Source organism: Vitis riparia, chromosome 10 (assembly GCF_004353265.1).
Source record: "Vitis riparia cultivar Riparia Gloire de Montpellier isolate 1030 chromosome 10, EGFV_Vit.rip_1.0, whole genome shotgun sequence".
NCBI lineage: Eukaryota > Viridiplantae > Streptophyta > Magnoliopsida > Vitales > Vitaceae > Vitis > Vitis riparia.
In genome coordinates, this window is record NC_048440.1 from 23,008,403 (window position 1) to 23,152,581 (window position 144,179).

Below are 144,179 nucleotides of genomic sequence, written 5' to 3' on the forward strand. Positions count from 1 at the left end.
AATATTGGAGAAGCAAATTAAAGGTTGATTTTATTGTTTGTGGTCATGACCCATTAGTGCTATTACCACGAATTTAAATTTAAATTATTGGTCATATATTACCTCAATCCATTTGACAAATATCTCTAAAAAGTCATAAATGAGCTGTGGAAATTGTTCATAATCGGTCAATTTTGTACAGTTAATTAAAATATATACTTGTAATGTCTTTGCCCATTGCTAGGTTTTACTGGTTTTTTCAGGTTGAAAGTCAATGGAGGACTGCTTGAATGCCCTGGCTTACAAGCAGCCTAATTGAAGGGTGAAACCCCCAATAAACCGAAGACGAGAAACAGTCTAAATCAAGACCCATGAGCCCATTCAAACGTTGAACAGCATACTTGGTCCACTCCCATTCCCTATATATATAATCCAGGTTGCATCTCTACCCCATTTCACTACACTTCTTCAAGCCTAAGCCATTCAATACCGCCCATTAGAATAACCCAATCTTAGCAACCAAAAGAAACTCATACAGATCATACGAGGAGAGAACATGGCAAGTCTTCAATCTTCAGGCGTTATTGGTTCATTGCCTCATTCCTTATCTTGTTGCCGGAGAGGAATGATAAGAGCTACTATCAATATGCCTAAGCTCCGGACTGGCGGCCTATCTCTGAAGCTCCCCGCTAGAGATCTGGTACAGGAAGTACTGGACATGGGAGTTGGTCTCACAGCTGCAACCACCAGCCATGTAGAGAAGAAATACGAGTCCAGACCTAATACTACTTTGCCTTCTGTGAGCAATGTTTCTGATCCTATGGTGATTGCTAAGCTCCATGCAATCATGGAGGCTGTTGCAGATAGAGTGGAGATGCACAAGAATATCGGGGAGCAGCGTGATAATTGGAACCATCTTCTTTTGACATCCATTAATGCAATCACACTCACTGCTGCAACTATGGCTGGAATTGCTGCTACAAGTGTAGGAGGACCCCTTGTGGCCCTCAAGCTCTCTTCAACTCTGATGTATTTGGCAGCCACTGGGATGTTGGTGGTGATGAATAAGATCCAGCCATCTCAACTGGTCGAAGAACAGCGCAATGCTGCGAGGCTGTTTAAGCAGCTTCATGGCCAGATTCAAAGAACACTCTCTTGTGGCACTCCTACTAGTACCGATATTGAGGAAGCCATGGAGAAAGTTTTGGCACTGGACAAGGCATTCCCGCTTCCTTTACTAGGAGCCATGCTTGATAAATTCCCCGAAACTGTGGAACCTGCTGTATGGTGGCCGCAGCACAGGCAAAGACAGGAAAGGCAGAGTGGGAGAACAGATGGAAATGGTTGGAGTGTGGAGTTGGAGGAAGAAATGAGAGAAGTTGTTGGGGTTTTGAAGAGAAAGGACACTGAAGACTATTTGAGGCTGGGCAAAATAGCCTTGAAAGTTAACAAGATACTCGCCATTTCTGGCCCCTTATTGACAGGCTTAGCGGCTTGTGGAACTGCGTTCGTGGGATCTTCTCAGGGTCCCTGGGCCGCCACATTAGGAGTCGTAGCTGGAGCCATGGCAAGCGTGGTGAACACAATGGAGCATGGCGGGCAAGTGGGCATGGTGTTTGAGATGTATAGAGGCAACGCAGGCTTCTTCCGGATGATGGAAGAGAGCATAGAGTCAAATCTGAATGAAAGAGATGTGGGGAGAAGAGAGAATGGGGAATTGTTTGAAATGAAGGTGGCTCTACAGCTAGGAAGAAGCTTGTCCGGGCTCAAGGATCTGGCAGCATCCTCTTATTCTTCTTCCCAAAAAGGAGAGGCCATTGAAGAGTTCGCAAGCAAGCTCTTCTAATATCATGGTGGTTCATCCTCAGTTTTGTTGATAATACACTAAATCTTGTATATCATTGTAAGCTAACCTTGTCTATAAACACAATAGGGCTGTACAATCTAGTAATTCATTTATTCATTCATTGAATTGAAATCAGACTGCTAAAAGGTCTGAATATTCCATGGAAATTGAATTAGTCCGTTTTCTATACAGCAATTTGAACACATCTGCTCATCAAAACTGAAAATTAATAAGTTTTATATGCTTTCAGCTAAAACCGATGTATTTCTGGGTCAATTTGGAGTGAAAGTCCATGAATAATAAACAATGTAATACTTAATACTTTTTCCTTATCATCTAAAGTTTCTTTAGTTTTTTTTTTTTAGTGAAGAAAGCATGAAAATCCAAATGGCAACTAAGAAAATGCAGCTTCTGAGACAGAAAAGTTTCATTTTCTTATGGGGTTGGTGGGTTAGTCGAGTCCATATATACTATATATAGAGGCCATTGGAGGAGGAAAAACAATGTAAACTATACATGGAAAAGGTCAAATATCATTCCTTCGTTTGGACTCTATTGAAATAAGGCAGGTACTTTTGAGTCTGAGGAGGTTCTGACTTTTATCATAAGCCAAAGTAAATGGTGGATTTGCCACCAAATGATTCTTTCTTTACAGTAGATAGTTGTCACTCCATTTAATTTTAACGAACTTTGATGCTGAGAATTAGAATCCAACAAGAAGGAAAAATTAATTAATAGACTCCAAGATTTAGAAATAATGTTCTAGTTTTTATATAGATTTCATGGAGTTTTACACAAATGTTGACTTCTAGGGTTAAATGTGAACCTTAAATTTCCGGAAATCCTAGGGTCTACTATGGGTACTGATTTATGTTAAACGTGTTGTTTTATTCTAATTAATTTTCAAATTAAATTATTTATTTAAGGTGATCATGATCGAATAATTGACATCTCCACCTTGGAACAACTTTGTATAAATGATCTACTATGGGCTGGTTGTTGAGGGTAATGTCCATGATCATATCTTCATGTTTCATGGAAATATAGGTAGGCAACCCTCACCTTGATCCTTGTATAACTTCAATATTATATAAAATCTTGCAAACAATACATAGGAATAGAGGGCCAGTTCCGTGTCATCTTCCACAGCATCATTGCATGTGCCTGGTATAATACTAGTTTCCCTGTTTCCCTCCTCCTCCCCCACATACTCTTTACTTTTTAATTGAAATATTTTTACATTTTTCTTCCCATATTTGAGGGAAATATTTCTAAATCTACAAGCGAGATGATCGCAGCAAAGAAAGCCTAAGTTACGGAATGACCCTGATAATCCAAAAGAAGTTCAACTATTAGGAAGTGAGAAGTAAAATAAAATAGAGCACTTAAAAAAGTTTGGATAAGAAGCAAGAAGTCTAATTGAATTAGATTGATTTTTTATTCATCATTTTGCATTTAAATAAATAATCTGACTCTAACAAATTCTTAAATAAGTTAACTACTAGCCTGCTAATACTAACCCACTTATACAAGTACGAAATTTGATATCTTATTTGATTTAAAATAAAATTGTAGCTAACCAATAAAATATCAATGTTAATTCCAATTCTCTACTTAATGCTGAAATGTTGCAACTCCTAAAATATCCATGAAAACTCAAATGCCTCTAAAGATAGAGATTTCATAAATATATCGGCAAGTTATTCATTGATGTTATAATATATCATTTTAATAGTTACTTTGACTATCAACTCTTTGATAAAATGAAGAAGTATCTCTATATGTTTTGTGCACCCATGAAACAAGGAGGTTCTTTGTCACAAAAATCGTTGAATATTATCATAATGGATAATTGTGGGCTCTTCTTGATGTTGTTTCATATCTTCTAAAATTCCTCTTAACCAACAATTTCATGAGTTCTAAAAGTTGTTGCAATATGTTCCGCTTCTAAGGAAGACAAAGCAATTGATGACTCTTTGAATTCTACAAACCTGAACTAAGATTGAAAATATAGCCTATGGTTATTTTTCAATCTTCGATTAAACCTACCTAATCACAATAAAAAAAATAAAAAATCCAAAGCTAACGATTAGTTATTGTTAGGTTTACACAAAGAATAAAAAAATGAGAGCATGTCATTCCTTTGTGATTCATTGTATTATATACTGGTAACAAGAGATATGTGTGAGCTGTAAGTTACAACCAAGATTGGTAGAAGATTGATAGAGAATATGGATATTATAGTCAAGATTAGTAGGAGATTGATAGAAAATATGGGTAATGTTTTCTACCAAAAATATATAAGTCATCGGTTTTCCTTTCAGTTGTATTAGTGTACCAAATTCTATATGAACTCGTTCATTTTAAATATTTTAACACTTTCTTACTTGCACCATAATGAAACTTGCTTGAACTTTGCATAAGCCTTAATAAGAGATTTGTTGCTTACATAATATCTAACCTATTGTTGGTGAGATATAATAAGCTACCAATCAAACTTCATTATACTCAACCTTTTCTTCCCTATCATTTAAACAAAAAATTTTATCGGCATTTAGTTTTCATTGGATTTTAGTTATTCAGTTCAAATTTCTTAAGAAGATTATTTTCATGCTTCTCTTGAAAAATAAATTTTTTTGCATCCCATTAGATGACTTCCAACATAAGAAAACAACTCATCAAGTCAGAAAATAACTCGTCAAGTTAAATCAATCATCTCAAATTAATCATCATCATCTTTTTAAAATCCTTTCATTAAAATAATACATTTATTAGTATAAATCAAATCATAAACTTAAAGGCAAATACTAAGTATTTCATTCATATCTCCTGTCTTAACATACAACATAGATTTTCACTTTGTTCCTTGACGTATCCATTAATTTGATCATACGATGCATTTAGTGCTTGCTTTAAGCCATAACATTTGGGTCTCAAGATAATTTCCATGGAGGGCTGAATGTTGGATTAGAACAGTAGCACTTTTTGACCAAATGAACTAGGGCCAGCGCCCACTGGCGCCCGTCCTCCTATTCCCATGACCTCATCTTTGCTAAAGGATGCCGCCAAACTGTCAAATTCTAACCGCCGCTCCATGGTCCAACGACCAGTCAAATAAAAAGGGCCGTCAGTTTTAGAACAGAGATTAAGAGTAATTCTTAATCGTTTTTAAAAGAAAAATTAACAAAATTAACAAAATTTTGATTAGAAATTTAATATAAAAAATTGTTTTGGTGGTTTATTCTTAAGAAGTATTTATATATTTTATGTACCGTGAAAAAGTCCCAAAGCATTTTTCTTACTCAAAATATTCTTTAAAAAAAATTGAAAACTTGTCAATTTTTTTTTTTAAAGAAAAAATGTTTTATTTTCAGAATTATTTTTTAAAAATTTTGATTTTGTACAAGTTTTGTAAACTTGTTTTCTAAGTTAGAAAAATATTTAAAATGTTTTCTTTTATTAAATAAACTATAATTGAGAACAACTACTTCTCCATTTTCTTCTATATATTATCAACTATCTTAATTACATTATAAACATTAATGAGACCAATCATTTTATTATAATATAATACCTATAATAATTGAGGGATTTTTTTCTGATAATTAATTACCTTGTGTTAGGATCATAAAAAAGGAAAAAATAAAATAAAATATAAAAAACTCAAAATAGCTATTTGATTTGTCATAGAAATAGGAAGACAATCAAATATATACGTATAGATTAAAAAAAAAAAAAAAAAAAAAAAACCAACAAGCTTGTAAGAAAAAAAAATATATCAAGACTAAACTTATCTCTTTATTTCTCATTATTATTTTTGAATAATAATTGACCTTACTAATAAATTATTTTGAATTTGTGATTTAGTCATAAAAATTTTAAAAAAAAAAATTGACAAAAAGAAAGCCTATTCTCTCATTGGAACACGGTATGTTAATCGGAAAGAAAGACGTCTGGAAATTTCATAAAATGGTGATAATGCTCAAAATACTTGTAATCTTTGAACAAATCCCATGTTTTAGTTACGTCACTGCTGATCAACGATATATGGCTACAGAATTCAGACCCAGAAATATTGGAGAAGCAAAAGGTTGATTTTATTATTTCAAGGTTTTACTGGTTTTTGCAGGTTGAAAGTCAATGAAGTACTGCCTCAATGCCCAAGCTGACAAGCAGCGTAATTGAGAGGTGAAACACCAATGAACCAAAGACAAGAAACGGTCTAAGCCAAGACCCATGAGACCATTCAAACGTTGAATAGCGTACTTGGTCCACTCCCATTCCCTATATATAATCCAGGTTGCATTGCCACCACATTTCACTACAAGCCTAAGCCATTCACTACATACCCATTAGAATCAACCAATCTTAGCAACAAGAAGAAACTCATACAGATCGTACAAGGAGAGGACATGGTGAGTCTTCAATTTTCTTCGGCTGTTATTACGTCAGTGGCTTATTCCTCATCTCGTTGCCGGAGAGGAATGATAAGAGCTACTATCAATATGCCTAAACTCCAGCCCGGCCGCCTATCTTTGAACCTCCCCGCTAGAGATTTGGTACTACAGGAAGTACTGGACATGGGGGTTGGTCTCACAGCTGCAACCACCAGCAATTTGGAGAAGAAATACGAGCTGAGTACTAATGGTACTTTCCCTTCTGTGAGCAATGTTTCTGATCCTTTGGTGATCGCTAAACTCCATGCAATCATGGAGGCTGTTGCAGATAGAGTGGAGATGCACAAGAATATCGGTGAGCAGCGTGATAATTGGAACCATCTTCTTTTGACATCCATTAATGCAATCACACTCACTGCTGCAACCATGGCTGGAATTGCTGCTACAAGTGTAGGAGGACCCCTTGTAGCTCTCAAGCTCTCTTCCACTCTGATGTATTTGGCAGCCACTGGGATGTTGGTGGTGATGAATAAGATCCAGCCATCTCAACTCGTCGAAGAACAGCGCAATGCCGCGAGGTTGTTTAAGCAGCTTCATGGCCAGATTCAAAGAACACTCTCTTGTGGCACTCCTACTAGTACCGATGTTGAGGAAGTTATGGAGAAAGTTTTGTCACTGGACAAGGCCTTCCCGCTTCCTTTACTAGGAGCGATGCTCGATAAATTCCCCAAAACTGTGGAGCCTGCTGTATGGTGGCCGGAGCACAGGCAAAGGCAGGACAGGCAGAGTGGGAGAACAGATGGAAATGGTTGGAGTGTGGAGTTGGAGGAAGAAATGAGAGAAGTAGTTGGGGTTTTGAAGAGAAAGGACACTGAAGACTATTTGAGGCTGGGCAAAATAGCCTTGAAAGTTAACAGGATGCTCGCCATTTCTGGTCCCTTATTGACAGGCTTAGCGGCTTGTGGAACTGCGTTCGTGGGATCTTCTCACGGTCCCTGGGCCGCCACACTAGGAGTCGTAGCTGGAGCCATGGCAAGCGTGGTGAACACAATGGAGCATGGCGGGCAAGTGGGCATGGTGTTTGAGATGTATAGAAGCAACGCAGGCTTCTTCCGGATGATGGAAGAGACCATAGAGTCAAATCTGAATGAAAGAGATGTGGGGAGAAGAGAGAATGGGGAATTGTTTGAAACGAAGGTGGCTCTACAGCTAGGAAGAAGCTTGTCCGGGCTCAAGGGTCTGGCAGCATCCTCTTGTTCTTCTTCTAAAAAAGGAGAGGCCATTGAAGAGTTTGCAAGCAAGCTCTTCTAATATCCTAGAGGTTCAGCCTCAGTTTTGTTGATAATACACTAAATCTTGTATATCATTGTAAGCTAACCTTGTCTATAAACACAATAGGGCTGTACAATCTAGTAATTCATTTATTCATTCATTCAATTGAAATCAGACTGCTAAAGGTCTGAATATTCCATGGAAATTGAATTAGTCCATTTTCTATACAGCAATTTGTACACAACGCTCACCAAAACTGAAAATTGAGAAAATATGCATTCTGCTAAAACTGATGTATTTTCTGGGTCACTGTGATAATTTATCAATTTTCTTTATCATCTAAAGTTTCTTTGGTTTTCTTTCTAGTGCAAGAAAGCATGATAATCCAAATGACAACTAAGAAAATGCGGCTCCTGAGGTTGAAAATTTCATTTTCTTATGGGGTTGGTTGGCTATTAGAATCCATAATATGCATAAAAGTCATGGGAAGAAGACAAACTACGTAATTAATGATCCACACATGGAAAAGGTCAAAAATATCATTCCTTATTTGAACTCTGTTGAGAGTTTTGGGTCAAAATGCTCCATTTATTTTCAAAAAAAAAAAAAAAAAAATCTAACCACTTTTTGAAACTTATGTTCAAATTGACTTCTTTAGTACCACGTAAACGTCATATCATAAAAAATATATATTTTTTCATTATTTTAGTTAAAGCCTTAATTGGCAATTGAAGCTTCATTTTTGAACTGAAGTTGCAGTTGCCAACTAAGACTTCATTTTTAAATTGAAGCCTCAATTGGCAATTGAGATTTCATTTTTGAACTAAAACCGCAGTTGTCAACTGAGACTTCATTTTTAAACTGAAGCCTAAGTTGGCAACTGAGACTTAATTTTTGAACTAAAGCCACGGTTGCCAACCGAGGCTTCATTTTTGAATTAAAGTTACAGTTTTCAACTGAGGTTTTAGTTAATTTTTTTTAAATTTAAAATTTAATTAAAAATTATTAAATTACAATTTATGATTGAAATTTTAAAAATATATTTAAACAATAAATTATTTATATTTAAACTTAAGAATCTAGTATTACTTCAACAAACATAAATTGATAAATTAAAAAAAAATATAAATGAATATTTATTTATTAATAAATTAATAATCTTAAAATAATAATTTTATATACTATATAAATAATATATAAAATTGTATAATTTATTAATTTAAGATATTTAATTTTTTGTTTTTTAAGATATTAATTTATTTGTATTATGACAAATTTATCTTTATTGAAATAATAATATACTTTTAAACCACAGTTGCTAATTGAGATTTCAATTATAATTTTTTTTTTACTTTCAAATTTAATTAAAAACTATTAAATTACAATTTATTATTGAAATTAAAAATATACACTTTTATAATAAATAATTTATATTTAAACTTAAGAATCTATTATTACTCTAACAAACATAAATTGATAAATAGAAGATATTACAAATGAATATTTTATTTATTAATAAATTAATAATCTTAAAATAATAAACTTACATAACATATAAATAATATATAAAATTGTATAATTTATTCATTTAAGATATTTAATTTGTTGTTTTTTAAGATATTAATTTATTTTTATTATGATAAATTTATCTTTATCAAAATAATAGTATACTCTTAATCCGCAGTTGTCATATATAGATTTTTTGACAAAATTAGTCAATGAAATTCATTAGAAAAAGTCTACTACAAAATGCAATTTTTAGTAGTTTAATCAAAGTCACAAAATATATCCAGTAAACATTAATATAGTGAAAAATAAAAAACATATATAATTTCACATGCCTCCACAAGGAGAGAACTTATGTGTAATTGGTACTCTCTTCCTTTTTTGACGCTCCTCTCTAACTGTAGCAGGTACTACATGTGACACATGCAAAACATCTGTCTGTGATGGGGTTGGAACTAGAAATAGAGGTGGTGTTGGAGGTAGCAATCTAGGTCAATGTAGGCCTCGCCTACCCCTCGAAATGACTGACGGTAAATCTAGCTGAGTAGATGAGTCAATCTGCACTGATGGTGGGTCTAAAGAGGTAGAAGGTTGTAATGGAAGTAGGTCTAAAGAGGTAGGGGGTTGTATTGATGGTGGGTCTGAAGAGGTAAGGGGTTAACTGATGGTTGGTCTGAAGAAGTAGGGGCCTAAAGTGAAGATAAGTCTAAAGAAATAAGATGTTGTACTGATGGTGGGTGTAAAGAGGTAGGGGTTGCACTGATGGTAGGTCTAAATAAGTAGGGTGCATGTTGCACTGATAGCACGTCTAAAGAGATGGGTGACTGCACTAATCGTGAGAATAAAAAGGTAGGGGACTGATAGTGTCAACATTTCAATACCAATTGATAGTGTCTGTCAACACCAATGATATCATATATCATGTTCAACAACACAACAAAGGTCATATGAATGGGCACATCTATAAGCTCAATCTCTACATTATTTCCAATATATCTCAAATCCGTTTATGTCTTTAAAATTGTTTCATTCCAATAACATAGCACTTCTACCATAGAATCAGTCATAATTGCCTTCACATAGATAATAACAAATGGTTATTATATAAAAAAATAATATATTCAAGTAAAAAATAATAATTTACGGTCAATGATTCATAAAAGACAAAAATAAATTAACCAAATAAATATTGGAATGTAACAAAGCTTCATATCTAAATATCAAGTTCAACTCAAATGAAAGCAATTTATAAGCAAATAAGTGTATAAGTAAAGAATAGGATGATATTATGAATTAATATGATAATATCAATAAATATTTCAAAATGAAGAACTCAGAGATGAAAAACTCATGACAACAAATTAACATATCATTTTATAGTCAAAAAATAAAATAAAATAGCATAGGGTTTAGGTTCAATTTCTTTTATTGATTTTTAAATAAAAAATCATGAGTATGTCTTAGATGACCTAAATAATGATAATAAATTGTAGTATTGGTCATAAGACTAAACATCAATATGGGCATTAGGACCCTTGTCTGGGGTGGTAGCATATTCAAAATGGATAAGAATTATTTCACCATTCCCTAACTACTAGCTTCTACCTAACAATTTCTCCATTGACAATTTGTACAAACACATGAAAAAAAAATAATAATAAAAGGCTACTAAGGAAGTTCCCCGAGTTCCAATAACATATATCACATCTAAAAAGATTAGTCAACTAACTATATTTTATAGTTCTTAAAAATTGTTTTTAAGAACAAATTTATGTTCGAGAATTAAAATATGAAATAAAATTTGCTCAACTTATTATTCATAAAATTACAACATACTTATATACGATACAAAAATTTATAAAATATTTTTAGAAAACTATCTAATGGTAATTCTCTTGTTTGGATGTTGAGAAACTATTGAGCTTACTATTATGTCTATTATTGCGTAATTTGACATATTTTATTTTATTTTATTTTTTGGTCCAATAAAATGTTTTACATGTGTTTGGGTTACAAACACGATTAGTTTATTTTTCTAATTTGATAATTAAGATGAGATTAACTTTTAATATTTTATTGATAAAATGAAATTAATATTTTTATATTAAAATTTAAAATTTAAAATAAATATCTGTTAAATATGTTAATTTTTTTACAACTAAAAATTATCTGTTTAATATATTTTTTAAAATAAATATATGTTAAATATGTTACTTTAAAAAAAATGAGATTTTTTAAAGAACCTTGTAAAAAAAATAATTTTCAATATCTCATAAATAAAAACCATATCCTAAGGTTATTATATTGTTTTATATATGGAACATACAATTAAAAACTTTGTTACCATAATAGAATCAATAATATAATTTACTTCCATAAGTGGAGGATATCAAGTAGGTAACCTTCAAGCTGACCATGTTAGTGTGAAATTGGATCTGGTTAGCTGGTGGTAAAGCAAACCTCAGGTGATATGGACTCATTTTTCTATGAAGGATCTATCTCATTTATCTTCTAGAAGGGATAATGTTGGGAAGCATTTATTGGTTAGTTTCTCACAAACCCATACATGAAGAGATCCAATGAGCAAGAAGTGATGAATGACATTTTTTTTTCTTACTCTTCTTATTGTGTTTAGGGCCCATCATGTCTCCAAATTTTTGTTGCGATCTCAGTCCAGCTGTTGAACTGATTCGATACATATTGAAAAAAACAACCAATCAAATCACATCGAGTCTATATATAGATTTTAATGTATCAAAATAAATATGATTAATATTTAATTATTAAATATTATTCATGTATTATGTTGACTTGTCATATAATTAAATAATATTATTTTTTTAAAAACAAGATATTAAGTAAATTAGCAATTGAAAATATGAAAATAAAAACAAATAACAATATATTTTATAAAGTTTATTTAAAAGTAAAGTATTTAAATATGATATATTTATAAAAATGACTCTACTACACCTTCAAATTTTAATTATTAATTCATTTATTCATTTAAATATCCAAATATATAAATATTTTATAAATTTAGTAATGATATTATCAAATTCACAAAAGTTAAAAACTTAACATTAAACACCTGAAAAATCCAAAAGCGAGTTTAGGATAGTAAAAAATATGACAATTATATAGTTATTTTTATTTTTTAATAAGTAATAATAAGTCTTTGATGTAGATGACATAAATTATATTATAAGTAATGTTAATTTAATAATAATTGACCTGAAAAACCTAAAACTCTCAAACAAACCCTTTCTTTTGTTACTTGACGACTCAATTGTAGCTTCAAGCTATCGGGCACTGTAATGAGCACCTTCAAGCTAAAAACCAATTAAGAGCTAAAAGCATTTTATTACCAACCAAAAAAGGGGGGGAAAAAAAGTGAACTGATTCATCGGAGAAATCAAGGTTAAACCATTTAAGTGCGTTACAAATCCAAATCCAAAACGAGATGCTACAAAATCGAGCCCTGTTTTTCCATGCAAGTTACCCTATATGATGCTTAAGCTAACAAGGCTGAAGCTGAAACCAGTCCTCAAGACATTAATCATCACAATATACAATTGTAGGTCCTATGTGAGACACCAAACTCACATGTATGTCTTGAGTTAGGATGCGTTGGAAAGCAACTTTAAGGAAGGATATAAAATTCATTCTCCCAAAGTCCCGATAGAAAAGGGACAAAAAAAACAAAACTAAAATAAATGTCAGATATTAGAATCACGGATCTGTCATTTTCCCCAGAAACTTCAACAAACGTCTACATCTTAAAGGGCTTCAATCTTTGGATGATAACAAACCATTTATGTTAAAATTGTTGTGAAGGACGTAAACAAAAGAGAAAACCAAAAGCAATGGGAAAAAAAATTCTGAAAACCGAGATTCCGATATGGGAAAAAAATGGGAAAGTGCCAAAAACTTTACATAAAACAAGGTAAAAAGAAGATTGGGACCAACCTCAACCTTGGTGCTTTGTAGCTCCAACAATGTCTCTCTCACAGTGGCCCATTGGTGCGGCTACGGTTTTGAAGAAAAAAATTACACAAAGAACAGAGTATGGGATGGGAAGCTGGGAAAGTAAACAAAAATAGTATAAAAAAACTGGGTTTTATGCTTTTTTTGGATTGACGGGGGCTATTTTGAACATTAATTTTGGAAGAAGCCCACTTTTAATATTAAGTTTCTAAAAAAGCCCATTTTGGCCCAAAACTCCTAGATCAAGTTGGGGCTTTAGAATGAGAGTTTTGGGGCAAAATAGCCCTTTCATGTAAAGAAATATCAATTTTAGCCCCCTTACTAAACTTATGTTAAAATTGGCCTTCTTATTGTCATATAGGAACCAGATCATATATTTTTTTTTTCAAAATTTAAGTTAAAGTCTTAGTTGCCAACTGAGATTTCATTTTTGAACTGAAGTCTCAATTGCTAACCGAGGCTTCATTTTTTAACTAAATCCTTAATTACCAATTGAGGCTTCAATTATTATTATTATTATTATTTTACTTTAAAATTTAATTAAAAATATTAAATTACAAATTATTATTGAAATTTAAAATATATATTTTAATAATAGAAATTTATATATTTAAACTTAAAGATCTAATATTACTTCAATAAAGATAAATTGATAAGTATAATAATAAATGAATATTTTATTCATTAATAAATTAATAATCTTAAAATAATAAGGTTATATGAAATCTAAATAAAATATAAAATTATAAGAAAAATTAACAAAATTTTGATTAGAAATTTAATATAAAAAAATAGTTTGGGTGGTTTATTCTTAAGAAGTATTTATCTATTTTATGTGCCATGAAAAAGTCCCAAAGCATTTTTCTTACTCAAAATATTCTTTAAAAAAATTTTGAAAACTTGTCAATTTTTTTTTTTTAAGAAAAAATGTTTTATTTTCAGAATAATTTTTCTTCTATATATTATCAATTATGTTAATTATATTATAAACATTAATGAGATCAATCAGTTTATTATAATATAATACCTATAATAATTGAGGGATTTTTTCTGATAATTAATTACATTGTGTTAGGATCATAAAAAAGGAAAAAATAAAATAAAATGTAGAAAACTCGAAATATCTATTTCATTTGTCCTAGAAATAGGAAGAAAATCAAATATATACGTATAAATAAATAAATAAAACTATAAAGCTTATAAGAAAAAAAATTATTAAGATTAAACTTATCTCTTTGTTTCTCATTATTATTTTTGAATAATTATTGACCTTACTAATAAATTATTTTGAATTTGTGATTTAGTCATAAAAATTAAAAAAAAAAAATTGACAAAAAGAAAGCGTATTCTCTCATTGGAACACGGTGTGTTAATCGGAAAGAAAGACGTCTGGAGATTTCATAAAATGGTGATAATGCTCAAAATACTTGTAATTTTTGAACAAATCCCATGTTTTAGTTACGTCAAATATATCTGCTGATCAACGATATGTGGCTACAGAATTCAGACGCAAAAATATTGGAGAAGCAAAAGGTTGATTTTATTATTTCTGGTCATGACCCATTATTGGGAATTTAAATTTAAATTCTTCATCATATATCACCTCAAAAGTATTTGACAAATATCTCTAAACAGTGATAATGAGCTGAGGGAATTGTTCATACTCATTTTGATTTTGAACTCTTAATTAAAATATGTACTTGTAATGCCTACGCCTGTTTCAAGGTTTTACTGGTTTTAGCAGGTTGAAAGTCAATGAAGTACTGCCTCAATGCCCAAGCTGACAAGCTAATTGAGAGGTGAAACGCCAATAAACCAAAGACAAGAAACGGTCTAAGCCAAGACCCATGAGACCATTCAAACGTTGAATAGCGTACTTGGTCCACTCCCATTCCCTATATATAATCCAGGTTGCATTGCCACCATATTTCACTACAAGCCTAAGCCATTCACTACATAGTACATACCCATTAGAATCAACCAATCTTAGCAACAAGAAGAAACTCATACAGATCGTACAAGGAGAGGACATGGTGAGTCTTCAATTTTCATCGGCTGTTATTACGTCAGTGGCTTATTCCTCCTCTCGTTGCCGGAGAGGAATGATAAGAGCTACTATCAATATGCCTAAACTCCAGCCCGGCCGCCTATCTTTGAACCTCCCCGCTAGAGATTTGGTACTACAGGAAGTACTGGACATGGGAGTTGGTCTCACAGCTGCAACCACCAGCAATTTGGAGAAGTACGAGCCGAGTACTAATGGTATTTTCCCTTCTGTGAGCAATGTTTCTGATCCTTCGGTGATTGCTAAACTCTATGCAATCATGGAGGCTGTGGCAGATAGAGTAGAGATGCACAAGAATATCGGGGAGCAGCGTGATAATTGGAACCATCTTCTTTTGACATCTATTAATGCAATCACACTCACTGCTGCAACCATGGCTGGAATTGCTGCTACAAGTGTAGGAGGACCCCTTGTAGCTCTCAAGCTCTCTTCCACTCTGATGTATTTGGCAGCCACTGGGATGTTGGTGGTGATGAATAAGATCCAGCCATCTCAACTCGTCGAAGAACAGCGCAATGCCGCTAGGTTGTTTAAGCAGCTTCATGGCCAGATTCAAAGAACACTCTCTTGTGGCACTCCTACTAGTACCGATGTTGAGGAAGTTATGGAGAAAGTTTTGTCACTGGACAAGGCCTTCCCGCTTCCTTTACTAGGAGCGATGCTCGATAAATTCCCCAAAACTGTGGAGCCTGCTGTATGGTGGCCGGAGCACAGTCAAAGGCAGGACCGGCAGAGTGGGAGAACAGATAGAAATGGTTGGAGTGTGGAGTTGGAGGAAGAAATGAGAGAAGTAGTTGGGGTTTTGAAGAGAAAGGACACTGAAGACTATTTGAGGCTGGGCAAAATAGCCTTGAAAGTTAACAGGATGCTCGCCATTTCTGGTCCCTTATTGACAGGCTTAGCGGCTTGTGGAACTGCGTTCGTGGGATCTTCTCACGGTCCCTGGGCCGCCACACTAGGAGTCGTAGCTGGAGCCATGGCAAGCGTGGTGAACACAATGGAGCATGGCGGGCAAGTGGGCATGGTGTTTGAGATGTATAGAAGCAACGCAGGCTTCTTCCGGCTGATGGAAGAGAGCATAGAGTCAAATCTGAATGAAAGAGATGTGGGGAGAAGAGAGAACGGGGAATTGTTTGAAACGAAGGTGGCTCTACAGCTAGGAAGAAGCTTGTCCGGGCTCAAGGGTCTGGCAGCATCCTCTTATTCTTCTTCTAAAAAGGGAGAGGCCATTGAAGAGTTCGCAAGCAAGCTCTTCTAATATCCTAGAGGTTCATCCTCAGTTTTGTTGATAATACACTAAATCATGTATACCATTGTAAGCTAACCTATAAACACGATAGGGCTGTACAATCTAGTAATTCATTTATTCATTCATTCAATTGAAATCAAACTGGTAAAGGTCTGAATATTCCATGGAAATTGAATTAGTCCATTTTCTATACAGCAATTTGTACACAACGCTCGCCAAAACTGAAAATTGAGAAAATATGCATTCTGCTAAAACTGATGTATTTTCTGGGTCACTGTGATAATTTATCGATTTTCTTTATCATCTAAGTTTCTTTGGTTTTCTTTCTAGTGCAAGAAAGCATGATAATCCAAATGACAACTAAGAAAATGCGGCTCCTGAGGTTGAAATTTTCATTTTCTTATGGGGTTAGTTGGCTATTAGAATCCATAATATGCATAAAAGTCATTGGAAGAAGACAAACCACGTAATTGAAATAAGACAGTGGGTTTGCTACCAAATGATTCTTTTTACAGTAGATAGTTGTCATTCCATTAAATAGACTCCAAGAGGCATTAAGGTCGTAATTATGGCTACATTTTCTATGATTACCTTTCATTTAATTAATGATAAATTTATGTGATGTGAACTTTGGCGAAAATGCAATCAAGAACATGACCAAAATAGAAGAAATTGTGGGGTGGCTTGTCGATGTGCAGACATTATCCCTTTGTCCTCACCATTCCCATTTATTTACTCAAAAGTGAAGAACTGGTAACATAATTATATTATCATCCCTTTGCATTGTTCAAATATATAATTGAAATGCCCAAAAGGAGATCTGCTTTTAGTATTGTTTGGCAACAGCCGAGGATGATGGATCTAATTAAAAAAAAAAAGGCATTTCTTAGAATATGTTTGGTACCCAAAATTTAAATATTAATATCATCAAACCATTAAATGTGATGGAGTACTGTGGGGACCTCACCAACTCTTCGAAGGTGACTAAATAGTGTTGACCACTTAGAGTAAGTATTTTTGGTCAATTTGTGGATTGATTGCACGATTTCAATATATAGCGATATAAATGTTGTTAAAATTTGTTTACAGTTTGACTGTCTACATGATGATTGATCAATTGTTTATTATAATTTTTATTTTTTTCGATAAATTATAAACCTCTTAACGTTATAATCCTAGGTATATGAGTTTTCTCATATTTTTTTGGTGAAAATCTAAAAGGCCTCATGCATTCAAGTAAGAATTGAGCACTTGAAATAGGTAAAATTTTTAATTATTTTCAATTACACAGTATATTAATTTCTTACCATTGGACTCTCTTTCTCTCATATATTTATATATATAAGTTGGTGTCACCCTTTCCATGTGGTGGTTGTGAATCTTGTGATACCCACCCACTCAAACATAAAAATAAGACAAGAGGGAGAGAAAAAAAGAAAGAAGAGAGGGACACGCATATGCAAACACTAACCAACCCGGTTTCAACAGTTTTCCAAAGTTCCTAAGTTTCTCAAGTTTCTATTTTTTTTTTGGGCGAAATGTTATATTTAATTTGAGTCCAGGTCTACTAGGGTTTATCCCTTATAGATATGTATGCTATTGTATGATTTTGAATTAATGTGCCTAAAATTTATGTCATTATTCTTTGCACTTAATATTGTCACAAAAAAAAAATCAAAATCAAAATTAGTTGGGTTTGAGGTATTAGAATCGTATCACATTAATGTATTGAGGAGTTTACCAAAAAGTTTAGAGGTGCATGTTACATTGTTGATGTGAGAATATATGTATATTATGAAGAAGTAGCAACTATGAGGTAAAACCATATACTTAATTTTTAAAATTTAGTGAATTCTAGTTTTATGCTCTTTGACCCTAAAGGTTTTACATTCCTAAAGTCTTTGAGAAACTTTATAGGTGGTTTTCTATATATATTGCATATCCATGTATATGATTGAGTACTCTTTGTTTGTATTGGTCAATTATTTTCTAATCAAAGAACATATAAAAACTAAAAATTTGTAACCTTTGGGCTAAATCAATAAAAAACTACATAAATTGCATATCCCTCTTTTTGGGTAGTTCCACAATACAAGATCTTAAACTTTCAGTTTTTATATCTGAATTTTGAAATGTCCTAATTTTTTCACAACAAGTATTATTATAGCTTTTGTTATTCAAGGATTTTTAGTATTGTGCTAATTATAATGGATGATTTGGGCGTGACACTGTTATAAAACTCATGGTTGCAAATTATACAAATTAGAAATCACTAGTGGAGGATTCATTTTGTTATTTTGATTGGGAAAATACTATTTTAGGTGATAGTCACAAAGTAACTAAAGAATATGGATTAAGAAAAATTAAATAGAAAGGCAATAGGAAAGATTAGGTAATTTAAGTGTTATCATTGTGATAAGCAAGGCACTAGAGGTTTCAGTGCAAAGTATTTAAATTTCTCATTAAATTTTGCAACAATTTAGTCACAAAAAAAAAAAATAAAGAAAAAGAAAAAATGTAGAGGGGAAACAAAGGAAAAAAAAAAAAGGTGGTGTCCATGGCTACAGGTTTGAAACCCAGAAATATTGGAGAAGCAAATTAAAGGTTGATTTTATTGTTTGTGGTCATGACCCATTAGTGCTATTACCACGAATTTAAATTTAAATTCTTGGTCATATATTACCTCAATCCATTTGACAAATATCTCTAAAAAGTCATAAATGAGCTGTGGAAATTGTTCATAATCGTTCGGATTTTGTACAGTTAATTAAAATATATACTTGTAATGTCTTTGCCCATTGCTAGGTTTTACTGGTTTTTTCAGGTTGAAAGTCAATGGAGGACTGCTTGAATGCCCTGGCTTACAAGCAGCCTAATTGAAGGGTGAAACCCCCAATAAACCGAAGACGAGAAACGGTCTAAATCAAGACCCATGAGCCCATTCAAACGTTGAACAGCATACTTGGTCCACTCCCATTCCCTATATATAATCCAGGTTGCATCTCTACCCCCTTTCACTACACTTCTTCAAGCCTAAGCCGTTCAATACCCGCCCATTAGAATAACCCAGTCTTAGCAACCAGAAGAAACTCATACAGATCATACGAGGAGAGAACATGGCAAGTCTTCAATCTTCAGGCGTTATTGGTTCATTGCCTCATTCCTTATCTTGTTGCCGGAGAGGAATGATAAGAGCTACTATCAATATGCCTAAGCTCCGGACTGGCGGCCTATCTCTGAAGCTCCCCGCTAGAGATCTGGTACAGGAAGTACTGGACATGGGAGTTGGTCTCACAGCTGCAACCACCAGCCATGTAGAGAAGAAATACGAGTCCAGACCTAATACTACTTTGCCTTCTGTGAGCAATGTTTCTGATCCTATGGTGATTGCTAAGCTCCATGAAATCATGGAGGCTGTTGCAGATAGAGTGGAGATGCACAAGAATATCGGGGAGCAGCGTGATAATTGGAACCATCTTCTTTTGACATCCATTAATGCAATCACACTCACTGCTGCAACCATGGCTGGAATTGCTGCTACAAGTGTAGGAGGACCCCTTGTGGCCCTCAAGCTCTCTTCAACGCTGATGTATTTGGCAGCCACTGGGATGTTGGTGGTGATGAATAAGATCCAGCCATCTCAACTCGTCGAAGAACACCGCAATGCTGCGAGGCTGTTTAAGCAGCTTCATGGCCAGATTCAAAGAACACTCTCTTGTGGCACTCCTACTAGTAACGATGTTGAGGAAGCCATGGAGAAAGTTTTGGCACTGGACAAGGCATTCCCGCTTCCTTTACTAGGAGCCATGCTTGATAAATTCCCCAAAACTGTGGAACCTGCTGTATGGTGGCCGCAGCACAGGCAAAGACAGGAAAGGCATAGTGGGAGAACAGATGGAAATGGTTGGAGTGTGGAGTTGGAGGAAGAAATGAGAGAAGTAGTTGGGGTTTTGAAGAGGAAGGACACTGAAGACTATTTGAGGCTGGGCAAAATAGCCTTGAAAGTTAACAAGATACTCGCCATTTCTGGCCCCTTATTGACAGGCTTAGCGGCTTGTGGAACTGCGTTCGTGGGATCTTCTCATGGTCCCTGGGCCGCCACACTAGGAGTCGTAGCTGGAGCCATGGCAAGCGTGGTGAACACAATGGAGCATGGCGGGCAAGTGGGCATGGTGTTTGAGATGTATAGAAGCAACGCAGGCTTCTTCCGGATGATGGAAGAGACCATAGAGTCAAATCTGAATGAAAGAGATGTGGGGAGAAGAGAGAACGGGGAATTGTTTGAAACGAAGGTGGCTCTACAGCTAGGAAGAAGCTTGTCCGGGCTCAAGGGTCTGGCAGCATCCTCTTGTTCTTCTTCTAAAAAAGGAGAGGCCATTGAAGAGTTCGCAAGCCAGCTCTTCTAGTATCGTGGTGGTTCATCCTCAGTTTTGTTGATAATACACTAAATCTTGTATATCATTGTAAGCTAGCCTTGTCTATAAACACAATAGGGCTGTACAATCTAGTAATTCATGCATTCATTCATTCAATTGAAATCAGACTGCTAAAAGATCTGAATATTCCATGGAAATTGAATTAGTCCATTTTCTATACAGCAATTTGAACACATCTGCTCACCAAAACTGAAAATTAAGAAATTATGAATTCAACTAAAACTGATGCATTTTCCGGGTCAATTTCATTTTCCAATGGGGGTGGGTGGTTGGCTTTAACCCATAAACCATATACTCAATGTTGGATTTGCTACCGAATGATTCTCTTCACGATACATAGTTGTCACTCCATTGAATTTGAGACCCATTATAAAGTTACTAAAGAATTTTCATGCTGAGAATCAGAGCACAGCAGGAAGGAAAAGTTAAGAAGATCACTCCAAGATGTATAAATTGTTTGTTAGGTTTCAGTTTTCATAAAGATTTCATGGGGTTGACAAACGATAATCTGTTTGTCCAGGGATCTTAACTATCTCCTATGTTTAGATTAATTTTCTGGTTCTTTGTTTTGGAAGGCTTAAAAAGGGTTCTTATTAATAATTAAATATAATAAGCATCCATTTCGGTATATTTTCTATTTTATATTTTTAAAAACCCAATATATTAACATCTTCTATATAAAAGACAACAACTCTCAAAGATTTAAATGAAAAATATAATGATTTTTAAAACCCGTTTTAAAAAATTGAGTAATTAGAAAAAAATTTAAAATATTGTAAAGTAATTTTTAAGAACATAAGGTAATTCTACATTTTTTTTATAAAAATTTCCAATTTGTATACCAAAATTATTATTATTTTATATTTTTCTTTTTAAAAAAGAAAAGAAATCATATACAAACTAGATCTAAGAAATACATTTTTCTTTATGAAATCCAAATATTATTAAATTATTTCCCATAATTTTTTTAAAATTTTCCTTTCCTTTCTTTAAATTAATCAACCTAACATAAAGGTTGTAATTACAACCTATATATCTTTCTATCAGTGATAAGCTTATGTGATATAAATTTTGGCAAAAATGAATTCAAGAATGAGCAAAAGAGAAGAAAGTGCAGGAGTGGGTTGTGGATGTGAACACATTGTTACTTTGCCCCACCAATCCCCATTGCTTTTCTGAAAGGTGAATTCAGCATCCCTCTGCAATATTCAAATGTAAAATGAACATGCCCCAAAAGGAGATCTACTTTTATTGCTTGGCAACGGCCTATGATCATGGTTGTTGACTCTATTGGTTAGTTGTATAAATTTGACATTGATATTGTTGGTTGGATCCTTCTTGATGAAGGTGGGGCTGGAATTAATTCAGAAATTTGTTGTTGTAACGACCCTTACGAGGCCAACAAACCCCCACATCGGGGTCAGGGATCGATTTTGATACCATTTGTAATGATCCGCACCCAACCATGTAGATATTGTCCGCTTTGGGCCCAAGGGGGCCCTCACGGCTTTAAAACACGTCTACAGGATTAAGAGGAGTCTTTACATATATAGCGCTAGCAACATTCTCCCCTATCCGATGTGGGACATCACAGTTGTAGTGTGATTGATCGAGTGTTGAAGAGCTTTGTTGCATGTGAATTCCACCTTGAATCTCATCTCAAAAAATATGGGAGTGGATTCAATTGTGAGCAAACTACCCATAATTACTCACCTGTTTATTTGTTTTTAAAAATTTTTAAATATTAATATATTTAAGATGCTTACATATTTTATTTTAATATAAAAATTTTAAAAAAATAACTTTTATTCAAGAATTATTTTTTAAAATTGTGGTCGAAGACCAATTTTTTTAAAAAAAAAAACAGTATCCTTGAGATACTTTTGATTTCAAAATTGAATTGGTTCTCTTATTGGAAAATTAAAAAACAAGTGGATGGAATTGAAAGATTTCAAAATTTAAAGGCCTATGGGTAGTGGGCCTAACTTTAATTAATCTTTAGTGCCTGCCTTTTCTGTTTTCTCCATGCTTTCTTACTTCACTCTTCTCTTTTCGTACTCAAAACTTTGAAAAATGTTGGTCACATATTGGAGCTGCCGACTGAGATTTTAAATTTTTTTAATTGGGGTTTCAAAGTTTTAAAGAATTTGGACTTTTATTAACACTCATTATCATTATATATATGCATAATACTTTCATGGAAAAATATTTTTCACATTTGATTTTCGAAACCTAATTTTGTTTTTAAAAATAATTTGAAAACTATTTTTAAAACGTTGTTAAAGGAAGCTTAATTTTTTTATAAATGAGTTTTCAAAAATATTATAATGGCAAATGGATTTTTATTTTTTGGCTTTAATTAAAATTATCCAATTGAGGTAAAAGTCATAATTTTAAAAGGACATTATTATTATATTTTAAATATTTTATTAAGTATACAGCAGCTTCTTAAATAAGTTGAAATGGAAGTTTTGTGAGATATAAAATTTTATTGGACGCAGAATTGATTTACAAGCCAAAATAGAATTTTTATAAAAAAAATAATATACCTTTTTTGGCTTCGTATTAAGGTTTTTATATTAAATTTTTTTATAAATCTTGTATTGTATTAATAAATTTTTTTAATATGAAGAATCTTTGAGGAACCTTTTATGACTAAGTTCTTAAAACTTTTTATAGGGACCAAAATCTCACGATGGTGACCAAACAACCAGCATTAGATAAATTTTGGGTATCATCAGTGGTAAGATTCGAATCAGTATCATATATTCTCAGTATTCCCCCAAATTAATTGGGCTACCTTCACATATTATGTCAATAAAATTATTCAAGTAATGTGTTATTGAATTTAAAAAAATAGTAATTTTTTTTTTTTTTTGTAGTTTAAATATCCCACTAAATGACTCCACTTTCCCACTCACAAATATATTTTTCTTACCATTTTATTTATGATATTTTTTTATCTAATGAAATTAATTCATAAATATACTAATATCATTTTTTTAAAAATTAATAATTAGAAATATATTAAAAACACAAAAAAAAAAAAAACAACAATGTTATTAATTTTTTAAATCTTTATTCAAATTTACAATATTACTATATAAAAACTAAAAGTTGTTATGCTAATTTTAATCATGGATTTTTTTATTGAATAAATTTATGTGATGGAAAATAACATGAAAAATAATAAACTCATTGTTAATAATATTTTAAATAAAATTTTATTTTATTTGTGATGTAGCTCATAAAATAAATTATTATATTTATATTAAAATCAATTATTTTAATGTTTTTCATTGTTTTTTTTTTTTCACACTTAAAACATAATAAATAATTCTCTTAATTCTAAAACTTAAAAATAAAGTATATTAAATAAATAATTTTATAGTCTCAGACTGTGGGTCTCTTCTTCCTTCCATCTCTTCTTAAGCTCTGCTCACTCTCTGTTCCCAGACATCTCGTCTCATCGTGTTGACCTACAGCCCTCATCTGAGCCGTCGAACCGAAAGTCTCTCTCTCGTTCGCAGCCGTGAGATCTCGCTGGTCGGAGATGATTCAGCTACTGTTCACGGTGATATTCACCGAAATGGCTATGATCATGGTGCTCCTCTTCAAGACTCCACTGAGGAAGCTGGTGATCATGGGGCTGGATCGAGTGAAGCGCGGTCGAGGCCCTATTATGGTGAAGACGGTGGCGGCAACGGTGCTGGTGGTGCTGATCTCGAGTGTGTACAGTATGATGAAGATCCGGAAGCGTGGGATCGATGATGATGTTGTTAATCCCACGGATCAGGTTCTGATGGCCAAGCATCTTCTGGAGACTTCGCTTATGGGTAATTCTACGTTCTTTTTGAGTTATTCGGTTGATTTTGATTTTCTTTTTCTTTTTTGGTTTAGTTTAAATTTTGTTGAATAAATTATAGTCTTTTTGGATTGTCGGTGATTCTGATTCGAAATTTCGAATATGCTTGATTTGAACTTGAAGAACAATTGTTTGCAGAGTTGGATTTGATCGCGAATTACAATCTTGCGAGTTTAGAAAAATGTTGCTTTTACCGTAGAGATGGAGTTGGAATGAAAATGATTGAAAGTTTGGAACAGTGGATTTGGAATTGAACTTGAATTTCTCTAAATCTGAACCAAGGATCAATCCAGAGTAAAAGCAAGCTTGTTGAACCATTCCTATTTGAAATCCTAGTTCTACAGCATCCAACACAATGCTTTCCCAGTGAAAGCTTTTAGATTCATTACTGTGCCTGTGAGATCACCTTCATCTAGTTTGCCGATGTTGCAATTTCCACCTTTAGGTCTTACTGTTACTACTAACACCAACTGACTAATTCACTGAAGCCTTAATAAGGCAGGATTATGTTATTTCTTGCTTGTTCTCCCGAAGTCTCTTGATCGATGAGTTGTTATCAGGTGATGACATCTGTATAGCCACTTAATCATAAATTTAGGTTTTACTGCAACCTTTTTTCCCCCTTTGACGAGGATGTGAAAGTGTGAAATTAGTGCATGTAGAATTGTCTAGTCATAATATCAGTTACATCATGCCCTCATCGTCCATCATTTAACTCTGTATGATGCTTGCCCAAATGTGCTCAAGCTAGTGTATACTTGGGCAGGGTGGCCATATTCCTAGATCATCTAACCTGTGGTAGGTCTAACCAGAGAATGGAATCTAGCAAAGGAGGGTAAATGATGTCAAGTCAGTTGTCTGTCACTTTGGTTGTGACATTTGTGTGTGACCTTATTGAAGTTCCAATTAATTGCCATGAGTGGGTTGTGAGCTTATTTCCTGGAAACGAGTCTCATTACAAGGAAAAAATATCAAATTGTTGGAACACATTGATAGTGTGATTCCTACAGAACCAGCTTCTGGGTCTTGATTTTTCCAAACCAACCCAAGGGGAGTCTGAATGATTTGAGTTTTCATAATAAGAAACAACAAGAGATCTAGAAACTACAATATTAATGCTCCATTGATGAAATGATCTGGCTGCAATGATTCCTTCTTCAACCCAAACCCACCCCACCCCATCTCCCTTCATCTTTACTTTGTTGAGGATGAAAAACAAAACAATGCATGAGTATGAAAACTTACCATATACTTGTCCCAGTTTTTTCTGAACAGTTCCTGTTGTTGCCATTTGTTTTCTTTTTTAATATCCATCCATTTGTAATTCCATTTTAGAATGAATATCTACTAAATATCTCAGAGCTCCTAGGGTATGCTGGACATATTTCTAAGGGGGTATGCAGGTGGGAAAATAGTACTGTTTTCTTGCTGTATATGTTTATGCAACTAGTTGCTCTTTTTTTTGTTGTTTTATAAAATCATATGTTCTTTTTCTAGAAGCTCACATTTATCCAAGAATTCAGTGTTTAATTTAACCTATCAAAATTCTTATCCAATTCGATATTGGCAGTTTGATTCTGCTACGCTTGTACAAGTATGAAATTTATGGTTAATGTGCATTTTTATTTTCAGCCCTTTTACCCTTCAGCTTCTAACCCCATTGCCATTGCCTATGAATTTGTATATGATGTTTTTGGGGGACTTACATGCAGGATTCACCCTCTTCCTTGCACTAATGATAGACAGACTACACCACTACATCAGAGAACTCCGTTTAAGAAGGAAGAGCATGGAAGCTATAAAGAAACAAAACCGAGGCTTTGAGGATGGAAAAACTGGTGGTTCAGCAGAAATCAAAGCCATGGAGGAAGAGATGGCAGCATTAGGGGCAAAGCTTAAGCAGCTGGAATCTGAAATTGAGACAAAAACAAAAGAAGCAAAGGCTGCAGAAACCAATGCCGTGGCTCTGAGGAAACAATCTGAAGGCTTCCTTCTTGAATACGACCGTTTGCTTGAGGAAAACCAGAATCTTCGGAACCAGTTGCAGTCATTAGACCGAAGATTGTCACATTCTGGTAGCAAGAAGAACACATAAGAAACCAGTCACATAATTGTGAACAAGTTTTTGTATTTGCTTTACTTTTTCACAGTACTTGGTTGGAAGTTCTGTAATGTGTTTGTTCATTACTGATTAATTGACATCCATACAAAGGTTGAGAATATTTGCAAAAGTTCAAAAAAAAAAAAAAAAATTAAAATTTGGGGTGGGGAGTAGGAGTGATTTGGGGGTTGTGTCAATTGATTTATGTAGCTGAGTGCTGAAGTAGAGTTAATTAGATTTTCTCCTCAATAGTCAAGAAATTGTTACTTCTGATATTCATCTTATCCTTTGATCCTTTGATCCTTTGATTAAGCTTTCATTGTCCATTCTATAAATATTCTACTAATTTATTACTTAAAAATTACATGAAATGTGCCAAAACTTTATCTTGTAGATTATGTTCAGTACAGGTATATTGTCAGATTAAGAAACCAAACTACAGAGTGACATGGGTAGAGTTGCAGTTGAAAATTAAACAGGGTTTGGGAGTAGTTACCCTCCATTCCTATACACCATGGTCAAGCCCTCCTTGTTTTGAGATTTGCAAAATTTCAGAATGGGATCATTTCCAAGGAGAAGGGCTTTAGTGTTGAGTGCAGTGAAGAGCATCAAGCTGAGGCAAACCAAGACAGAGAAGGCTATGAGCATGAGCATCAGAACAGGAGCTATTTCACCTTCCACCTTCTGTGCATATTCCGCAGAGGCTAGAGCAAGGAAGGTGAGGGGAAAAGAGTAAGCCCACCATGCCACATTGAACTTCCTCATAGATTTCTTGAAAAGAGCTGGCCTGCATGCCTGTTTTCCATTAAAAAAAAGGAAAAAAAGACAGAAACCCTTTAGGTTTTGATGCTGCTGTAGGATTATCTTCCATAATGTTCTGTTTTCTGAAATGCTTTTCCATGTGAGTTTTTCAGTTTTTTCATTTGCATTCTGAATTTGTTCGGAGAATTAAACTGTAAAGTACTTAGAATTGATGTTTCCTTTTGCCTTGAAACATCTTGCAGGAGTGTAGAATTACCAGCGATGTGAAGAGGAAGAGCGAGAGGAAGAAAAGCATCTTTGAAGTGGTGTCAAAAGTCCCAGATATCGACTTCCAAGCCAAGCTTGCCATGCTTGGCGCAGCAAAGAACAGGAAGAAAACAGGCCGGAGCATCACTGGAAGCCGATCACCACCCGACAGACGCTGATAAAGAGTGACAAAAACCACCAGATAGTGGACCATGCCTAGTGTAAACATGCAAACTGCACTCTCTTTCCACCCCATCAGCGCAGCAGCCTGCGCTCCAACCAAGTTCCCAATCACTGATATCTGGCTTGTAGGGTTCGCCACCATGGAGAAAAACCGCTTTTCTGTGGTGAACCATTGTCCATATATTTTTATATCGAGCGCCAGAACTGGAATGGCAAACACCCACCAGAGAACTAGATAGGAAAGAGTATTGGGAACAACCAAAGGAGCTGACTGAAGCAGGAGAAGCCAAGAAATCCAAGGAGCAAACAGGTAGTTCACTCCTACATGATGTAAGAACTCTGCCTTCACCATCTGAAAGTGAAAGAAGCATCTGAGGATGTAGAGAAAAGAGAGTGATATCAGAGTGAAAAACGAGAGATACCAAAGTAGGAGGAAAGCCAGCAGAGGGAGCATCTGGGACACATGCCGAAGAGGTTGCAAGTCGCTCTTCGCCTCGCTCAGAGACTTCCATAGCAAAGCTTGGCTACCCAGAGAGAGGCTTATTCTGAAGTAACCAGCATGGAGCCTGGTTAAGAAGGATTCCAATGGTGGCTTGGAGACGATGCTTTCGTGGCTATGATATTCTTGGCTTGTGCTATTCGAAGTAGCTTCCACCATGAGCTCAATTGGGGGTTGAGCTCCTCTGTTATCCATTACTGAGAATGGATTAATGATGACTTTGAAGTTCAATTAGCTTTGCTATTACTGGGTTGTTTATATAAGAAAAATTGGTGCAAGCTTCACAAAACAATTCTCTGAATTAATGATGGGATAACAAGAAGAAAATACAATACTGATAGGATTCATTATGGATAAATGAGAACCAAGAATAATGGAAGCTTTTGAAGGCTATAAGATACATGTTATGGACCATAGAACATGATTGAGGAAAAGGGAGGAAAAGGGGGGGGATTTGAAGAGAAAAATGAAAAAAGAAGAGCTGATAAAGCAATGGTTTCAATATTGAGATGGAGAAAATAGTATTGATGGGTTCAGAGCCTGTCCAACTATTATTCTAAAAATATTCCCACCAGGATAAGAAAACAATTTTTTGAAAACTTATTCCGAAAATAAGATGTTTCCTACTAACAAATATTAATTGTTTTTATTTGTTTATTTTAAATTATTTTAAGAAATAATTATATAAATACGGAGAATGATTAAAAATAAAATAAAATTTATTTTAAAAAAATATTTAAAAACATAAAAAAAATAAGTTGAAAATGTTTTAAGTTTTTAAATAGATTTTTATTTTAAAAAACATCAAAGAATTTTATTCTAACAAATCCTTGGAATCAATATGGAAAACATTCTTAAAAATGTTGTGTTTAAAATAAGAAGTAGATAGACAAATATTTCACCCAAACAACTTTTTGAAAATTTGTTTAAGAAAAGATTGCAAATTTAAGGTGTATTCATTTACTTATTTATAGAATATTATAAAAAAATTAAAAATATGAAAAATATTTAAGGAATATTTGCATGATATATAAGTACACATTCCCTTCATTTTAAAGGTTTTTATTTTCTATTTTTTTTTTATATGTGAATAAAAACACATTTTTTTCTCGTGTCTGAGGTAGATGCTTGAGTAATGGTGACGAAAGATGAATTAGGAGTTAGGGTGGATGAGCACAGAAAGTCCATTCTAGCTTTCATTTGAGCAATTTATTGATCATTTATGTAGATTACCCAAGCTCATGACTCATCTAGTTTCCGAACAATCATGTGACACTTAGACAACTTAATCCATTTGAAATTGCTAAATCAATCTTGCTCCCAAATTTAGTTAAGTTATGGTAGAGGTGGAGTAGACGACTGGAACTATCATTAAAATTTGCCACAAAATCAAAATTAAGATTTCCACATAAAACATAATTCATGCATTTACATTTTAAACGTGACAGATTACAACTATTACAACTGTCCTTTGCAGCAGCGGGTGTGGGTTCCCTGAAACCTACCATGCCAGGGTCCTCACCGGCCCAAGCCATGGTGGCCGTGGGAGCCTCAGAAACCACCTCTGGTTCTTCCATGCTGCCACTCCTCACTGTCACCCAATTTTCATCCCATCCCCAATTGGGCAATCCTGAATTTGAATTTGCCAAGAACTGGATCCTCTCCCTTGGAGAATTCCAAGATTTCTTGTGAAATGGGTACAGTTCTTCAATGGAGGAGCTCCAGAACCTTTGATCCAACACACTTGTCGGACTGCTTGAACTTGACCCATGAACTTCTTTGGAAAAAACACAAGCTTCGTTGACAAAAGGGTGCCCAAGAAGCTCGCCAACTGACCACCTCTGCACTGGGTCCCTCACCAAACACTTGCCCAAAAAATCCTTAGCCTCCTCCGACACCCACCCTGGAATCTCCGGCACGTCCCCGGAAAACCCAATTCGGTAAACAGCCGAAACCGGGTCGGAAACATCCGTCCACGGCGCCCGCCCGGTGGCCATCTCAATGATCGTGCACCCAAGAGCCCACACATCAGCGGCGAACCCCTGCTCCTCCCCGCGCGCCACCTCGGGCGCCATGAACACCGGCGTCCCACAAACCGAATCCGAGAAATCGTCGGCGAGTCTAGCGCAACCCAGGTCGCCGATCTTCAACCCGTCGCCGGTGATCAGAATATTCTCGCTTTTGATGTCGCAGTGGACAATGCAATTGGAATGAAGATACTGGAGGCCCTGCAGAATGGCGCGCGTGTTGGCTCTGATGGCGGCCTCTCCCAGGCTGCCGCGCTGCTTGAGCGTGCCACCGGCGGCGTACTCCATGCACAGATTGTACATCTGCTTCCCATTCTCGCACGTGACATTCCACCCTCTGTATTCAATCACGTGAGCAGACCTCACTGTGGAGAGAATCCTCTGTTCCCTCTTGAGCAATTTGGAGTGGGAGAGCTCAGTTGATTTCACGGCGAAGATGTCACCGGAGAGGTGGGAGGTGGCGATGGAGACGGTGGCGGAGGACCCACGGCCAAGGGTACATCCCCTAGTCCAGTCCATGGTGTGGTTAGATTTGGTAGTTGTGGGTTGAAACTTGAAAACTTGGGAGAAGATAGTTTACAAGTATATATATATATAGAAATTTGAAAGAACGGAAATTTATATTATTTAAGAGTTTGGTTTGATCAATGTGGTTGGCTTGGAGTTAGAATTGGGTGGATGCATTGGGAGGGCTCCACATGGCAGAAGGAGGGCGGATCAACGTCGTTGGCCGCCCACCGGCGGTTGCGTGCCTCTGAATAATACCCTCCACTTGGTGGCACGTGCTCACGTGTTTACAGTTGTAAGTTGTGGGCAATCTCTCAACTTTTTTCTTTTATATGAGAATTGTGTGATATGGACATGGGCAGATGATTTTGTGAAGGCTCCTCCTCTTTGGATAATATTAAGTAACCCCCCAACTTCATCCATTTTCACCTCATCCATCTCATTTGGGATTTGGAAGTGATTTTGAAATAATTTTAAAATAATAAGACAATCATTTAATAAGTGATTTTTTTATTTGGGTACAAAACAATAAAACTATTTTATATACTCGGCTCATTATTTCCCTGATAATAACCCATTACTTCACATCCATCATCCAATGCATGTAGTTATATAGAAATAGAAAAATTATGGTATATACTTTCGTGTATTAACTAAGAACTTATGTATGTTTGGTAGAAATCATATCCACTAACTCCCATAGAATAAGTAAACTTAAAAGGAGAAAGAAAGACCACTTTAGACTTTATTGATTTATTACATGATTTTATGATAAAACCTCGAAGTCATGGATGATTTGTGATTGGGTTTATAATATCCATAGACCCATTTAATAATAGGTATGAATTTCAGGGGGAGAAGGCTTGGATTGGGGGTGAAGTTATAATCAAAGGGGGAATCAAAGCAAAGGATGAGATAGGTGGGGAGGGAAGGTTGTAACTAACTCCAAAAGTGGGGAGAAAGAATATGTTAGAAGGAGACAGTTGGGAATTGGTTGTAAAGACTAAAGAAAGGGGAAAAGGCATAGTAATGGTAATAAAACTAAAGCCGCCCAACTTCTGCAGCAGACATAGTGTCATACACCAACCCTTCTCTCTTTATCTTATTAGTTAGTTATGGTAACAGTTGAGGCGGGTTGGAGGGGCTTTAGGGCATTGGAGTGATGGCATAGCTTCCAAGCTTGGCCAATCATTAAGTAGCTTTCTTCACACACCACACAACAGGCTTTGCCCCTGACCTACCCTCATCTGTATTTTTTTGGAGGCTTCTCAGTGAAGGATTAGGATTTGGGGACCCCACGGCAGATGTGGTTTCTTTTGATGAATGAATGGCTTGGTGTTATTGGGGTGTGGGAAGGGTAGTTGGAAGTTTGGCCTTTTTCAGGGTTTTGGAATTTAGAATTCAGAGATTGAAACAGCCCCAAGGGCCCCAACTCATCCCACCAAATCTCCAGATACAAGATATGTTAAGATTATTTATTATTTAAAAAAAAAAAAAACAACCAGGTTCCAGCTCAGCCTGAATGTGAGCATGTTCATGTAATGTAACATAGCCTGACTGGCCTCCCATATTGTTCACTCAGCCTGTGTATGGATTGTGTCCCTTGGAAACTAAGATCCGTGCACATCTGTCAAGCCAGAAAGGCCAAAATAACTTTAAAATTGGAAAAATGATCTTCTTATCCATTCTTCAGGGACTTGACCCTTTTTAGACATTTTTATTCTCTTTGTTTCACTGTGAAAACACATTTCCCTCACATTTCTGTCATAGAGCTCTCTCTCTCTCTCTCAACTCCCTTCTCATTTTTTTTTTCTCATTTTCCTCACATTTTTTTTGTATGTAAAGCTCTCTTTCTAAGCTCACATAGGTAACCATCTTTATTACCAACGGAAGAGGAAAGTGAATCTATTGAGTCGTGAGTGTAGTATTTGTTTTTGAAATTTTTGAAATTTTTTTGGGTTGTCATACAATGGTATTTGAATAGGTTCATGATTGTTCATTACTCCATGTTTTTTAAAATTTGGAAAATAGTGAAATGTGTTTGAAATAATAATTGCATATTTGTATTTTTCCTTTATTATATCTATTATTATCAATCATGTCTTTCAAGTGAGTTAGATAAAATCTCAATACATGTGACATTTAATTAAAGATCACGTTTAAAGAATTTATGAAATTTTAAGGATTTTAAGAATTTATTTTTTCACCTATATGAATATTGCATTGATTAAAAACACATATTCTTATTTTAAATTAGGGTATTGGTAATAGTAGCGAATACCATTTTACAATTTAATTCAGGTAGAGAAGCTCTATAATTTGATTTTTTTTTTTTTCTTTTATGAATGAATGTTTTTTTTTTTTTTTTTTTTGATATTATATTCCACTTATATTGTATAGTGGTTTATATTATTTTCTAAGATGAGATATTAATTCTAGATTTTTTATTTTAATTTTTGGAAATGTGTTTTAAAGTATACTAATGTGGTGCAATGTATAGAAGAAGAAAGGGATAGTTCAAAAATGGAAAAAAGAAAAAATAAAATGTTTATGTAAAGATTAAATTACTATTTTGAAGAAATTCTTATAAAAAAAAATATAATATATTTTTGTTAAGTTAAATTAGATTATTAAGTTAATCAATTATTATACAATATTTACATTTTGTACTAATTTTTTAATTACTCTATTTTGTTCAATTTTAGACCACTACCCCCAACATATTTTGGTTTAAATGGATCATAGATCATAAACAGGTTGTGTCGTGGGTCAAATAGTTGGATGACATGAACAAGAATACACGTAACCTGCACTCAACTCACTAGAATGTGTGTCAAAATTGTCACCCCTAGAAACTTCAATCAAGCTCGTTTTAACATCATAAGATTTGAGGATACGGAATTGGATTAGATATAAAATAAAAATAAAAATAAATCCAAAAAATATTTAAAAAAAAAAAACCAAACTAATTTAACATCATAAGATTTAGCGACAAAGAATTGGAATAGAAATTAAACCATCGGTTTGGTAGAAAGAGTGAGCAAGTAGTGATTAAATAAACACCCAAACACAAACACTCAATTAAGTTCTAGGCCCAAAAAGAGTGCGACCTTTTCACATGATTTTTTCTTTTCTTTTTTACATTAATTAAAACAGAGCAAGCAGCAATATATACATGAAAGAGAAAGTAATGTTTCCAAATCAGAAGCCAGCCAGCACCTCACAGACTCCATTCTTAAACTCCGTTATTACAACCCTTTTTCCTTTTCTACTTTTTCAATATGTAATTTAAACTCCATTGTGTCTGTTACGGCACTCATTAACATCTACTAGATAAGAGATTCAAGTTTTGAAGAAGCCAAGAGTCCCCCAGGTGGGTTTCTCTTATGCCGCTTCTGCAAATCCAACTCTCATATTACCATAATCGAACACGGTGTGGTAGCGACCCATGAAGACGTCTCCCAGGATCCTGCAGTACATAATTGGAATCAGTGGAAAATAGCATCACCAGGATTCGAAGGATGACCTCAAACGATGGTATATAAAGCCACTAAAGTAAATTGGGAAGGGAATAAAATACCAGAGGGGTCCTCGTGGAGGAGGGACGTCCATGGCAATAAAGCCACTAATGCACTGTGCAGCAGCACCCTCGCCCACCTTCAGCACGTACTGATCAACCAAGAAAAGTAATGTAAACCAAGTTCAGATACGTATGCATGTTTACTGGTGACCATTTAATTGAGCAAATAACACAAGTGCGACTACTGAAAATCAGCTGTGCTAATAAGGGGGTCGGAAAACCAGAAAACCATATTCAGCAATCGCTTCTAACAATATTCTAATTCTAATTTTTCCAAAATGAGAACTTAAAGGAAGTTGGGTAACTGAGTAACCTATTACACCCACCTAATCTCGCTTAGCTTTAGAACCCTAAATAATATATCTTAATTTAGAAGAAACAGGAGTAATGTCATACCTCATTTGCTGAGAGATCAAAAACTTTACCACCAATAGTTAAGGAAACATTAGGCATGGAAGAAAGCTGTAAACAGTCCACAGCTGATTCTCCCATTGGGCTCGGCAGTCGATCACAAAGCTGAAATTGTATCGAAGGTCAGAGTCAATGCTGAAGCACCCTTGTGCAGGATTAAAGGATTAAAAACCAATAAATAAATAAATAAATTAGGCAAAAAGCTCACCTCATTCACATACTCCAATATACGTTCTTTTGTCTGATTCTGCCGAAGCTGGCTTTGCATCCAGACAACTGCCATCTCACAAGCAGAGCATCCAGCATCATGTACACCAGATGACTTGTCACCATTCTTCTCATCCACAACACTCTCAATGCCCATGCTACACAAGCACATGCATGAACCAATGAGCTTATCACATAGATATAGTCAGGATAAGGTAACTGATAATAACATCAGTTGGCAGATGCACAAGCTGCATTTTTTTTTCCTGATATAATTTATAATAGAGAAACAATGTGATAAATAATAAAATATATTTTGCGCCTGACCCAACACCACGAGTCCCATCAAAGGTGCACAACCCAATTTGCGAGCAAATCTTCTGTGGTGATGCCTGTAAAATACAAAATCCAAAAGCTGTAGTCAGTTAATTATAGAAGTACATTAGACATATTCTGGAAACAATTAATGCCACTAACACCTCCCCAGTTATGAAAACGTAATGTGGAACATGTTTGAGCAGCCATGTAAAGTAATCTGGAGATTGAGAAATTAAACTAGATAAAAGATAATAAAAAGATAGTGTTCACCTCTGATAAAAGTAAATCCATGATTGTTTCCCCATACTGTGCAACTACAGTCTTGCATTCCTGGCTAACAACTCCGGTGGCTCCAATGGCATGATTTATCATAGCAACAACAGCCGTTGGACCTGCCAAGAAAGACAGACCGAATCAATTAAACCACCATATTTTTAGAGATGCATTGCTATAGCGCTAAAAGTATGGGCTTTCATATCACAGCCGTTTTGTTTGGCGATGTGAATTCTATTTACTGTGAATTCTTATTGCATCTTTTACATGTTGGTGTAAAAACCCTCAGGAGCCAGTATGCTTCTGGAATGTCAATTATATAAAGTATTGACTTAAAAAATGAGATATTTTTGCAATAAGCTAATGACTAAACACCACAGAAGCCAGTCATGAACAGAGCAATGCTTTAAATAATCGAAAACACTCTGTATGGTTTTCACAGATGCAGGAAATTTAGATGCACCCAAGCACTTTAATGCATCCGCAAAGTATTAACATCAACAGGGAAGCCTGTCAATATGCTCCACTAAAAGGTACCATCTTTCAGCTAAACACTTCTCCAATCAATAGTAACCTACAAACTGATGAACTGGATCGATAGTAACTGCCATTACTTGACAAAGTTCTAAACCATGAGGGAAGCTACCAAAATGAGCTACTTTTGGGGGAGCAAAAAATAAAAGAAAATAGTTAAATTTTTTCAACCTTCCATAAAGAATTTGTATAAGTTTAGATGATACAGATGGAATTTAAGCCAAAACTGAAATCAGGAGTTGGAACCATGGGTATTGAACACATGGAAAAACAATTTGTAGCGGACTCCTATTTCCACAAACAGGTGTACAACTTTTGAAACTAAATTACGAAGGATCAAATTTCCTCCAATGAGAATATTAAGTGTATCAACTAGTACAATAAATCCTAGAAGAATATTTGATGGGACAGAAGTTAAAATAAAAACGATTAACCAAACTCTTGAGTGCTGATACATACCGTTGGACCTGCCAACAAAGAAGTTCCAGAATCTGCAATTGCTGCACAACCTCCGGCACAGTACCCTGAGGTAGTATGCTTGTGTCAAAACGACATAATAATCATACTAATTATGTGCTTATACCATTAAAAAAAGGTCTCTAAATCTAGGCTTTTCCTTCTTTCCTCCAATTTCCTACTTTTTGGTTTATAAAGCACACAATGGTTTCAAGAGGGGTCTCACCAGTTGTTTCACCATCAATAAGAACTTCGCCCATATCAAACTATCAACAAGAAATATAGATAAACAAAATGAGAAAATAATTGATGATAAAAATTCAGATATGTTTTACACTATAAGCGACGACATTGCAGATTACCAACCTGCCAATAGCCTTTCTGCGTCACTGGAACATATGTGTGCTCACCCTTGAAGTGATCGGGGTCAACTCCACCAAACACAAGTTCACCCCCTTCATCATCATCTGTCTTGCGGTTGAGCCAGAATGAAAATACTGGCTCCTTAACAAGACCTTGTTTCACCATGTTGTACCACACTGTAACACATGCACATGCCTCATCACATACACAAAAATTCAAGAATAATCAGGCAAGCCTGATTGTGGGTCAATGAGAACGACCTCGGAAAAAGTTAAAGAAGTTAGTATATGGGTTTGTTATACTACAACAAAAAACAGGTAAACTAAGCCTTCTTGATCAAACAATCCACAACACAAAAATATCAAGGTTGTCCAACATACCACACTGGGACAGCATTTCCAACTGAAATCTCTTGAAATCCAAGTCCTAATATACCATCAAATTTGGCCACCAAAAATGTGACACTGGGCTCTCTAGTTGCCTCAATAAAGTCCTGATAAGGACCCACAGTTTTTAGCATAGGCAGCCATAGTCAAAATAATCAATCAAATTCAAGAGGAAAAACTGCTCAAAATCACCTGATTCTTCACAACAAGATCACCAACTTTCACATTGTCTTCACTAAAGAAACCTGAGATAGCTCCAGTACCATAATGGATATCAGCAGATTTCCCTGCATGATGGATGACGAGGTTGTTAAGTGGCCAATTTTCAGATATAATTTTAGACAATGATTCCAAAACTCATGTGGTAGTTGTCCAAAGATTCACAAGCAAGGATATAGGTGGCTGATGCAAACATTATAAAAAACACTGCGGTTGAATCATACTAATATTAACACAAGCACAATATTGACCAATTAACACCACTATCTGAAAACATGATAATAATGATACTTTTGAAGACATAATGGATGTGTGATAAGAACAAACCATTCTTCCTGTAGGTACTTGATTGGCTTGACTTGTACTTTGAATGGAAATAGCAAGGAACCTGCACCAAAATGACAAAATTCAAACACATGATGATTCTCTTGCTTCCAACCAACTTGAAATGGAAAAAAAAATGTTCACTAACATATTGTCACATTCCACAGAAATATAGAACTCACCGAGAAATAGCACTTGGATGATGGAACCCACAGGTTTGAGCTACCAGTGTCAAAGATTACGGTGAACGTTTGAGGGGGAGTACCAATACCAATTTCACCAAAGTATTGAGCATCCATGTAGTTTTTCAGTCCCACAATATCTGTATCCTGAGAGTCCCCAAGATTACCACGACGAAAATACTTCCTAATAGAAGCTCTTAATGACTCCCCTTCCTTGGACTCCAGCCGTGCAGCAAGCTGGTCATTTTGGTCCAATTTCATCTTTTTGAGTCCAATTCTAAACAGCCCATCCGTGGTTGCAGAAGAAGCCAGAGAAAACAACAGGGAGGAAAGGAACAGAGACACAAGGACAGCTTTGAGTTTGGCTTCCATGTTGACCTACAAGTTACAATTGAAACAATTAAATTCATCAAAATGAATATATATAATTCCAAAACCCATGATTACAGGCCCACCTCCAAGCTGATTAAGAAAACACAACAAATATCAAAACTGAGATCATCATAATACTTGAGAAAACTCTTCTTCCAAACAAGCCTAATGGAACCATTCGGTCAACGGATTGTCTGTTCTCTCTCTTTGTTTTCATTATCCTTTTTTAGCCGAATAGAACAGATCATTTTTTCACTTTACCCAAAAAAAAAATCATGGGATACAAGACTCCGAAATTTCATTTTTATTTTTGTTTATTTGCATGTTTTTTCTTTGGGTTTTCCTAATCATCAACGATCGGCTGTGAACCAAAAAACAAAAAAACAATAAAATAAAATAATAATAATAATAATGATAAAGATAATAATTTCATGACTCCTAGGTGAAAATTAAAATTATACCTCCGAGAAAACTACGAAAATAAGTGCAATCAGTTCTCAATTTTTCTCAGTTTCTCAATTTCTCCGATACGACCAAAAAAATCATTCTCTTGACTTTTCCTTCCTTTTTCTCACTAGTCAAACAGAACTAACCACAAAACCGCAAAACTAAACCCTAACTCACTCCCCAAAACACCAGCAACTGATCATGAGCATCACAAAACCAAACACCGATTCAAAAAACACAAATAATCAACATCATCACATAGATCAACAAAATAGAACAAAAATTAACCAAAAAGAAAAAAAGAAAGAACGAAAGAAAAAACTCACCTACGGAGAAGACCGATCTAGAGAGGAAAGTTGAAGAAGCTAAGAAAATAAAAAGGAGAGAGAATAATCGGAAAGAAGAGACAGGGGGAATATAAATCTACCTTTCAGACCCACCACCACCACCGATGCCCAACTCAGCTACCGTTCTATAGTCGCTATTCTACGTCAATTTTAGCTTTTTCTCAACAGATATTTTTTATTTTTTCATTATATTTAGTGTCAACTTTCGATCCTAGCCGTCGATCTTTCTTCTCACACGAGGTCCTCGTTTTGGGAGGTTAGAAGCACGAAGAAAAGGATAATGGGAGCGGGGATCGGGTGCGGCCGACGCGGGGCCTTGATGTGGGCGAGAGGTTTGGGGACGTTGATCGTGCTATGGTCGGTGATTAGAGGGTGTGAGTAAGATAATGTGGTGGGATAGGAGATAAGGTTAAGGCTTTAGGCGTTACAACCGATTGCTGACGTGTCAGTAAAGCATGCAGTTGGGTTCCTTGGCACGCGACACCTCTCTTTGTTTTTTCTCCGTTTGGATTTTTGAGGGTCTAGGCTAAGGTGTGGAGCGGTGCACGGAGATTTGGTGTTTTCTGGCTTGTCCATCTTTGAATGGCGGTTATTTTCGTTTTGGCTGAAAGTGATTTTAATAAAAGTGTTTTTTTTTTTAAAGTGTTTTTAAAACAATTACAGTTAAGGTGTTTCTCCATAAAAAATACTACAACTAATTTTTTAATACCATAACTAATTTTGTTCTTTCAAATTTTTAAAATTATTTTCTAAAATTTATCAAAACAATTTTTAATAACACTTTCTATTGTTTCGAACTCTAATAATTAGAGTATAGTCATTCTAATACTTAAAATTTTTTATTTTTAATGAAGTGTTTGATACATGAGAATGAGAAGTAAGAATAAGCATCTCATTCATTTCCTTATTTGAAACAAATCAAAACAACTTTTAATAACATTTTCTATTGTTTTGAACTGTAATAATCAAGAGTATAGTCATTCTAATACTTAAAAATTTTAATTTTTAATGGAGTGTTTGATACATGAGAATGAGGAGTGAGAATAAATATCTTATTCATTTCCTTATTTGTTCTTATGTTTGAATAAATTTTATAAAAATAGGAATAAAATAAAAAATAATTATAACAAAAATCAAATTCTATTTATAGGTGAGATTTCAATTCATTGAAGTAAATGATATTTTGATTCATTTCATCCCATAAAAAAATATAAAATAATCTAAAATTACTTTTTTTTTTCCTTTTTTTCACATGCCAATAATTCTTGAACTTGATATAAGTTAATATTTTTTATATAAGAGAATATATTTCATCAAATAAATTGTCATTATTTTATATTTTTAAAAATAGAAAAAAGAAAAGAAAAATTCAAGCGCACAAAAGATTAATTTTGTTTATGAAATCAAACAAAAAAAAATAGAAATATTTAATGTCTAATTATGTCTAATTAATAAAAAATTTGAACATAAGAACAAAGAAATTGATCTCAGAATAAAACTTTTGTATTGAAAATTATATTTTGATTATAAGAGAGCTTCTATTTGGCTTGTTGACATAAGATAAATACAAAGGAATATATTTTTGAAAGGAGATAGTATAAAAGCTAATAAGAGAATTTTGGAGAACACTTTCTAACTCTTGATAGCTCGTTCTTGTGCATCTATCTTGGATTGATCTTGAAGTCTCTATGTATAGGAGAAATTGACGGACTTGAATTTGGTTGAAATCAACGGATGTGAAGTGAATTGAATTCGAAAATAATTGTAGAAGACAATTGACCTCTTTCTTTCCATCTTCAAATGAAAGCATTGAATCTTTGCAAGGATACTATAGGTAAAAAGGCCACGTATCCGCATGTTTTCTTTTTGAAATCAAAGTTGTCAATTTAAAAGACAACTTTACTATTTGAATATTATTTGAGTACCGTTCAACACTATTTACCACTATTAATTGAATAGTTTTTAAACTTTTTTTATTGGATAAATACAAGAAGACAAATGTACAAAGATATAGATGTATAAAAGATTTTTGATATCTTTTCAACTAAGCATTTCCAAGAGATATTTTTCAAAAACCTTCTAAGTTTTTTTAAATGACGTAATTTTTTTTGTATTTATCAACAAGATAGGAAAATCAGGTTTGGAATAGAAGAGGGACTTTTGGAAAGACATTTGTAGAGATGATTTTTTGAATATTTTCTTTTGCGATGAGATTATAGTTAGAAAAACTATAAATCTCATAATCAAGGTCTCTTGCAATCATTCTTAATCTCCAATGTCGGATTTGTTTTTTGAGGCTAACTTTAGTATAGGGCTAAGGGTCCTCTATGCCAAATAATTGATGTTTTCTATTATTAAATTTGAGAAGGATTAGGTGTTGGACTGGATAGACTCCTCCATCGTTCAACCATTCAAGAGGCTTACTTTCGATAATGAGTTCAACTTATTTGAATTCTCTAATAAAGACATTTAATATACAAATTACTAATTTCCTTCCAAATCCATCAGTTTGCTCAGATTGGAGAAATTAGTTGATAAAGTAACCCATAATCCATGAGAAGAGTAAAGGTTAGTTCTATTGACTCATTATTGAATTTGATGACTATGGGTCTATATCTGTCTAAGTCAATATTGGTCTTGCAAATATTGTAAGTAAGAGCACACTTACAGTCATGACTTTCTAATGAAATTTCCCTACACAATGGATCAAACTTTGGACATTCAATATTGGTGTTGCCATAAAGAGTATGTCAAATGAAACCCATCCCTTGAATAGTAACTCCAAAAGTGTTACAGTCAACAAAAAATTGCATTATATGTTCTTGCTTAGCTTCTCCTTGGGTCTATTGACTTATTATCTGTCTAAGGTCTTAAGGGAGATTTAAATTATTTTGTTTGAAGAATGAAAATCTTGATTTTGGAAATTCTAAGCTTTCATCGAAAAGTTTTGGAGATTCATTTTGAAATTCATTTTGAAAAGATTTTGAAAATGTAGTTTTCGACTCCTCATAAATTTTCCTGCAATTGAAACTTTCAAGATCTGTATCCATTAGGAGGCAATGCATATCAGAATTTGAAGGGTTAGAAAAATTGTCTAATGCATATCAGAATTTGAAGGGTTAGAAAAATTGTCTAAGTTATCATTTAACTATTTAAAATGAAAAAACAAAGCATTTAAAGCTTCCAACTTTTGGATATCGTTTTTTGCATTCCAAAGGTTGTTTAAAATGCATTTTTGTGATATGTCTAAACTTTTTATATCTTTATGAATCCGAAACGACAGATTACTTTTAGGAAACACCGGAAAAGTGAATTTCCCAACTTAATTGTTCTTACTCCATCTGTAAAGAAAATTAAAAAATTAGTACACCTTTTGAAGCATGAATAAGATATCTAATTAGTTTATCTTTAATATACCAAAATTGAAAATATATTGAATTTATGAGGGGCAAATAATTATGAATAAAAATATTTAAAGGAGGTTTTGAATCTTTTGAAATCAAATTTATCGATTTATAAGAACATGCACAAATATCATCACAATTTTTTTTATCATCTGATTCATCTTGACTTGACACTTCATAGTTTTCACTTAAATGTTCATTTTCTTTATTAATCATTAATCTTGTCATTAAATGTTTAAGCTTATCACTGATTTCTAGATAATTGATTTTGTTTTCTAGTTTACAACCTTTTAAATAATCACCTACTTTGCCACACTTTTTCTTTTTGAAAGAGTTATTATTGTATCATACCCATAATATGAACAAAATTTTCCTAATTCTTTCTTACTATCTTGTTTTTCTTTTTTCTTTTAACTCTTTAATTTAAGATCTGTGTAAATAATTAGACCTACATTAAAAGTAATTAGTTCTCCATATGTTAATGACTCATAAGGAATTCTTCCATTATACGTATTTCTAATTCTTTGTCTAACATTTTCATCAAATAAAGTTGGTAAACCAAATATAAATTTTTCTTTCCAATAATGACTTCCACAATCAGATCTTGACATAACTTTAACTAAAAACATATCTCTATATCACTTAAAATCTTGAAGTTTTGGACATCTAAGATTATTAAGGATCTTAGAAGTTTTTTTTAAAAAAAAATAGACTGGATCTCCTATAAAATGTTTTGTTATTACAAATATTAAAGTATTAATAACGTCTTCTTCAAAAGTTTAGATTAATGTTCCTTCTTCTTTTACTATTGTCTTTTTTTGCATTTAATATATATTCTCTAACATTTTGACTCAAATAATGATCTCACCAACCTTTAAGCAGACCAGTGAATCCTATGACTAAAATACTAATAGCATGAAAATCAAAATTACTAGTCTTGATTCTATAAGCATTAGCAGTCATCATCATTTCATGAAGTAAATTAATCATTTGATGTTCACTCATTCCATCTATATTCCATTCATAAAAGCTACTACCATCATAACTAACAACTAATTGATAATTTCTTTCTTTTAATTGAATGTTAGGAAAAAAAGGTTTTGAATAATAATTTTTTTTCTACTTACAAAATTATTAGAAATTGCATTAATTGTCGATGGGGGTTGACTATTAAATCTGGACACATTTTGAATTGTTCTTCTATTTTATTGACTTGTGATTTATTTTTTGTCATAGTAAAAGTTGATCCTTATTTTGATTAATATCATTAATATTAAGTTTATCAAATATAAGTTGTATTTCTTTTAGCATTGTTTATGTTGGTGTAGCGAGTTGTATGTTTGATTTTGCAGCGTTTATAGGAATAATAAAAGGTTGATCTAAAGACTTAGTAGAATATGATGATGATGATAAAATTGAAGAAAATGTTGATTTTGATTAAGAAAAAGTTGATTTTGATGTTTCACTTATCTTCCATCCCGAGGCAAAAGAAAACAAAAATTGAAATTTTTTTGTTGTTTGTTGATTTAAATGTTGAAGAGAATGATTTGTATAATTTAATTGTTCTTGAACTTGTCTAATATCTTTGTTCATCTTTGGTTCTTGGAATTTTGAAGATTGACGCAAAAATTGAATTATTATCAAAATTAAATTGATGATTATTTAGAGGTGGTTGAGAACCTAATTCTAAGGTTATTATTGAAATTCTTTTTTGAACAATTTTTGCGTGTTTTATTGCAAATTGATATCCTACTTTATCTCTTAAAGTTATGAGTTTGTTTTCTTTGTTTTCTAAGTTTGAAAAACCAATGGAAAAAAGAAATAGTCATTTTCTTTTTATTCATGTATTTTTCATAGTGTTTTCTTTTCTTAATACATTTCTAGCTTAAGGAGGAAATGTTTCAAAATAAGCTCTTTTAGGACTATTGTAAGAGAAAAAATAATCTAATTTTATCAATTCTACATTAGAAGTAAAATGAGTATTTTTATAATTTTTCTTATGAATAATATTAACTTGATTAGGATAAATGTCAGAATGAGTAGGTGACACAGGAGGAGATTTTTGTTGTTGATAGACAAGAATAGGAATTTTTTGAATAAATTCAACACTATTTTAATTCGCATTTGAAGTAGACGGTCTTACAAAAATAAAATCTTGAGTAAATGAATATTTTGAAGTTGGACTAAATTCTATTTGAACTGTACCATTAGTATGTTGTATAATTTTTGAAAAAATTGTTAAAGGTTTAATTGATTTTGAATTTGTTAAATCTTTTAACTCCCATTGACCTATTTGAGTAATTTAATTTCATTTTAGTTTTTTAGGAACAAAGGCTTGAGTATTGTTAGGATTCTAATGTTCATCTTTGACAAATTGACACATAGCTCTAAGATTTAATTGAGTAGTCATGACTTTATAATATATACTATAGATTATTGCTATAGTTTGAGGTTCTTCTACAAAATTCATATTTTTGGTTTTAATGTTTAAAGTTAAACTTGAGATAATACTTGGATCATTTATGTTCATGGAGAAGTTGGGAAAACGGTTAAAATAAACATGACCATTTGCAAGGTTTGAATGAATCATACTAAGGATAAAATCAGTAAATTTTGTTAACCTAACGTCTCTTAGGCAGACAAACACAATAATATCTAAACCTAAGTGAAACAAGGGTTTTATTGCTGAACAAATCCTATATGAACATAATTAAATTTCTTTCTATGATGATTAATAGTGTCTTGACTTAATAATTGAAGACATTCTGAATTTTGATCAAGAGAAATAGTTTTTTCTTCAGCTTTAATTGAATAATTTTGACTAAATTCAAAATTTCCTTGTTGATATATTATATTAATTTTCATGTGTGAAATTGACCAATTATGTAATTGATTCTCTATTTGTACTATATTTATTTCTTGACCATTAACAATATTTTTGAGTAAGTGATGTGTGTGTAGAATTATCAGATGAAGATGCAAAACTATCATTGGACCTAAAAGATCTGGAAGAATTAGATCTACTTAATCTCTTTATAATATTACTTATTATCACATAAAATAATCACAATCTTATCATTAATCAATTCAAATAATTTCCTAAACAGGGACCACCACAAGAGAATCAACATAAGACTTATGCTCATTCTGCCCTTAAAAACCGCTATATAGGCTCACCAAGCGAAATTCAATTTGAATTAACTCGGGACTAAATTTAGTGATTAAAGATTGTTTTCAATTCATAATACCACTCAGTTCTTAAGCAGAACGTGACTCTGATACCATTCATACTTAGGACATAAAATAGTTCATACACACAAAAGATTAGTTTTGTTTATGAACTCAAGCAAAAAAACAAAAATATTTAATGTCTAATTTTGTTTAGTTTATAGCAAAAAAATGAACATAAAAACAAAGAAATTAATCTCAAAATAAAACTTTTGTATTGAAAATTATACCTTGATTACAAGAGAGTTTTGATTAGGCTTGTTGACAGCAGATGAATGCAAATGAAGAGATTTTTAAAAGGAGATAATATAAAAGCTAAGAAGAGAATTATGGAGAACACTTTCTAACTCTTGGTCACTTGCTCTTGTGCATTTGCCTTGAATTGATCTTGAAGTCTCTATTTATAGGAGAAATTGACGAGCTTGAATTTGGTTGAAATCCGTGGATGTGAAGTGAGATTGAATCCGAAAATAATTGCAAAAGACAAATGATCTCTATCTTTTGGAATAAGTTTGGTATATATATATATATATATAATTTAAAAAGCATAAATTTTAAACTATTTTTAATTATATTGATTTGATTTTAATATTTTTCATGTTAAACAAAATATTTTTTCTAATACTTTTTTTATTCTATTCTTAATATTTTCTAGGAACCAAACAATCTTTAATTTTTGCTTTTAGTAATATCAACAAAACTTTGTCCAATATCTAATACATAATTTTACTTTGTCCAAAAACACCAATATTGTAACTTTTGTTAAAAATTATGAATGGATTTGTCAACTATATGAATTTGACAAATTTTGTGTTGGAGGTTGGCAACAAGGTTTTCATGAGGACTTGTTTTTAAAAATTGAGCCATTTTTTAAGAATAAATTTAAATTATTTTCAATGTTTTTTAGAATGTAATGATAATGAAATATATTGAAATTATGTCCGATTGCTTTTATGCATTTACGGGTTTTCCTATTAAAATGGTAACAAAACAATCTTGATACGCTATTTAAATGTTTGTAATTTAGCATTTTCACCTTTGAAAAATAAATGTTAACTTTCATATTACAAACATATTAGTATAAAAATATAAAATTAAAATCATATTCCAGTAAAAATACTAATATGTTTATACCAATGTTTTCAGAATCGAACCGGTCATTGAACCGGAAAAGTTACTGGTTCACGGTTCACCTGTCGGACCGGCAGTCAAACTGGTAATGTCATAAATAATTAAATATATAATTTATAAATTATTAAAATTTAAAATAATTATAAAAATAAAAATAATAATTTATATATCATTTAAAAATTAAAATTTTATTTGAAAATCAAAAATTAGTTTCAAATTAGAAATAAATCAAAATTATAATTAAAAAAACACATTAAATATAAAACATAAAAAAAAAAAAAAAAAAATCACCTTATAGCTATTGCCATTACTCGAAGTGGGGCTTACACGGGGGAAATTTATGATGGGTTGGGAAAGGGGGGGATTGGGGTTTACACAGAGGAGGGTGGGCGGGAGGACCTTGCACAGGGGGTGATCGCTGCGGGAGGAGAGGGATATACAGCTGCTAGCCGCGAGGAGCTTCCAACCGATGCCACCGAGGGAGCTAGTGTCGCGGTGGGGAGGCTCATAGTCGGTGTTAGGGCGCCGGGGGTGGGGGGTGCTTACACAGGGGGTTGTTACAGTGGCAGAAGAGAGATTTACAACTATCGGCCGCGGGGGAGCTTCTAGTAGGTGCCGTCGGGGGGAGTTGGTGTCGCAATAGGAAAGGCTCACATCCGGTGTCGGGGCGCAACGGCGGCTTCACACTGCAAGGGGTGGGTTGAAAGTTGAAGATGGGGGAAGCATCAAAATAACATCATTTTGACATTGGAAAAAAAAAATTGAATTGTTCGATTAAGAGAGAACCGACTAGTTCGTCCGATTCATTGGTTGGACCATCGGTTCAACTGGTTTGATTCCTGTTCAACCACTTTTCGGGCTAATTGATCGGACTGGAACCATAACCGGTCAATCGATTCAATCCGATTTTTAAAATCATGATTTATATCAACTTATGCAAGAGGAAAATATTATTAAAAAGAAAGACCAAATACAACTAATAAGCTTGAAATATCTCATATTTTTCTATTATTTATATCAATATCTTGAATTGTAAGGTCTTGCTCCATTTGGTAGTTCATTTTTTCTTATATCTTTACCTAATTGATATAAACTTCATATTTTCATTTCACTTTTCATCTTAGAACCTTTTCTCTTTATACTAAAAAATATTTGTAATAATTTTTTTTATAGAAAAATCTCATATTAAAATGATATATAAATGCTTTAGGATATTTATTATGTATTTATTTGTTTAATTCTTGTATAATTTTTTTAAACAAATATTAATAAAACTCAATGATTATATTTTCAAATTATGACAAAAATCTGTCACTCATATAAATACTGTGTTTGAAAAGACTTACAAAAAAAAATTAAAATCACCTAATTTGTAGTATTTTTTAAAAAGTATTTCTAATAAAAAAATATTTTAAAGAAAAAATAGGTTATTTATTAAAATTTATAAATAAAACACTTTTAAAAAGTTGCAAATTTTTTAAGAAAAACACTTTTTAAAAAAACACTCCCACCTTCAAACGTGGTCGAAAATTTGTTATCAAATCCCATTTGTTTTCAAAACAATTTCAGAAAAAAAAAAGGTTTTAATTATAACTATAAAACAATTTTCTAAAACTAAAAACCATTTTCTATTCTTAAAAATTGTTAACAAACCAACCCTATTATTTTATATTGTTTAAAAGCTGAAAACCAAAATGGTCTAAATTTAATAATTTCAATAAGATATTTTGATACCCAAATTTGAAAAATATTATATATAAAGGTTAAGAAAATAGAAAAAAAAGTAAATAAAGATAAAAAAGTTCAATATTTGTAAAAAAAAATAAATAAATAAAGATATATATATATTGAAAAAAAATGTTTTTCTTATTCGAAATATTTGTAATGAAAGTGTTTTCTTTAAAAATATTTTGAAATAATTAACTATCAATTGTTTCTCAAAAAAAAAAAAACGTTATAATTCGAGCTTATTTGACGTGATTTTTAAAAAATATTTTAAACTTTTTTAACACTTAAAATTTTTTATCATTCAAGTGTTGAAAAGATTAGAAATGTTTTCTAAAATCACTATCAAACACACTCTTAATCTTTTAACACTATAAATAATTTTTCAAAATTTTAAAAATATTTCCTAAATTTGATCAAACACATAATTCATTTTTTTTAAAAAAAAAAGAAAAAAGAAAAAACACTTTTTAAAATCATAAGCTCTAATAATTAAGTCTTATTATGATTCCATGGAAATCAAAATCATCATTTATGATAATATTAATATTATAAAAGGAAAATATTAAATATTCATTACTTTTTTAAGTATAAATTTGATATTGTAAAATAAAAAATTAAATGTTAATTACTCCTCAACCAAATTATGATGTTAATATATCATAATTTTCACTTAATTTATATTGCACTTATTTAGATAAAAATTGTCAAAAATATTTAAGGATTCGTAATTTATATTAAAGATTATACTTTCCTAGGTTTTCTCTTCTTTTATTTATTTATTCTCTTTTTCACATGCCAATAATTCTTGAACTTGATATAAGTTAATATTTTTTTATATAAGAGAATATATTTTATCAAATAAATAGTCGTTATTTTATATTTTTAAAAATAGAAAAAAGAAAAGAAAATATATCCAAGATATCCTAAAAGGTGAAGGAAAATGGTTAAAATAAGAAAAAAAAAAAAGGTACAACTTAATTTTAGAAATATTTAAAGAAAATTTGCTATAAAAAGGAAAATCGTGTTGCTTTATATTTATTAATTCATTTTTTATTTACACATCATATAGATCTAATAGCTACAAAAGTTATACTTTTCAATGGAGTAGGAAATTCTTGAATCTCTCTTAATATCCCATAAAATGTCATAACTTTTATTTGTATTTTTTTTTAAAAAAAAATAGAATGTGAAAACTCTTTAAAAGTTAGCTTAAAAAATTAATAATTTTAAAAAATAATTTTTTAAAAATTTGAGGTATTAAAATTTGTTAACTTTTTATAATTTTAAAATTAATTTTTTAAAATATATCATGTGACTCTTATATCATATAAGTTTTTAATGTTATATATATATAAATTCTTCTTAAATAAGTTTTAAAATCATGAGAGTTCAAAACGAACAATAAAGACTTATATTTTATATAAAAATTAAAAAAGTAAGTAAACAGGGAGTGTTAAAGAAGCACCTACTTTTAGCTTTTCTCCTCAAGCACAATTTTCCTGGGTGATAAAAATGGTCATCCAATGGGCCCAGAGTGGCAGGATGTTTGTAGGATGGACGCATCAATCAAAACTGGGCCCGTATCATGTGAATATGAAATAGGCCCATATTCAAGCCCATTTTGAATAGAAGCTAAATTTCTTGAAAGGATTCTAATTTATTACATTTGTGATTTTAATTTTTCCCCATTTTTATTTTAATTAATTTTCTAATCATATATCAAGATGGAATTTCTTAGAAGTGACTAATGCGTGTATGAGACTTCAAAAGCTTATTATGACATGTTGTCTCATTTGGACACGTATGCGAAAACAAAGGAAAACCACAAAGACCTTGTAGAAATAGATGGACCCACCCAAGTAAACACCTCAAAATGCTCTAGAAGGGAGTTTTGAATTTTAGGGTAGCCCATTATGAAATATTTTTAAAACCTACAAGTAAGACATAACCTCACCTCGTGCATTCAAATACTAATGAAGTGTACGTTTTGTCTTTTATTTCTTGTTTTCTAGATTTATATTTCTCCTTTGAAATATGATACCATTAGGTCAAGGTTTCATAATACAAAGATTTTGATATTTTGATTTGAAATTAATTAAAGCTCCGTGTAAACAAGTTTTAAGATGTTTGGGCAAAATTTTTTAATATAACTTTATTTAATATAATTTGATCTATTTGGGTTTAGAAAGCAGAAAGACTGGTTTTTGTTTTTAAATGTAATTTAATTGGAGCAATGACTTTGATTTTTACTAATTCTAGTTTTTTTAATAATAGAAGTTAACATCCGTTTAAAATGATATTAAAATATTATTATTAAGTAGTTGAGATTTTCTGTCTAAACGAATTTAAGCGATGCATTGATGTATCCTTGAAAATTGAGCAATTCAAGATCACAACAATTTTGACTATATCTTGAGTTATCGTTTTCATTCAAATTGCAAGGCAAGTGTCTGTTTTAAGATGCAAGATTGAATAATATGAATTTGGAGTTTACGAGATTAAAAACAGTATCTAAATCAATAATATGATGAAAATTGCAAAAAAGATGTATGATGAATAATATGAATTTGGAGTTTATAAGATTAAAAGTAACATCAAAATCAAAAACATAATGAAAATTACAATAAAATCCATCAATAGTCTTTTTAATCACCTCTAAGAAGGTAATTCCTTGCGTGACAAAGTCTTCAAATTTCTTTCATTTAGATGGATCTGTCAAGGTTTTCATGACAAAATTTTCAAATTTCTTTCAAATGTTCTAGATGGATTTGTCAAGGTCTTCGTAGCAAAATGATCACAAGGATTTGACTAATCATCAATATGATAAAATTTTAAAACATTTTTCTTGATTAATGGCCATTGATTTTTTAAAATGTTTTTGATTGGCTGTGAAGTTGAAGAGATCTAGGCCATGTCATTGATAATGCTCACAAGGAAGGATGCATATGCTTTAAATATCAAAGGAAAGATTTTTCCATGGAGCTTTCACTTCTAGATTCTTGTGTTGATCCCGCGTTTGAATTGTTCCTTAGGTTGTTTTTTTTACTTAATTCTAAATAAAACTTTAATGCTTAATAGTGTTAAATATTAGGTTGTTTATTTTTATAGTATTTTATTTTTATTAAGTATTAAAAAATAAAGAAAAACCAATATGCTATTTTTTTTATTTAAAAAAAGTTAAATATTTTAGTTCTTTTTATTCAGTAAAAAATTTATAACAAGTTATAAAAAAATAGAAAAACAAACAATCTAAATTTTATAAATAAATTGCTTTCAGCAAAAAACCAAAAAAACAAACACCCTCTTAGTTTTTGTTTTGATTTATTTATTTATTTGAACTAGGGTTGGAATCGTATTAATTAGAATTAGAAAGTTGAATAAAAGTTCAAAATTTGTAAAGACAACCTACAATAATATGAATTTACCATAAGTTCTTAAAAATTATTATTCATTATTTAATTTTTGAAGTAATTTTTAAAATGAAAAAAAATAATATTTCATTCTTTTTTACATATGAATTAATAATACTAAAAACTCGTTTGATAGTGATTTTAGAAAGTATTTATAAATTTTTTTAACATTTAAAAATATTTTTTAAAATGATTGTTAAACACATTTTAAGTGTTTATAAAAAGAAAATTGAAAAATGTGTTTTATAAATACCATTCATTTGAAAAAAACAAAATATATAAATAAAATTATGAAATATGTTTAATATTTAAATAATAATAATAAAAGTTTAATATTTAATATTTCGTAAATATTTGTTCAAAAGATTTACTTTCGAAGAGGCCATTATTTTATTTTCATTCCGTCGACAGGCTATTGGTTCATATCACATGGGAGCATGTGTGCGCATGTTATTGGGCATGGACTCGGAAGCTTCGACCAATGTACGGGGATAAGGTACGGTGCGACCTAAAAAACTTGCACGTTGGTCTTCAATTTTTGTATAATCCACATGATTGGACATTTTGGCCTGCAGACTGTGGAAACAGAAGTCAAACAACGGATCCCATTTGCCCAATCAGAAAAGCCCATCTTCAATACCATCCACGAAACTACCTAAACCCTTTTCTTTATTAGATTTTGACCCTCTTTAACTATTCGATTAAACGTATACGTAGGAGTTTCCTTTCTCCAAGTCTTATCTTCGTCCCAGTCAGAGCGTGGTGGGTGGCTTGAGACTTAATATTTACGTGTCAAAACTTCAAAGCCGAGTTTCTTGACTGTGGAAAATCCATGGCGAATATGCAGTACTGGGGTGTCTTTCATTCCATGTTGGAAGAGAGAATAATGAAAAAGTGAAAATGGAGCATTGGACTTCGTTGATGATCATTTTCTTTTTTCTTTTTGTTTGTTCTTTGTATGTACCGAAACGTTTGAATCAAATTATTCGAAGTGAAACAATAAAGAAAAGAATGGATTACTGTGTGCTAACCCTCTAACCCTCGTAACCCTCCCACAACAAAGACAAAAATATATGGACATGTAAAACCCCGATCTCACCCCCGAGGAGTGAGAAAGAAGAAAGGGAAAAAGTGAATTAATGGACACCGGAAAATTTGAACAGGACTTCTGATTAATTCCCCGTCGGGAAGCTGCTGATTTTGTTGGTGTTGCTGGAGTTGGTTGCATTGGAGGTGCTGTTAATGGTGGTGTTTGGGTGGGCGGCGCCACCGCCGATGATCGAGGTTATGGCAGCTGCGAGAGCTGCGGTGAAGTTTGGGTCGGCGGTGATGGCAGCTGTGGCAGCGCTCACTGTGTCAGCCAATGAGGCTGGCTGTGGCTGCTGCAATGTTGGTGGAGCTTGGTGGGCTGATTCCATGTCCTGAGAGAGCTGCAGCCCTGAGAATTTGGATTGGTTGTAGAGGGCCTGACTGAAAACTTGAGGCAGAGGCGAGGTTTGCGCGGAGGGGAAGCTCTGAGCCGGGGCGGCGAAGGGGACCGGGAACTGGGAAGTTGGCCTTTGGTACTGTAATGGGGAAGGAGTGTGGGTGAGGTCCAATGTCACTGTGGGGAATGGGGCTGAAGCTGAAATCGTCGCCATGTTAGATGAGCAAGGGAGTATCGTCCTGGCCAGGAAATTCGGGTTCATTAGTCCATCTGCGCTCGACATGGATCCTGAAAGTAGCATGTTTGCAGCTGCTGATGTCGTTGATGCCATGGCCATTGCAGCCGGAGGGAGTGGGTGGTTGTGGGTTCCTTCATAGGTAGTTATCAATATTGACCTGTCCTCGGCACACCTCTGAACCTGTGACGAATTTCCAGAATTGTATTAGTTTCATGTTTCAGCTACAATTTTGATTGGAAAATGATTGAAAACCATAGACCCAATTAAGAAATGGGGCTGAATCTTACTTGTTTGCGAACTGGGCAGCCAACTGCCATGGTACATCGGTAGTAGGCTCGCGGGCATGGGTTCCCCTTCGCCATTTTCTGCCCATACTTGCGCCATTGGCATCCATCAGTGATCTGCAGTTACACATATTCGATTAATCCCAATCCACACTGTGACGACTACAAATCAGAGGGGTTCTAGTTGAATTTTCAAACATTATTATTGGATTCTTACCATGGGAGCCTCTGATCGGGCACGAACCGAGACGCGGGCTTTCCTCATTGTGGCCTCTGCGGACTGATCAATAGTCTTGGGAGGACTCAATTTGGAAGCCTTGTTCTGGACCCAACCTTGTGTTTCAGATTCTGGGCTTTCTTCCCCGCCAGCTCTTTTTCCGTTTTCCTGATGATTCTGGGGTGATCCAGAGAGATCCCGGGTTCTTTCTTCTGATGAAGATTGAGATGGCTCATCCGTGTCAGCTGTGGCAGTTGGGCCTAGATCGATGAACTGCCTGGGCACCACCGCTCCCGCAACCTCATGTTTCTTCTCATCAGATTTTCCTCCGACAGACTGAACACATCGCAACAAAACAATGAGAATTATAGACAACTACAACAAGATTAATCATCGCTGCTGACTAAATATAAACTAAAATTACCCCATGTTCTTGGAGGCTTTCGGCTCCACGGTTCTGCTGGCTCTGCTGCTGCATAAGTGTGACGAGATGCATCTGAAGAGTGCTGTAGTTGTTGGTCACCTGGTTCAGCATCCCTCGCAGCTTTTGGTTCTCTGCATTCATACGTTCAAGCTCCACTTGCAATTGCGCCACCTGAACCAGAAACCTCCAAAATTAACAAAAACTGAATAAAATCAAATCAAATTCAAGATAATAGCTTTCTCTTCCTCTCCCCTCACCTCAATCTTGGCTCTCTTATTCTCCCTATCCGGATTCTCATCCTCCACCGTCGACTGATCACTTCCCGCGTTAGCAGTCAGAAGATTCAACCCAGTCTGTCAAAAACACGGAAGAAAGGGCAAAACCCCATATCTCAATCAACAATTTTGACACAAAAAAAAAAAAAGAGAGACGATAATTCAGTTGGGATATAGGCGTTTTTAATTACATTGACATCCAAATCAGTGATCGCAGCTTCATCCACATGAGAATTCTCCTTCTTCACACTGACGTTCCTAGTCTTCTCGGCGAAGAAATCCACCTCCCGCCTCTCATCACCCACCGGCATGTCCAACATGGGGCCAGACTCCAGAATCCCACGGCTGCGCTTGTTGAGAAATGAATTGATGGCAATAGAATCAAGGGTGAGACCCCATCCTTTGTCCATAAAATCAAATCAAGAACAAAATTAACGGAAGAAGAAAAAGATGCGGAAGAGATTTTTGAGACAGATGAAATATAGAGAGACAAAAAGATGATGAGAAGGGTGAGTTGAAGTCTGAAGTCTTTTGCCGGTGCAATGGGGACGCCTATAAAAAGGGCTTGGAACGTAGACCAAGTGGAGAGAGAGAGAGAGGGGGATGAAGGCAGAGTAAAGAGAAGGGGATGATAAAGTTACGTAAGGAGGTGCGTCAGGGAGAGAGACAGCTGGCTTGAGTGGCCCCACATACAGGCCACTTCGTCCACATTTCGTCAAGACTCAGTTTGACTGGTTCGTTTCGTGGAAATCTCGAAATCCACCGCCTCCGACCTGTGCGGCGCGTTCCACGTGAGGGAAAAATTGGAAAAAATGGAAAAAGAAAGAAAGAAAAGTCAACGAATTTGACGGCCCGGCTCCGGCCTGCGCTGTGTATGGAGGAAAGGATTGGGCCTACTGGGCCTGGGGCCCAGTTGACTGTTTCGTGGTGGTGATGGTGGGACCGGGTCTTTTGGTTGGAGAGTAGATGTTGATCTACTTCCTTTCTTCCTCTGACCATGGATCCAATCTTTTGTGCGTGTGTGTGTGTGTTTTTTTTTGTTTTTTTTTTTTGAGTATTTAAATTTGGGGCCAAGAATTCAATAGAATTTTAGAAATTTTAAATATGACCTGTTTTTAGTTGTTTTAGAAAAGTCTATGATTTGGTTCAAGTAAAGTATACGGCGAAATTTGAAAACATTGGTTAAAAATAAAAACATATGAAATCATAACACAAGATCAAAATTATAAGAAAGAAAATAAAAGTATAAATAAGAAACAAAATAATAAGATCTGATCTTTCTCATCATATCACATATATGATCATATATTTTTGGTATAATATTAAAAAGATATATTTTAATACCTAAGTTGGACTATAGCCTTTTAATAAGATTGTGTTACCCGTTCCATAAAATAGTTTTAATTAAAATATATTATAAACTTTTATCCTCACTTCACATCCTTATACTAAAAAATTTACAACATAAAATATTTATTAGTAATTTGCAGAAAATATTAGTTTTTATTAAAATATAAAAAAGAGTTATGATTTTTATTTTTAAAAAATTATTTGAATAGTAGTAGAGGTTTCTATACTATAATAATTTAGATAATTACTAATTAAAAATCATTATCACATTAAAAATGTCATTATAGTAGAGAAAATCAAAGGAGCGGCTGAGAATGACATCACTTGCTGCCCCATTTCACCACCAATTTTTATTTTTATTTTTTAATTTTTTTTAAATATGTGATGTCAGCTTCATAAATTAAATGAATCTAGATTTAATAATAATTACAAGAAAATATGACAACTGGCCTAATACGGGAAAAAGAACAATGACGGCTAACTTTTTCCTTATTTTTTTTTCCTTTAGACAAAGAAAATTACCATATCCTGAACTTGTATAATAAGGCGTTTGATGTGACTGTTTCACACTTAGCAAGTTCATGGATTGGTCTTGGAGATCCGCCGTGGAAAGTTTAAAGAAAAGGGTGCAGGAAGGAGTTTTCTATTCAAACAAACGGGACCCAAGAAAATCAAAAGACAAAAGGGGGTTGGGGGGGATGGTACCGAACAGAGATTCTGTTCAAATAGAGGCCACAGCCCAAGAAGAAAAAGTTGAGTTTGTTCAATTAGCAGATTTAAAACGTGGGCGATTGGGTTCTCTTCCTTTGTTTTTTCTTTTTGGGCCTTTATTTTTGTGTTCTCTAGGTATGATTTTGGCCTTTCTTGACGATTTTTTCAAACCTGCACCACTGTTCCTTAAGGGAGATTCAACTTTTCCCGTGTGGAAAGTTTTGTGTATTAGTTGGCAAAGTATGACCAAAATCAATGCAATGGCAACTATTTCAACAGCAGTTGGCAAATGGTTCAAGGAAATTTAAGGAAAACTGTGGGATCATTTCTTCCATGGCCCCAATAAAAGTGGTTTTAAACTTTTGAATTTCTTGGCAAAATTTTCTCACTATTATCTAGTGCTTGTCAATTTTTTTCTCAATTGTTGCTTAGTGTGGTCTACAATCTAAGAGAAGATGACAACTCTTTAGTTACCTATTGAAAAACACAACTAATTACACTACGTGGAATGTTTATTTGTATCTTATTATCATTTCCTTCATACCTTAGTCTTATTTATTTATACTTTAATTTCAATTTTTTGCATACAAATCTCATTTTTTGTACTTTCATCAAGTAATTTAGATCTTTTATTGCATTTTCAATGATGAAAATGAGGCGTTCAATTTATTGCTTTAGTTTTTTTTTTCTTATCAAACTTAGAAAAATGTTATTTAGACTTTTTTGGGGCAATTTCTTTTTTTGCTAAAGCAAATAGTTGAAATTAAAACTAAAGTTATAATTTTTAAAACGTTTAGTATTGCAAATGTTTTGTTAAATATGAAAAACTTTTGCATAAATTAAAATAGAATTGATATAAAAACAACATTTTCTTGATTTTTATATTAAGTTTTTTTTTAAAATATGTTATTTAAATAAATTTAGCTAAATAGATATAGAAACTTTTACTGAGCTTAAAAAAAAAATTGAACCAAACATCACCTTCCAAATCCTATCTTGACTTATTTAGAAAATTATTTTATGTTGAATGAAAAGGAAAATTTGCTATGATACCAATTAGAAATTACATTGAACTTAATCTAAGTGGCTCAAGTGCATGATTAAATTTATATCGTATGGTTCGAACATATGAAACTTGTATACAAAGATAGAAAGAAATGTGAGTTAGGGTAAGAGGTAATGAGACCGTTGACCATATACAAAATATATAAAAAATATCTTGGTATTAAATCACCCTAATGAAAACTCTATAATGCCGATACTCTTCTATGAAAATCATAACCTTCGTTTTTATTTCAATTTTTAGCTAACGCCAAAAGTAAAGAAACATTCTTAATAAGGCCTAAACAAGAGATAATTTGAAAAAACTTTGAATGGAACATTTTAATTAAGATTGTTTGACTACTTCAATGTAAGACCATATTAAGTAATGTGACCTAAAAACTTAGGTTATTTTATAGTGGATTAGTAATGTATATTGAACTTCAAAATTAAGCATTAAATCCCTTAAAAAATATTTTAAGTTATTAAAACTAGAGCCGTCTCTTCTCATGCCTTGCCTTCTCAAAAAGCATTTTATTATAAGCTAAATTTGTGTTGAGTAATCACATATGATAGAGATGTACAATATAAAATTTTGTAATATCATATGTTTTTACTATATGATGGAGAAATATTTCATTTTTTAATAATATTAAAAATAATTTATTTGGATTATTCTCCACAAATATAATCTATACTTTCGAATAAAGTAAACATTTTAAAAGTATTTACATCCTTTGAATAGTCGAACACCACAAAAAAACAATAATAATATTTCACATTTATTCTAAAAATTAATCTAAAAATTATTTTTTAGAATTAAAAAAATTATTTTTAAAAGCAGTTTTGAAACATGCTAATGAGATATAAAAGAATAACAAATAGATAAGTCTATAGATCTTATCTTTGGAACTTATTATATTAATTTGTAAAATGACTCAAAGATTAAATTAATAATAAAAACCAAAAGTATTCAAATATGAAAAATAAAAAATAAAAAAACCATCTCAGGCAGCCGATGCTGGTGAAATTTTCTCAAGGCAACAACCAAAAAGCTCCATTTTTTCAAAGAAGTGAGACACCCATTTTCTTCTTTCCACTGTCACACACCATGACTTTCTTCTCTTGGTCTCCCATTGCAGCTATTAAATATTACCCAAAACCCTTCCTTCCTCCCACCTTCTTCTTCTTCTTCTATCCCATTACAAAATTCAAATCTCTCAACCCGAAGAAACCAAATAAATAAATAAATAAATAAATCACTATCACCGATCACCAGTCCCACATGGGTGTTCCCCCACACCACCAAAACACCCAAAAGGGGGTCTCCATTAATCCTATCTTCAGGCCAAACAGAGGCATAACCAGGCTGGAAGAAGTAATAGAGAGTTGACTGAGAAGAGGATTTAGCTTTACAGAGAAAAATTATATATATATAGTTGTATTATTAGGTTAGGTTGGACCGTCATCAATAAAGAAAGGGAAGTTAATTTGGAGACTTTTGATTTTTGAGAGTTGAATGGCTGTGAGACTGGTTGCGTACATGAGTTTGTGGCCACTTCTCATTCACACCATTTCATCAAAAGGGGTGTCTCTGATTTTGATTTTTCTAGGACTTTTCATTGGGCACCAAACATGGTTGGTCCCCTTAATTCTTGTGGGCAGCAGCATTAGGGTTTTGGGTGTCCTTTGATTGTGATTTTTTTTCCACGTTCAAACAGATTTCTCTGAATTTCAAACCTTTTTGGACCGACAGATCAATTGCATTATAGTCTTATGCTGTGAAAAGTGCTTTCAGATTTAAAGTGTTTTTCTAAGTAGAGTGAGAACAAAAAATCAAACTCCTCATTCATTGTCAATCAAATTGCAGCGTCCATTCCCATTTTCTTTCATTCTGTGGCTACTGTTCAAAGTTTATAAATACAAATATGGGATAAACATCTGCTTTTATTGGGTGCTTTCAATAATTATGATTTATTTATGAACGGACCATGAAAAAGTCAGATGTGTTCAACCTCCCAACTGGACTCGATCCAACATGTTGAACCTTATCTTTGTTTCCCGTGTTTAAAACGAGGATTGAAATTCGATTTGGGATTGAAGTATGAAGAGTAGTTTTCTTAACTTATTCTTTACAAAGATATTATATATTTATGTAAAATATAAAATTTTAAAAATATTCTTTGTACTTTTAATTGTTATTCAAAACATTCTAAAAAAAAAAAAACACATAAAATTGTTCTAAAAACATTTTTTTTAAAAGAATAATTTCTAAAAAATGAATTATTTTCTATTGAAAGTTTGTTAAATGTGTTTTTTTAAATCAAAAAAATTATTTTCAAGAATTTCAAATATGATGCTACTTTGAATGATATAGGTTATAACTTTCCATCTTTGAATGGTATAACTTAAGACTTTTGATATGATGCTACTTTTTTTCTTTTTCATTTTTTTTTCCTGTCCAAGTTTTTAGGAAGAAAAGTAAACGGGGGGATAGTCATTGTTCAATCTTGGGCGAGCTCATTGCACATCATATTTTAGCCCTATTTGGATAAGATGTGTTTATATTAACTTCTTATAGCTCAATAGCTATTTTCTAATCAACATCAAAACTATTGTAGCCATTTTGGATAATTTAGTTGAAAATTCTTATGATTTGAAAGAGCTCGATGTGAAACTTAATAGAATGTTAGTTTACTTAGAAAAATCTTCTTTAAATCATGTTGAAAACTATTTTATACATAATTTATAATATGAAAATTGTTATTTGAAAATTATGATTCCAACTTCAATTAAATTAAATTAAAATAAACACAACATTCTTTAAAAAACTATTAATTTGAAATTTTCAATGGAAAAAAAATACAAAGGAAAAATATAAGAAAATATGAAGAAGAAAAATGTGATAAAAACTTATGAGAATTTTCTTTTATTTGATAATCTACAAAGAAGTTGAGAGGAAGAATAGAATATTAAATTGTCTACGACTTCACTTTCTCCAATTTTTCTTTATATTTAGAGAAGAAAAATTTATAATATTTTCCCTTCTGTTTTTGATTTTTTTTTCTACCTTTTTTGAGGCATTCAAACATAAGAAATTCACTTTATTTGGTATTAATATTATTTTTTAAGAACTAAACATGGTATTGGAAAAGAGATTAATATAAAAGATTGAACTAAAAAAAGTTCATTAATATAATCACTTTAAAATGTAGAAAAAAAAAGAAGAAGCTATCTTAATCAAAGATTTAATGCCATTGATTACTCTTTTTCTTCTTTTCTATTTAGTTGGAAATTAAGTATGATTAGCCCTTTTTGAATGGCCATGTGGTTGTGGATGCCTTAATCCACAGGCCGCAAAGTTGAAAATTGGGTGCATGGTTGGTTGGACCAAACGGTCAAAATTGAGGAACAGCCATGGACTTTAACAAGACAATTGGGCAATCACTTTGGACTTTATTGACACAATTTTACGTGTAACCTTGGCCATATAAAGATCCTTTTCACACTATTCAACTTCCATATGGTAAGAAGAAACCCTAGATTCAACTCTCTAATACGATAAACAGACCCAAAAAAGGAAAAAAAATAAAATTTTCCCTTGATTGCTTTAATTTTATGACACTGTTTTTCCCAAGTTTGAGCAGACTTGCCTACCTATCAACGCAGCACCTTTTGTAGACCAGGCAATGGAGGACAGCTTAGGCAGCATGGTGCATGCATGCAGATTGAAACTTTCTTCAAAACCTATGTTCATTGTCAACCTAGTTGCACAATGGACCCCATTTGCTCCACAACTTGTCGCCTAATTAAATTGGACGTTCATGAGTTGCCCACTGTATCCCGTTGCCTTTTTTCTTTGATAGTAGCCTCTACTTGTACTGAATACTGCTTTGGATTAATACTTGGCTTTGAGTAGAAGCTGGAAGGCAAGTGGGAGTGCCAAGATTTGTAAGGGTAATTTTGGTATTATGAAAGAAATACTTGTTGGTATAGATTAAAGAGAATTAATCACTAAATACCTTCGTCTAATCTCTTTCCCCTTTGAATAAAACATAAATATGTCCTCTTCTTCTTTACTCTACTCCCACTCATGAAAACCCCAACCTTCTGTTATGTCAGGCTATGCCTACTATATAATTAGGCATTATTAATTTATCCCTCTTTTTATTTTTTTTGCGCTTCATGTTGAGTAAAAAAAACCAAGGAGGAAGATGAAGGGGGAAAAAAGGAAAGGAAGAGAGAAAGGGGAGGGGTGAGATGAAAATGATGAAAACATTTTTGCCTTTTCAAATTTGTGCTTTATTTGAAAAAAAAAAAAGGTGATGGTGTAGAGATATTTGGTAGGGGCATTTAAAAATTTTCAATTAAAAATGTGTTATAATAATACATATGTCAAACTTATTAAGCCTAAAATTTTAAATCAAGAGATAATGGATCAGTACTACTCGTCAAACTTATTTGAATTATAACTCATCTTATTTGAGTTTTGCATATGGACTTTACAAATGTTAGGAAACAAAAATATGGTATTTCGAGACCTTATATATAGTACCTCCTCTTAATTGTGTAGGTTGTTCAAAATTCATTTAGACCCTGACTTAAAATTAACAATATCTATATAAAATGAAACATACTATTGTAAATGGTACTAGAGAAATTCATATAGATCTTAACATAAAATGAACAATATTTATATAAGATGAAATATACTATTATAAATAGTATTAAAGTGAATCATCATATTCAAGGTTCCGAGGCCACCTTTTATCATCAATAAACTTAAAAGATAAAAAACTTCAATAATTATGAAGGGGTGAACAATGTATACTTAGTTAAACTATAACTCTATAAATATTATCATTACTTTTATGCTAAATTATGTTTTATTTTTAATATCGAAAAAAAAGTGAAATTTATCTTTCAAAAAACTAGTTTGAATAATAACCAAATATTAGACTATCAAAATCATTTGGGTTTGCCAAAATTGTTGAAGTGGAGTCGTAGGAGTTACCATTAACCAATATGTTAGGTTAATCTCTAGACCAAGACTAGGGCTTAAGGTGGGATTGAGAGTACCTCTCTACTAGGAGTGGGTTGAATATTATCCTTTGGCAGTTGTGACATTTGGGACCATGTCAAATTTTATATTTATCATGCCTCCAACTCATCCCACAGAACTTCAAATGACCAAATTTGATATTATAATGCCTGGAATTCAAACAAAATTTGAAGTGATTAAGAAGATAAGATTAAGATTGGGGGTTGGATGGGTGGAAGAATGTGAGGATAGTTTCATCCTTTCATATATTTATTTTTGTTTAGAAATAAAAATTAGGAGGTTTGAGGGGAAAACAAGGGGTATGTATGATTTGGTCGGTTCAATTTTGAGTATTAAAATCAAATTGAATTGATTTAATTGATTTTCATGCATTAAGAACTGAATTAATAGAACTTAAAGAGAAAAACCATCGACTCATTTTGATTTAATAACAATAATTAATTTACGTTGATTTACTTTGTTATGGTTTAACAATAAAACCGTTTTTTTATTGTTTATTTGGACCAAAATAAAAAGAAAACTCATAATTGCACATTATAGATAAAAAAAACTTAAATAATATTATTTAATAAGTTAGTTGATACCTTATTTGTTCCATGATCCGTGGGTCTACTAGAGCTATCCACTTCAATCAATTAGCCAAGATTTTGATTGGATACGAAATCACTTCAATCAATTAGCCAAAATTTTGATTAGATACAAAATCACTGGTACTTGATCTAGTGATCTTTTTATGAGGATTCTCTCTATTATTATAGGATTCCTATTCAAGATCATTGTAGTTCATTTTTGGGCGTGTATAGGATGCACAGCCACTTATAGGTGGTAGGGTAGAGTGGGTGGTGCCACTTAGATTGCAACTAATCTTCCTAATCTCGTGGGGGCCGGGCTTAGAGCACGTGAAGCTCAGTACTACCTCGTAAGGGTGTTGAGACCATAACATGTTACACGAAAGCACCGCTTTCTCTATAGTGTTGTCCCAAAGTTGCCCGCCTAGAAGAACCTCTCACTCTATAGTGTTGTCACAAATTATATTATTAAAAACTATTTCAAATTATATTATTATAACCCAATGAGAGTAACAACTAAAGTTATAGTGTATGTTAATAATACTCAGTAGATCAATCATATATATATAAAAAAGCTATGTAGATATTGTTTGGAATCATATCGGATATAAAAAGTGTGTATTAGATTAATAATATAACTAATAGATATTGTATATTATAGATATATATAACTTCCTATTGATTTGATTTATTGTCAATTTTTTAAATAGAAATCAGAGACCGAACGGGTCTAGTTTGGTTTTATATTTAGAAAATCAAAATCTTTAAAAATTGATTGATTCAAAAATTTAGTTTACTTTGATGAGTTTTATAAGTTTAATTAGTTTTTTGCACACACCCTTGGGTAAAACCATCTATAAATGTCAAGAACTTGAGTGGGTCAAGTGGACCCTGCTCAAGCCATCTTGGCTTGGGTTTGGGCTTTATCCGGCCTGTGCTTGGTCAAGGTGGGCTGTGGGCTGGGCTGGAAATTTAATTGCCAACCTAGCCTGGCTCAAGGCCCAACTTAGTTTGGTTTTCTGACTGGCCTTTTGGACCGGGAATTATAATTAATTAATTAGAAAAAATATTAAAAAAAAATGAAAAAGAAAAAGTTAAACGTGGGAGACTTTTTGTTTTTTAAAATAGAAACTTCTATATTTTATATAGTAACTCTTATATTATATTCTTAAAAATTACTTTCTAAACCACATATTTTTTAAGGTAAGTCTTGAAAAGTTTTTGCATTTTATGTAGAAATTATTACCATTTTTGGTTGTGTGTCTTTTTTTTTTTTTTTTTTTTTAAGTAGAAAGCGTAGCTGCACTCCACCTAATTAGCTGATACGGTGTTGCATACTTGCACTAACACACTATTTAAGGGGTTATAAACAGCGTATCCATGATTTTTCTGAAGACAATCCTTTGCTATGGGCCTGGCTTGGTTTTGGACCAAAACTTTCAGGCGGAACGGGCCAAGCTTGTGGTCAATGGCCTAAATTTAGGCCCGAAAATAATCCTCCTTTTTGGGCTACTGTCCCGTCATGTTGATTGGGCTACTTAAGAGTTTTGACTCATCTAACTCAAGGTTTTAACTTCAAGGCACATTGGGTTGGACACCCAATTCAAAGTGTTACTGAGAGTATGGACAAGGGCTTAAGCCCAAATTCACACATTCATTTTGGATTGGACTTATCCTGATTAAACTCTAGCCCATCCAATCTGCAGCCTAATCCATCCATATCCGAGATCTAATGATAAGTACAATAACTATTTGGAAAAAATTTGTGGTACCAAATTGGCAACATATCAAACTTTTGATCTGAGTTGTTCAAAATGTATAGTATGAACCGTTAAATAAGCATGTAAATAAATGAAATCAAAATATAAAATAATGCAACCAAAATTAAAACAGTAATAAGAAAAATATATAAAATAACGACACTTATATAAGGTACAAAGTAATGAAGTTGTAGTTTTAAATAATATATCATTTGATTGATAGTACTTTTTTGGTATGATATCGAAAAAGTTCATTTCAATATCATAGTCAGATCTTAATTATTCATATGACCTCAAAACTTTGGTTAGTAAAATTTTGGAATGTCTAAAACAATTTTTTAATTACTAAGAAGGATTTTAAATAATATTTTATAAGCAATTAAATTTAAAAATTATTTTTAGTAAAATTAAGTGGGATGTTTTCTAGAAAAATTAGTAGTAAAAGTTACAATTATATCAAATGGAATTCTATATAAAAAAATATGGGCAAGCTAGATACTTTTACTTAAGGTTGACGGATGTGACTTGTTGGTAAAGGTAGTTATTAGCTAATATATCCATTCGAGTGTGTATATATTATCCATATCTCAGCCGCTATGGGGAACTATGAAATGGCAGCTTTCTTACAAATTTTTATTTATTTATTTATTTTTTTCATGGAATCAAGCAACATAGCCTGAAAATCTTGGGTTCCCATATGTAGGTATCTATGAGCCTGTGACTACCTCAGACATGCTCCACAAGCATCCCTGAATTACCCTTCTCAGACCAAAAGCAAAAGCACCAACCACAAACAATGGAAAACACAGTACAAAAGCAAAGAAAAGAAAAAGGAAAAAGAGAAAGTTAGAAACAAAAGAAGAAACATCACTCATTGGGATTCTTCAATTCTTCTTCTGACTCTCTCACTTTAATTATCTGACTTCATTCCTTCCTTAAACTATACAAACCTTGCTTCACAAATTAGGCATCACCTCCCACTGTCAACGTCTCTAATGGCTTCTCTCTTCACCTGCAGATGCATATCAGAGAGCTTATCTTCTTCATTTGCTTATCATTTGTTTTTCCTGATTCTTACTCCTCTCATCTTTCCATTTCTCACCCTCACTGCAGCTCAAGCAAGCCTCTGCAGAACCTCCTGTGGTGGCATTCCAATCAACTACCCTTTCGGTATTGATGATGGCTGCGGCAGCCCTTACTACAGACACATCCTTGTGTGCCCGGATTCCGGCCAGCTTGAACTCAGAACCCCTTCCGGGAGGTACCCAGTTCGTAGCCTGAGTTACTCAGATCCCCACATTCTAGTTTCTGATCCTTTCATGTGGAACTGCCAAGATGGGGATGCCTTCCGCCCAACCAGGCCATTTAGTCTCGACACCAGCACCCATTTCTCCCTTTCCCCACAGAATGACTACCTCTTCTTTAACTGTAGTGAAGATGATGTGATCGTCGAACCCAAGCCGATCTTCTGCGAACGCTTCCCTGATCGGTGTGACTCGTCTTGTGACAGTGCTAGTTATCTTTGCCGGCACTTACCGGAATGTGCTTCGGCATTGGGTGGTAGTTCATGCTGCTCTTACTACCCCAAAGCCACAGAATCCCTCAGGCTGATGCTGAAGTATTGTGCAAGCTATACTAGTGTGTACTGGAGAAGCAGTGGTGGAAATCCTCCGGATGATCAGATTCCTGAGTATGGGGTTCGGGTAGATTTCGATATTCCAGTGACAACCCGATGCCTCCAGTGCCAGGATACTACGAAGGGAGGTGGAACTTGTGGATTTGATACTCAAACACAGGATTTCTTGTGCCTTTGTGAGCAAGGAAATACTACCACCTATTGTAAAGGTATATGTCTTAGGCTTTTACTAAAGTTATGCTCACACATCCTTTGCCAAATCTGTTAGAGAATGATTCATATTTCCTTGCAAAGGATACATTAATTTTGCTCATACCCCAAATGCAGCATGCTATGGTTTCCCTTTTACTGAACATCAACAAAAGTAACTTAATTATTGAAGTATGTATCCTCAGAATTTTCGGGTAATTGATGGAACCAAACCAGTTTTAGAATTGAGAAATTTGGGGAGATGAGACTAGATTAAATAACATCTATGATCCTTTTAATGTTGCAGATCTTGTTGTTCGGCATAATAAGAGGATTGGAGTAATTGCAGGTGAAATATATATATATATATATCTATATATTATTGTTCATGTTATTTAAGGGCTTGCCTATAGTATCTGCTGTGATGTTGACGATCAGGACTTTGATTTTTCCAGGGACAGCAACTGCAGTTTCCTTTGCTGGGGTGGTGGGAATTGCAGCTGGGATATGGTACTTAATCAAATTGAGAAAAAAAGCACCAGTGGCTTGTGGGGTTCAGAGCAATGAGAATAGACTATTCTGAGAATAAATCTGCCAAAGCAAATCGACCACCTATATTCTTTTTCCTTTTCCCTCTCTATTTTCAACCTGTTTTTCCCACTTCAATAGGCCAGTTTGATGGCTTGATCCACACTACAATATTTCTTAGTGATCCCACTTTTGCTTCTGTATTAATGGCAACACAATGAATAGCAGACACAACTGGTTTCATTTTGATAGCCATGTATTGCAAAAGTCCATCAATTTTCATTTTCTGAGTTCATATATAATCCAAATTAAAATTGAATGTTTCCCATATGTGTAGGTTAGTATTTTGAAGGGTGTTAGTGGCACAATTAATTCTACAACTTGAACATGGTCTGTGAATTTGCAGATATATAAATAAGCACAAGTTCTTTACAACCCTTTAGTCTCATATATGGCTAAGACAGGGGCGCCTATCCCGACCTTTCAGATTTTCGGAAATCCTCAAGGTCATGAAAGTAAAGCTTAGAGAACAAAGAAGTCGTTTACAAAAGGGGTACAATGGATTACAACAAAATGTGTGGAGAAATCAACATGGTTTGCCAGCAGAACAACCCAAAGGACCCGCATCAGATGTTAAAGCAGGAACCATTGAACCATCAGCAACAGAAAATGCTTGGGATCGAGAGTAAAGCGGGGCACAGCTTCCCCATCCAGATTGAACAAAGTATGCACCATTCACAAATTTATCCTTAGAGGACCTCCATTTCCAATTCTTCCAACCACTTTTAACCTCTCTCTTGGTAACCTGTCATACAAGAATCTATCAATGCACAATACAAATACAATGCTAAAACTCTGAAACATCCAATACCGTCCTATAATTGGAAAATCATTTTTATCGTTGTACTTTATCATTGTACCTCTTTGGCGTTGGCATTGTCAGGAGCAGTAAAGTGGTTCCCTTCGCTTAAGATGGTTGGATTAGCACTCCCACCAATGGCATACATCTCCCATTCATCATACTTGTTGTTGGCAAGGTGGGCATAGCCAAATCTAACCCTGCAAATATACTAATCAAACTGAGATACATTTGATCTAACTTCGTGGAAATTATCGGCAGTTGAATAGTCTCCCTTACCTTGGCATCCTTTGAACTAGACCAGTGCCAAAATGGTTGAAGGCGACTGTAACACTCATGACTTTATCTGCAGTGAAGTGATCATCGTGCCCAAACAGCATTACCTATATATATACATAAATGCACTTAGATTAAGCTACCCTACAGCAATATCCAATTGCATACTAGTTGGAACTAGGAAAATTCCTTTCTTTTACTTACTTTATCATGGTGAGAGAAGTAGTTGTTAGAAATGGTGATAGCAGTAGACGCATGAATAACATCGATAAGGCCATCGGTGCAGCTAGCGAGATAGCAATGGTCAATCCAAACATGCGAAGAAGTGAATATACTGATCGCATCACCATCAGAGCCGAGGCGATGACCAACGTGCATTGTAGTACTCCTAACAAGGCCAGACTTCCCAGGCTTACAGTCATGAATACTAATCCCATGTATAATAACATGGCTCACACCTTGTATAGTGATGCACGGCCCGTAAGCAATCTCCACCTTCGCTCCCCTCCCATCAATAGTCTTGAAACTATTCATAATCAACTCATTTTTCAGCGTAATCACCATGTCCTTAGCAAAAACGATCCAAAGCGGCTTAGTCTGAATTACACCATAACGAAGCGTGCCTGGTTTGGGATTCACCGGATCATCAGAAGGGATAGTGACTACATACGTGGCGCCATACTTTCCTCCCATTGCGCCTTTACCAAAGCCTACAGCGCAGTCAGCCAAGGCGCGGCGATTAGAGGCCCAATTGGCCTTTCTGCGCCAGCAAGAGTCTATTGGGTTCATGACTTTTTTAGTGGACGACTTAGAACTGCTAGGCACATAGCTTGTTAACGTTTGAGGGGTGTAGTCTAGTGATGAGTAAGCCTGTAAAGTTGAAGCGTAGTAGGCTAGAGTGCAGGAAAGCACTAGGAAAAGGGCCGTGTAGGCCATGGCTTTGAGGAGGGAGGAATGGAGGGAGAGGAATAAATAGGAGCGTGTAAGTCAATATGGAGGTGGTGCCCACGACTTTGAGACTTTTTCTAGTGTTGAAGTCAGCTCTGTTGGAGGAGTAGGATTTTGGGGATGGATATCAGACGTGGTGGCACGAGTCCTTGGGCTTGTTGAGGTGGCAATTGTAGGCGTTGAAGCTTTAGGAATGGAGAATTTGTTTAGTATTTTACCTTAATTACTATATTCTAGGATGATGGGTGTTCAATGGATTTGGTGGGGGTTGGTCGGAGAATAAAACATGGTATGAGTAGAAAAAAAAAAAAAAAAAATTAGTGTGGGAGAATAGCAGCGGCTTTACTCAAATTAAGCTTAAAAAAAAATATATTAAAAAAATAATTTTATGTTATATAAAAAAAATAAATAAATATAATTAAAATTAGTTAGAAACTTATGTATACTTAAATTATCTAATCTTTATATTCATGAGTTAAAATAAGTAAAATAAATTTAAAGTAATAAATAAAAATAATTTATTGGTTTTATTTATTTATTTATTTTTCATTTATTATTTCTTTCTATTTTTTTTCTTTATTTTCTTTCTTTTTATTTTCTCTCAAATTTTTTGAAAACCAAACATAACCTAAGGTTATGCTTGAAAAGTAGTGAGGAAAAAAATGGAGAAAAATGAGTTTCTTATATTTGATTTTAATATAAAAAATATTAAAAGAAATAAAATATAATTAAAATGAGTAAAATTTTTATATATTTTAAAATTATCTAACCTTTACTTGTAAGAGTTAAATAAGTAAAACTAATTTGAAGTAGGATATAAAAATATTTTATTGATTTTATTTTATTTTTTTCTTTATATTTTCCTTCAAACTTTCCGGGATCAAACATGTTTGAAAAAAAAAAAAAATTCCCTTGTAATGTTTTTGGTACTAGAATGTAAGGTGTGAAGAAAGTGATAAGAAGTATAAATTATGCCATCGAAGTATGTTTTATTATAAGAAAAATGTTATCAAAAGTGAATCTCAACAGTATGATCATATAAATAAAACTTTGTTATCTGCCTCTTTAGAACTTTAGAATTATTGTTGTATTAGATATGAAATTAAAACTATGAATTTATCACACAAAGAAAAATTTTAAATTGTTACTAAGTATCTTGAATGCTTTTCATAATATTTCAGACAATTATCTTCTTTCTATTTTTTTGAATCACCTTTGAAAATTACTAGAGTTTAAAACCTACTTGGAAACTTTTTTTATTTTTCAAAGTTCTTAATTTTTTTAAGAAACAAAATTTTGTTTGAGAACTTAAACATAAAAACAGTTTTCTCAACTTATTTTTTATAAAAATATTACACACTTACATATGTAAAAATTTCATAATATATATAAACATCTTAAATTTGTTTTAAAAAACATCATTTTTTCAAAATAATTTTTTGTCCAAAGTTTGTTAAATATGTTTCTAAAATAAATAAAAAAATGACTGTTTATTTCAATGAATAGAAAATTATTTTTAGGTTATGTGGTGATAGCCATAGGTATAGGTCTCATTGAGCTTTCTCAAGATTATTATGAATATTTGGGTTTTAGTTCAAATAAGCTTTATATACATTATTGATCCATCATTATCTAAGAGCTTCAAGTACCCCTATGTTAATGAGCTAGTAGCCTAACATGAAAATTGAGCAAGCCTTGATATGTTATTGGCTAATCATTTCCTAAAAGCTTAAGTGAATTAGAGCTGATTTAGAATAATTTTATGCCTTTTTTTAGTTAGAAGGTGAAACCTAAGCTAAGTAATAATTTTCATAGATAATATTGATATTATAAAAACCTTATTAAACATAAAATAATTTTTTATATAAATTAAAATAAAACTTTTAATGGAGATAACATTTTTCAGGCTTTTACTTTAATTTTTTTATATGATAAACTTTTTAATAAAATTATCTAAATAAGTATAAAAGTTCTTATTAATTAAGCTTAAAAGAAGGGTTTTTGAGAATAAGATTAGGCTTGGTGTGGATTAATTTATAAGAAACCAAAGTTGTTCTTAAAGCTCCATAATTGCTTTTGCATGACTAATTTTGTTAGAAAGGGTTTATGACATTAAAATAAAAACTTACTATAAAATTTTTTAAAATATTACTTACATTAAAAACTTTGCTTTTACTTATCCAGAAGTTATTTTATGTATCATTTAAAATTTGGAATTAATTAGTTAAAATGAATGAAATGATTCTCATATTTATGAATGTAATATTTTATTATGTTTTTCTTGAAGAGTAATCTATTTTTAACATAAATGTTTTTAACTATTTCAAATATTTATATATAGGTTTCAAAAGAAAGAGTTGTTTTTATAAAAAAAAAATAAAGGTATATTTATCAAAACGAGACCAGAAAATTATTAAGGGTTAAATTTTCAAATTTGAGTTTTTAATGACCCTTTTAATTAAATAACTTTAAATTTTAATTTTTTTTTTTGTTTTGACCTTAATTTTTGATTGAGAGTGTAGTTGATAATGATTTTATTAAGTGTTTGTAACATCTTTAATATTTTAAAAATAAAAGTTTTTAAGTGTTAAAAAGATTAGAAACATTTCATAAAATCATTGTCAAACACATTATAAAACTAAAAAAAGAAAAAAATGTTTTTATTAAAAATGTTGCAATTTAGCTAAAAAAAAAAACCAAATAAGGTGCAAGTTTTACTAATTATAGGTTGCAACGTGTATTTTGATTAAGAAATAATACCCAAAATGTTAGCACACACAAATCCACTATAATAAAAAAAGGTAAAATGCAATTAAGGAAACACGAGGTCCACCATTGTAAAAGGAGACTCGGATTCATAGAAATTAATCGCAACAATAAGGAAAAAGGGTCACAACTATAGAGGACCACAACACCAACAATTCTCATTATGCCCACTTCTCCAAATGCATTGCGCCTTCTCACTCTTTTCCCAAAGTGGCTGATCCTCATCACCCACAAACAAAGAAAATGGCCCCCATAACTTTATATGTTCCCACTTTTTTAGACCTCCCAAATTATGGCCAACCAGATGTTATGTTCCATGACATATCCTTGAGATCATCTAAACCACGTATTTTCTCAATTATTTCACTTTTACATTATAGCAATAAAAGATATATTTTCGATACCATAATGTAAAAATATCATCCATCATATGATGTCACACATGTAAAAGGGTTTCATCGTTTTGTATCTCAATTTTATTACTTTATATATTATATATTATTTTATTATTTTATATCTTAATCTCTTAATTTAAAATTTTAATATTTATTGTATGCTTTAGCTTGTCGGGAGAAAAGGTTCGAGATCCCACTTAGTAGATTTTTTTTCCATTTTTTATAACCTAAAGTTGGATAAAGCAATTGGGCCTTCGTATTTTATGAGTATTATTTTGGGTCAGTCAATATTTATATGAATTTTGACAAGAATGGAATTGGAGCGACGCCACGGGCGAAGTCAGCAAGGCCTTTTAATCAAAATGATGGCTAATAGAGAGTGTAACACGGTGATCGGGTCAAGGTCTCTTCACAATTCATTGAATTCATACGGCAAAAACACCTGAAATTTGTAACCACGTTATTGGGCATCTGCAAATATTTTTACTTTTTGATCGTGCCAAACTCTGGGACTACTCGCCAACAAATTCTCTGCTAATGCCAATTCTACGGTCTTCTTTTAATAAAACTAAAGGAAAAAAAAGATGATAATTGAAATTGAACTTCTTAGTCTTCCTGGGATATATTTTTTATTTTCAAAATTGAAAAATAGTAATAAAGGACATGTATAACCAAGATTTTTAAGAATAATTTTTTTACTGTTGAATAAAGAAAAAGAAAAATAGTTTTGATAACCTAAAAACTTTTTTTTTTGTTTTTTGTTTTTAAATAAAAAAAAAGTGTTTAGATAACATTTTAAAGTTATTTTTATTTATTTTTTTAGAGCTATTTTGAAAAATAACTATATAAATATGTAAAATAATTAAATATAAAAGTTATTTTAAAAACATATTTAATAATATTAAAAACATTTTATATTCCTAAATAAACTATTATTTTACAAAACATCATTTAATAATTTTTAAAAACTATTTTTTAGAACCGTTTTTAAAAATAGTTACAAATTTGAGGTGCTTTTTTGATACTACCATTACAAAAAAAGTTTTCCCTCAAACTTTAAGGAACAATTTTAAAAAAATTGTAGTCAAAAACTATTTTTTTTTAGAATTATTTTTGAAAATAGTTAACAAATAAGGTAAAAATTTTATATAAAAAGTATAATCTCTTGTAAAAAAACATAGACTTATCTTATAGGTTTAAACACCACTTTTAAAAATTTCAAATTTGATATAGTAACATTTTTATGATATCTCAATTTTATTTTTAAGACGGTTTTTAAAACTATTACTATTATTTTTCAATACAAGTCTAAGAATTATTATATTTTATTCAAAAGTTACAGGATTATTTTATGATTTTAAAAATAAAAAATAAAAAGTACATCTAAACTATCATTAATTTATCTTAAAACATCCCAAATTGTTTGAAAATATGTTTGTACAACCCTATCTTTCATGTACAACTATTATAGAAAGATATATATAGCTATGTTAATGGCTTACATTCGAACTTAAGAAATTGGACAAACCCCTCAATTTGAGAGATAAATATAGGATGGTGAGGTTAGAATACATGCATGATCTTCCGTCAAACAAGGCTGATATAATACTATGTTGGACAAAAGATATGTTTTGTTGATTGTTGTGAGAACAAAAGGGAGTTTATATTTACATGATCAAAGAGTATCAAAGAATCCAAAAAAAAATGAAAAATACATGGATGGGGCGAGCCCATCAAATGGTGATGGCTACTTCTCTACACAGTTACAGATTCCGCAAATACAAAATTTTTCCAAGCATAGCTCGGCTTTCTTTGAGTCTCTACGCGTAGCTGTAGCTGCACATCCCAAACGCACAAAAATCCCCTTCCTGGCAGCTATTCCCGCAGCCCCCGCAATGGTTCTTGTTGGCAGACGGGTTGACGCACCGCCCATTGCAGCAAATCTCAGAGAACTTACACCTCTTCCCACACGCCCCACAGTTAAGCTTTTCCACCTTCACATTCACACACTTCTTGTTGCAGCAGAGGTTATCTCGAGTGCTGCTTCCCTTGGACTCGCATGCTTTAGGGTACTTGTCGCATGTCAGCCTGGCTCGCTGCTCCAGAAACCGGCTAGCCCCCCGAAGCGACATCTGTTTCTTACTCTCTGTAGGCTCAGTATTTTCAGCTTTAACACTACTGCTGTTATCTGGGTCTTCAAAGAAGGGCTCCTCCTCTTCATCTGATGTTGCTGAGTTTATAGCAGCCAAAGCCAAGACCACGGTCAGCATGAAAATTGTGCTTAGGGTACTCATGTTTTTCAATTTTTTGAGAGAATTGAGAGAGATCTAGAGAGAGAGAGAGGGGGGAGGGGGAGAGAGAGAGAGAGAGAGAGAGTTGAGATGGAGAAGAAAAGAAGAAGAGATGGGTGAGAGGGAGATGGAAAATGTGAATGGTTGAGGGTGGAGGGTGGAGAGTATTTATAGGGAGAATGGAAGTGGGTGACGAGGCTATACGGGTAAAATATGACAAAAGATGGTGTAGTGGAGTGGTCTAACTCCACGGCCTACAATGTCATTGAAGGAGACCAAAGTTTGGCTTTCAAGTAAATTTAATGCTCAAAAGATTTGGAGAATGATGGAGAATTCTAGTGGCACACTATTGGTAAATGGTAACACACGAATTAGGCCACCTGCCTCGGTCTTCTTCTGTGCCATCCATGTATCTTCCTCATTTTCATTAACCGTGTTCTTCTTTGTACGGTCCCTATCAATGATTTTATGTAATATTTTTAGTAAAAACATGTGGTATTGAATTAAAATGTGTTTGAAAGGATTTTTAAACAAGAATATTATAATGAAGATACTTTTCCAAAAAATGGTTTTAAGTGAATCATCTATTAAATACTTTTCTATAAAATATTATAAATAATTTTTCCATATATTAAAAATGTCTTTTGAATTTTATCAAATATTTGATTTTTTATATATTTAAAAATAACATTTTTATATTATAAATGCTTTTTAAAAATACTATCAATGATTATGTCAAACTTGACTTTGATTGGGGCATAAAAATATAGGAGGATGAACAAACAAATGAGGCCATATAAGAGATCTCTTTTAGTATGATGTTAGACTTATTTTTTAATTTAAAAAACAATTAATAACAAGCATGGGAAATAAGTAAAGACAGGAGTTTAATGTCAAAGTGGTGTTTTTAAAGAAAAAAATAGTGAAAATAGGCTCTCTTAAAAAATATTTATAAATTTAGTCTTTCTCATCCATTCACATGATTTTTTTTTTTGTCTGTTTTGAGTGTATAAAATCATAGTTTCCGATTATAATTTTAATTTAAAATTTAAAATTATAATTATTAACTATAATTTTGAAAATCATTTTTCGTAACTATAGTTTTAAAATAAATAAAAAATAAAACAAGAGATTAGATTGAGAAATTTTTTTTCCTAAAAAACTACTTTGACAGGAAACTCTAAACACGATCTACTTTTTTACTTTTTAAATTTTATTTTAGATGAATATATTTTTTTAATCATTACCATGACTTTCGACCTCCAACCTCCCACAATCTTTACCACTAGCTAGAGAGGTCTTCGGCCATTTTCTTATTTAATATTGATGACTGCAAGGTTGTTAAGGGGAAATATGAACACTTCAAGCATAGTTAAAACATACCAAACTGCCAATTTAATAGAATCATGATGAATATTGAAGATTTAGAATCCCTTTGGGGAAGATTTTGGTTAAACCGTTTTTAGTCTATTAATAGGACTTCCCTTGAAATTAGTTTTAAGAAGAATCACATTAACTTGGATATAAACAAAAAATAATTAAATATACATATTATTACTTTGTTATATAATAATAAAAAAAGAAAGACTATTTAGGAATGATTTGAAATGATTTCTAAAATTTTTTGAGAGTGATGTCATATTAAAAAATTTACCAAATACCTAAATTTTATTAAAATAAAAAGTTTCCTATGATATTCTAAACTTCTTAAAATCATTTTCCTTGAAATTTCTTCTTTATATTTTTTTTCAATATTTATGTTTTTGTGATGGATTATTTATTTTTTATTTGTTACATTTAAATATGAAATCATTTTTCAACCCCTCAAAACCATTCCTAAATAGGTTTTTAGAATGTATTTGGAAGTGATTTTAAAAAACGTTTTTAGTATTTCTAATACTTAAATAATAAAAAAATTTCAAGTGTTAGAAAGATTAAAAAATGTTTCCTAAAATCAATGTCAAATAAACTCTTAATTTATTAGAGGTTAATGAGGTATTTGATAAAACTTGATACTTATTATTTAATGACTTAAGTTAACTTTAAGTTATTGACTTAAAATTAATTTATTACTTATTTTTAACTTTAAATATTAAAGTTGTTTGATAAAATTAATTTAAAATTTACTTTAAATCATTAAATTGATAAATTTATTCTCAAAAATTATACTTAGAATAAATGATGTTGAGTAATAATAGAGTTCGCAGAATAAAAAAGATATCATAGAGGTAACGAGAATAAATGAGGCTAAAAAGATAATATGGAAATATGAATTTAATAATAAATTAATCATTTTTATATATTACTTAAAGTTGTTTTTTATTTTAAATTATATCATTAATTATTTTATCAAACATATTTAATTTATCTAATAACTTAATTCATTAAGTTGTTCTACCATATATATATACCCACCCCTAAATGTCCACCTTTAAAATTTAAATGTCCATCCATGTCTCATTCATTATTTATTTTTTTACGCTTTTCACGTGAAATATCAAATCCCTTGCAAGAAAGGGTGTTAATTTATCTAATAATTTAAAATTTTGAATCAAAATGATAACAATTACCAGTCTAATATATTATTTTTATTTTCATATCCTTAACTAATTTATCAGTCCAAACGAAAATGACTTTCTCATAAAAACATTTATTTTAGAAAAGAAAAATAATAAAAAAAATGTCTCATTTATCATAATCATTGTGACAAGTTAATATATATTTTTAATACCATTTTTTATTTTATTGTAAAATAAATAAATTTTACTTCCATTACCAGCCGTACGTGAGCTTCTTGGTAGGGTCAGAAAGCCATGAATGCAAACACCATTTTCTTCATTCCGCTCTTTTTCATGATTTCACACTCACCCATCAAAATCAAGGGAAATTTCACAGAACAACTTGGAAAAGGCAGGCAACTTTGTGGCTTGCCTGTAAAATGGGCTCCATCTCCACCCACTGCGCCTCCTTGTGCTACAGAAGGGTCACTAGAATGTAGAGACAGTCTGGGAGTTTTCCATGTCCTGGCACGTACATGAGGTCAACTAGAACATATAATGTTAGGCATCAGCACTGCAGATCTGGTGTGCCCAATTGCCCATTACACTTTACAGGTCTTGTATCTGTCTCCTTTCATCTAAGCACCAACACCCACATCAATCAAGCTATAAGCCTATTACCCTCTCTCTCTCTCTCTCTCTCTCTCTTTCAGTGTAGAAATCGTTACTGAAGCACTTGTTCTGATAATGAGTCACGAGACCCATCTTCTTGACTACTTTTGTTAGTATCAAACATCTGCAGAGTTGACATTTTCACATGAGCATTCATCTAATAAGTGTAATCAAGATTATTATTATTTTTTGTTGATATTGGGTTTACTCTCTCTCTCTCTCTCTCTCTTTCTCTCTTTCAGTGTAGAAATCGTTACTGAAGCACTTGTTCTGCTAATGAGGATGAACCCCATCTTCTTGACTTCTTTAGTGTTAAATTATCTGCAGATCTAGTTGACATTTACACATCAACAATTATCTAAAAAGTGCAATAAAGATTTTTTTTTTTTGATATTGGGTTTATTTTATGGAGAAATATCTTTGATTTGACAAAGTTGTGAGGGTGCATGTGACAAGACCTTTTCTTTTGGTTTTGGAGTGGGTTGACCGGACTGGAGCGGTGCGAGGTGGGGCTTGGTCACATTTATACATTGTACCTTACAGATGTATCCAGTGTGCGCCTCACATGGCTGTCGGGGATGCTAGGATGTTTCTCCTTCATAAATCACAAGCACTTTAAGTTTGATTAAACTTTGGGAAAATGTTAACTCAATGGTATCTAAATAATAAAAGATTTAAATCAATCAATATATATGATGAGATTTAAACAATTAAATAAGATTATAAACAAATAAAATTAAGATATGTGAGTACAAATTAATAGAATTAGGATATAAATAATGAGATAAAATATATATATATATATATATATAGTACTAAGTAATTGATAGTGTAATATACATTGAAAAAAGTACCATTTGGTACTATAACATACCCTTAACTTTGTGTTTTATCTAAACAATTACATATAAGAAAATTTATTATTCCTCCTCATTTCACATCTTTTATATGAATGATTTAGTGTATGATGAGATCGGAGTATTTGGATAATAATACAAGCATACAAGACTAAGGAACAAAAAATAGAATTAAGATTTAAAATAATATAAACAAGATTAGATATAATAAGATTAATATATAACATAACAACACAAAGTATAAATAATGAGACCATGTACAAGATATAAAACAATATGATTTTATGTACAAAGTAATAAGATCACATGTAAAATATAAAACAATCAAACCTCAAACATAATACAACGAATTTGAGATGAGATAAAGGTGGGCATATAATATCCCCTAATCAATAGTATTTTTCAATATAATTTCAGAAAAATACCATTTAATACCATAATTTTACCCTTAAATATCGCATTGATCCTTCAAGTGTAATAATAACTTGTGACTTATAACTATTTTATGTATGCACAATCTTTTACTTTTACCATGAATATGGTAGTATAGATATGTGTCCTTTGGTATCTTATGCACTTCGTATATGATATTTTAGATCTCAACCCTTCCATTAATATACCTCTCTCGTTTCAAAGATCCTAAGTCAAAACTCTTTCCCACTTTTATTCAACTCAATAAAGAGTTTTTAACATTTTATAACCTACTCCAAATTGTGCCAAAAATGCCATTGTAACCACTTTAATTAAAAAAGATTAAAGGTCCTAATACTTTTCCAATTTGTGGCATATATATTTATAGTGATCGAGAAAATGCCAACACAAATGGATGTACCATCAACGATAGTGAGCTTGGATCATGCTTTGCTCGAATGTTGATCAAAGGTCATTAAGAGTATATAACCATTTAAAATAATAACAATATTATACATCAACAAAATTCATCAAATGGTTATGAATTTGCCCGTATCTTCTTACAAGTTCCTACAAATCCTATTTCCAAGTGGTACATCATTATTGTCACTAATATTAACATAAGGCCTTTAAACAAGGGTTATGAAGATGTTCAATCAAATTAAATGGGCATCCCATCATATTAAATGTGCTTATCATCTTATCATGTCTATCAAGGGTCAATTTACATTGTTGTGTTGGTTTGTCTTGGATCATACATCCATGTTTGGGTTAACATGTGCCATTTGAATGATACCATTGCTCATTCCCAATGCTCTGCAATAATCTATGGTTTGTGGGTTGTTCATCATCAATCACTATTTACGAACACTTATTCTAATGTAAACAGGAGTTAGACTCTCAAATTAATTCTAAATCTCCAATGTAAGATACAAAATGGGAAAAGAGATAAAGCGTTGAATAAATTAATTCTATACAATAAGTTACTTTGAATAGCTGTTACCACATGGTCATATATAATTTTTAATTGGTTTTTTCTAATTCTTCGAATTCGTTATAAAAGCACTTGGCTACGTTCCCATGTACGACTTCCTTACGTGTTGACCTTTCACCATAAAAAATTACATAATTTCCAATAAGGTTGGCCAGCGTCTGGCTAGGAGGACTCAGTGTGACGCTCGGACCAGAGAAACCTTCACTGACCAGTCACATTCTGGCATAAAGTGGACTAATAGTATTTAGTATTATCCACCAATCCTCATCTTGTGGACAAGCCGTGTTGCTGTTTGGTTGTTTTGTGTACATGTGGTTTATTTGCAAGTTGTTGATGGGCACATAAAGATTAATGGCTACTCCATATTTTTGACAAATGTGGGCTCCATCAACGAAACTTAAAGGGCAAAATTTTGCAGTGAAATCGAATGTGGGCTCCATCAAATTCATTTAAGGATAAAGTGTGCTTTTTTTTTTTCTTGACTTTTGAAAGTAATGACAAAATAGATGTAATCTAAATTTGTCAGACTTTCATCCGAAACTATCAACGTTATTACTTATATTATTAAAAGTTAATACTTTTATGTTAATAAATAATATATGTTATTAAAAAATTCTTAAAATTTTAATTACTTTTATATAAATATATTAAGTTTAAAATTTTAAAAATTTAAGTTTTTATATTTTTATGATTTTTTCAAAGGTGTTTTAATTGAAACTTTTATACATTGATTTCAAAAGATTTACATGACTATATAGGATAGATACTGATATTTAGCATTCATTATGTTAGACCTTAAGAGCACAATATTTGAGGTTGTAATCAAAGGATAAGTAGTCGTCGTTTTATGAACATATTTATTTAATCACTTTTACATATGGAGTTACTTGTTGCTAATCCTTCGAACCTCATACGGATATTATAGCATTTTTTGTCTTATCACCCCATTTACTCGTTACATCAGGTTAAAGGTTATATGTGAAAACATACTTTTCATTTTATTTAAATGACTAAAATTTATATATAATTAAAGAGTAGATTTGGAAGTAGTTATAATAAAAATGTATAATGTGTAACAATTTTGTTAGTAGTATTTTCATTATAAATAATTTTTAAAATGATTTTAAAAAATTTATACATATGTATTCGATAGCTTACAAATTTTGTATATGATAAAAATTTTGTTGGACCAAATAGTCCCTAGATGGAGTGAGCACATCATGATCATTCCAAATACATAAATGATATTTTTATCCTATATATATTTCATTACATAATTAAGTAATTATCAATATATTATTGTATTAGTCCAAAACCCTTTTTACGTGCATTGGTTTTTATTTAAAGCCTTTATTCCTAAAATAAAGTACTTGATAAGTCCAAATATGGAAAACACATGCATCCTGGGACGTATGTTAGAATGGCATGCATCCCATAGTGTATGTTCAAGGAGGAAAAAATCAGAAAAAATCGACGAAATATCGTCGATATATTGCGTGTCGGCAGGGGGCGAAACGACAAATGGAGGAGATAAGTCGGCGGGGCGATTTTTCGCCAAAAATCGCCAAAAAATCGGCGATATATCGCCGATATATTGGCGACACAGGATAAATAAGCAATTTTATCAATAAATCGCCTGAGAATCTCGTGTGTCGCCGATTTATCGGCGATATATCAGCGATTTTTGGCGAAAAATCGCCCCTCTCTCTCCAGCGTGATCTGACGGCCCAGATCACGCCCGTGTTGATCCAACGCCCAGATTTGAATCCCAACGTTAACAAATAGATCCAATGGTCAGATTGTTTCCAAATTGTGATCCAACAGCCAAAATTAATTTTAAATGGTAACTTAAGGTTTCAACGGCTATTTTGGCCCAAATTTCATCTATAAATAGCCAATTTTGCATCAATTTCATCCATTTTTTACTTTGATTCTTCATTTGCTCTCTTGTTACTCCAATTTTTTCCAAGATTGCTCAATTATTCAATCATTTTAAGGTATGTTTGTTTGAAATTATAATTAATTTTGTTTACAATAATTAATTCATGTATTTTTAATTAATTAGTATGTTTACATTCAATTGTAATTATTTTGTATATTTTTATTGAATTAATTTAGGTTATGATATATTTATTTTAGATGATTATTTGTGATTTAAATTCGCATTTAGAATTACATTAAACTAATTAACTTAGCTAAATTATTTAATTAATTTAATTAACATAGTAAATTATGTAATTAATTTAATTAACATGAACTACTATATATGGAATATTAAATATGCTCAATTTTTTATATTATCGCGATTTATTTTCATATTCAATTATGATTAATTTCAATATTTAGTCAATTTGTCATAAAATTAAATTTAGATTTTAAAAATTAACTTAGCTAAATTATTTAATTAGTTAAATTAACATGACCTACTATATATGAAATATTAAATATGCTCAATTTTTTATATTATCGCGATTTATTTTCATATTCAATTATGATTAATTTCAATATTTAGTCAATTTGTCATAAAATTACATTTAGATTTTAAAAATTAACTTAGCTAATTTATTTAATTAGTTAAATTAACATGAACTACTATATATGAAATATTAAATATGCTCAATTTTTTATATTATCGCGATTTATTTTCATATTCAATTATGATTAATTTCAATATTTAGTCAATTTGTCATAAAATTACATTTAGATTTTAAAAATTAACTTAGCTAATTTATTTAATTAGTTTAATTAACATGAACTACTATATATGGAATATTAAATATGCTCAATTTTTTATATTATCGCGATTTATTTTCATATTCAATTATGATTAATTTCAATATTTAGTCAATTTGTCATAAAATTACATTTAGATTTTAAAAATTAACTTAGCTAATTTATTTAATTAGTTTAATTAACATGAACTACTATATATGGAATATTAAATATGCTCAATTTTTTATATTATCGCGATTTATTTTCATATTCAATTATGATTAATTTCAATATTTAGTCAATTTGTCATAAAATTACATTTAGATTTTAAAAATTAACTTAGCTAATTTATTTAATTAGTTTAATTAACATAGATTTAAATTTAAGTGTATTTTTCTTACAATAGATTTAGCATGGCTAGTGAAGGTGGTTCTGGCGTGCCAGGGCGAGATCCGGCTTGGAAGTATTGTTCAACAATTGAGGGTAATTGAAATGGAACAATTTGTAATTTTTATGGGTTGGTAATGAAAAGTGGAGGCATCACACGATTCAAGTCTCATTTAATGCATAAGGACCTGCATAACAACACCAAAAAGTGTCCAAGAGTGCTGCCCGAAGTTAAAGAAGAGATACGATTGTTGGTGCATGACAAACAAAAAGCAAAAGCAAAGAAAAATGTTGATATTGAAGAAATTCGTAGTCAATTACGTGGCACAATGGGGACGCATCATACACATTTGGTAAACGAAGATGATGATGATGAAGATGCTGAGGATGAAGATGTGTATATGTATCCGACAGATATGCACCCAGATGAGCGAGATGCATATCGATCTGCAGTTCGTGCCTCGAAAGCATCTAATTGGGAATGTGAACAATATGAGAATATTGTAGGAAGCAAACGCAAATCGGGAGAGTCTTCTACTGGTATACCGTCGATGATGCGAAAATCACGGAGTATGCGACATTCGCATCATTCACCCCCTATTGCCCCTTCGCTTTACAAGTCTTCTGTAGCAAAACAAAAAAATATCAAAGATATATTCAAGGGTGGTGCAATTAAAGAAACGATAGGACGCTTAATCAACAAATTCTTCATTTATGAGAGTGTCGTACCCGCAAAAGCAAAGTCTCATCACTTCAAGAATATGATTATTGGTGCACAACAAGCAGGTAATTACTAATTTATCAAATGTTATATTGTGTTATACTTTTAGTAAGTATAGTATTTTGTGACATGTTTTACATATGAAGTGAAGGAATGAGAATCGAACCTCCATCTCCATATGAAATAAAGAACAAATACTTGGAAATGGAGTACAAAGAAATGGAAGCTTATGTGAACCAAAAAAGGGAAAAATGGAAGACATATGGGTGCACAATAATGTCAGATGGATGGACAGGGCCCACAAAATTAAGTATTATTAATTTCATGGTTTATTCTAAAGGGACCACAGTGTTCCTTAAGTCAGTCGATGCATCGAACTATATCAAAGACCACAAGTATATATATGAGCTTTTGAAGACTATTATCAAAGAAGTCGGTAAGGAAAATGTGGTCCAAATTGTCACAGATAATGGGTTGACATTCATGAAAGCAGGGAAACAATTGATGAAGAAGTATAACTTATATTGGACTCCGTGTGCGGCACACTGCATCAACTTAATCTTTGAAGACATTGGTAAAAGACCCAATGTTATCGAGGTGATAAACAATGCTCGCAAGATAACTAACTTCATTTACAATCATGGTTGGTTACTAGCACAAATGAGAAAGTATTGTGGTGGAGACATTGTTCGACTAGGAGTTATAAGGTTTGCTACCAATTATATTGCTCTTGACAGTCTTCTCAAAAAAAGGGTTGATTTGAAAAAATTGTTTATGAGTGATGAATGGGCACAACACAAACTCAGTCGAACAAAACTTGGACGAGAATTGGAGCAATTATTGTTTGACCATACGTATTAGGACAGATTGACAAATATAGTTTCATTATATGAGCCATTATACGTGGTGCTTCGACTTGTGGATTCTGAAGTTGTTCCCACAATGCCATTTGTGTACGAGCTTATGCACATGATGAAAGAGAACCTTATTCGTCAAGGAGCTGGAGATTGGATGTTCAAAATAATACAAGATCGTTGGCAGAAAACACTAAAACATCCACTTCATGCAGAATGTACTTAAATACTATATATCTTTATAAGTTTTTACTTTGTATTTAAGTTTCTTTAAAAAAAAAATACTAACTCTACTAAATTTTATTGTAGCATACTTCTTGAATCCAAGATTTCAATATAGGCGTGGAGTTGGTAGTGATCCGGAACTACTTCAAGCTGTCCATGATGTTTTTGCAAAATTAGATCCAACTACTGAATCGCTTGGTCAATTTGGAAATGAGGTAAATAAAAAATTGTTATTTTTGTCAATAAAACAATAATTTCATTCATCAATTTATTTGAACGTTTACTAACAAATTAAATGTTGAATACATAGCTTGTACTTTTTCGAGATGCAAAAAGAGGATTCGGTGATCGAGCGGCAATTGCATCAAGGTTAACCATGGTGCCCGGTGAGTCTTTATAGGAAAAAATTGATTATTATTATTGTAAATTCACCACATAAGTATTTATATGATTATCAAATTCGTTGCAGTTGAATGGTGGTTTATGTATGGGAATCAAACACCTACATTGAGAAAGTTAGCCATCAAAGTTCTCTCACAAACTGCGTCATCTTCTGCATGTGAGAGAAATTGGAGCACGTTTGCTTTCATCCACACAAAGCAACAAAATCGTTTGGCTTACTCTCGATTGGAGCAATTAGTGTTTTGTTACTATAATATGAGGCTAAAGTTACGCGATATGGAGGCAGAAAATGATCGAGTTGCTGAAAAAGATTACCTTGATCTTCTTGACATTTCAGCCGAGGTGGGTGAAGAAGAAGATAATTAGTTGTTCTAGTGGGTTAGGCCTATACACTTGGATGACGAAGTTGGAAATCCTGATCCACGAATTGCCGCTCATGCTCGAGAATTTGGAGTTAATGTTGAACGTGTGTTGTCCGAAGAAGTTCACTCTGAAAGTTTTAGCAAAGATACTGATGATTCACTTCATGTGACATTGCATTCCCACCAAGAGATTGACTCCACAAGTGCTAGCCATAGTAGTAGACCTAGTGCTGCAGGTACTTCTGCTTCTGATTACGATGGTTCAAGAGGTGGAACTGATGATGGAGGTGATAATGGAGGAGGAGATATTGATGAACGTCGACATAGTCAATATCTAATCAGCCAATTTACTTGTGAAAATGATTTCACACACTACACACAAGATGAAGACCATGGCTCTAGAAGAGCTGGTCCAGGCATAGGAGCTATTGGGAGGCCTTATAGAGGAAGAGAACGAATGATGGAACCATATAACGAGGAGTTACTTTCAGGGAGTTTTGAATCTATGAGTATAGGGACTCAATTTAGTGACTCCTCAAATGAGGCTAACGTCTACCCTTTTCATGTGATGAGTTATGGTCAACCTTCAAGTTCAACGGATGAAGAGTATAGTATGTCGCATTATTCCCCTTCCAGACAAATTCCATATCAGATGGAAGAAGGATTTGGCGTTAACACATGGGTGAACTTTGAGTATCCTATCCATGTAGAGGCAGTAGGTAGGACTCAAGAGATATATGCATGGCATGTTAGAATTTATAACCAATATTATCGAGGCTCATTGACTTGGTACCAATATTGTCTCCAACAGCAAGCCGGGGTTCCTTCATCTATCAATCCCATTGAACCACATCGATCCTCATTTTGGTACTAAAGGGACATTGCAATGTAATGTGTACAAATTATTGTTATTTAATGAAATGAAGTATTTGATGTGACTTTATAATGAGAACAATTACGAAATTAACATTTCTTATAGATCGATATGATATAATTACATCTAATATCGCAAATTATATTATATATATATATATATGTATATATATATCAAAATTTTCAATAAAACAACTTTAAAATGTCCATTATACTTCTAATTATATTATTATGAGGTTTTTCTTGCATTTCCATGAGTTTTTAACAATTTTAAGCCTACCAATAATATCCGCCGATATATCTCCGATATATCCAAAAATATGTCCGATATATCCGTAAAATCGAATTACCGATATATCCGTGATTACCGATATTTTCATCATTGTGTATGTTACAATGGCATGCACCTCAAGGAGTACAATTGTGCACGCATCCTGATGCATACATTCGTGCATGCATCATGAGGCATATGTTCGTGCATATATCTCGAGGCGTACACTCATGTCCCCAATCTTCGGTTATTAAATATTAGAAAAATTCTACGTACCACTTCGATACCTATCGAAAAAACATTTTTGGCCATTGGATGAAGGTGGTTCAATCCAGACCGTCGAACTGGCTTATGTATTTAAAAAAGAAAAAACAAAGTTAAAGAAATAAGTTACAGGTTACCGGTAAACTTGTAATAAGAGTGTTGTTCTTCTTTGAAACTAGTATGACCTCTTCCTTATGGTTTTATGTGTTGTTCTTGGATAATGTTGAGGGGTCTTGGTGATTTTTTGTTTGTTTGCTTGTTCTTTTTTGTTGATGGGTATTTTCTCTTTTTTCCTTGAGTGTGGGTTTTGGGTGAGTTGATTTGGATCTGTGTTCTTTGTAGCTGCATTTTCTTGTTGTTTTAGGGGTTTTGCGGGCTGGGTTTTCTTGGGAAACCTCTAGTGTGGGAAAATGAGGGAAGTAAACACATTGTGGAGAAAAATATGGGATGCTTGTAGAAATGGGAGTTTGATCTGGTTTTGTTGGTGGTGTGGAGGTTTTAACAAGTTGGGTTTGTAGGGAAGTTCCTAAACCAGGAAATGAGTCACCTTTCAACTGATTTTTGCTTGCAATTCATGGTTTCATAGTCTTCACATTTCGGTCTCGTTTTCCTTCTCATCTTTGTCATTGATTTACTGTATTATTAAATGTTCTCTCTTTGATGGCAATGAACTTTCTTATTTTGACTTACTTTTTGTTGGAATGAGTCCATCGAGATCTATTTTTCCATTTGGTTTACTATTCATGATGCTGATTGTGTTTGTTTTTTTCTATCTTTTTTATTTGATTATTGCAGAGATTTGGTGGGTTGGGTTGTGTTTCTGAAAAAGAAAACTCTTTCTAGTGTAGTGGGGAGGGGAAAAAAAAATAGGATTTATATCAGACTTTGGAAATGGAATTTCAAAATTGGGGGAAATTTAGGGGTTTCTCAACTCATACTGGGTGTTGCTGGTTGGATTTTAATTGATGGGTTTGTGTTGACAGGTTTGGATCTAACTGTGGATGGGTTTTGGTTCTTGTAGGAATTTGGAGAGTTTGGTCACTGTAAAAAAATACATTAAATTTGTGTACAAGAAAAAATGGCTAGGATTTTCATGGTTATTTGTGCTTTGGAGCTTTTCTGCTCTTTAGTAACATTTTAAAACATTTTAAAATACATGTACTTCACAATAAAAATAATTATGTCCTAAAATGGTTTGTACCATCTCTTAGAAAGTTCGTACCCTCTCTTACAAAGTTTTTATAATCTCTTACAAAGTTCGTACAATCTCTTACAAAGTTCGTAACATCTCTTACAAAGTTTGTACACTCTTTTAGAAAGTTCGTAAAATCTCTTACAAAGTTCGTACCATCTCTTAGAAAGTTCATACATTCTTTTAGAAAATTCGTACAATCTCTTACAAAGTTTGTACAATCTCTTACAAATTTCGTACTCACTCTCACAATTTTCGCACCTCCTCTCAATATATAAAACTTCATCTTCAAATTTAGTCTACGAATACACAAAATAATAATATAAAAATATTGATGACAATTTCATAACAAATGACTAAATGCTCTCAATTTGATAAATAATAACTCAGAAAAAAAATTAAAAAATCTAGATGTTATAAATCATTACATATTTAAATGTCATTTAACATGATATTTTTATCTACAACAGTTATATGTAAATGGTAAAAAAAAAAAATCAAATGTTACCTTTTAACACTTGTAATCACTTGACATCCTTCGTATAATGTCTTCTTCAAGACATATAAAACTTCATCTTCAAATTTAATCTATGAACAAAAAAAATATGATATAAAAATATTAATAACAATTTGATAACAAAATTTTATAATAAACTCATAAAAATTCTAAAATCGTTATTTAACGTCACATTTCTTCCTACAAAAATTATATTTGAATAAAAAAAATATCAAATTTTACCTTTGACACTTGTAATCACTTGAAATCCTTCATCTTCTTCATATAATACAAATTTAAAATTTTCTCTCTCAAAAAGTTTTAAACTTGATCTTTAAATTTGATTCATCAAAATACATCTTACATATTTTGTAATTTGGTAGTTGAAATTATTTAATTTTCATATTAAATTACTATCCCTTTTTGTATATATGAATAATGAGAGTATAAGAGTAGTTGGTAGGATTTTCTTTTTTTAGATTGAGTTAGGTAATTCATTAAATAACAAATTATATTTGATATCTAATAATAAATTATAAAAAAGTTGTAATATTTAGATATGTATGAAATATATGTGATTATTTCTTACCAACAAGTCATCTTTATCGGTTAGATAAGTTTTTATAACTTTTTTAATGATATGTACTTTACACATGTCATTTTATTATTGAGTTCAAATGTGGGTAGATACCCCAAAATGAAGAGTGGTACCAAAGAATAACCCTAAGTATTATCATACAAATGGAAATACAAAATTAGCATAAAAAAAAACTTTTATTGGGCATATGAAAATTTTCATGGTAAGAGACCTCATCATTTCCAAAGCTTCTATCATTCTCAATTTGCCCAGGTGGATAATTTATCATATTTTAAACATTTTTTTTTTCACTCAAATATTCCACAAACTCATCTTGGGTGTCATCACTTCAAAAGTTACAATTTAGCGGCATATGATAAATTGTTACATTAACATTATCAATGCTTCAAAAAAGAAAATAAAACCAAAGAAACTTAAAAAAAAAAAGAAAAAAAAAACTTTTATAATTGGAATATACAAAATTTCAAGGTGAGAGACCTCGTCAATTCCAAAACTTATGGAATTCTCAATTTGCCCGATGAAAAGAATTTGTTATATTTTAAACATTTTTTTTTTACTTCAATCAAATATAGCACAAACCCATCTTGGGTGCCATCACTTCAAAAGTTACATACTACATCAGATATTAGCGGTGTATGATAAAGTGTTACATTAACGTAATCAATGCTTCAAAAAAAACAAACTTTTATTTGGCATATAAAAAATTTCAAGGTGAGAGACCTCATAATTTTCAAAGCTTCTGTCATTCTCAAATGACCTGAGTGGAAAGAATTTGTCATATTTTAAACAAGTTTTTTTTTTTTTTCAATCAAATATAGCACAAGCCTGTCTTGGGTGCCATCACTTCAAAAGTTACACACTACATCATATGCTGCTATACATCAATCATATAAATAGTCAATTCTTATAAGGAAATGCTTCAAAACATTAAAAAGCCTTCCTAACGTTATTACTACTCTCAAACGTACTATAAATTAATCTTATTATATAAGATGATGTTACGTGTGTTTGCACTTTCATATTTTTTTATTTTTTTATTTATTCAACTACCAGGTATTAATCAAATCATTCGTCACGTTCAATGAAAAAGAAAAATAAAAAAATAATATTAATGCATGGGTATTTTGCTTCAATTAAAATATTGGACTTTCATGTATTAATAGGCAAAATTTGTAAAAAGGAAAAAGAAAGAAGAAAACATCTTTTTATATATGAAAAATTTTGTTTAACCAAATAGTTCCTAAATGGAACAAACATATATCTTGTGGTCATCCCAAATATATAGATGCTATTTTCATCCCATTGCATTACATAATTAAGCAATTATCAATATATTATTGTATTAGTCCAAAACCCCATGAATTGATTTTTTACTTACCCTTTTTTTTATCTAAATCCTTCATTCATAAAATTAAAGTACTCAATCTTTTTTTTTTTTCTTGTCAACCAAAGAACTCCTTTATGGAGTTGAGAGCACCACGTCACTCAAAATATGCAAAACATCAAACTCCCTATACTAAATAAGATCATTCAAATAGAAATAAGGTTTTAAAATGGTTAGTATAAAAGACAAATATTTATTTAGCATATGAAAATTTTCAAGGTGAGGGACTTACATTACATTTGAAGCTTTTCTCTCATTCTCAATTTGAGTGGAAAGAATTTGTCACATTTTAAACATATATATATATATATATATATTTAACCAAATAGAGTTTGGTGCGATTGCTTCAAAAGCTAGATACCACATCAAATGTTAGTGGCATGTGTGCATTTCAATTTCAATAATACTTATATGATTGATATATGCTATGCTCATTATCGTGATTGATTAGTAAAACATGTTATAACTTAAAATAATTTACAGATCAAAATTACTGGCTACACGTGGATACGGAAACACTAAGCTTCTAATTTTCCTTCTTTCGAATCAATCGGTTATATTCAGTGTTTCGTGAGTAGTCTGATGAATTGAAGCTACCGAGAAAAAACAAAACGCTTTTCCCACATATTTCAGTATAACAACCCATCTCCTATCAATATTGCTGCACCATTTCCTCTTCCCTACCCAGCTCTTCGCAGCTTCTCTTCATTCATGGCCATGAAGCTGCTAAAACTCCTCTTCATACTCTCCATCACCACCTCCATTGTTTCTGCAGCATCGAGTGCCAATGAAAACAACGAAGACAACTCCATTGTTGGAGCAGCATGGACTGCTGATGAAAACAAGGAAGACTCAGCTGTGGAAAGCCACTTAGCATTGCCTGAAGGCGAAGAAACAACTTCTTCAATTGGGACTAGTGACTTCAGGTTGCAGAACAAGTACTTGATCTGTGATAAATTTCCACAGATTTGTCGTCGGAAGTCCACCCCTGGTCCAGATTGCTGTCAGAAGAAATGCGTAAACCTAACGAAGGATCCAAATAACTGTGGAGAGTGCCGCCGCAAGTGCAGACACAACTATATATGCTGCAGCGGGCATTGCGTGAACCCCTATGTCGATCCATTGAACTGCGGTAGTTGCGGCAAGAAGTGCAAGAACTGGGAGGCATGTCTTTACGGGATGTGCAGTTATGCATGATTTTATCTTTACAAAACCTGCTACTAAGCTTGAGTGTTTATTGATTCATAAATGACTTGTATTACTTCTCATATTAAGTGAATTACAGGATTGATCACTATGTATCATGCCTATTAAGGTGCTCATACGGTCATACCTCATCTCCATTGATAATAAAATTCAATTCAGTACATTTCTCACTGATATAACCAGCAAAATCCTTGATTTAGTCTGGGTATGGGACGTGCAAATATGCATAATCACTATCAAACATTCGTGGCAGTGGTTAGATATTTTGGTGTTGGACGGTTGCATGCATAGATAGCCTGAGTCTGCCGTAAACGTAAGCATATATATATATAATAATTATAGATTTATACTTATATAACCTTGAGTTGTCTAAGCGTTACACAGAGAGTTAAAAAACATAAAAGAGTTAAATTTATTTAAACAATGAAAATTATGACTAATTCTTACAAAAATATTTAAATTTATTTAAATATATATATTTTCTCCAATGCTAAGTGGCTTTCCACAGCTGAGTCTTCCTTGTTTTCATCAGCACTCCATGCTGCTCCAACAATGGAGTTGTCTTCGTTGTTTTCATTGGCACTCGATGCTGCAGAAACAATGGAGGTGGTGATGGAGAGTGTGAAGAGGAGTTTTAGCAGCTTCATGGCCATGAATGAAGAGAAGCTGTGAAGAGCTGGGTAGGGAAGAGGAAGTGGTGAAGCAATATTGATAGGAGATGGGTTTTTATACTGAAATATGTGGGCAAAACGTTTTGTTTTTTCTCGGTAGCTTCAATTCATCAGACTACTCACGAAACACTGAATATCTGGCCCATAAGAAGAAACCGATTGATTCCAAAGAAAGAAAATCAGAAGCTCAGTGTTTCTGCATCCACGTGTAGCCAGTAATTTTGATCTGTAAATTATTTTTAGTTATAACATGTTTTACTAAGCAATCACGATAATGAGCATAGCATATATCAATCATATAAATATTATTGAAAAATTGAAATGCACATATGCCACTACCTAGTGCATATTTTAATAATATTTCACATGTTTAATTATATAATATTTGAAAATATTGAATGTACTTCCAATATTCCACTACTTGAATATAACTATTCTTAATGAAATTGGTTGGAAGGGAAACTTAAACTTGAATTCATGGGGGTATATAACTTGTATCACCTCTAGCACATGCTCAATTTGACCCACATTGCACAAAACTTTTACTTCAATATTCTAGCTCGATTATGGATAGAAGAATCCCTTTGGAAGACATATCAGAGTGCTTCTCTTTGGAGAAGAGAATGTCCAATGGAATAAAAACATGACAGCTGTTAAACTAATTATGTGATGTGATTGTTAAGCTAATTATATGATGTGAGTGACACGACTTTACTTGTAATGTCCCTAGTTACTTACATAGTTACATCTATATTAAAGCTTAGTCATGATTTTGTCTCATGAGCCAGCTTCTATAGGGTTGCACGTGAGTTTTAACAAATAAGATAATAATATATTAGTATATTATATAATACTAATCATTGAATCAAGTTTTGATCATCTTATCAAAAGTCAATTCATATTTAGTGAGAGCAAATAAAATCTTTCATAATATTTGTCATCACATTCCAAGATTAACTTATCCTAAGAACTCTCGTTTGGATGATCTATTTTCGAACATATTGTTGTAACTCAACAATTTGTTTAAATAGAATGATATGCACACAAACCGCATAAACCAAGCATACAATAATAATGTATGTTTTTACTATTTAACCAATATTCATGTAATTTTGGTATTTTACAATAGTGTTCTCAATTTTCAGGTAATTCTAATTGCAACAAATAGTACTAGCAATCTGCATCAGCTAAAAGCCAACGGAGCTACGGTTCCATTCTGTTACACAAAAAAAAATAAAATTAGTTGACTTACCTTATTTATGTATTGATTATAGGATGTAAATATAGGAGACTTACCTTAGATAGACTAGCATAGCATGTATAAATAGAGATGTTTATGTTATGAATAAATATACAGAAATTCATTTTCTTTCCCTGCAATTTACATGGTATCGAGCCACGTTTGGCTCAAGGGAATTTTTTGGGTTTTGGGTTTTGTTATTAACAGTCTGGAACAGTAACCTGTTACGTTTTTTGAGTCTGGATTGCATCACCGCCGACCCAGGGAGGAGCGCATTCTTGTTTCCAGCCAGTACACAAAGTTCAGTGGCTAGATGAGCTGCGCGTAAGTCTCACGCGCCGATTAAAGCTTCAGGAGCAACTTTCATGCGCCTACGCGTGGAAGAGCGTGAGCCCGTAGTTTCTTCACTGATTTGACTTTCCGATGTTTTCCATCTCTTTCCCGCCATTCTCAAGTGGCACTCCGGCGTTCGATCAACTGTTGAGAGAAACATCCCCTTGGCAGGTTTTGTCCATTTGATTTGTTTTATGATTCCTTGTGGAAATTCATTTTGGGTATCAACTGTTTCTGGTTTGCTGTTGGAATTATATTTATTGTGGTGATTGAATATCAGTTAAAATGACTGACAACAAAGCTTTTATAACTGAAATAGTTCCAGCACTGTCCAAAATAATTGATCGTAAGTTAAATGGCACTAATTATTTGGAATAGAGTAAGACAATTAGAGTTTATTTGCGTAGTGTTGAAAAAGATGACCATCTGACCATGGAAACCCCTTATGATGAAACTAGAAAGACTTGGATAAGGGATGATGCACATTTATTCCTACAAATAAGGAATTCTATTGATAGTGAAATTGTTGGACTACTTAATCATTGTGAGTTTGTTAAAGAATTAATGGATTATCTGGAGTTCTTATATTCTGGCAAAGAGAATCTATTCCGAATGTATGATGTGTGCAAAGCCTTCTATCGTGCTGAAAAGGAGGCCAAATCTCTCACAACTTATTTTATGGATTTTAAGAAGACTTATGAGGAGTTGAATGTGCTTTTACCTTTCAATACTGATATTAAGGTGCAACATACTCAGAGAGAAAAAATGACAGTAATGAGTTTTTTAGCTGGCCTTTCATTTGAATTTGAGATTGCTAAATCTCAAATTCTTTCCAATTTTGAGATTGGTTCACTTCAAGAAGTGTTTAGTAGAATTTTGCGTACTGAAGGTACTTCATCTATTCAGCAGACTAATAATGTTCTTGTTGCCAAAGGAGGAAGCAATGATACTGGGAGAAAATCAAACAACAGAGGAGGAAGCAAGACTTCTGATAGCTATAATAATGATTCAAGCAACATTGTTTACTACTACCGTCATAAGCCGGGCCATACCAAGAAATACTGCAAGAAATTACAAAATCGTAATCAATGAAATCAAATTGCTAATGTTGCCACCGCCTCTAGTACTTTTTCAAGTTCTTTTGATAAGACAGTCATGGTCTCAGCTGATGAGTTTGCAAAATTCTCTCAGTATCAAGAATCATTGAAGATTTCTACTCCGGTTACTGCTCTTGTTGAGACAGGTAAAACATGTCTTATCTCCTCCTCAAACAAATGGGTAATTGATTCAGGTGCCACCGATCACATGATAGGTAATCCTAAAACATTCTCTAGTTTTCGATCACATTTAACCCCTTCTCCTGTTACCATTGCTGATGGATCAACCTCTAATGTTGTGGGTTCTAGGACTATCAAACCAACATCCTTTATCACTTTGTCATCTGTTCTAAGTTTACCTAAGCTTGCCTTTAACTTGATTGTCAGTAAACTTACCAAAGATTTGAACTGTTGTATCTCATTATTTCCTGACCATTGCCTTTTTCAGGATCTTATGACGAAGCAGATTATTGGTAAAGGACATGTATCTGATGGTATTTACATTCTTGATGCGTGGGTACCTCGGTCAATTGCTTGTTCTAGCATCGCTTCTTCAATTGAAGCTCATTGTCGTTTGGAACATCCCTCTTTACCAGTCTTAAAGAAGTTATGTCCTTAGTTTCATAGTTTACATTCGTTTAATTGTGAATCATGTCATTTTGCAAAGCATCATCGTAGTTTGTTAAGCCTAAGAGTTAATAAGAGGGCCGAATCTATTTTTGAGTTAGTACACTTTGATGTTTGGGGACCTTGTCCTGTTACTTCTAAAATTGGATTTCGATATTTTGTTACATTTGTGGATGATTTTTCTCGAACGACTTGGATTTATTTTATGAAGAATCGTTCTGAAGTTTTCTCTCATTTTTGTGCATTTTGTGCTGAGATGAAAACATAGTTTAATGTCTCTGTACGAACATTGAAAAGTGATAGTGGCAAAGAATATATGTCTAACTCATTTTAGACTTACATGACTCAACACGGGATTCTTCATCAGTTCTCTTGTGTGGATACTCCTTCTCAAAATGGAGTTTGAGAATAAGAACATACATTTACTAGAAACAGCCCGGGCACTCTTGTTCCAGATGAAGGTTCCTAAATAGTTTTGGGCTGATGCGATTTCTACAGCTTGCTTATTGATCAATCGCATGTCATCTATGGTACTCAATGATAAAATCCCATACAGTATATTGTTTCCAAAGAAGTCTCTATTTCCAATTGAACCACGAATTTTTGGAAGCACTTGCTATGTTCGGGATGTAAGGCCATCTGTGACTAAACTGATCCCAAAGCCCTGAAATGTGTGTTCTTAGGGTATTCTCGTATTTAGAAAGGTTATCGATACTTTTGTCCTTATCTCAACAAGTATGTGGTATCGACTGATGTGGTATTTTAAGAAGATACACCTTTTTATTCTTCACCCCCAAATTCAGAAAGTGAGGGGGATGGTGAAAATTGACTCATATATCAGGTAACCATCCCAACTACTCCCACTGATTCTTCTGAGCAACCACACGTTGTTGTTGACTTATTGTCTACTCCAGCTAAGCCACCAATTGTTCAAGAATACTCTAGGCATCAGGAGACAAAAGATACATGTCATGCACCAACTTCTTCGTTATCTGATCCTCCCAGTGACCTTGACCTTCCCATTGGTCTTCGTAAAGGTAAAGGCCAATGTAAATCAGTTTATTCCATTACTAATTTCATTTCTTATGATCACTTGTCTCCTTCCTTGAGCGCTTTTGTTGCCTCTTTAGATTCCGTCTCTATTCCCAAAATTGTCAAGGAAGCCCTGAATCACCCTGGATGGTATAATGCAATGCTTGAGGAGATACAAGCTCTAGAAGTCAATCACACATGGAATCTAGTTGATTTACCAATAGAAAAGAATGTTGTGGGATGTAAGTGGGTCTTTGCAATAAAAGTTAATCCTGATGGCTTAGTGGCACGACTGAAATCCAGACTTGTAGCTAAAGGCTATGCTCAGACTTATGGGGTGGACTATTCTGATACTTTCTCTCCAGTAGCCAGACTTGCTTCAGTCCGCCTGATTATATCAATAGCCGCTTCTCAGCACTAGCCCCTGCACCAGCTGGATATCAAAAATGCATTCCTTCACGGAGATTTCTAGGAAGAAGTATATATGGAGCAACCACCTGGGTTTGTTGCTCAAGGGGAGTATGGGAAACTGTGTCATCTAAGAAAATCTCTCTATGGATTGAAGCAGAGTCCCCGAGCTTGGTTTGGCAAGTTTAGTGAGGTGATTCAAGAGTTTGGGATGAACAAAAGCAAAGTTGATCATTCAGTTTTCTATAGACAATCAACAAATGGTATTATTCTTGTTGTTGTTTATGTTGATGACATTGTCATTACTGGAATGATTGTGCAGGAATTTCTTCTCTCAAATTGTTTATGCATTCCAAGTTTCACACAAAGGACTTGGGCGAGCTAAAATATTTCTTGGGAGTAGAAGTATCAAGAAGCCAAAGGGGAATCTTCTTGTCACAGAGGAAATATGTTCTTGACTTACTTGCAGAAACTGGAAAGATGGAAGCTAAGCCATGTAGCACACCGATGATCCCTAATGTACATTTGACGAAATATGATGGTGATCCATTTGATAATCCAGAAGGATACAAAAGATTGGTTGGGAAATTGAATTACCTTACAGTGACTTGCCTAGACATTGCTTACTCAGTCAGTATTGTCAGTCAGTTTATGTTTGCACCTACAGTGAAGCATTGGGCAGCCTTGGAGCAGATTTTGTATTATTTGAAAAGAGCTCTTAGTCTGAGCATATTGTACAACAATCATGGACATGCTCAAATTGAGTGTTTTACAGATGCTGACTGGGCTGGATCCAAAGCTGATAGACGATCCACTACGGGCTTTTGTGTCTTTGTTGGTGGGAATCTTGTATCTTGGAAGAGCAAGAAGCAGAATGCGGTATCTCAGTCTAGTGCAGAATCAGAATACAGAGCCATGGTGCAAGCCACGTGTGAAATTATGTGGTTGTATCATCTTCTAACTGAGATTGGAATAAAGACTCCCATGCTAGCAAAACTTTGGTGCGACAACCAAACAACTATTCATATCGCCTCAAATCCAGTATATCATGAAAGAACTAAACATATTGAAGTAGATTGTCACTTTATTCGTGAGAAGATTCAAGAAAATCTTATTTCCACAGGTTATGTGAAGACTGGAGAACAACTGGGAGATATTTTCACAAAGGCGTTAAATAGAACTCGGGTTGAATATTTTTGTAACAAGCTGGGCATGATTAACATTTATGCTCCAACTTGAAGGAGAGTGTTACAGAATTAGAATCAATTAGTTGACTTACCTTATTTATGTATTGATTATAGGCTTGATTATAGGATGTAAATATAGGAGACTTACCTTAGATAGACTAGCATAACATGTATAAATAGAGATGTTTATGTTATGAATAAATATACAGAAATTCATTTTCTTTCTCTGCAGTTTACACATTCATATAATTTGGACGTCCCATACAAACAATAGGCTGAAGATTTTTCTGGTTATATCAGCGGTAACAAATATTGTACTCAATTATTTAGAGGATGATATACGCACATACATAGAAAGAGAATAAAAGTCAAGGGTACGTTTGTTTTGCACTTAAAAATGTCACGAATTCCTAATATCATTAAAAAAAAAACATATTTTAAATTCATATATCATCATAATGAAACTTTTATAAAATAGAAAATTATTAAGAATATCTATAAATATTTTAGATGAGGAAGAGGGGATGGTTAGTTTAATCCAAAAAATAAGATATTTTGGAAAAGAATGTAAGATATTTTGAAATCTAATCATTATATCTTATCGTGTTCTTTATAATATTTTTTATATTACAATAGAATGCTCGTGGATATGATCATATGTACCTCTATTGGTGGATTATTTAATCTTTATGTTCTTAAGAAGATTAAGAGATTTGCATTGTATCTTTTTAATTTGTATTATTATCTCTGATTTCTGTTGAGTAATTTTTTATAGCCAACAAAAGCAAGATATCATACTTCAACCATGGAAGATAATAGCATATCCCATATGTTCCTTTTATTGAACGAATCATCAACACGATCCGCTTTCCATCATATGAAGTATACATGCAATTATTATTTGTAACTACACACTCCATCCACAGTTCCTGCAATCCTTCTCTCCTTGCTCAGTAATGAGCAGGAAGCGGCCAGTCCGACAGAGAAGAAATGTCTTGGATTTCAGGCACTGTGAACTGGCTCATTGTTGTCATCTATACCAGTAAAGACCTCACGAAGAATCAGAAAAATAAAAATAAAAATAAAAAACTCGGATTTGCAAGCCCATCAAATGGTGATGGCTCGCCATAGTTACGTGAATATAGAAATTTTACCATGTAAAGCAACAATGCTCAGAAATCTACGAGTAGCTGCACATCCCATGCACGCAGAGACTCCCTTTCTTACACTTCTTGCCGCAGCCCCCACAATTCCTCCTGTCTGAAGAAGGGTTGACGCACTTCCCTTTGCAGCAAATCTCAGAGTACCTACACTTCTTCCCACACGCTCCACAGTTGAGCCTGTCCGTCCTCACATTCACACACTTCTTCTTGCAGCAGTACTTCCCTGCACTTCCCTTGGCTCGGCATACTGTAGGGTACTTGTCGCACGTCACCTTGATCCGGGCCGCCTCCGTCAGAAACCGGCTAGTCCCCCTAAGCGATATCGGCTGCTCGCTTTCAAGTAATGGAAGTTGATCAGAATTTTCAGCTTCAGCAGCGATGCTGTCATCCTGGTCTAGATGAAACATGAAGTCTTCTTCTTCAGCTGATGAGACTGAGCGTATAGCAGTCATGACCAAGAGCAGGGCCAGCATGAGAATAACGAGCTTTAGGGACTTCATGCTGGGGAGAGGATCGAGACGAAGAAGAGAAGAGGAGGGGAGTGAGGGGAGATGTGAAAATGTGAATGGTCTTGGTTTGAAGATTTGAGGGTATTTATAGGGAGGATGGAGGTTGGATGGTCTAATAGCACGGCAGACATTTGATTAATTAAGTAAACAAAAGTTAGGCTTGGGACGAATTTTTAAATTCTAAATTTTGGAGACACTCAAGTTGCATAGAATTTGAAGACTTATGAAATTAGGCCAGCTTCTGTCGCCTTCAACTCCATCAATATTTTCCCCTCCTTTTTTTTTAATAACATTTTTTAACTACCAATTTCTGATAAAATTTTATATATTTATATCTTCACAAATGTCTAATTTTCCAAAACCTTATTCTCGTGATTATATATTTGAAATGAAACCAATGATTTCTTGCCATCAAATCAAGAGAAATTTCTAGTACAATCACGAAAAGCAAACGACTTTGTGGCCTGCTTGCAAAATGGGCTCCATTCCGCCCACTGAGCCTCCTGCTGCCACAGAAAGGCGCATCATAATTCCAAAGTAGGGCGACAATCTGGGAATTCAGACCACTTTGTTAACTATGTTTATAGAATAATTTTCTATTCTTTAATGAAAAAAAGAAGAGAATCATATTTCATAATCAGAAAATGGGACAAAGTTTTTTCATAAGGTATTTTTAAATAAAATATTTTAATTATTTTTTAAAACTTTTTTAAAAGTAATTATATAAATACTAATAATAAAAACATAAAATATTATATGCAAAATTACATTTTAAAACATATTTAAAATATGTTTGATATTGATTTTAGGAAACGTTTTTAATATTTTTAATATTTGAAAATAATTATTTTAATAAAAAATTTTAAGTGTTACATACATCGGAAGTAAAAATATTTTAGGGCTTCTAAACAAATTAAACTTCTACTTTATAAAATATTATAGCACAGTATTTAAAAATTATTCTAAAATTTTGTTTCTCAAAATTATTTTTGAAAACATTTCTCATATCGACATACATCCATTTGACAAGTACAATAGGTCAACACAGAACTTGGTGTTAGGCTTTAGGATTACAAATTTGATGCGCCCAATTACTCATTACATGCGGTGGGTCTGTCTCCATTTATCTGAATACTAAGATGGTGTTTGTTTTTTGTACTTAATTCTAAATAGAACTTTAATGGTTAATAGTGTTAAATATTAGGTTGTTTGTTTTTGTAAAATTTTATTTTTATTAAGTATTAAAAAGTAAAAAAAAAACTAATATGTTATTTTTTCTATTTAGAAAAAATTATATATTTTGATATTTTCTATTTAGTACAAAGTTTATAATAAGTTATGAAAAAATATAAAACAAATAACTTAATTTTTAAAAATAAATTATTTTTTTTTTATAAAAAGTAAAAAAAACAAACACCACCCGAGTATTAGAAACCGTTATGGTCGCACTTATTCTCAACTAGCCTATCTTCTTGACTTTTGTTAACATGGAATGTCTGCGCAGTTGATTGTACACATTCGCATGCATTAATCTAAGGGCATCTTTGAAAAAATAAAAACGTGTAAGTGAAAAATTGATCCAATCTCAAGCAAGCGTGAAACATTACAGTAAAATATCTTTAATTTTGATTAGTGTAAGAGAATCGACTATATTTTATAGAAGAAATTGGAATGTTCCATTTGGTAAAAGTATGCCATTTTCTTTTAGGAAAAAGAAATATTTGCCCAATTTGTATATCTACGAAATTATGGATTTGTGTTTTTTACATGCGTACCCAACAAGATTCACTTTTATTTATGAAAATTTGATTTAAAAAAATAAATTTAAAACAAATTTTGAAGTCTATAACTATGCTCAAGTATATGATTAAATCTAAATGTTGAATGATGATACAAATGCATAGGATTTAATTACAAACATATAAAATTGAGTACAAAGAAATAAATTTAGATATAAGATAAAGAAATTATTTGGAGAGTGTAAAATAATAATAAAATTTACTTCAAATATATATATTTTTATTATTTTTTGGGTATATGGGTTGATGTGGATCCCATATTTTTGCTTGATGCGTTCCCACTTAATGACAAACTCATTTTTTTTAATTGAAAAATATGGTTTTTTTTTTAGAAAATATTTGGAATCGCCACTTTATTTTATTTTATTTTATTTTAAGGGAAAACAAAAAAAGAAAGAAAATCTTAAGTGTGACTCCTTATTTGGAAAAGACGGTTTGTGAAAAACCAAACCTAGGTTCGGGGGTCAGGTTGTTTATTGAAAAGGTACGATAAAGACCATAACACCCCTCTAAGCCTCTAAAAATGGGTCTATACTAAATAAGGTTAAACAAACGTGACAATTGATAAGGAAATCGATGGATACTAATAAAATGATTGAATAATAAAACAAATCGAGGATGAGAATGAATAAATAAGTGAAGTAGGAGTGGGAGAGTATCTTAACAGCAAATAATAATGCGCTATCATGGAAACAAGGTTAGGTCAAGTATAAAATTATCACATGCATATCAAAGGACAAAACGAAGATCAAACAATATTCATTAAGTATAATAATTGATAATCAGAAGAGAAAACTCATATGAATCAAAATCCATGTGCTCTATGAATGAGAATGAAGTGGCTATGTCCTAGTATAAACTATCTGAAGTGACCATGCTACAAGATAAATCAAAGTCCATCGTCAATGAGAGAGCTATGTCTCAGTATGTGTCCTTAGAACAAGGTCAATCTTATCACTCAATGTTGAAAATGAAAATACCAATATAATATAAACAAATCCTAATCACCCTGTGCTCCACAAAAATAATAGAGTGGTTGTGTCCACCATACACAATCTCTAAAGCAACCGTGTCTCAAAATAAACCGTCATCTCAACAATCAACCATTGATGAGAGGAATGTGTCCCAATATAGAGTATCAAGTAGAGTGAATGTATCTCCAATAAAAGTGCTCTCTGAAAATGCCCTAGTGTAGGGTCATTTCATAACTCTCAATCCATCACAATCCAAGTGAAGAAGCGAACTAACTATGCCCCAGTGCAATATATCATCCCAAAAGAAATTGTCATCGATGAGCGGGGTATACCCCAATGTAAATCATATCATAGCTCCTCATTCATCATGCTTTAAGAAATAATCTCCAACCAATCTCAAGTATTGCCCATGTGTGAGTTGTCAAGTATAATGTGTGAAGTGACGACCTCAGGGTGGTCTTAAGACACGAGACGTAACGTAGGCTAAGGTAATAGGGTGAAAGAAACAAAAGGAAACTAAGCTTAATAATCCTAATGATATAATCTCCATACCCCTTATGCATGAGACGCAATGCGTAGAAAACATTATGAGTCGCGGACATAAGGATTCCCACATGAAAAATGATAATAAATGAATGACATATCAAATAAGCAAGAATAAAGTGTGGATGTTGAACCCAAGTCAAACATCAAGTAGGATGATAAAAGAAAGAAATCAGATAAGGTAGAGTGAAATGAAGGAATAAAATAAAGATATGAGAAGATAAAAAAATAGGAAAGTGAGTGATGGTCAACCTACATCTAAACATGGAAAGTAGTCACATAAAAATGGATGTAATGACGAATAGGGCAAAAATCCAGAAATCCTAAAAAAAGGTTGCTTGCCTCTCACGAAAATCGAATGGGTGACTCATACTCTAACCCAAATATATACTAAGATAGAATCTAAAAACGAAACTCCCATATGAACTCTCTCTAACGCATAAACTCAATGAAGCAAACCAGCACATCCATACATGTGGTCAATGGAAAACGATACAATGAAGAATGTGTTATCTTTTATATTCTTTGTTTTGTTTTGTTTTTTGTTTTTTGTTTTTTGTTTTTTTTTTTTTTGCGCATACTTTGATCAATAATGAATGACCTCCAATGAAAATACATACCCAAATGATCAAACCCTCTCCACATATGGATGTAACATGAATCCTCACTAACAAGACAACCTCCCAAACTGAGATCTTTGAACCACTACCCATGGGGTGGACGGGGGAAAAAAAATGTGACAATCCTCCATGTAGTGACGCGTGAAAAACCACCACTCAAGGTGAAACAAGGATAATGTCGATTAAACAATGATTAGAGAAAAGACAGAGAATGAATATCATAAGTGGTGATAAGTGATGCTGGAAAAAGTGACGAGATAATGTCAAAGTGGAAAATATCACAATGAAGGGTGAGAGATAAGACCTGAATATGTATGTCAGGTCTAAAACTCGTGACGTATCTAATCAAAGCATGCAAACACTATAGGGTCCCCAACTCGATGTAATAGGTAAATGAAGTGATGAAATAAAAGGCTATGGTGCTCGTGTGAGGCTCAAAGGGTTAGCAACAAGTAACTCTATATGTGATGGTGATAAAGTAAATTGGGTAAATGAGCTCATGAAACAATGGCCACCCATCATTTAACCACAACCAAAGACATCACACCCTCAAGATCTCACATGGTCAGTACTAAAGACTAGCATCTATCAAACATAGTCATGTCAACTTCTTTGAAATAGTGTGAAAGCTCACATTGATGCTTTGTGATAATCATCAAAGCTCTTTGACAATCACCTCATTCTATCATCATAAGTCACTCACCATCGTCTCATAAAATCACTATCTTTAGTCATCTCGACTCTCTGAAGTCATGTGCAATGGCTCAAATCTGGATGCTCCATGATAACCCCTCTGTCTCAGCAATATCATTAAACAGTCGAATCACTCTTTCATCATGATCCATTTATCATCATGCAGAGCTCACCTCAGGTCTAACCATCTCGGACTCTACTTGGTTAGATCAAAGAAAAGATGGAAAGAATAGGCAATGGTACTGTAGTATGCTAACATGACCAACGATGGTAAGGTCATATAATGGTACCAATGTGTGGTGTCATGTCAGACTCAAAATGGGTAGGTCATCAAGTTTACAAAGTCAAGATATGGATATAGCTATGGTACTGCTCTGATCAGAAGGTGAAATGGGTCATAGTCTCGAAACACTGAATATCTGACCCATAAGAAGAAACCGATTGATTTGAAAGAAAGAAAATTAGAAGCTTAGTGTTTCTGTATTCACGTGTAGCTAGTAATTTTGATGTATAAATTATTTCAAGTTATAATATGTTTTACTAAGCAATCGCGATAATGAGCATAGCATATATCAATCATATAAATATTATTGAAATTGAAATGCACATATGCCACTACCTAGTGCATATTTTAATAATATTTCACATGTATAATTATATAATAATTGAAAATATTGAATGTACTTCCAATATTCCACTACTTGAATATAACTATTGTTAATGAAATTGGTTGGAAGGAAAACTTAAATTTGAATTCATGGGGGTATATAACATGTATCACCTCTAGTGCATGCTCAATTTGACCCACATTGCACAAAACTTTTACTTCAATATTCTAGCTGGATTATAGATAGAAGAATCCCTTTCTTCCTTTCTATTTTTATCAACATGACTTCAAATTTTATCATTAGGAAGAGAGAAAATTAAAGAAAGACATATCAGAGTGCTTCTCTTTGGAGAAGAGAATGTCCAATGGAATAAAGACATAACAGCTGTTAAACTAATTATGTGATGTGATTGTTAAGCTAATTATATGATGTGAGTGACACAACTTTACTTTATAACTTATTATGTGATCACCCACATGCTTAAATCCTTGGTAATGAACAATTATGTATATTATGGTAATTACTTCTTATGGGTAATGTCCTTAGTTACTTACATAGTTATATTTATATTAAAGCTTAGTCATGATTTTGTCTCATAAGCCAACTTCTATAGGGTTGCACGTGAGTTTTAACAAATAAGATAATAATATATCAATATATTATACAATACTAACTTGTGAATAAAGTTTTTGATCGTCTTATCAAAAATCAATTCATATTTAGTGAGAGCAAATAAAATTTTTCATAATATTTGTCATCACATTCCACAATTAACCTATCCTAAGAACTCTCGTTTGGATGATCTATTTTCGAACATATTGTTGTAACCCAACAATTTGTTTAAAGAGAATGATATGCACATAAACAGCATAAACCAAGCATACAATAATGATGTATGTTTTTACTATTTAACCAATATTCGTGTAATTTTGGTATTTTACAATAGTGTTCTCAATTTGCAGGTAATTCTAATTGCAACAAATAGTACTGGCAATCTACATCAGCTAAAAGCCAACAGAGCTATAGTTCCATTCATATAATTTGGACGTCCCATACAAACAATAGGCTGAAGATTTTTTTGGTTAATTATATCAGCGGGAACAAATATTGTAGTCAATTAAGGATGAAATACGCACATACATAGAAAGGGAATAGAAGTCAAGGGTACGGTTTGTTTTGCACTTCAAAATGTCACGAATTCCTAATATCATTAAAAAAAAACATATTTTAAATTCATATATCATCATAATGGAACTTTTATAAAATAAAAAATTATTAAGAATATCTATAAATATTTTAGATGAGGAAGAGGGGATCATTAGTTTAATCGAAAAAAATAAGATATTTTGGAAAAGAATGTAAGATATTTTGGAATCTAATCATTATATCTTATCATGTTCTTTATAATATTTTTTATATTACAATAGAATGCACGTGGATATGATCATATTAAATTAGGTTAAAACTTCTGTGTACCTCTATTGGTGGATTATTTAATCTTTATGTTCGTAAGAAGATTAAGAGATTTGCATTGTATCTTTTTAATTTGTATTATTATCTCTGATTTCTGTTGAGTAATTTTTTATAGCCAACAAAAGCAAGATATCATACTTCAACCATGGAAGATAATAGCATATCCCATATGTTCTTTTATTGAACGAATCATCAACACGATCCGCTTTCCATCATATGAAGTATACATGCAATTATTATTTGTAACTACACACTCCATCCACAGTTCCTGCAATCCTTCTCTCCTTGCTCAGGAATGAGCAGGAAGCGGCCAGTCCGGCAGAGAAGAAGTGTCTTGGATTTCAGGCACTGTGAACTGGCTCATGGTTGTCATCTATACCAGTAAAGACCTCACGAAGAATCAGAAGAAAAAAAAAAAACAAATGAAAAAACTCGGATTTGCAAGCCCATCAAATGGTGATGGCTCGCCATAGTTACATGAATATAGAAATTTTACCATGTAAAGCAACAATGCTCAGAAATCTACGAGTAGCTGCACATCCCATGCACGCAGAGACTCCCTTTCTTACACTTCTTGCCGCAGCCCCCACAATTCCTCCTGTCTGAAGAAGGGTTGACGCACTCCCCTTTGCAGCAAATCTCAGAGTACCTACACTTCTTCCCACACGCCCCACAGTTGAGCCTGTCCGTCCTCACATTCACACACTTCTTCTTGCAGCAGTACTTCCCTGCACTTCCCTTGGCTCGGCATACTGTAGGGTACTTGTCGCACGTCACCTTGATCCGGGCCGCCTCCGTCAGAAACCGGCTAGTCCCCCTAAGCGATATCGGCTGCTCGCTTTCAAGTAATGGAAGTTGATCAGAATTTTCAGCTTCAGCAGCGATGCTGTCATCCTGGTCTAGATGAAACATGAAGTCTTCTTCTTCAGCTGATGAGACTGAGCGTATAGCAGCCATGTCCAAGAGCAGGGCCAGCATGAGAATAACGAGCTTTAGGGACTTCATGTTGGGGAGAGGATCGAGACGAAGAAGAGAAGAGGAGGTGAGTGAGGGGAGATGTGGAAATGTGAATGGTCTTGGTTTGAAGATTTGAGGGTATTTATAGGGAGGATGGAGGTTGGATGGTCTAATAGCACAGCAGACATTTGATTAATTAAGTAAACAAAAGTTAGGCTTGGGACGAATTTTTAAATTCTAAATTTTGGAGACACTCAAGTTGCATAGAATTTGAAGACTTATGAAATTAGGCCAGCTTCTGTCGTCTTCAACTCCATCAATATTTTCCCCTCCTTTTTTTAATAACATTTTTTAACCACCAATTTCTGATAAAATTTTATATATTTATATCTTCACAAATGTCTAATTTTCCAAAACGTTATTCTCATGATTATCTATTTGAAATGAAACCAATGATTTCTTGCCATCAAATCAAGAGAAATTTCTAGTACAATCACGAAAAGCAAACGACTTTGTGGCCTGCTTGCAAAATGGGCTCCATTCCGCCCACTGAGCCTCCTGCTGCCACAGAAAGGCCGCCCATCATAATTCCAAAGTAGGGCGACAATCTGGGAATTCAGACCACTTTGTTAACTATGTTTATAGAATAATTTTCAATTCTTTAATATATAAAAAAAAAAAGAGAATCAAATTTCATAATCAGAAAATAGGACAAAGTTTTTTTTATAAGGTATTTTTAAATAAAATATTTTAATTATTTTTATTTATTTTTGAAAAACTATTTTAAAAGTAATTATATAAACACTAATAATAAAAACATAAAATATTATATGCAAAATTACATTTTAAAACATATTTAAAATATATTTGATATTGATTTTAGGAAACGTTTTTAATATTTGAAAATAATTATTTTAATAAAAAATTTTAAATGTTACATGCATCGGAAGTAAAAATATTTTAGGGCTTCTAAACAAACTTCTACTTTATAAAATATTATAGCACAGTATTTAAAAATTATTCTAAAATTTTGTTTCTCAAAATTATTTTTGAAAACATTTCTCATATTGACGCACATCCATTTGACAAGTACAATAGGTCAACATAGAACTTGGTGTTTGGCCTTAGGATTACAAATTTGGTGCGCCCAATTGCCCATTACACGGGGTGTGTCTGTCTTCATATATCTGAACATTAAGGTGGTGTTTGTTTTTTTACTTAATTTTAAATAGAACCTTAATAGTTAATAGTGTTAAATATTAGGTTGTTTGTTTTTGTAATATTTTATTTCTATTAAGTATTAAAAAGTAAAGAAATGACTCTAGGTCATAAATAAAAAATGGACTTTGGGTCGAGAGCTTTGGGCTCTAAATGGAAAATAAATGACTCTAGGTCATAAATGAAAATCGAATCTGGGTCGAGAGCTCCGGGCTTTAAATGGAAAAGAAATGAGTCTGGGTCATAAATGAAAAACGACTCTAGGTCTAGAGCTCTAGGCTCTAAATTGAAAAAAAATGACTCTGGGTCATAAATTAAAAACAACTTTGAGTCGAGAGCTTTGAGCTCTAAATGAAAAAGAAATGATTTTGGGTTGTAAATGAAAAACGACTCTAGGTCGTGAGCTCTAGGCTCTAAATGGAAAAGAAATGACTTTGGGTCATAAATGAAAAAATCGACTCTAGGTCGAGAGTTTTGGGCTCTAATTAAATGGAAAAGAAATAACTCTGGGTCATAAATGAAAAATGAATCTAGGTCGTGAGTTATAGGTTCTAAATGGAAAAGAAATGACTCTTGGTCATAAATGTAAAATGACTCTGGGTTGTGAGCTCTAGGCTCTAAATGGAAAAGAAATAACTCTAGGTCATAAATGAAAAACAACTCTGGGTCGAAAGCTCTGGGCTTTAAATGGAAAAGAAATGACTTTGGGTCGTAAATGAAAAACGACTCCGGGTCGTGAGCTTTAGGCTCTAAATGGAAAAGAAATGACTCTGGGTTATAAATGAAAAATCGACTCTAGGTCATAAATAAAAAATGACTCTGGGTCGTGAGCTCTAGGCTCTAAATGGAAAAGAAATTATTTTAGGTCATAAATGAAAAATCGACTTTGGGTCAAGAGCTATGGGTTAAATGGAAAAGAAATGACTCTGGATCATAAATGAAAACGACTCTGGGTCGAGAGCTCTGAGCTCTAAATGGAAAAGAAATGACTCTAGGTCATAAATGAAAAACGACTCTGAGTCGAGAGCTCTGGGCTCTAAATGGAAAAGAAATTACTCTAGGTCATAAATGAAAAACAACTTTAGGTCGAGAGCTCTAGGCTCTAAATGGAAAAGAAATGACTCTGGGTCATAAATCAAAAATCGACTCTGGGTCGAGAGCTCTGGGTTCTAAATGGAAAATAAATGACTCTGGGTTATAAATGAAAATCGACTCTAAGTTGAGAGCTTCGAGCTCTAAATAGAAAAGAAATGACTTTAGATCATAAATGAAAAATGACTCTAGGTCGAGAGCTCTGGGCTCTAAATGGAAAATAATGACTCTGGGTTATAAATGAAAAATGACTCTAGGTCATGAGCTCTGGGCTTTAAATGGAAAAGATATGACTCTGGGTCATAAATGAAAAATCGACTCTAGGTCGAGAGCTCTGGGCTCTAAATGGAAAAAAATGACATTGGTGCATAAATTAAAAACGAATCTAGGTCGTGAGCTCTGAGCTCTAAATGGAAAAGAAATTACTCTAGGTCATGAATGAAAAATGACTCTAGGTCGAGAGCTTTAGGCTCTAAATGTCACGAATAAAAGATCAACTCGAAAGTGGATGGGAAGCAAATGGGCTCAAAGTCGTATGCTCAAAATGCAAGGGATTGGACTACTAGGCTTAGGAAAGGAAATATGCCCTAGTGTCCAATGTGTTCACACTGCTGAAACAAGCAGTAAATCAATCATCCGCTGAAATCAATGGGTCAGAAACCAATGCATCATGACGAACCTCTGAGAAATCTGAACTGAAAGAACTCTCTATGTCTCAAGAGCTTCTCTATTGACGAATCTCAAAACATAAATCTTGGAGTGTGTAAACGCGACTTATCTAAAAGCAAATCTCAAAGTGCATAAAAATACCGCTCATCTGGATAACCCAACCCGCAAGGTAATCAATGATGAAAGCAATCTATCTCATGAGCATCTGGCTAAAGGATCCACCTATGCTCCTCAAATGAAACCTGATGAAATCCATCTCTGTCTTAACAAATCCATGTAGGGAGGTCCTGGTATAGTCAATCGTCGGAAGCCCCATACTAGTACTCAATCTAAAACCAAGATGACCGTTGTCCTAATCTCAAGGATACTAAAAGGAAATGGATAAATATGCACTAGTATAAGATCTGATGTCAAAGTCATGAGGTAAATAACCAACATCAATCATCCTTCCTCATACCACTGTGCAAACAAAATCTCGACAAGGAGAGGAGAATATGTCCTAATATGGATATCTAGTACACAACGAAGAATATGACATCACCTGTGACACATTTGTCATCGTCAATAAACCATCTACTAACATCAATCAAGCATCTTAATAATCAAGATCAAGGATAGCCACACAACCTAACCACGACTAAGGATCTCGAAAAAAGGAGAAATATGCCCCAGTGTGGATATCTGGTGCACAACAAAGAATGAATCAAACATCATTAATCAGCTATCCCCAGCTCAACAATAATCCACTAGTCCATCTCAGAAATACTCCGTAAATGGAACCTAGAATCATGAAAATCGTTAATGAGCTCAACAATGCTCCATTAGAGAACTTTGATCGATGAAAATGCCCACGCTCAAAGTAGGGGCTCATCTCAACCAAATGAAAGGGGAATATGCCCTAGTATGATAGTTGATACACAGTAGAATGGGGAGCTAGACGGCATTAAATATCATCTATAAGATGAAACAATTGTCTACATCCATCACTAAATCACCTCTAAGCATCAAAGAAGCATCCCCTAGAAGAAAAAATAGGACGACGTCTATATGTCAACCAAATCCCAAACACCAGCCTAAGTAGAGGCTATCAAAGATAGCATTTGATCTCATACCCTTAGGGTGGTCTTTAGACGAGATGTAACGTAAGCCAGGGTGATAAGGTATAAGAAATGAAGGGAAACTAGGCTCAAATACCCAATGATCAAACCCATACCCTTGTGTACAAGATGTAATGCATAGAAAAATCTCATGATCCATGGACTTAAAGGTAACCAAAGAAAATGTCGATGGTGAAACAAGAAAAATGATGAGTGGTCAAACCATCAATGAAACATGTGAATGATGTGAAGAAGATATCAAATCTGTAATGTGTATCAATATATAAGGAATGGAATGAAGATCTGGAAAGAGGTGATGAGATACAAAATAAGGCAATGAGAAAGTGGAATGGATGATGATCAACCCATATCAGTACAATAAAAGAAAGTCATATCACCAATGATGGAATGGTGGATAAGACAATGATTCAGAGACCCTAGTAAAAGGTCACTTATCTCTCATACATAATGCATATCAACCATGATCCAAGAAGTATATGATCTCATAGAACACTCACATGAACCCTTGACACTCCTAATGCATAACAAGAGTGTCTCAAGGAGTGGAAACTCATATAAAAATCTCACAAGAACCCATAATGACAAATATGCCTAATAAACAAACCTCGAAAGGTGACATAAGTGCCTAATGGAGCAAGATACCATACACAAACATCTCATTGCGTTTTTTTTATTGATTTTTTTTTTTTGTTTTTTTGTTTTGTTTTGTTTTGTTGTTGTTTTTGTTGTTTTTTAATGTGCATGCTTTAATCATCAATAAATCAAACTCAAATGGGAAAGAAGTAAGGAATGAACAAACTCTCTCAAATAATTAATGAATACATGAACTCCCAACCCATGAGACAACCTCTCAAACTAAAATCTCCGAATCAACGCCAAATGATGGGATAAATGAAGTGATATGACTGCCTTTTTTTGTACCAAGATGTGAAGAATCATCAACCCAAGGAAGAGAAGAGATAAAATGGAGCAAATAATGATAAAAGCAAGAAAAAAAATGAAAATATGGTGATAGTAAAATAAAACAAATGGGGTGATAAGAGAATAGTAACAAGAATGAGAAGATAGGTCTATAAGTATAAAGCTCATGAGACTTTCCTAGCAAAGGATGCATATACATCAAAGAGCCCCAACCCGAGTGTAGAAATGGTAATCAAGGCTATAAGAAAGAGAAAAAGGCTTTAACATACCACGTGAGGATCAATGGGCTAGCAACGATCTAATATATAGATAGAGGTGATAAAATGTAAGGCTAATCGAAATTATGGCCACCCATCCTACGACCATGGTCTCAAATGTAATACTTCTTCAACTGATCCACATTGGTAAGGTTTGAGAATTAGTCTCTATCCAGATATATTAGTCATATTTCCTTTCTATGGTTAACTCTCTAATGACATGTGGTGTACTCCAAGTAAGTCCCTAGGGTATCCTAGAATAGACGAATCTCCATGACCATAACTGGGCTAACATCGTCCTCAAACATATCATCAACATAAGTGGGATGCCCCAACATAAATAAACTGAATCTCTTCTGAACTCTCAACGATGGAGATTTCAAGCATATCAAGAGAGTGAACTATCTCTAGCTAATCTGTGCTAACCATCCAACTATCATCCAATACATCAATCTCAGGCTCATCATGAGGAAAACCATGTCAATCAAATCTTCCATCTTAGAGGAAAAACAACATCCTCTATAAGAACTCTCATCCGATGAACTTTGACTCAGTATCCACTAAACTCATCATATGTACGATGTCATCCTTAACAATGTCACTGGCTAACTAGGTGGTGGGGGTGGGAGGCAATAAATCACATGACATCTCATCATGAACTAGATGCGATCTATCTCACCATCCATCAATCATCTGGCTCAAATTTACTAATGCCTCCTGAATAGAGTCATGGCGATTGTAAGTCGATCAATTGTATCATGCTGAGGATCCATACCTGACTGCTTTGAAACCCTGATCAATCTATCTCCAACTCCAATCTAAGAATTCGAATCTAAATTGAAGTGAATAACACTCTTATAAGGTACAAAGACATGAAAAGATAAATGACACAAATGAAGCTCAAAAGAGGTGGAAATGCACTAATTACAATGCAGAAATGTGGCCCAATTGAAACACAAACATGTACCGATCTCTGAGCACACCAAAAGGAGACCATTGATTACTACTCAAAAACCACATATTTTAGATACTAACTTTCATGAGTTTTACACCTTTTGAGTAGTAATTATGCCTAATTTGCCCAAGTAATACATTACTACCCTTGCAAGTGATACTAATGGTTCTTTGTGAGTTTTGGAGATATTTTAAGGTGATTTTTGAAGCATGGAGTGACAAATGGAATATGAATGGAGGAGGGTACATAATGTGGTCATGAGGAAGAGGAAATGCACTTGAACCAAGCTTTGAAGCTTAATTGAAGGTGGTGGAGATGGATTAAACATGAAGAAATGAGAGAAGTTGTAAAGAGGAGCCGAAATAGCATAATTTTCGGTTTCGCATGACCATGCGAAATTTTCGCACAGTCATGCGAAACGCTTCAGAAGAACGAAATTGAAGCTGTTGGATTCTCCACTTCGCACCATCATGCGAGATTGCTAGGGGCTCGTGCGAAAATGCATTCTCTCCAGATTCCTTGATGAAGAAGCATCTAGAAGACCTCTAAAATGTTGCCAAGTGTCCTTTTTACCTTAGTTTATAAATAGAAACGGGATTTACTCATTTAAGAACTTTTGATACATTTTCTAATTGTAGAACTTTTTAGATTTCTTTTCTCTATATAATTCTCTACTTTCCTTCATTTTCTCTCATTTTCTCGGTAGCCAAACATGTCTTGTGAGATCAAATCTCCAAGCATGAGTGGCTAAATCTCGTTTTTCTTGGAGGAAGGAAGATCTAAAGGCAAGATCTATGGTGAATTAGAGAATTGAGCTTGATTTGTAAAGGTAATTTGATCCAATTGATTGATTAATTGAAATTTGGGGATTTTTCTCTTCAAATTATCTTGGATGATTACTACAATGCAAGCTAGGTAGATTCATCAAATTCTTAATGCTAGATTTGATGAGATTGAATAGTTGCATTGTGTGAATCATTGGAAGATAATTTAAGATGAATTGAATATATGATTAGAATTGATCTCTTGGATTAGATTATCTAATTTGAAGAGAAATTAGATCTAGATCTAAAGCTAAATCAAAAATCGGTTTAGATGAAAATTTCGGTTTTCAATCTAACTTGATGAAAATTAGATCTCAACATCTATTCACCATGGAAATTGCTCTCTAAAAAATCCTAACTCCGAGAATCTCACATCTTATTAATTTTCTTCTCTTTTACACTTCATTTTCCTCTCAATTTGAATACATTGTTATTTTGAAATTTTATCATGCATTTTCAAATCCATTTCACTTGATCACAATCATTTCTTATCATCTCATTCAAGCCTTAATTACCAAGAATAATCCATCCTTGTGGACGATACCTAAAAACCACTATACTACAGTAGTTTGTACTAAAACCACTTTTTGATCGGGTACAAATTGCTATAGAATAGTGAATTAGGTTATAAATTTTGTTTTGATCCAACAAACGACAAAATCCGAGCGATCAACCATGAAGAGGGTAACTGAACCCAATTGTGACCAAGGCAACTCAGAAGGTTCACAAATGCACCCATGTGTAAGAGTGAAATCTTAATTGGGTCTAGGCTAACCTATAAGGTTAAGGTGGCTCTATAAGATAAAATGGGTGGGTTAAAGGATCCCTAGCAGAAGCGATTGTACCCTTCGGTGGTACGCAACCCTATGCACACCTTAAAGGAGACATGATGCTTCCATGCAAGGTGGTCATCACCTCCACACATGCACTTCCTCATGTTCCCAAGGGGTTTCTTAATAGTGAAGGCTATCTCTTATCTTAACATTCGAGGATAATCTAAAGTGCACAGTGGAGGAAGTAGGTGCATCCGAAAAACCTAAGATTTAAAGTGAGATAGTGAACAAATATAAGCAATCATGCAAGAGAAAGGGTTGTCATGCAACAAACAGTCATGCGAAATAGATATGTATCATACAAACAAAGTCATTTCTAGCATATGTGAGAGTGAATCATGCTAAAATGAACAAATCAGTCAAGTGATCATTCAAGGCAATCAAACATGTTAAGATAGCATACCAAACAAGCAAGAAGATCAAATAACCTTACCTAAAAAAGGAAGTACCTTCTAATCGACCGATTAAATGCCACATTTTCCTCAAATAGTGTTCAAGTTTGATCCTCATAGTCCCTAGTGGAGTCGCCAATTTGTGGACCCGTATTTCTCACGTGTGCTCCCACTCGATCGGTGAGACTCGCTTTTATTTGTGAAAAAATAGTTTTAGAAAAGTTGGAGTCGCCACTTATTTTATTTTTATTTTAAAGGAAAAATAAAACAAGAAATAAAACCCTAAAAAATGACTCTATAGTTTTTGAAAAAGTGTGTCTGTGAAAAACCTGAGTCAAGGTCTGAAGATCAGGTTACCTATTGGGAAGGTACCTCTAAGAGGTAGCACCACTCGAAGCCCTAAAGAGGTCTCTACTAACTAAGTTAAGGGAAATGTGACAATTAATCGGTTGATTGAGGGTATCTAGGTAAACTAAGGTGATTTCCAAAAAATAACATGCTAAATAAGAAAACCAATTACAAATCAGAAAGAAAATTTAGGATGCTGATCGCTTAGATTTTTGTCGTTTATTTGATTAAAACAAAATTTATAACCTAATTCACTATTCTAGAGTAGCTTATACCCGATCAAAAATGGTTTTAGTATAAACTACTGTAGTATAGTGGTTTTTAGGTGTCGTCCACTAGGATGGATTATTCTTGATAATTAAAGCTTGAATGAGAGGATAAGAAATGATTGTAATAAAGTGAAATTGATTTGAAAATTCATGATGAAAAATCAATTTGACAATGGTCTAAAATTGAGAAGAAAAATAAAATTTAAAATAAAAGAAAATTAATAGGAGATGAAATTCTCGGAGTTAGGATTTTCTAGAAAGCAATTTCCATGGTGAATAGATGTTGAGATCTAATTTTCATCAAATTAGATTGAAAACCTAAATTTTCATCTAAACCGATTTTTGATTTAGCTTTAGGTCTAGATCTAATTTCTCTTCAAATTAGGTAATCTAATCCAAGAGATCGATTCAAATCATATATTCAATTCATCTTAAATTATCTTTTAATGATTCACACAATGCAACTATTCATCTCATCAAATCTAGCTTTAAGAATTTGATGAATCTACCTAGCTTGCATTGTAGTAATCATCCAAGATAATTTGAAGAGAAAAATCCCCAAATTTCAATTAATCAATCAATTGGATCAAATTACCTTTGCAATTCAAGCTCATTTCTCTAATTCACCATAGATCTTGCCTCTAAATCCTCCATTCTCCGAGAAAAATGAGATTTAGCCACTCATGCTTGGATATTTGGTCTCACAAGGCATGTTTGGCTAGAGAGAAAATGAAGAAAAATAGAAAATTTTATAGAGAGAGGAAATCTAGAAAGTTCTACAATTAGGAAATGTATCAAAAGTTTCTAAATGAGTCAATCAAGTTTCTATTTATAGGCCAAGGTTAAGTGGACACTAGGCATCATCTAAGAGGTCTTCCGAAGCCTTCTTTACCAAGGAATCTGGAGAAAATAGAGTTCCGCACAAGCCCCAACAAGTTCACACGATTGTGCGAAGTGGAGAATACATCAACACGAATTTTGTCTTCTTGGAGCATTTCGCATGACTATGCTAAAATTTTGCATGGTCATGCAAAATTAGTGTTCACTTTTTCCCTGGTGTGCTGTAGCCAAAGTCCATTCTGTTTCATTTTGCACAACTGTGCTAATTTTTCGCATGTTCATGCGAAATTGAAAAGCATGGTTTTTCAACTCCTTTTTGCAATTTATCTCATTTCTTCATTTTGATTCCACTTCAACTACCTCCAATTCCTAATCCAAACTGATTGGATTGCTTCTTTCATTATGCATTTGGATCATCATCAACTTTATTTGTTTTCTTCAATTTGATTCATCTCTTTTGTCATCAATTTATAAAAAATATACCTTGAAATGACTCCAAAACTTCATAAAACTTGTTAGTAACTCTTGCAATGGCAACAACATGTTAATTGAGTGTTTTAAGCATAATTACTACTCAAAAGATGTGAAACTCATGAGAATTATTATCTAAAATATGCTCTTTTTGAGTAGTAATCATTCTTCCCAACCAACACATTGCTAGTCCCTTAGTAATGGTATAATAAAAAGAAAGAAAAACAATATCAAACAAAAGAAATCATAAGTCACATAAGCAAATCATTTGAAAAAAATATTTGAAATTTTCATAGCATAAATGATTGATAAACAAGCACACCCTACTATTCATAGGTATCAACAAAATCCCAACTTATTTACTATCTCTAATAGAAAGAATATCATGCTAATCAAGGTATAAAAAACATATCCATCTTCATTTCCCAAACAATCTTTCCAAACTTAAGCTAGCCCCCGAATATAGTACTCAAAACTAATCCTCCCCCCAACCTAGCTCAATTGATCTCAAACAACAAAAATCACTCTCTCATAGGTCAAGAACGCACCTATCTTTATTTTATTTTTTTCAAAGGACTTATTGTAGGAGTGCAATGCTAAAGGTATGTCCAAGTATATGGTCCATGTAGCGGGGATTCATTGATGACTCCCAACCATAAGGCATAGGACACCAAGTTTAAAGGACTATTTAACCAACCACTAATTCCTTGGACTCCTCAAATTAGGATCTAATACCTTAGCACTTACAATTGAGCTCATACTCTACCTATCCACCCATGTAACAAGCATCGAGGTCGGTGGTTCCCAACCAAAATGGCTTAGGGCACTAGGCTTTAAAGACCTTTGGGCCATATACCCCTCGGACCTTGCTCAGGTTTCAAGGCAAGCATAACTCAACCTTTTTATTCATCAACTTTTGTTTTTTTTTTTTCAATTTGGCATAGTGGCCTCTTTTTAAGGTGTCTCAACTCAATTCAAGAGTAGTCAATGTTACAAGACAATTAAGTCCAAGTCTTAAGGTTAGACTAGTTTTTCATCTTATATCTGGGGTCTAAAGTGCACAGTATGTGTCAAGACTCAAATAGAAATAACCCTTTGGAAAATGAAGATTTCAAATTCAAATCAACTTTAATTCACATAACCAATCTTCTAAGATCAAACAAATAAGCTAGTATTCTAAATCAACTTTTTTCAAGTTAGGTTTGCTCATTCATCAATCACAAATGCTATAGTCATCTCAAAAAAGAAAAAAAATCACCAAATAAGTCACAAATGTGATTTATGAAAAAAAAAAATTATAGAACAACTAACAAAACTAACAATATATTTTCTTCTCTTCCTTTCTAACCCTCCCCCCAACCTAACTTGTACATTGTCCTCAATGTGTAATGAAAATATACAAAGAAAGGAAGGAAAGATACCTCAATCTCTCATGAATTTCAGTTTCAATAGCTAAAACAAAAATAAGACCACACATGAGAATTGTTGGATATGAATGATATAAGAGAAGAAAATGTGAAAACAAATCTATTAAAAACCAAAAAACTATATTAGAGACACAATGTATGGAGTAAAATCAAGGTATAGATGATAACAATGTCTAAAGAAAACATGATTTCAATGATAAGTAAATGATTCTCATGGAGTTTTTGAAAATTTCACACAAGTGTGCAAACTAGACAAGAAGGTGAAGTGTGTTGCAACTACTCTCTTCTTTTAAAAGAGTTTGGCATAATCATGTGAAAATTCGCATGTACATGCGAATTGGTCAAGAAAGTTCTATCTTATTATATCATTCAATAGAATTTTCGCATGCTGATGCGAAATGGTCCAGGGGTATAAAATTGTTGTAGTCATCCACATTAGTTTCGCATAGTCATGCGAAAATTTCGCATGATCATGCGAATTAAGACAGAGACTCATTTTTCACATTTTCAAAGCTATGAAAACTCCTCTGTTTTTGGCATGAACTTACCAACTGGTGATAGGCCATTAAAACTCTTTTTTCCTTGCTTCATGCATTCCATCCATCCAGAAAGTCCTTCAAAACACAAATCAAAGAATTGATATGGATTTATTTAATGGAAACTAAAAAAAAATCAAAATTCAAAGGAAACTAAAGAAATGAAAAACCATTGGGCTAGCTAGCCATTGACATGACTAAGCCCATTAACCTTTGCATCAATACTCAATTTGGTTATAGCTTGCAAACAATGAATAGACCAACTCCTTGGTACTTAAGCTTTCCCGGAAAAATATGTGGCTTGAAATAGCCTTCTTTGAACTTGTTCTTTTGAATAAGTTGGTCATGTCATTCCTTGAACTTCTTTTTCATGGTCTTTGGATTATTGTGCACACCATGCTTCATGGTTTTCACTTTCTTAAAGTTGAAAGACCATTTCATTAACTTCAAAGGTTGAATTTCTTCATTGATCCTCCAAACTTCAATCTGTTCATTGGAAATTACTTCACCAAGTTTTGAAAAATTATCTTCAACATTTTCTTTCACTAGCTCTTCCATAGGCAATTCAATCAAATAAGCCTCCTTAAGTCCCTCTTCCTTTTTGGTACCATGCTTCTTACATGAATGGAAAATGTTCAACTCAATTGTCATGTTACCAAAGGTAAGTTGCATCACCCCACTTCGACAATTAATCAATGCATTTGTTGTGGCAAGGAAAGGTCGGTTAAGTATAATAGGAACATGGTTGAGTCCACTAGTTCCTTGTTCCATATCAAGCACCACAAAATCAACCGGATAATTGAAGTTATCAATTTAAATCAACACATCTTCAATAATTCCTCTTGGAAACTTAACCGGTCTATCCGCCAATGAAAGTGTGATAGAAGTAGACTTTAGTTCTCCAAGTCCCAATTGCATACATACTGAGTAGGGAAGAAGATTCACACTTGCCCCCATGTCTAAAAGTACTCTTTTCACAAAAGTGTTGCCAATCTTCACCAAGATAGTTGGACATTCTGGATCCTTATACTTGATTGGGGTTTGGAATTGGATGATTACACTAACTTGTTCAATTAAGAAAGCTTTCTTTTTCAAATGCATCCTCTCTTTATGGTACACAAATCCTTAAGAAACTTAGCATAGGTTGGAACTTATCTTATCATGTCAAGGAGTGGTATATTGACTTTGACTTGCTTGAGAACTTCAAAAATTTCTGAAGCATTATTTATCACCTTCCTTGGTTGAAGAGCTTTGGGAAAAGGTAGAGCTAAGAGTATATCTTTGTTCTTAACCACTTCTTTAACAATCTCATTTTCCTTTGATCTATCATCCTTGTTAGGAATTTGAGGCTAATCCAACCTATGGTAATCACCCTAGAGGGGGGGTGAATAGGGTGATGGTCTCTTTTCGCAAATTTAAACAAGTGAATGCAAGAGACAATTATATGCAAGTATATAATAATCAATATATATACAATTGCATATAAATTAAAGAGTAGGGAAGAGAGAATGCAAACACAAGAGTTTATAGTGGTTCGACGCAACCCGACCTACATCTATTCTCCTCTAGCTTCAATCTCGAGCTTGAGGTTCCACTAATCCAAGGCTTCCAAACCAAGCCTTCAAGCAATACAATTGAATTATGGTTCTAATTCATCATCTTGGACTTTTGGCTCCAAGCACCCTTTACACTTCTCAAGAGATATCCCACTCTTGAACAACCCCTTAAGTGATACCCCACACTTGAGAAACTTCCTCTCAAAGATTAACAAATGAATGATCTCTCAAAAATCCTAGGACAAAAACTTTAAGCTCAAATGATACAAAAAAAACTAGGATTGAATGGTGCACTAAGGATATGCAAGTTGTAGAACAATGGTGCACTCAAAAACACTCTTCCAAGGCTCAAATATAATCAAGATAGGTTTGGGAAGGTTAAACTTATGAAACAATGAAGATTGGAGCCTTTTTATAGAAGAAAAAAGTCAAACTAGCCATTGGGGGTTTGACCGATCGAGCTAGGGGTTGATCGGTTGACTAGCCGTTAGCATTTAATGCTTGGCAAGTGACTGTTAGGCCTCAACTGGACCTTAACCAGACCTTGACCAGACCTTAACTAGACCTCAACCGGTTGAGGTTCAACCTTGACTAGGAAAAGAAGGCCACTGGGAGAAAGAGAAACTTTTTTGCCTCACTCAACCAGTCCTCGACCAGACGAGCACAACCGGTCGACTGGTTGAACCGGTTGAGCCATTTTTTGGCTCAATACCCAATATTTTTCAACTTAAAACCTTTTAACACAAGTTTGAAAATCATTTAACACAAGGTTTTAGTTGAAAACATGAAATCATCCAATTCTTAAGATATTCAAAACAATATTACTCTTGGATGATTTTGGTGCATAAATAAAGAATGAAATGCATGAAAGTCCTAGTGCACCAACAACCTTACAAAGAGATCTTATGAAGCTTTGGTCTTGAAAAACTCTTCTCTTTGAGGTGGTCTTCTTCTTCATGATTTCTTCTTGGCTTGATTTGTCTTTGTGATTGCCACTTTGGAAATCGTTTTGCCTAATCACACTTGAAATATGATCATTAGTTCTAAACCTTGTTTTGTTATCATAAAAATCAAGATTAACCAAACCTTGGTTTCACAGTCCTCATTCACTTCTTTCTCTTTTTTCTTGTTCTTTCACATTTTCCTTTTGTTCCCCTCCTTTATTATATTTTGGTTTTGGCATAGGTTGATCAACTTGTTTACCACCTCTTAAGGTAATGATTGCTTTGACTTCATCCTCTTTAGTAGAACTTTCACTTGTCTCTCCAATTTCATGGGCTCCACTTGGATTTTGTTGGGGTTGTGAAGAGAATTTTCATTTTTCTTGCACCGTATGCATGCTTGTGAGTTTGGAAATAACAAGCTGTATATTATCAATCTTTTGTGTGAGATTGGTTTGCAAGCTATCAAATTTTTTATTGAAAGATGTCTCCACACAATCTATCCGTTGGTTTACTTGAGTATTGATATTCTTTTGATCACTAATAAAATCACCCAAAATTTTACTCAAGTTTACAATAGCTTGCTCAACCAAAGAAACTTGTTGTGGAGAGTCTTCCATGAATTGTTGGCTTTGTGAGTATTGCCTTGAAGAAAATTGTTCTTGTCCACAATTCCATGACATGTTCGGATGATTCTCAACAAGTTTTTCCCCCATAGCTGGTATTGTAGGACAATCACTCACTTCATGTTCTATAGATTGACAACTAGAGCATTGCTCCATGTAAATTGGATTATCATATATTGCATTCACCTCATGAAATCCCTTAGCTTCAAGTTCCTCTAGCCTTTTTGTCAAAGTTATCATTTTAGCTTGTAGATCAACATCTTCATTCAACATTTACATTCCTCCATTTGAATTGCTTTGAGACTTGGAATTGTGTAAATCCTTTTCAAGTGGCTCATCTCATGACCTTGATATTTCAGCCACATAATTCAAAAATTCAAAAGCTTCATTGGGACTTTTGCTCATAAAGTCACATTCACACATGGTTTCTAGCAATTGCTTCATAGTTGGCGACATGCCCTCATAGAAGTAACTCACCAACATCTATGTGTCAAAACTATGATGAGGACAAGCATTGACTACTTCCATATATCTTTCCCAACAAGCATAAAATTTTTCATTGTCTAATGCCGCAAAATTGGTAATTTGCCTTTTCAAGCCACTTGTGCAACTTATGGGAAAAAATTTCTTCAAGAAGGTTGTTTGTAGTTCCAACCATGACTTTATGCTTTGGGACCTCAATGAGTTGAACCACAACTTAGCCTTATCCTTCAATGTGAATAGAAAAAGCTTCAATCTCATAAGCTCTATGGATGCAGTCCCTTCTTGAAAAGTATGACAAATTTCTTCAAAATCCTTGATATGAGTATAAGGATTCTCATTCTCCATTCCATGAAATTGGGGTAGAAGTGGTACCAAGTGAGTTTTTATCACAATAGGCTCATTAGGAAGAACTATACATGATCTCATGCCTATCCTTTGAGGATGCATATATTCTCTCATTGATCTAGATATGTGAGAATTGCCATTGCTTGGTCCTTGTTGAGTTTGTTGATTTTCCCCTTGATTTTCCATTTCCTCAACAATTGGATCATGAACCAAAAATGATTAGCAATATAAGTCATTTTCAATCTCTCCCTTGAGTTTTATTCTCAATGTAGCATGCAATGGAGAACCTACAAAACGAGCCAAGAAAAACCAAAACAAAACAAAAAGAACAAAAAAGAAAAATAAAAGATAAAAAATGGAATAAAAAAAATAAAAATGGAGAATCGGTAAAGAGAACTTCACCAATCTTGTGATGTGGATCACAATAGCTAATCCTCACCAAAAAATTTGCCTCAATCACCTTGGCACCATCCCCAACAACGACACTATTTTTTATCGCTTAGATTTTTGTCGTTTATATGATCAAAAGAAAATTTATAACCTAATTCACTATTCTAGAGTAGCTTGTACTCGATAAAAAATGGTTTCGGTACGAACTACCGTAGTATAGTGGTTTTTAGGTATCGTCCACTAGGATGGATTATTCTCAGTAATTAAGGCTTGAATGAGAGGATAAGAAATGATTATGATAAAGTGAAATTGATTTGAAAATTCATGATGAAAAATCAATTTGACAATGGTCTAAAATTGAGAAGAAAAATAAAATGTAAAATAAAAGAAAATTAATAGGAGATGAAATTCTCGAAGTTAGGATTTTCTAGAAAGCAATTTCCATGGTGAATAGATATTGAGATATAATTTTTATCAAGTTAGATTGAAAACCTAAATTTTCATCTAAACCGATTTTTTATTTAGCTTTAGGTTTAGATCTAATTTCTCTTCAAATTAGGTAATCTAATCCAAGAAATCAATTCAAATCATATATTCAATTCATTTTAAATTATCTTCCAATGATTCACACAATGCAACTATTCAATTTCACCAAATCTAGCTTTAAGAATTTGATGAATCTACCTAGCTTGCATTGTAGTAATCATCCAAGACAATTTGAAGAGAAAAGTCCCCAAATTTCAATTAATCAATCAATTTGATCAAATTACCTTTGCAATTCAAGCTCATTTCTCTAATTCACCATAGATCTTGCCTCTAAATCCTCCATTCTCCGAGAAAAACGAGATTTAGCCACTCATGCTTGGAGATTTGGTCTCACAAGGCATGTTTGGCTAGCAAGAAAGTGAGAAAAGATGAAAGAAAATGAAGAAAAGTAGAAAATTATATAGAGAGAGGAAATCTGGAAAGTTCTACTATTAAGAAATGTATCAAAAGTTTCTAAATGAGTCAATCAAGTTTCTATTTATAGGCCAAGGTCAAGTGGATACGTGGCATCATCTAAGAGGTCTTCCGAAGCCTTCTTCACCAAGGAATCTGGAGAAAATGCAGTTTCGCACGAGCCCCAACAAGATCACACAATTGTGCGAAGTGGAGAATGCATCAACACAAATTTTGTCTTCCTGGAGCATTTCGCATGTTCATGCGAAATCAGTTTTCACTTTTCCCCTGGTGTGCTGCAACTAAAGCCTATTCCGTTTCATTTCGTATGATAGTGTGAATTTTTCGCATGTTCATGCGAAATTGAAAAACAAGGTTTTCCAACTCCTTTTTGCAATTTCTTCCATTTCTTCATTTTGATTTCACTTCAACTACCTCCAAATCCCAATCCAAACCAATTGCATGGCTTCTTTCATTATGCATTTGGATCATCATCAACTTTATTTGTTTTCTTCAATTTGATTCATCTCTTTTGTCATCAATTTATCAAAAACATACCTTGAAGTGACTCAAAAACTTCATAAAACTTGTTAGTAACTCTTACAAGGGCAACAACATGTTAATTGAGTGTTTTAGGCATAATTACTACTCAAAAGATGTGAAACTCATGAGAATTATTATCTAAAATATGCTCTTTTTGAGTAGTAATTAGGTGCGTACCTAGACTGCTTCTTATGCGCTATCATAAAACATCAAAGTTAGTATAAAAATATAGCACACAACATGTATTTTATCTAAGAAAATCAAACATACATCTAAGCATCTAACAATCTTATCAAGCATAAATAAGGCTCATAACAACATGTATGTTCATGGAATTCTGAAAAGTAAGTGATAGAGAGCGTACTTGGATAGCATGCATAATTTATAAGATTCCTAAAAAAATGCTAGAGTGGTTAGGGTAAGTATATATCAAAAAACATCTTTATTATATCTAATATACAGTTCCAAAGCCAAAATTAAGCTAAGATAAATCAAATGACTCCGAAAGTAATAACAATTTCAAGTAAAGTATAAAACCATTAGCATGCTGTTAGAAAAGGAATCATCACAAAACAATTTCTAAAAAAAATGGCTTAAAGTGGAATTTAATTATGAAAAATATCAGGAAATGACTCCTACACATCTAGATCAACATACCGAAATCCAAACACTCATTCAAAGGACAGGTTGCAACAAAGACACCTAAAGGTTCTACAAAGTCCACATTAGATAAGAAAAAGTGACATGCATAAACAATTTTTTTTTTAAATAATAAATAATCACATAAATTCATGAAAAAATCACATACATCTTTCAAGGTGTCTATATGACAAGAAAAATAAATTCAGGGTCGGGTAATACTAAAAAATATTTTTAAAATGCTCCAACTAATCAGATGTCCAGAATCCAGTATGCATAGTAGGTACGACTTTGAAAAATCATATCTCCCTCAAAAAGACATATTTTTTAATATTTTATGTGTCTAAGATCCATTTCAAGAAGCCTAAAATTGAGAAACAATATTCAATCAAATTTAAAAAGTCTTCTTGTATTTTATTTTTTCAAAAATATCTTGAGTGTCTAGAACTGGGTGAAAACGGAGCCCCCTTAAAGACTCGTTTATATCTTCTATTCTAAAATGACTTTCTAAATCAAACGAAACTTTAAATTCAAGTTCAAGAAGTGAGGAAAGTCAAACAAGTTTTGGAATTTTTTAAAAAAATATTCTAAATTTGCTTAAACTAATTTTAAATCTAGAAGGTCAGTGGTTGAGTGAAAATTGGCAGTAAGTAAGAGTTTTGAAAAAATTTCTTATGTAGGGGTTCCATCAAGTCCCCATTCAATTTCTGTAAGTTTTACCTGTGTATCCCCATTAGTTTTGGGAGTACAAGTCCAAACCTATGTGAATAAAAACCAAATTTTTGAAAAAAAAAAAAAAACAACAAAGGAGAAATGCAACTTAAATGAAATTAGTTGCATAATTTTAATAGAAAGTGTGTTCTTTGCCTAAAGCTAGAATGAATGTTTTCTAAAACCTTTTATTTGTGATTTAAATGATTTTGAAAATGAATTTAAGGGAAGTAAAAAAAAAAAAAAAAAAAAGACCCAATGGTTTGTTAAATCCCATACAATAGATACAAAATAGAGATTTTTGATTTCTAAGGGTTTTGAAAATAAGAGAAAAACTAAATTGGATCCTCTTTTTGGCTACCTTTCATTTGGGATCAAGGAGCCAAACTTATGATGGAAAAATTTATTTTTGAAAAAAGAAAATTTGACTCAACTCAAAATGTCAATTTAATGAAAAACCTTTTCTAAAGAAAGTTCAAACTCAAGAATTCTCTAAGGTGCCTATAAAATAAGTATCAAAGATAAAGAGAACTAACAATTTAATCAAATATAACATCCCATATAACACTCAAATATAACATAATTCTAACTTATTGAAAATAAAAATGAATCCAAACAAATATCAAGCTTTATAGAACTATCATGATGAACCAAAACCAAAACCAAAACAAAGTTTCAAACTTCTCCAATCTAAGTCAAAGTATCAAACTAAAACAAAAAATAAATAAATAAATAAATAAACATTTTCAAACTAATATGAGAATCAAAACTAAATCAAAACAAAGATCATAACTTTTTTTTTTGTCTAAAACAAAGAATTGAAGCTTAATTAACAAAATTCCAAATTTTCAATTTTTAAAAACCAAAACTCAAAACCTTTACTTACCTTCCCTCATTGAATCAAACGGTTGCGGTGTCCTTCACCTTCCTTTACATTGTAGGCTATGTGTACAATTGTGAAAGGATTACTTGGTGCGTCAATTAAAGTTCCAAGGCATCCATGTGTGGTATTTGAAAGGTGGTAGTGTGGCAGCTGATCGCTCTAATTTTGTCGTTTGTGGAAGGATCTTTTGTCCACAATTCCATGACATGTTCGGATGATTCTCAACAAGTCTTTCCCCCATAGTTGGTATTGTAGGACAATCACTCACTTCATGTTCTATAGGTTGACAACTAGAACATTGCTCCATGTAAATTGGATTATCATATATGGCATTCACCTCATGAAATCCCTTAGCTTCAAGTTTCTCTAGCCTTTTTGTCAAAGCTATCATTTTAGCTTGTAGATCAACATCTTTATTCAACATATACATCTCTTTTTTTGAATTGCTTTAAGACTTGGACTTGTGTAAATCCCTTTCATGTGGCTCATCCCATGACCTTGATATTTCAACCACATAATTCAAAAATTCAAAGGCTTCATCAGGACTTTTGCTCATAAAGTCACCTCCACACATGGTTTCTAGCAATTGCTTCATAGTTGGCGACATACCCTCATAGAAGTAACTCACCAACATCCATGTGTCAAAACCATGATGAGGACAAGCATTGACTACTTCCATATATCTTTCCCAACAAGCATAAAATTTTTCATTGTCCAATGCCACAAAGTTGGTAATTTGCCTTTTCAAGCCACTTGTGCGATGTATGGGGAAAATTTTCTTCAAGAAAGTTGTTTGTAGTTCCAACCATGACCTTATGCTTTGGGGCTTCAATGAGTTGAACCACAACTTAGCCTTATCCTTCAATGTGAATGGAAAAAGCTTCAATCTCATAAGCTCTATGGATGCAGTCCCTTCTCGAAAAGTATGACAAACTTCTTCAAAATCCTTGATGTGAGTATAAGGATTCTCATTCTCCATTCCATGAAATTGAAGTAGAAGTGGTACCAAGTGAGTTTTTATCACAATAGGTTCATTAGGAAGAACTATACATGATCCATGCCTATCCTTTGATGATGCATATATTCTTTCATTGATCTAGACATGTGAGTTTGTTGATTTTTCCCTTGATTTTCCATTTCCTCAACAATTGGATCACAAACCAAAAATGATTAGCAATATAAGTCCTTTTCAATCTCTCCCTTGAGTTCTATTCTCAATGTAGCATGCAATGGAGAGCCTACAAAACAAGCTAAGAAAAACCAAAACAAAACAAAAAAAAACAAAAGAGAAAAATAAAATATAAAAAATGGAATAAAAATAATAATAAAAAATGGAAAATCGGTAAAGAGAACTTCACTAATCTTGTGATGTGGATCACAATGGTTAATCCTCACCAAAAAAATTAGCCTTAATCACCTTGGCACCATCCCCGACAACGGTGCCATTTTTTCTCATTCGGATTTTGTCGTTTGTTGGATCAAAACAAAATTTATAACCCAATTCACTATTCTATAGTAATTTGTACTCGATCAAAAAGTGGTTTTAGTACAAACTACTGTAGTATAGTGGTTTTTAGGTATGTCCACAAAGATGGATTATTCTTGGTAATTAAGGCTTGAATGAGATGATAAGAAATGATTATGATCAAATGAAATTGATTTGAAAATGCATGATAAAATTTCATAATAACAATGATTTCAAATTGAGAGAAAAATAAAGTGTAAAAGATAAGAAAATTAATAAGAGGTGATATTCTCGGAGTTAAGATTTTCTAGAGAGCAATTTCCATGGTGAACAGGTGTTGAGATCTAATTTTCATCAAGTTAGATTGAAAACCTAAATCTTCATCTAAACCGATTTTTGATTTAGCTTTAGGTCTAGATCTAATTTCTCTTCAAATTAGGTAATCTAATCCAAGAGATCAATTTGAATCATATATTCAATTCATCTTAAATTATCTTCCAATGATTCATACTATGCAACTATTCAATCTCATCAAATCTAGCATTAAGAATTTGATGAATCTACCTAGCTTGCATTTTAGTAATCATCCAAGACAATTTGAAGAGAAAAATCCCCAAATTTCAATTAATCAATCAATTGGATCAAATTACCTTTGCAATTCAAGCTCAATTCTCTAATTCACCATAGATCTTGCCTCTAGATCCTCCCTCCTCCGAGAAAAACGAGATTTAGCCACTCATACTTGGAGATTTGATCTCACAAGACATGTTTGGCTACCAAGAAAATGAGAGAAAATGAAGGAAAGTAGAGAATTATATAGAGAAAAGAAATAAAAAAAGTTCTACAATTAGAAAATGTATCAAAAGTCCTCAAATGAGTCAATCACGTTTCTATTTATAGGCCAAGGTCAAGAGGACACTTGACATCATCTAAGAGGTCTTCCAGATGCTTATTCATCAAGGAATTTGGAGAAAATACATTTTCGCACGAGCCCCCAGCAATTTCTCATGATGGTGCGAAATGGAAAGTCCATCAGCTTCATTTTCGTTTTCCTAGAGCGTTTCACATGACTGTGTGAAAATTTCGCATGGTTATGCGAAATCACTTTTCACGTTTCCCTTGTGTGCTGCAGCCAAGTCTACTTTATTTCATTTCGCATGACTGTGCGAAAATTTCGCATGGTCATGAGAAATTGAAAAACATGCTTTTTTTATTCCTCTTTGCAATTTTTCCCATTTCTTTCTCTTGATTCCACTTCAACTACCTCCAAATCAACTCCAAATCCCGATCCAAACTGATTGCATTGCTTCTTTCATTATGCATTTGGATCATCATCAACTTTATTTGTTTTCTTCAATTTAATTCATCTCTTTTGTCACCAATTTATCAAAAACATACCTTGAAATGACTTCAAAACTTCATAAAACTTGTTAGTAACTCTTGCAAGGGCGACAACATGTTAATTGAGTGTTTTAGGCATAATTACTACTCAAAATACGTGAAACTCATGAGAATTATTATCTAAAATATGCTCTTTTTGAGTAGTAATCAGCAACCCACTTTGAAAAGAATTTGTGGCTGCTGGTCCCTAGAGAATCAATGATGCAGTCGCCCTCTCTTGTCCTCAATGTACATGCTAGTGTTCAATGATGTGTGTCAGTCCCCTTGATGATGGGGAATACGGTTGTGTGCTTCAATCCTTATCAACATGGCAGCTTGCGTTTCAATTCTCCAATCATGCGTACTATATATATATCTTTTCCAAACTATGCAAGGAACTCTTTTAATCCCAATATGCTATGTAACCCTCACATATCCAAGTGGCAACCTGTGAGAAAGAGTCCATGTGTGGGCTGTTGAAAGATCATAACATATGGCATGTTGCTCCAAATCCATCCAGATCAACGTTTTTCTTCACCCCTTCAGAATGTTGGATATCACTAGTGTTGAGAATCAGAAGAATCTGAAACTGATGAAAAACACCAAGAAACAGAGGACGCAAAGGAAATGAATTGCAAAAACTGAAAAATTGAAAAACTACATCAGACTTAAGTCCTATTTATAATACATCAATGACACAATAACAGAGTAAAGAATAAACTGAAATAACAACTCTTCTAACTAACTCTTCTCATCTAACTTGCTTTCTATTTTAAGTCTTTCTTATTTCCTTTTAAATTCCATGCTTTCAATATGAGATGTAACACTCCAACATCCCCCCTCAAGATGAACATGGATGTTAATGATGTTCATCTTGCAAAGATTATAAAGAAAAGGTAGAGAACCGAAAGGCTTTGTAAAGATATTTGCGAGCTGTAATCGCAATGGAATATGAAAGAGCTTAATAACATGCTGCTGCAATTTTTCGCGAATAAGATGGCAATCAATCTGGATATGCTTTGTTCTCTCATGCTGAATTGGATTTGTGGCAATGGACATTGCTGATTTACTGTCAGTATATAGCAAAGTTGACTATGAATGTTTGATATCCAGGTCTTGTAAGGCATACAAAAGCCATTGAATTTAACAAGTGGTAGTTGCAAGGGCTCAGTACTTTGCCTCTATAGAGGATTGACTAACTATAACTCGTTTATTTGATTTCTATGAAATCAATGAGTTGCTAAGAAAAATTGCAAAACCAGTGACACTCTTTCTAGTATCGACATAGCCTGCCCAATCACTATCGGAAAAACCCTTTAATTGAAAATCTGAGGAAGAAGGAAAAAAGAGACCTTGCCTTTGTGTGGCCTTTAGATACCTCAGTACTCGAATGGCCGCTTGATGGTGACTGACAGCAAGTTTTGCTAAAAATTGGTTGAGTACTCGTACAAAATAGGTTAAGTCAAGCCTAGTGAGAGTTAAGTAAAGTAATATGCCAATGAGTCTTCGGTAACCTGATGGATCTTCATAGAAATCGGTATCATTTGTTGATAACTTGAGGGTAGATTCCAAAGGAAAGGCAGCAGGTTTGGATCCAGTTAAACTAGTGTCTTCAAGTGTGTCAAGTATATACTTTCATTGGCATAAGAAGATACCAGTCTTGGACCTTGCAACTTCCAAGCCAAGAAAGTATTTCAGTGGGCCTAAGTCTTTAATAGTGAACTTGGCATCTAAAAAGGTCTCCAACCTTTCAATTTCCAGAATGCTATCATTTGCCAATAGCATATCATCCACATAGACTAATAAGGCCATAAAAGAACTTTTAGATTTCTTAATGAACATAGAACAGTCAGAATTACCTTGAACAAATCCATAGGAAAGAATGGCCTGGGATAGCTTGGCATACCATTGTCTAGAAGCTTGCTTCAAGCCATAGAGGCTCTTTAAAAGACAACAAACTTTCTGTTCACCTTGGACAGCCAACCCAAGAGGCAATTCCATGTATACCTCTTCATGTAAATCACCATGCAAAAATGCATTATTGACATCTAGTTGATGAAGATGCCACTGTTTGACGGCAACCACAACAAGTAGTAAGCGAATGGATATAATCTTGGCCACAGGAAAGAAAGTATCAAAGAAATCAAGGCCTTCTTGTTGATTATACCCTTTTGCCACCAATATAGCTTTATGTCTTTCTATAGTTCCACCAGCTTTATATTTCACTTTGAATACCCATTTACAACCAATAGTCATTTTATTTTTAGGAAGAGTAACAAGCTCCCAAGTTTTATTTAACTACAAAGTAGTAAGTTCATGTTGCATGGCAGCTTGCCATTCAAGGAGGTGAGAAACTTGGGTGTATGATTTGGGTTCTGGAGAGTTTGTGATAGAGGTGAGAAAAGCTTTATGGGGTGTAGACAGTCTACTAGTAGAAGAAAAGGGTGAAAAGAATAGAAATTACCTTTAGTAGGAGAATAGTCAGTTGAAGTAGATGTCTGAGTTGCATTTTGAGAAGAAGAGACATTACCATAATAATAGTCCTGCAAATATGAAGGTTTTTGTTTAATTCTGGTTGATTTATGAGTTGTAGGACTTCAGGGTCAGTTGAATCCAGATGGGATGGAAAGGGAAATGTAGGTGAGTCGGATTCAAGAAGGGCAAGAGGTTCAAAGAGAGAAGGAGAATTATTATGTGGTGATGCAGATCCCATATTGTGATAGGAATTGAAGAATGAGGTGGTAAAAGGTGAATCTAAAAAGGATTGTGAAAAATGAAACATAAAGGAATGAGTTTCAGGATGTTGGGGCAATACTTGGAAAGGAAAAATTGTTTCATGGAATATGACATTCCGAGAAACAATGATCTTATTGGTGTTTAGATCCATGAGTTTATAACCCTTAATATCATAAGGATATCCTAGGAAGATGCACTTTATGGCTTGTGAATCAAATTTTTGTCTGTGAATAGTTAAAGTGGATGCAAAACAAAGGCAGCCAAAAACTCTTAAATGAGAAAGGTTATGTGTTTTGTTAAAAAGCATTTCAAAAGGGGTTTTATTTTGAAGTGGAGGAGTGGGAATTCTATTGATTATGTGGGCAGTAGTGAGCACACAGTCACTCCAAAAAATTAATGGTAGATTTGCTTGAAACATTAAGGCTCTAGCAGTGCTTAGTAAATGTTGATGTTTTTTTTCCACAACACCATTTTGTTAAGGAGTTTCGACACAACTTCTCTGATGCAAAATACCATATTTACGATAGAATTTTGTGAGTAAGAATTCTGGTCCATTATCAGACCTTATAGATTTGGCAGAAGAAGAAAATTGGTTTGCTACCATTTTACAGAAAGTTTTGATTAAAGATGGCACTTCTGATTTAGCTTTAATCATGTATACCCAAGTACACCTTGTGAAGTCATCGACTATCGTTAAAAAATATCGAAAACCAAAATAAGAAGTAGTGCTAAAAGGACCCTATATATCACAATGGATCAAATCAAAACTTTTATTAGAATTACTCTATGATACAGAAAAAGTGATTCATGCCTAATTGGTGTCTCAACTGATTCGTGTCCAGCTGGTGCTCCTTGATGGCGGGAGTAATCAACAAAATTTATAACCTACAACACCATGAACTAGGGTAGCAAAGAAAAAGCTACTATAGCATAGTGGCTCTAGGATCATTCACTGGGAAGGGTACTCAAACTAAAAATGATACCAATTCAAAGTGAATTGGTGTTGTTTCATTTCAAGAATAGCTTAAGAAATAAAACACAAACTTTGGTTGAAAAAGGTTTGGACTGAGATTAACAACACAGCAAGTGATGAAAATTACTTAAGAAGAAAAGCATTCCTTGGAGATTCAGGTATACAGGGGAGGTTCCTCATGCAATAGCATAGCTTCGGTCAGTTGGTTCAATTCCTCACATTAGAGAATTAACATAAAGTCAATTCTCTAATAGGTGCTGCACAAATGCATCCCTCAATTGGATTTCAACTTTAATTCTCTCACTGATGCAATTTGCAATAGTTTGAGCCTCTCACTAGCCTTTACCATTCAAGGTGATCTTTAACCTTGGACTTCCTTTCACAAGCTCGCAAGAGATAACTAATGGATGTCTCCTTAGAGTCCAAAAGCTTACCAAGTGTTGGCAATTCTAGAAAATCCTACCTTTAAGTCACCTACCAGAGGCTCGCAAGGGGTAAACTAGTGCATCTCCATGGTTAGAGATCACTTGCCTTACCAAGTGTTGGCCCAGGTGACTCCAAAGCGTTTTTAGTTAACTAAAAACGTAGAAACCATTCATGGGACACACTTTCTATTCATTCATAGCTGAAACCACAAAGCTTCTGATTCTTGCACTTGGAACCTTTCCCGGCAACCTTAACTCCAAGGAACTAAAAGGTTTAGTTACTCATTCTCTGGGGAAAACTCCTCAGAGAGTGCATAACTTAGTAAATAAAATAAAAAACACAATCAAAGTGAGAAGGTAAAGCAGGGCTCAAGCTCCGTATTTTACTTCCTTTGAAACTTTAACAAAAGGTTCAACACCCTCAGAACAGGCTCTTCGGGCTATATTTATACCAAAATTACATTGATGGCTATTACATGGATATTTTGCCAAATTCCTAACTTAAAAGTTAAGGAATCCTATAATTGGTGGCTTATAAGGAGAATTTGGGGATTTAGGCAACAAAAATCTAATGAAAAATATCTCCAAGTGTCGGTTACAAATATCAGGAAGCACTAAGCACCATTTTGCAGGAGAAAAATGAGGTCTGCGAAATTTCGCAGATGAACCACAAGGGCTGTGAAATTTCTTCATAGCAACCAGTTGATTTCGCACTGCTGCAAAGTTGGCTTTCATCTTATGGTGTTTGGCTTCCATCGCGTCGTGAAGCTTCAGGGGAAATCCATGGTACTGTACAAAAAGGCTGCGAAATCATTCCGCAACAAAATGGTGATTTCGCAGCACTTTTCTGAAGCCTTCCTTCAGCTTGGAGCAGTTGTCTTCCAAAGGCTGTAACTTCCTCATTTAAGCTCCAAATCGAACACGGTTTGAAGCATTGGATTGTTGACTTCCTAAGCTTTCAAATGACATATAGAATGCATAATTTGGACTCCAGGAAGTGCTCCAAACGTGGCTGAAATTACTGTCATCAAGAATGCCTCAGGATTGGATTCTCTTTGCTTTCCCTCCTTGCATTTCCACTTTGCTTATGGCAAAAGGGCTTCAAAGCTTTGGTTCTTCATACCTCTAAGCTTCCCATTGCTTTTCCAAGGATTCCAAACAACTCTTCTCAATCTCATATTGCTTTGGTGATCAAAAAGCTATCAAAACACCAAAACTTAAGGCAATTTGATTAGAATTGATTGAAAGGGGCCTTAACATGTTAATTGGGTTAAAAGGCAATAACTACTACTCAAAAGTGTTTAAAAGAATTAATTACAAGCTATCAAATAGCACTTTTTGAGTAGTAATCACTCCCCCCAACTGACATATTGCTAGTCCCTTAGCAATGAAGGAGAGAAAAATAAAATAAAAATACCATAATTTACAAATCATGCTAATCACTTCCAATAATATTTAAGTGGCATGACTGACAAAACTCTCACATGGAACATTAAAGAAATATAGCCTCAAATTTCAACAAGAGTTAACAAAAACTTTGCTAAATACCATTGATCAAGAGAATGCATTATGCAAATTGAAGTTTTAAAATCATTTTCACTTCCAAAGAACCAAACTTTAATCTTCCACAAAAATCTAAGTGTAAGATGATGGAATCCAAATATAGTATGCCAAACTAATCTCTCCCCCCAACCTATCTCTTTTCAACACTTAGCAAACTGACCAAATTCAATAAACAGAGAACACACACTTTTTTTTTTTTTTTTTTTTTTTTAGAAGGTAACAGGCTTAAGGGACATTCTTTTCTGAATTGTCCATGTAACGGGGGTCCATCGATGACTCCCAACCAATTAAGGTTTAGGGCATCAAGCTTTTAGGATCTTTCAACCTCTAACTCTTCGGATTTTACCCCGGACTTTTTCATATACCCTTTTTGCCTACCATATGCTAACTCCACCTATCCACCCTTGTAACGAGCATTGAGGCCGGTAACTCCCAACCAATTAAGGCTTAGGGCACCAGGTTTCAAAGGTTTTCACCATATACCCCTCAGACCTTGCTCGGGTTTCAAGGCAAGCAAACATTTTATTTTATCTCCTTTTCTTTTTCAAAGGCTCATTGGTCTTTCATAGGGTGTCTCAATATCATTAAAATGAGGTCAAAGGTACCAAGTCCCAAAATTTTCTAAGTCAAAGGGGAAATAGTTTTTCATCTTATAATCGGAATCTATTGTGCACAGTGTGTGGATAGCTTAAAGTGGAAGGACTAAACTTGAATTCAATAAAAGTTTCAACAATTGAACCACTTTAGCAAGCATAATCCAAACTCTAAGTTAGATGAAAAGCAAAAGTTCAGCTTCTCCTGTTTTAATTTGAAAATTTTTCCTCATAAACCATGGAGATTATAGTAACAAGCAAACAACTACAACTAAATTACTAGACAAGGCTAAAATATCAAAATAACTTAGCATACTTCCTTCAACTTGGCAAACTTCCTTCCTCATATCTCCCCCCAACCGAGCTGAGCATTGTCCTCAATGTGATATGGGTGATTGAAATTAAAGGGAGGAAGTGGTACCTCCTGAGTGATATAAATTTCGAATACTGATTGGAGAAACCACATGTTTAAAAAAGAATAAAAGGTGTGAGCAAAGGAAATAAGAATAAATTAATGCTAAGAGTTAACAAAAAAAACTAGACTTTGTATTACTTTAATCATTTGAGTACAGCTGGAAAAGAAGTAATACAAGTAATCCAAGTAATCCCATATATGCTATCAAAATGTGGGGGATTTCATATATGACTAAGTAAAACAAAATACATAAAAGAAATATATAATAGATATATATATATATATATATATATATATATATATGTTTAGATAGGAGGGTGGTGCTGGTGCTGATGGCCTAAGGAGATGGCTCTGCCTCTTCAGCTGGCTCACGAGGGGCCTGAGGCTCTGCTGCTGATGGGAGACCAAGATGCTGCTGGAGCTGGCTCAAAATTGTAGTATGGTGAGCCTGAGTGGTCATCATTTGCTCCTGGCGAGCTCTCAAGGCTGCCATCTCTTGAGCAAGGCTGCTCTGAGAGGCTGTCAATGTCTCCAATGCCTGGCATAAATCCCTATACTCAGAAATAGGGATAGCCATCCTAGGCTCGGCTGATGTGGAAGGTTGTGCTGAAACTGGGGCAACTGGATGGATTGGAAAGGCTCTGGCTGTGGAGGGAGAGGCAACAGGTATACCCTCAGGTATAAGACGTGGGGATGCTCTCCTAGCAACTGGAGCCTTAGCTGGCTGTGGAAGCTCTGGCTGCTCCATCCTATAAGCTGTCATGTTGCTCCATTTTTCGAAAGTAAACACATCCCTACAAATCCTCTTTCGCTCCAACTGAGGCTTTGCTGGGTACCCCAGATGCTCAAGAATTTGGCATAGCAGCTTCGGGAAAAGAAGAGGGATGGCATCAGCTCTGGGCAACTTCTTCCTATGCACCTTCTCTTCAAAATAGAGAAGAGCTGCCATGATCAAGTGGTGAGGACCAAAAAAGTATCCCTCACACACTCTGAACAAAGCCTCCAACAGAATTCCTCTTCTTTGGGTCCAATGTTGGAGGGGATAGATATTATGGCGCAAAAGGGCATCAATGAGGAACATCCTTGGAGGAAGTTACCCCTCAACAGATATGGATTTCTGGAAGCTCCTCCAGACAGGATATGCACCATCTCTAGCTGAGATGGACTGGCCCAAGCTCGGAAATCATCAAAATGGCTGGGCTCATATGGGATATGTAAGGCCTCAGCTATGTGACGAGCTCCCAGGATGTCATGTCTACCATCAATGGTAAAATGAATTAAGGTGGGATCTCTGACCTGTTGAGTAGTCATGGATTGATAAAAATCCATGGCCACTCTTGGATAGAAGAAGTCTCGCGGGGTCAGAAACTGCTCCATTCGATATCTACGCAGCAATTGGAATGATCTTTCAAGCTTTGGGCGCAACTGGAAGGCGGTTGTGTCAAAACACAGCTCAGAATGAAATGGCCTAGCTCTGTAGTCCAAATTGCCTTCAATTGGTGGCTGAGTGAGCATTGGACGCCTGAGAATCGCTTCCGGAGCTGGTGCAGACTGAATTTGAGGCTCAGAAGGCGGCGGCTAGCTTCGAAATGGAGATATCGCTGCGGAATGGGGCTTTTTTGTGCCTTAGTGATTCATGCCTAATTGGTGTCTCAGCTGATTCGTGTCCAGCTGGTGCTCCTTGATGGCGGGAGTAATCAATAAAATTTATAACCTACAACACCATGAACTAGGGTAGCAAAGAAAAAGCTACTATAACATAGTGGCTCTAGGATCGTTCACTGGGAAGGGTACTCAAACTAAAAATGATACCAATTCAAATTGAATTGGTGTTGTTTCATTTCAAGAATAGCTTAAGAAATAAAACACAAACTTTGGTTGAAAAAGGTTTGGACTGAGATTAACAACACAGCAAGTGATGAAAATTACTTAAGAAGAAAAACATTCCTTGGAGATTCAGGTATACAGGGGAGGTTCCTCATGCAATAGCATAGCTTCGGTCAGTTGGTTCAATTCCTCACATTAGAGAATTAACATAAAGTCAATTCTCTAATAGGTGCTGCACAAATGCATCCCTCAATTGGATTTCAGCTTTAATTCTCTCACTGATGCAACTTGCAATGGTTTGAGCCTCTCACTAGCCTTTACCATTCAAGGTGATCTTTAACCTTGGACTTCCTTTCACAAGCTCGCAAGAGATAACTAATGGATGTCTCCTTAGAGTCCAAAAGCTTACCAAGTGTTGGCAATTCTAGAAAATCCTACCTTTAAGTCACCTACCAGAGGCTCGCAAGGGGTAAACTAGTGCATCTCCATGGTTAGAGATCACTTGCCTTACCAAGTGTTGGCCCAGGTGACTTCAAAGCGTTTTTAGTTAACTAAAAACGTAGAAACCATTCATGGGACACACTTTCTATTCATTCATAGCTGAAACCACAAAGCTTCTGATTCTTGCACTTGAAACCTTTCCCGACAACCTTAACTCCAAGGAACTAAAAGGTTTAGTTACTCATTCTCTGGGGAAAACTCCTCAGAGAGTGCATAACTTAGTAAATAAAATAAAAAACACAATCAAAGTGAGAAGGTAAAGCAGGGCTCAAGCTCCGTATTTTACTTCCTTTGAAACTTTTACAAAAGGTTCAACACCCTCAGAACAGGCTCTTCGGGCTATATTTATACCAAAATTACATTGATGGCTATTACATGGATATTTTGCCAAATTCCTAACTTAAAAGCTAAGGAATCCTATAATTGGTGGCTTATAAGGAGAATTTGGGGATTTAGGCAACAAAAATCTAATGAAAAATATCTCCAAGTGTCGGTTACAAATATCAGGAAGCACTAAGCACCATTTTGCAGGAGAAAAATGAGGTCTGCGAAATTTCGCAGATGAACCACAAGGGCTGCGAAATTTCTTCATAGCAACCAGTTGATTTCGCACTGCTGCAAAGTTGGCTTTCATCTTATGGTGTTTGGCTTCCATCGCGTCGTGAAGCTTCAGGGGAAATCCATGGTACTGTACAAAAAGGCTGCGAAATCATTCCGCAACAAAATGGTGATTTCGCAGCACTTTTCTGAAGCCTTCCTTCAGCTTGGAGCAGTTGTCTTCCAAAGGCTGTAACTTCCTCATTTCAGCTCCAAATCGAACACGGTTTGAAGCATTGGATTGTTGACTTCCTAAGCTTTCAAATGACATATAGAATGTATAATTTGGACTCCAAAAAGTGCTCCAAAAGTGGCTGAAATGACTGTCATCAAGAATGCCTCAGGATTGGATTCTCTTTGCTTTCCCTCCTTGCATTTCCACTTTGCTTATGACAAAAGGGCTTCAAAGCTTTGGTTCTTCATACCTATAAGCTTCCCATTTCTTTGCCAAGGATTCCAAACAACTCTCCTCAATCTCATATTTCTTTGGTGATCAAAAAGCTATCAAAACACCAAAACTTAAGGCAATTTGATTAGAATTGATTGAAAAGGGGCCTTAACATGTTAATTGAGTTAAAAGGCAATAACTACTACTCAAAAGTGTTTAAAAGGATTAATTACAAGCTATCAAATAGCACTTTTTGAGTAGTAATAAAAAAAGGAAGCCTTCTTTGCTTTGCTAAAGGACATATGTCACAAACATTTGTATGATCAAGAGTGATAGCAGAGTCAATCTGTTTGAGGGAATGGAATCTTGAACTAGATACATGTCCTAATCTACAATGCCATATATCTAAGTGTTTGTGAATATAGGACAAAACACGAGGAACATAATTAAACTGAAATGAATTGCAGGTTTTAGCTTGTGATGAAGCTGGAATCAGATGGTAAAGTCCTTCTTTTTCAAGAGTAATCCCAATCATTTTTTCCATTGACTGGTCCTGTAAAAGGCAATGAGAAGCAGTAAAGGTAAGAAAAATATTAGATTGTTTAGTGAGTTTGGAAACGGATAATAGATTGAATGAAAAATGAGGAACACACAAGACATTATGTAAAAATAAGGAATCTGAGAGACATACAGTACCAATGTGTGTGGTTGGAACTGTAGTACCATTAGGAAGATTGATGGATGCATTAATTGGTTTAGGTGTAGAATGGTATAAAAGTGGTGAACAAATCATATTATGTTGCACCTGTATCAAGAAGCCAATATGAAGTGGAATTTGGCTTAGAAGTAACAGAATTACAAGAAGAAAAAAAATTTGGTTTAAGTGTAGGTTGAACTTTACCAGAAAAGTGAGAGGTGGAGACAAGGTTAACAGCTAGTTGGACAATTATTTTGATTAGAAGAATTGGGTTGAACTGAATTTGCAAGCACCATTAGTTTATGAAATTCCTCTGGAGTGAAACAAAACTTTTGTTGCTCATTGCTATTTTGATTGGGGACCTTTGCAGTAGTAATGGCAGCATGAGCAGAAGCCATATTTCTTTTTCCCTTTAGTCCATTCCAGCCAAGGAGATAACCATGAAGTTGAAAACATTTGTCCACTGTGTGACCATTATAGCCACAATGAGTACAGTGTAGGACAAATTTCTTTGGTTTGTCCTTGAAAGATTGTGGCTAGTAATTCTGCTGATTGGATTGCTTTACCATCAAAGCATGAGTCTCATTATATGTAGCAAAATTTGTGAGTTGTCTCTGACTTTCTTCTTAAAGCAATAGAGAGAAAACTTTGGACATGTTTGGTAATGGAACCATTAGCAGCAATTGGCTTCTGATAAAGGCATAAGAATCATTTAGCCCCACCAAGAATTTGAGTACATAATCAGATTGCTATCTAATTTGTAGAAAGTTGAAAAGTTCACAAGTGCATGTTGCCATCTTGCCACAAGTGCATGTTGGAAATGGCCTATAGCTAATGTACTCGTCCCAAAGGGTCTTAAAGGTACTGAAATATTCAGTGACAGACAAAACACATTGACTGATGCAACTCAAAGATTTCTCAAGTTGGAAAACCCTTGGTCCATCACTCCTGAGATATCTGACTTTAAGCTCATTCCAAATATCAACAGCAGATACCACAAACAACAAACTATTTCGTATTTCTTTTGAAATGGAATTCATCAACCAAGAAAGAACCAGATTATTTGTCCTTAACCATGCTGTGTGTTTAACAAACTGATCAGTAGAGGGAGAAACAATTGAACAATCTATAAATTGTACCTTGTTTTTTACTGTCAATGCAATGACTATCGAACAACTCCATGCAACATAGTTTTCTCCATTGAAGATTTCTAATACTAACAAAGCACCAGGATTGTCACTTGGATGTAGGTAATACGGACTCGATGAGTCATCTGAAGGATTGATAGGAGGCTGATTAAAAGAATTAGATGAAAAAGGATGCATAGAAGAGGGATTGACAAGAGGAGAATCACCAGAACTCATTTTCAAGAATTTATTCAAGAAAATGCAAGAAGCTGGAAGATAATCAATGCGAAAATTCCAGAGCAGAATTTCGCAAGGCAGAAGTTGAGAAGAAATTGATCGATTTAGGTTATGGAAGCTTTAGGGTTTGGCTCTGATACCATGTTGAGAATCAGAAGAATATGAAACTGATGAAAAACACCAAGAAACATAGGACACAAAGGAAAATGAATTGCAGAAACTGA

General features: G+C 33.4%; 15 protein-coding genes across 17 annotated transcripts; 7 read left to right on the forward strand and 8 right to left on the reverse strand.

Annotated features, from left to right (window-relative positions):
- The first annotated feature begins 535 nt into the window (after positions 1-535).
- On the forward strand, positions 536-1,825 carry LOC117923257 (probable F-box protein At4g22030). The gene has a single exon (XM_034841476.1). The coding sequence runs from the start codon at positions 536-538 to the stop codon at positions 1,823-1,825; it is 1,290 nt and encodes a 429-aa protein (XP_034697367.1).
- Positions 1,826-6,183: 4,358 nt separating this feature from the next.
- Positions 6,184-7,622, forward strand: LOC117924170 (probable F-box protein At4g22030). The gene has a single exon (XM_034842753.1). It carries the CDS (start codon positions 6,238-6,240, stop codon positions 7,531-7,533), a length of 1,296 nt encoding a protein of 431 aa, XP_034698644.1. The 5' UTR covers positions 6,184-6,237; the 3' UTR covers positions 7,534-7,622.
- A 7,340-nt stretch (positions 7,623-14,962) lies between these two features.
- Positions 14,963-16,431, forward strand: LOC117924218 (probable F-box protein At4g22030). Its single transcript, XM_034842805.1, has one exon. It carries the CDS (start codon positions 15,018-15,020, stop codon positions 16,308-16,310), a length of 1,293 nt encoding a protein of 430 aa, XP_034698696.1. The 5' UTR covers positions 14,963-15,017; the 3' UTR covers positions 16,311-16,431.
- A 2,986-nt stretch (positions 16,432-19,417) lies between these two features.
- On the forward strand, positions 19,418-20,707 carry LOC117923258 (probable F-box protein At4g22030). Its single transcript, XM_034841477.1, has one exon. The coding sequence runs from the start codon at positions 19,418-19,420 to the stop codon at positions 20,705-20,707; it is 1,290 nt and encodes a 429-aa protein (XP_034697368.1).
- Positions 20,708-24,150: 3,443 nt separating this feature from the next.
- LOC117924311 lies at positions 24,151-26,976 on the forward strand. Its single transcript, XM_034842919.1, has 2 exons — positions 24,151-24,573; positions 26,315-26,976. The coding sequence occupies exons 1-2, from the start codon at positions 24,291-24,293 to the stop codon at positions 26,695-26,697; spliced, it is 666 nt and encodes a 221-aa protein (XP_034698810.1). The 5' UTR covers positions 24,151-24,290; the 3' UTR covers positions 26,698-26,976.
- Positions 26,977-27,032: 56 nt separating this feature from the next.
- Positions 27,033-28,722, reverse strand: LOC117924310 (S-type anion channel SLAH1-like). 2 transcript variants are annotated; one of them, XM_034842917.1, is made up of 3 exons: positions 28,317-28,487; positions 27,722-28,246; positions 27,033-27,498 (listed from the first exon to the last, which is right to left on the reverse strand). In XM_034842917.1, the coding sequence occupies exons 1-3, from the start codon at positions 28,404-28,406 to the stop codon at positions 27,196-27,198; spliced, it is 918 nt and encodes a 305-aa protein (XP_034698808.1). In that variant the 5' UTR covers positions 28,407-28,487; the 3' UTR covers positions 27,033-27,195. The 2 variants fall into 2 exon arrangements, with proteins under 2 accessions (XP_034698808.1, XP_034698807.1); XM_034842916.1 differs by having other exon boundaries at positions 27,722-28,722.
- A 936-nt stretch (positions 28,723-29,658) lies between these two features.
- Positions 29,659-31,011, reverse strand: LOC117923259 (mitogen-activated protein kinase kinase kinase 18-like). The gene has a single exon (XM_034841478.1). The coding sequence runs from the start codon at positions 30,937-30,939 to the stop codon at positions 29,659-29,661; it is 1,281 nt and encodes a 426-aa protein (XP_034697369.1). The 5' UTR covers positions 30,940-31,011.
- A 2,967-nt stretch (positions 31,012-33,978) lies between these two features.
- Positions 33,979-39,497, reverse strand: LOC117923617 (aspartic proteinase A1). 2 transcript variants are annotated; one of them, XM_034842004.1, is made up of 14 exons: positions 39,427-39,497; positions 38,181-38,558; positions 38,002-38,062; positions 37,648-37,742; positions 37,450-37,562; positions 37,073-37,241; positions 36,933-36,972; positions 36,718-36,774; positions 35,714-35,835; positions 35,453-35,517; positions 35,127-35,283; positions 34,904-35,023; positions 34,508-34,596; positions 33,979-34,396 (listed from the first exon to the last, which is right to left on the reverse strand). In XM_034842004.1, exons 2-14 carry the CDS (start codon positions 38,550-38,552, stop codon positions 34,312-34,314), a joined length of 1,545 nt encoding a protein of 514 aa, XP_034697895.1. In that variant the 5' UTR covers positions 38,553-38,558; positions 39,427-39,497; the 3' UTR covers positions 33,979-34,311. The 2 variants fall into 2 exon arrangements, with proteins under 2 accessions (XP_034697895.1, XP_034697894.1); XM_034842003.1 differs by lacking the exon at positions 39,427-39,497 and adding an exon at positions 39,326-39,420.
- Positions 39,498-53,165: 13,668 nt separating this feature from the next.
- Positions 53,166-55,657, reverse strand: LOC117924203 (probable WRKY transcription factor 31). The gene is made up of 6 exons (XM_034842783.1): positions 55,303-55,657; positions 55,094-55,189; positions 54,837-55,007; positions 54,413-54,748; positions 54,199-54,312; positions 53,166-54,091 (listed from the first exon to the last, which is right to left on the reverse strand). The coding sequence occupies exons 1-6, from the start codon at positions 55,519-55,521 to the stop codon at positions 53,420-53,422; spliced, it is 1,608 nt and encodes a 535-aa protein (XP_034698674.1). The 5' UTR covers positions 55,522-55,657; the 3' UTR covers positions 53,166-53,419.
- A 10,860-nt stretch (positions 55,658-66,517) lies between these two features.
- Positions 66,518-68,206, forward strand: LOC117923361. Its single transcript, XM_034841619.1, has 3 exons — positions 66,518-67,449; positions 67,737-67,778; positions 67,885-68,206. Exons 1-3 carry the CDS (start codon positions 66,600-66,602, stop codon positions 68,010-68,012), a joined length of 1,020 nt encoding a protein of 339 aa, XP_034697510.1. The 5' UTR covers positions 66,518-66,599; the 3' UTR covers positions 68,013-68,206.
- Positions 68,207-68,345: 139 nt separating this feature from the next.
- On the reverse strand, positions 68,346-70,028 carry LOC117923360 (putative pectate lyase 2). Its single transcript, XM_034841618.1, has 4 exons — positions 69,297-70,028; positions 69,096-69,199; positions 68,878-69,016; positions 68,346-68,762 (listed from the first exon to the last, which is right to left on the reverse strand). Exons 1-4 carry the CDS (start codon positions 70,026-70,028, stop codon positions 68,544-68,546), a joined length of 1,194 nt encoding a protein of 397 aa, XP_034697509.1. The 3' UTR covers positions 68,346-68,543.
- A 4,926-nt stretch (positions 70,029-74,954) lies between these two features.
- Positions 74,955-75,510, reverse strand: LOC117923362 (stigma-specific STIG1-like protein 3). Its single transcript, XM_034841620.1, has one exon. The coding sequence runs from the start codon at positions 75,493-75,495 to the stop codon at positions 75,022-75,024; it is 474 nt and encodes a 157-aa protein (XP_034697511.1). The 5' UTR covers positions 75,496-75,510; the 3' UTR covers positions 74,955-75,021.
- A 16,866-nt stretch (positions 75,511-92,376) lies between these two features.
- Positions 92,377-93,543, forward strand: LOC117923260 (stigma-specific STIG1-like protein 1). The gene is made up of 2 exons (XM_034841480.1): positions 92,377-92,797; positions 93,404-93,543. The coding sequence occupies exons 1-2, from the start codon at positions 92,377-92,379 to the stop codon at positions 93,541-93,543; spliced, it is 561 nt and encodes a 186-aa protein (XP_034697371.1).
- Positions 93,544-100,607: 7,064 nt separating this feature from the next.
- LOC117923261 (stigma-specific STIG1-like protein 1) lies at positions 100,608-101,129 on the reverse strand. The gene has a single exon (XM_034841481.1). It carries the CDS (start codon positions 101,127-101,129, stop codon positions 100,647-100,649), a length of 483 nt encoding a protein of 160 aa, XP_034697372.1. The 3' UTR covers positions 100,608-100,646.
- A 6,877-nt stretch (positions 101,130-108,006) lies between these two features.
- Positions 108,007-108,860, reverse strand: LOC117924285 (stigma-specific STIG1-like protein 1). Its single transcript, XM_034842884.1, has 2 exons — positions 108,345-108,860; positions 108,007-108,221 (listed from the first exon to the last, which is right to left on the reverse strand). The coding sequence occupies exon 1, from the start codon at positions 108,851-108,853 to the stop codon at positions 108,371-108,373; it is 483 nt and encodes a 160-aa protein (XP_034698775.1). The 5' UTR covers positions 108,854-108,860; the 3' UTR covers positions 108,007-108,221; positions 108,345-108,370.
- Positions 108,861-144,179: the final 35,319 nt, after the last annotated feature.

Coding starts and splice junctions, on each gene's coding strand:
- LOC117923261 (XM_034841481.1), bottom strand. CDS start 101,129: ATGAAGTCCCTAAAGCTCGTTATTCTCATGCTGGCCCTGCTCTTGGTC.
- LOC117923259 (XM_034841478.1), bottom strand. CDS start 30,939: ATGGACTGGACTAGGGGATGTACCCTTGGCCGTGGGTCCTCCGCCACC.
- LOC117923617 (XM_034842004.1), bottom strand. CDS start 38,552: ATGGAAGCCAAACTCAAAGCTGTCCTTGTGTCTCTGTTCCTTTCCTCC. Junction 38,063..38,180: donor CATCCAAGTGCTATTTCTCG/GTGAGTTCTATA, acceptor ATTTTGGTGCAG/GTTCCTTGCTATTTCCATTC. Junction 35,836..36,717: donor TGGAACTTCTTTGTTGGCAG/GTCCAACGGTAT, acceptor CTTTCTTGGCAG/GTCCAACGGCTGTTGTTGCT.
- LOC117924203 (XM_034842783.1), bottom strand. CDS start 55,521: ATGGACAAAGGATGGGGTCTCACCCTTGATTCTATTGCCATCAATTCA. Junction 55,190..55,302: donor TCACTGATTTGGATGTCAAT/GTAATTAAAAAC, acceptor TGTTTTTGACAG/ACTGGGTTGAATCTTCTGAC. Junction 54,749..54,836: donor AAAGCCTCCAAGAACATGGG/GTAATTTTAGTT, acceptor CGATGTGTTCAG/TCTGTCGGAGGAAAATCTGA.
- LOC117923257 (XM_034841476.1), top strand. CDS start 536: ATGGCAAGTCTTCAATCTTCAGGCGTTATTGGTTCATTGCCTCATTCC.
- LOC117924311 (XM_034842919.1), top strand. CDS start 24,291: ATGATTCAGCTACTGTTCACGGTGATATTCACCGAAATGGCTATGATC. Junction 24,574..26,314: donor TCTGGAGACTTCGCTTATGG/GTAATTCTACGT, acceptor ACTTACATGCAG/GATTCACCCTCTTCCTTGCA.
- LOC117924170 (XM_034842753.1), top strand. CDS start 6,238: ATGGTGAGTCTTCAATTTTCTTCGGCTGTTATTACGTCAGTGGCTTAT.
- LOC117924285 (XM_034842884.1), bottom strand. CDS start 108,853: ATGAAGTCCCTAAAGCTCGTTATTCTCATGCTGGCCCTGCTCTTGGAC.
- LOC117923361 (XM_034841619.1), top strand. CDS start 66,600: ATGGCTTCTCTCTTCACCTGCAGATGCATATCAGAGAGCTTATCTTCT. Junction 67,450..67,736: donor TACTACCACCTATTGTAAAG/GTATATGTCTTA, acceptor TTAATGTTGCAG/ATCTTGTTGTTCGGCATAAT. Junction 67,779..67,884: donor GAGGATTGGAGTAATTGCAG/GTGAAATATATA, acceptor TGATTTTTCCAG/GGACAGCAACTGCAGTTTCC.
- LOC117923260 (XM_034841480.1), top strand. CDS start 92,377: ATGGCCATGAAGCTGCTAAAACTCCTCTTCATACTCTCCATCACCACC. Junction 92,798..93,403: donor TGTCGATCCATTGAACTGCG/GTAGTTGCGGCA, acceptor TGTTTTCATCAG/CACTCCATGCTGCTCCAACA.
- LOC117923258 (XM_034841477.1), top strand. CDS start 19,418: ATGGCAAGTCTTCAATCTTCAGGCGTTATTGGTTCATTGCCTCATTCC.
- LOC117923360 (XM_034841618.1), bottom strand. CDS start 70,028: ATGGCCTACACGGCCCTTTTCCTAGTGCTTTCCTGCACTCTAGCCTAC. Junction 69,017..69,095: donor CTAGTTCAAAGGATGCCAAG/GTAAGGGAGACT, acceptor GTATATTTGCAG/GGTTAGATTTGGCTATGCCC. Junction 68,763..68,877: donor ACAATGCCAACGCCAAAGAG/GTACAATGATAA, acceptor CTTGTATGACAG/GTTACCAAGAGAGAGGTTAA.
- LOC117923362 (XM_034841620.1), bottom strand. CDS start 75,495: ATGAGTACCCTAAGCACAATTTTCATGCTGACCGTGGTCTTGGCTTTG.
- LOC117924218 (XM_034842805.1), top strand. CDS start 15,018: ATGGTGAGTCTTCAATTTTCATCGGCTGTTATTACGTCAGTGGCTTAT.
- LOC117924310 (XM_034842916.1), bottom strand. CDS start 28,588: ATGGATAACAGAGGAGCTCAACCCCCAATTGAGCTCATGGTGGAAGCT. Junction 27,499..27,721: donor TCTTCCTCTTCACATCGCTG/GTAATTCTACAC, acceptor AATGGAAAACAG/GCATGCAGGCCAGCTCTTTT.